This window comes from Chlorocebus sabaeus, chromosome 10 (genome assembly GCF_047675955.1).
Source record: "Chlorocebus sabaeus isolate Y175 chromosome 10, mChlSab1.0.hap1, whole genome shotgun sequence".
Classification (NCBI taxonomy): Eukaryota; Metazoa; Chordata; class Mammalia; order Primates; family Cercopithecidae; genus Chlorocebus; species Chlorocebus sabaeus.
The window spans coordinates 74,381,125-74,525,303 of record NC_132913.1 but is presented as its reverse complement, the minus strand read 5'-3'; positions in this window follow the sequence as shown (position 1 = coordinate 74,525,303).

Below are 144,179 nucleotides of genomic sequence, written 5' to 3'. Positions count from 1 at the left end.
AATCAAAGCTGGTCAAAATGCTATGATGAGACACACACATTTTTTTGAATTACTGTATAATTGTCTTTTCAGGAACATTTTTAATACAGATTACATTCTCAATGGTTGATTTCCCTAATAGAAACTTACTTGAAAAGTTTTTTTTTTTTTTTTCTTAAAAACTTCCTTTAGTGAACAGTTTTCTTACTTTTCATGTTTATTAGGGTGATGTGAGCAATATATTTATGTTTTTCATAGCACTGGGTCATGGAGGGACAATAAGTTCAGAATAATATGACTCAGTAATTAAGACTTATGGATAAATTTTATGTACTAATTAGCTGACAGAATCCTATGAAAGATACTAGTCAATGTATGTAAGCAATTCTTAGAGGAAAGTGGTTTTGACTCCTATTGTCTTTATTTCCTCTCTGCCCCAACTCTTCCCTTGACCTCTCTTGTTTGACTTTCATCCTCATTAATCTATTACACTGACTACTAAAAATAAATTTAAAACTTTAGTCTATTTTTCCTAAAACTAAGAGCATTTATTGCTACTTTTTCTTAGCTTTGCTATGAAAACCTTAAAAAAAAAACAAATCTGGCTTCCTGCCAAACATTCTTTTCATTGCTTTTCAGGTGACCTTATTCATGGACCTTTTGAAACATGTTGTGGACCCCACCCCAGAGCCATACATTGAGACTCCATGTTAGATTTTCTACCCTTTTTTGGCTTCATATCCACAAAGTGATAAATTCAGAGTTAGCTGATATAAATTTCCATATAATTAAACCAAGAAGCATCATTTAATGGATTTGACTGCATATGTTGATAAAATAATTATTCTATATAACTGTTTGAATTATAATTGATGGAATAATTATTCTATCCTGCATTCACACTGTTTCAGAAAAGACATAAAAAAGGTAAATCTTGTAAACAAAGCAATCACTCTTTCTCCTAGAGATTAAAAGACAGGCCAGGTTAAGTTATAGCCACTGACAAAGCTGAAGTTTTCCATTCTATCTAGTAAAAGCAATAAATCTGGCAATTATATCAATTCTATACATTTTGTCAATACCCACTTATATTGTAAAATGGACATTATGGTTAAAAAGAAGAAAGAGAAGGAGAAGATTATTGGGGTCTTTTATAATACGTAGCAACATCTGTGGAAAAGTTTCCTATAGATATTCACATAGTATTATGTCTCCAACAAATTTATGACTTGGATGAATACACATGGAATGGTTTCTGTGTTTGAAGACTGCAATACGATTTGAATAACTTGTTAGGCGTATCTTACTAATATAGTAGTAATATAATTTATGGTATTTAAGTGTTTTTCTTTAATTGCTACATAGTTGATTTGACCTAATCAGAATCACTTCAGAGTCTGAAAGTGGTAACTCTCCTGATACTCTATATTTGTTATTTTAAAGTGTATTATTTCATGAAGCTGGTAGTTTGTTTAAACAAATTTCTCTAGAAAATTCTAAGTTCTTTAGACAATTTTCATCTAAGACATTTATATCCCCTGATAGTTGTTTATATTTATTTTTTTCTTAAAGTAATTCAATAGTCCTAAATACTCAATAAGAAACTAGTAAAATAAATTTGGTATCACAGCATGCATTCTGAATTCAATGCAGTGTCATGAATTAGCCAATATGAATCAGGAGTCATGAATCATGGTGAGTTTACAGTTTTAAATAAGTTAGAAACCAGAACCCCAAAATGAGACTATAAGTAAATTCAAACCACAGATCATAATAATTCTACTTATCAATAGGCAACCAAAATGCCCTTGCCTGTTTTGAAGTTCATTGAAAAGTCAGTAAGAACCCAGCCCATGTGTTTGTCTAGACAACTCAAATCTAACTTATTTCAGTTTGTTATTTTGAATCTTAGTTTTGAAACTTCCATGCCTCACTTTTAAAAGGTTAGCCTTTTAATATCTTATTTTTAAATAATTTTGAATGTACAGACAAATTGCAAGATTAGTCCAAAGAATTCCCATATACCACCACACAACAGTTCCTCAATCATTAACATTTTAAGTCATTTTAAATATTTTTTCTCTCTGTCTGATTTCTATATTGATTCATGAAATCTTATTCAACTAAAATCTGTTAGTATCTTTATTTCCTATGATACTAAAATTGTGCCAGATGTGGCCAGTGGGGCACCCCTTCATCCTGATGTGTCCTTTTGACATCACCATCTTGGAAGAGTTAGCTACCCTGATCATCAGGAAGAAGTAGGACTCCTTTTCAAAATGTGGGTCGGAAAAAAAACAAAAACAAAAACAAAAAACTGTTGGCTAGATGACTTACTTGGCTGCCACTTATTTCTCTGCCCAAGTTTGACCGTAAATTACAGTTGTATTTAGTATCTGGAATTGTATAGCAACTAGGGGCTCAGACTTCTCAGGGGTGAGGACTTGACACCCTTAGCTAAGACACTGAGGCCAGCTGATCAGTTGGTAGCTGATGGTGAAGGAAATGTAGAATGTATAAAATGGAGAAAACAATGAGTAGCAATTCTAGCTTCAAAATAGCTGCAGAGGTAGGGACTATGGTTTGTTGTACTAACTGTTCTCTTATACAAGTACCCCAGAAAAAGAGGCCCACTGGTATTCTGGAGGAGTGGTTCAAAGAACTTAAATAAAGAAGTATATTTTCCAGGATGGCCTTGAATCCTTCAGACTATTGGATTTCTCCCAACCTTGTTAAGTTTTACAATTGTGGTAGATCCCTACATCTTCATAAGGCTTACCATCCTCTTGACTATAAGTGTCTTACCAAAGTATTTGTGATGCATTGATTAACATGATCATCAACATCATTATATTGGCACAGTGGGTCAATGTGATATTCTGCAGAATGTCCAGTTTCCTCCAAACTGTATCTGACAGAGAAGAAAGCAAGGTAAAATGGCCCTAGGGCCAGGCCATAAATGTGCTTTCTCCCATGCATTGATTTTCCCCAAGCCCTCCCCATCTCAATAGCCATCTGATTTCATAGTCCTTACAATTACTTTTCCCTAAACCTTTCCAATATTGAGATAATGCATTTGTAGTATATCACTTACACTGTTTTCTGTTCACAACCAGCAAAATTTAGCAATTATTCCGCTACATCATGCCTGGTACTATAAATACTCCATCTAGTGTCATTGATGTAGTACTTCTTTCCATATAATTAAACCAAGAAGTATCATTTAATGGATTTGACTGTATATGTTGATAAAATAATTGTTCTATATAACTGTTTGAATTATAGTTGATGGAATAATTATTCTATCTTGCATTCAAATTGTTTTAAAAGACATAACAAAGGTAAATCTTGTAAACAAAGCAATCATTTTTTCTCCTAGAGGTTAAAAGACAGGCCAGGTTAAGTTATAGCCACTGTCAAAGCTGAAGTTTTCCATTCTATCTAGTATAAGCAATAAATCTGGCAATTATACCAATTCTATAAATTTTGCCAATACCCACTTATATTGTAAAAAAGACATTATTGTTAAAAAGAAGAAAGAGATGGAAAAGATTATTAGGATATTTGATAATAAGTAGCAACACCTGTGGAAAAGTTTCCTATAGATGTTTGCATAGCATTATGTCTCCAAAAAATGTATGATTTGGATGAATACACATAGAATGTTTCTGTCATTGATGAAGTCTTTATTGCCAGTAGCCAACTGGTGACCCAGCTACAAAATTTCCATTTAGAATCTGTTTCTAACACTCCTCTTCATATCATCTTCCTTAGTTCAGACTCCTAGAAAACAGACTCTGAGACAAAATTTGTGTGAAGGTGATTTATTGGCAAGTGCTCTCAGGAATCACATCTGTAAGGGATGACGAAAGGAGGATTGGGTAAAGGAGACAACAATTAACTACAATGCAGTTGCAAGAGAGACCTTGGCTAAATCCAAGGGAGGCTCTGAAGCGGGGGCACTCTTTAGAAAAATCCCAGATAGAAGTAAGGTGGTCAGACTTTTGTAACCTCTTCGATGTGGACTGCCCATATATGAAGCAGCTATTTTTGACCAAAGGTAATTCCCCAAGAGCAATTAGCTATCAACTATCAGCAGAAAATATTCCTGGAAGCTGAAACAATGACTATTTTGGTACAAACTGGGCTTGTGGTGGCACATCACAACATTCATGACACTATAGTTCATTAACCTTGTGAAGTGCTCCATTTTGTGAAAACATCACAGTCTTTAAGTTAATTTAAGTTAATTTCACAATGTTAAAGTATTAGGTTTGCTTCCAATGTTTTCCACTTGCAAAGTGTACTGCTGAAATATTCTTGTATTTTTGTCTTTACGCCTACTTGAACAAATATTTTCTTAGATATCATGGGTCCAAAAGATATTTGTACAACAAAGTGTTGAATTGTTTTGAAAATAGTTAGACAAATTTTGACTCTCAACAGCAAATTTGATCCACACACACTCTCCAACATTTGATATTGTCAGATTTCTTAAACTTTTCCCTGTCTAGAGGGCATAAAGTTATATCTCCTTGTATCTTAATTTTTTTCTTATAAATCAGTTTTTAGTATAAATTAATTAAATTAGAATTACAGCACTCCCAATAGAAATAACTTCTTAAAAAAAGATTAAAATATCTGAAAAACAACTAATTTAAATGAATATGTGTTACAACCAGCTGGGAAGCTCTAGGAATCTAAATAGAAGGGCATTTATTCTTGGTCTTCAAAATATTATGAGCTCTTCAAGAACCTGTTAATTCTAAATGATTTGTATTTTCTTCATAATTACCTCAGTATGGGTTTCTATATGCCTCTTCCTTCTTTTGAAAATTATAACAAATCTTTATTTCAAAAAAGAGTTTTATTTCCCATAGAATTTAAAAGAGTTTACCATATTTTACCATTTGAACATGATTTGCAGAAATGCTCTAACTATATTGAAGACCTACTTAGTTTATACATCTGTATTCCTGTCCATGAATATTGGCACTGAATCTTGAAATTGATATAAAGGAGCAGAGACTTTTTCATTTTAAAAACCACTAATTTTTCTTACTGACTAAAGCAGATTAATTTTAATACTATAGATTATTAAATATTATCTTTTAATAATTTAGATTATTAAATATAACAAGTTCTTTTTTGGCATCTGATTAATTTTTAATTGACATATACTAATTTTACATATTTATGGGGTACACAGTGATGTTTTGATAACATAATGCATAGTGATTAGACCAGTATCATTACCATGTATATTATCTCAAATAGTTTACCTCTTCTTTGTGTTCAGAACATTTCACATCCTTCTTTTACCTATTTGAAGCTATGTATTATTGTTAAGTATAGTCATCCTACAGTGCTATAGAACACTAAAACTTATCTCTTTTATCTAGCTCTAATTTTATATCCTTTAACAAATCTCTCTCTATCCTCCTCTTTCTCCTACCTTCCAGCCAAAGAACAAGTTCTTTAACTATTTGGGAAAAGAAGTTGCTTCAGTACAATATTTGTGAATATCTCCAAGTTTGTTTTCTCTCATTCATCTATTCATTCAACTAATATATGTTGAACATTTTTCCATTCCACATGCTATATAATGATGTGAAACTGCTTCACTCCTTCTTTTACCCAAACAATGTGCAAGACAGTAAGCAAATGCCATTTAGACAAGTCTCATATCATTACATTTTCCAATAAACAATACTATTTGATAAATACAAATAGCAAGCACTAATTAGTCATTATATTCACATAGACATACTAAACTATTTCCAACAACTGACACTGTGTATGATACATTCAGCTCATCACATCACTCACTCAGAATCTACCTCCTAACAACTATATCTTTGACTGTATGACTTGCAATTATACATTTTGTTGCTAACTTATACAATCTATCTGGGGTCTGCGTGAATATTTCCTCCTCCCCTCGCTCACCTTTTAGCCTGCCTTTCTCAATGGGCTCTTCAAGTTGGACAAACTCTATAAATTACATTTATTTTTCTTTTCCAAATAGAACAGTCTCAATCTGACTTGCTAGTTTAACTCTTTGCTTCCATTCATGTCTACTTCTGATTTTATCTTGCCCTTTTACTACCAAGGTTTTCTTTTACCCTTTATCATTCTCTCTTTTTCAATTTTCAAGTGCCCTTCAACGTTTCTTCTTCCAATGTATATTCTCTTCTTTCTCTACATACATACATCAGGACAGTTCTATGACTACTCTCCTATGACTACAGGATAGTTTTATGGTAAATTCATATTTAATAACTAACTGTATTAGTCCATTCTCACATTGCTACAAAGACATACATGGAACAGAGTAATTTATAAAGAAAAGAGTTTTAATTGGCTCACAGTTCTGCAGACTATGCAGGCTTCTGCTTCTGGGGAGGCCTCAGGAAACTTACAATATGGTGGAAGGGTGAAGGGGAAGCAATCATGGTCTTCACATGGCTGGCAAGAGAGAGAGAAAGTGAATGGGAAGGTGCCACATACTTTTTAAACAACCAAATGTCATGAGAACTCTATTATCACAAGACAGTACTGGAGGGATGGTGCTGAACCATTAGAAACCACTCCCATAATCCTATAACCTTCCACCAGGTTCCACCTTCGACATTGGGAATTACAATTCAGCATGAGATTTGGGTGGGAACACAGAACCAAATCATATCAGTAACTTTTTGTGCTCTAACACTTTAATCATTGTTTTATACATTCTGCTTACTGTAAACATTTCTCGATACAGTTGCTCCAATCCTGGAAACTATTTCATTTGTAGAGGGCATCTTTTTTTATAATATAAAAGATACAGAGTCTCTATTAAATGCGATAATCAAAGATAATGGTACATTCCTTTATTTAAAATTTAATTTTATAATGACTTTTTTATTCTGTATATTAATCTGTTATTCAGTTGAAGAGATAGAAAGCATTTATTTTTATGTTTTGATAAGATATTGATTCTCAAGAGAATTTATTTCTTAAAATACCCATCTGAAAATTTAGTGTAATTTTTGCTATTTTCTGTTGCTTCTGAAATTTTTAATATTTGATACATATACAGGATTGTCATATTTAGCAAATAAAGGTATAGCATGCTTTGTTAAATTTCAACTTCAGATGAATAACAATTTTTTTTTAGGATAAGTATGTTCCATACAATATTTGGGACATAGTTATGCTAAAAATTATTCATTAGTTGAAATTCACACTTAGCTTGTCATCCTATAACATATCTGGAAACCATAAATATATGTCATCATTATTTAAAAACAGTTTTATTTGCCTATTTTAATAATATAACAAGTGAAGAATAAATTCTACACAATAAATTATCTCCAATAATTTCACACTTCCTCCTAGATGATACTGGTTAAGTAATTGGCACAACATTATCTAAAGGGTGCAGAAAGCTAATTCCAATAGAAATAGAAATTGCATGAAATATTTTGAAATTGTGTTCATGTATAAGGTTCTTCTCATGGAAAGTACTACTTTAAATGAATTTCATCATATTTGACTTATAATTCTCTTCTTTTGCATTATTCAGTTCATGAAATACTTTGTTTTCAGGTTGCTATGGGCTAATATTTGTTGTCTACATTGAACATTTCAGTAATTCGATTCCAGCAAAAAGAGATTTTAATTAGTCTATTATCTCATGCTAACTCTCTGGGAATAAATAATCATATCAATGTTTCAGAGTCATTGTCTTAAAGTTTACAATGAATAATTAGGACAGATAATGTACCAACCCCTTGACATTTTCTGGGTCACAGATACTGTTTACAAGCTAATGAAAGCTAGTTTTTTTTCCCATAAAAATAACATATACATTCACATGCACACACATTTTTAATTAAAATATCAGAGAATTTACAGATACTCTGAAGAACACTCATAGACCTCAGTTAAAAATCCAGAAAGTATGAAGTCAATGTAACAGGTAGGATATTTAAAACTTAATAACCCACACTTACTGTTTTGTAATACATTGAAATATTTTTCCCTGATTTTTAAATAAAAACAACAATTCCAAGTACAAAGTAGCTCACATGTTAAAACACATATAAATTACACACATACACATTTCTTTAATCGTTATTTTTTATTTCTCTAACCAGCAATAACAAATTAACATTTAGGAATTCACCTCACTTTATGTGTGGGTCTCATAAGTAAGATGAGAAGGTCGTGGATTTACTGTCTTGTACTTCAGTAATTATTAATATGTGCATATTTTATCAAAACATAGATTAAGTTCTCTGAAGGCTGGAAGAATATCACACTTTCTGGCACCTTCTGTGCCCTTAATTAGCAGTTGCAAAATCATCTTAACTAATTAGGGAAGTAGTTACCAGATAAAGTCTTGCTCTTCATACCTTATCGATTGATAAAGATATTTAAATTAAGGCATTTGACTTGGTTACCTTAATAATGATGCTAGAAACAATGAAACTAATCTTATTAATGTGACTGCATATCCTTCCAAAATGTATTTATATTGTTTTAAAGAATGCTAAGTGCAACTTTGGGTGAAAATACAAAAATAAGCTCATATTTTCTCATTTCAGTGTGTTTTTTTTTTTTGCTAATCTAAATAAAAATTATTATGTCATTTTATAGCAATACACTTTTCCCTTTTCTTTCTTTTTTCTAAGACAAAAATAAAGCCCAATTTGTCTTGGGAGAATGGCATAACTAAAGCACACTACCATCAAGTAACCTAGAAAACCTGTCACACCTTTTGCAAACAAAAGGGCTGTTTCTCCTGTAATGTTTCCAGAAGGTTGGCATGGAGAAATAAAAGTTGAGGAAGGAGTCTGAATATAATCAATCCAATGAAGCAGAAAGTACTTTCAGTTTGCTTCTATTTTGCAGGAGACTCTTTTTTGTCTTTCGTAGTTGAGACTATCCATGGCATAATATATTTATATTATATATATAATATATAATTGTGGTGTCCCCCAAATGTGATTCATAGGCTCCAAAGCTAAAAGCACCCAAGAGATGTCTGTTCTTTTCATTCAGACACATAGATATTCATCATTATGATATATAGTCCCCAGGTGGTCTGGAAATCTTTGCCATTGTACATAAGGTGGTGCCTATATACCTGGGAATAGCATTGTCAGAAATGCTCCTTTAAGGAGTCTGTGACCCAGAAAACTTAAAGACCAAGTGCTTTAAATCCCTGAAGGTAATTTTTAGGAGGATTGCGCTCATTTACCACAGTAAAATGTTAATTAAGTATTGTGTTGTACACATAATACACATTCTGCTATTGAGACAGTAACCCAATCAAAAATCATTCACATATCTTTTTCAAGTTGAATATTGCATATCACATGTGCAATCTAGGTTTTCTATTTTTAAGAGAATGTTTTAATAATACTCTCTGAAATGTGACATTTCACATGAATGTACAGAATAAAACATGGAAAACATTAAGCCATTATATTTAATATAACATATATTATCTGCCATGCAAAACTGACTGCAGTTTATATAAAATTTTTTTCATGTCACCTTAAACTTCCGTTAAAATGTGCAATCAATGAGACTGAAATATTTGGAAAGCAAAACATCTATGACCTTCAAATGAACTTGTTAAGGAAACCATGTTGTGAGTCAGTATGAAAAGCTGATGACTAGATATGTTTTTGTTGTGATAAAAAAAGATAAAAAGTATTTAAATTGGAAATGTTAATTTTTTGAGCTCAAAAGGGCCAAAGCTGTCCTGTAAATATATTTTAAATATGATAAAATTTTTCTTACATAGAGTTGAACAGGCTTTAACATTTTAAAACTATATTTATAAAGCCCCTATATATATATATATAAGCTATATTAAAATATAGTCTTAAAAATTTAGTCTGTATATATGCTGTAGAACAGTTATAATTTTAAAAAGTTTACTTATGTTTAATCCAATGTTTAGGAACTATTAATAGAATGGTGTAGATTCTGTGTTCTGCCAATTCAAAAAAATGCAACTCTAGTTCATATTTTTTTACTATAAAAAAATCTATATTTTCAAAATGAATTGCAAAGTAGTCAGAGATAAACATCCAGATTTCTATGATTTCAACTTTTGATAATTTAATTTATATCCACATTATAATTTTACACATGTGTGCATTGCATTTTTGTTTTTAATGAATCACTCTCTCTACGCTGGACAGTTGCCTGTAGTGTATAAAGGGAAATATAATTGGAAATCATCAGCCTATTATGTAACAGTATAGAAGCAAGTGAGTAAAATAATTACCAAAAAAGGAATTATTAACTGCACAGATAAAAGTTACTTCATGTGACAAAGAATCAGCATTGATTTAATCCTTTCCTTTCCATTGCATATTTGCCTGTGGAAAATGGCTACATTCATGGGAATACAGAGCTATAAATCACAAGAAATAGGAAACGTACCTTCACACCACTAAAACAACACAGTTATAATAATACTCTTTTAAGAATGAACGATACAGCAATTTTTTTTAGGTCATCAACAACTGAAAGCATTAGCAGTCAGTCATTGTCTTCCTGCAGAATTTCCAGTTAAGATTCCAGCTGGCAGCTATAAAAAGTGATTAAGGTTATCCCTTTAAAGTGACTCACTCTGATTCTCAAAACACATTTTAAAAGGCTACCATAGAATTTCTGTGTTTACATAGAGTACTGTCAAAAGGCACTATCCTCTCAATGTACCTGGCTGTTGCTTGCTTGCAGTTTTCTTGCCACTGGATTGGAAAAGATAAAATGGATATCAAACAAGTACCATAAGTTTAATATATTCAAATATATTTACACTGAATGAACATGTTATCCTACCTATATTTTCAAATCCAGCCACCAAAGCCAGAAACCTGGTAGTAATATTATCAGACTTGTTAATAATAAAAAGAATAATAATAGAAGTGACGGCCTTGAAGTGACTTACCAAAAATGAATGCCATAATATTTGGAGCATAAAATAAGGCCTTTTCCACCTATTCTACTTCCAATGATTCTGTTACCTACCTTTATATGCAATAATTATAGCAGAAATTCCCTAGATTTGGAAATAAGATTTTCATTTCAATTCCAATGTTGCCATCTAATAGCAGTCTATTCTGGGTAAATTATTTTACCTTCCCAAGTTTTAATTTTCTCATTTACATACTGCAAAAACAATACTAAATTTGGAAGGTTAAATACAAATGTTGAAAAGCCTCCTACTGCAGAGCCTAATACCTCGCAGGTGCTCATGAAACACCAGCGATTTCTAGTATTAGTACCACCTAGGCATTCTTGCCTGACCTGTGGTAGCCATGGTGACAGAAGTTTGTGTTGCAATGAGAGTACATAGGTATAATCAGCGGGTTACCTGTCAGCCTCAGATGTGAGGAAAATGTGATTTGATTACAGACAGGGTACTCATTTTATGACATAATTGCACAGTACATAGCGGTTCCCAGAGGGAGTCCTTCTTTATTAGCCTAAGGTAGGTGGAAGGTACAAATTGAACTTGACGTGGAAATGTTGTTTGGAATGGAGTTTTGTTTTGTGATGAAATTATGTATTTATGATGGCTGATATTTTCAGTTCCTGAGGTGAAATCTTTAACTGATGCTGTAGTTTATTTTCTCATTCTAATATTGAAAAAAAAATTGTACAATCCTAAAATATGTGAGCCAATACTCTGTGACAAAAGGGCAGCAACCATTGTCTTGCTGTTTTCTTGATTTATTTTTGCCAAGTTTGGCTTGAAATAGCTAAAAGGTTCTAACAATATACAAGAGTCAAACAAATTAAGAAATACTGCTGTATGTTGTACACAGGTTGCAGAAGTCTTTTCTGATGACTCCAGATGCCCTTGATAGGCACAGGAAGCAGGGAAATTCTGGGCAGAAAGAGGCAGGTCCCTAGCGAGGGCCCTACCCTCAAGCTGAAAAGCCTGACATCATGGCCCAAAATGAGAACTTATGTCCCTGCTTTTCTGCTCAAATGAATTTTTCAAAACCATCCTAGCCCAACCCGCTTCCAATTTGTTCCCAGAAAAAAACCAGGCTCAGCTGGCAGAGAAAGGAGAAGCAGCTGGACACTGGAGACTACAGTTGGGTGACAGAGAGAAGTGGCTTGACTTCAGAGGGACAGTTTGACAGCGTAGCTTCAGAGAGGAGTCTAGCCAGGAAGATTATCTTCCCTCTCTGTCCCCTTTTCAGCTTTCTTCCCACTGAGAGCCACTTTCATCAGCAATAAAATTTTCTGTATTTACCATCTTAAATTCACTTGTGTGACCTCATTTCTCCTGGATGCTTGACAAGAATTTGGGTGCCACAAGTATGGATGCAAAAGGCTGTGTGATGGTTAATACTGAGTGTAAATTTGATTGGATTAAAAGATACAAAGTATTAATCCTGGGTGTGTCTGAGTGTGTTGCCAAAGGAAATTAACATTTGAGTCAGTGGGCTGTTAAATGCAGACCCACCCTTAATCTGGGTGGGCACCATTTAATCAGCTTCCAGCATGGCTAGAATATAAGCAGGCAGAAAAATGTGAAAAGAGAGACTGGCCTAGCCTCCCAGCCTATATTTTTCTCCTGTGCTGGATGCTTCCTGCCCTGGAATACCTGACTCCCAAGTTCTTCAGTTTTGGAACTCAGACTGGCTCGCCTTGCTCCTCAGCCTCAGATGGCCTATTGTGGAACCTTGTGATCATGTGAGTTAAGACAATAAATTCCCCTTTATATATATATTCCATCAGTTCTGTCCCACTGAAGAACTCTGACTAATACAGATTTTTGTATCAGGAGTGGTTCTAGAGGAACAGAATATTAAGGACGGAGTTCTTTGATTGGTTTTGGGGTTTCTAGAGTTGTCTGAAAAATATGATTAGACCCCAAAATACTAAGGCTCTACTTCTAATAGTATGGAGAACACCGATAGTCCTTGGCATGAACTTTTTTTTTTTTTTTTTTTTTTTTTGAGATGGAGTCTCACTCTGTCGCTCAGGCTGGAGTGCAGTGGCGTGGTCTCGGCTCACTGTAACCTCCGCCCCGCAGGTTCACGCCATTCTCCTGCCTCAGCCTCCCGAGTAGCTGGGACTACAGGCGCCGGCCACCATGCTTGACTAATTTTTTGTATTTTTAGTAGAGATGGAGTTTCACTGTGTTAGCCAGGATGGTCTCAATCTCCTGATCTAGTGATCCACCTGCCTCGGCCTCCCAAAGCACTGGGATTACAGGCGTGAGCCACCGCACCCAGCCAGCATGAACTCTTTAGAGAGATATGCAAAATAAATGCATCTGTCACTCCTGATTCATCATGCATGAGAGGTAAAGAGTTTAATGACTTTATACATAATACCTTTGACCATAAGGTACATATGGAGAACCAAGGAACATAATGAAGCTGGTTGGCTGCTCCTAAGTTCAGAGGACCAAGTAATGTAAAATGATGAACTCAGGGATTCAGTCCCCCGGCTTCAGAAGCAGATACTGAGCCTCAAATCTGCTAAGATTACCCTGAGTGAGATCCTTATCTCCTGTAAAGAAAGAGCCAAAATTGTGGAAAGGCAGACACAATCTCTTATTACGCAAGTGGCTGACCTGCAATGAAAGGTGTATGCACAGCCTCACCAGGTGTCTACTGTTAAAGTGAGGAAATTGATTGGAAAAGAATGTGACCCAGCAACTTGGAATGGGACCATGTGAAAGGGCCCTGATGAAGCCAGGGACACTGAGTTTGTAAATTCTGATGAATATTTTTTTACCAGAAGAAACAGCTTTCCCATTCCCAGTAGTGGCAACATCCCCTCCCAACCCATGCTGCCATCAACCTTTCTACCTTTGTCTGAAGAAATAAACCCTGTGCTGCCTGAGGCAACAGTGATGGCCTTTCCTGAGGCAGTTTCCAGGCAAGATAATGTTGATTCTCCTCAGGATCCACTCCCAACATCCCTGTTTGCTCCTAGTCCTATAACTAGACTAAAGTCTCGGTGGACCCCTAGAGATGAGGCTAAAAATGTGACCTATGTGGAGATGTGCTACACTCGAAAAGAACTGCTTGAGTTTTCAAATTTATATAAACAGAAATCTGGAGAACAAGCATGGGAATGGATATCAAGGGTGTCGGATAATGGTGAAAGGAATATAGAGTTGAATGACACTGAATTTATTGATTTGGGCCCATTAAGTAGGGACTCCGCATTTAATGTTGCAGCTCAGGGAGTTAAAAAAAAGTTCTAACAGTTTATTAGCTTGTGGCTGAAATATGGATTAAAAGATGGCCCAGTGTGAGTGAGCTGAAAATGTCTGAGGAAGTGATCCAAAGGCTTAGGGAGATTGGGGTGGTGGAGTGGATTAGTTACTTTAGACCTACCCATCCCAGCTGAGAGGGTCCAGAAGATATAACCTTGACCAATGCCTTGTGAAACAGATTTGTTAAGGCAGCACCTGCATCTTTGAAGAGTCCTGTACTTGCTCTTCTCTGTATGTCAGATCTAACAGTGGGAACCACAGTAACTCAACTATGAAATTCAAATACAATGAGAATAATTAGATTGCCAGGTAGCAAGGGCCAAGTGGCAGCACTCAACCATCAAAGGCAAGATGGGTGTAGCTACAGTAATGGATAGCAGAGGGAAACTGATAATTAGAATAGTCTGACTTATGTAGAGCTCTGGCATTGGCTAATTAATCATGGTGATCCTATAAGTGAAATTGATAGGAAGCTTACTGCATAATTTATATAAGCAGAAAACTTCTAGGTCGAAACCACAGAAGATTAATTTGAATTATTTTTTTTTTAAAAAAAGAATCACAGCCCCTCAATCAATTTCCAGACTTGAGCCACTTTACAGACCCAGAACCCCTTGAATGAAGGGAAGTCCAGGTCCCCTTGAGGAAGGACACCACTACATTACTGACAATTTATGCAGTGAATCCTTCTCACATCCTTCCCCAAGGAGACCTCTGACCTTTTAAAAGGGTAACTGTGCATTGGAGACAGGGAAATGATCAGACGTTTTGGGGACTACTGGACACTCACTCTCTGTTGATGTAAGGCCCATCAGAAGCAACTTGCCTTCAGCTGGCAAGGCCAGCAATAAACCTTTACTGCCCTACCTCAGGGGTATATCAGCTCTCCAGCTTTGTGTCATAATCTTATTCAGAGAGAACTTGATTGCTTTTTGCTTCCGCAAGATAACACACTGGTCCAGTACATTGATGACATTGTGTTAACTGGATCCAGTGAGCAAGAAATAGCAAACATGCTGAACTTATTGGTGAGACGTTTGTATGCAGGATGATAGAAAATAAATCCAACTAAAATTCAGGGAAGTTCAATCTCAGTAAAATCTCTAGGGGTCCAGTGGTGTGGGGCCTGTTGAGATATTCTTTCTAAGGTGAAGAATAAGTTGCTACATTTGGCCCCTCCTACAACCAAGAATGAGGCACAATGTGGTTGGGTGCGGTGGCTCACGCCTGTAATCCCAGCATGTTGGGAGGCCGAGGCAGGCAGAACATGAGGTCAGGAGATCGAGACCATCTTGGCCAACATGGTGAAACCCCATCTCTACTAAAATACCAAAAAAAAAAAAAAACAAAAAACAAAAAACCACAATTAGCCAGGTGTGGTGGTGCATGCCTGTAATCCCAGCTACTTGGGAGGCTGAGGCAGGGGAACCATTTAACCCGGGAGGCAGAAGTTGTAGTGAGCCAAGATGGTGCCACTACACTCTAGCCTGCTGACAGAGCAAGATTCCATCTGAAAACAAACAAATTAAAAAAAAAAAAAAAAAAAAAAAAAAAGGAAAGAAAAATAAAAAAGAAAGAAAGAAGCACAATGCCTAGTGGGCCTATTTGAATTTTGGAGGCAACACATTCTTCATTTGGTATGTTACTCTGGCCCATTTATCGAGTGACCTGAAAGGCTGCCAGTTTTGAGTGGGAACAGGAGAAGGCTCTGCAAGGGGTCCAGACTACTGTGTAAGCTGCTCTGCCACTTGGGTCATATGACCCAGCAAATCCAATGGTGGCTGAGGTGTCAGTGGCAGATAGGATGCCTTTGGCAGGCCCCCATAGGTGAATCACAGTGGAGACCTCTAGGATTTTGGAGCAAGGCCCTGCCATCTTCTGCAGATAGCTACACTCTTTTTAAGAGACAGATCTTGATCTGTTACTGGGCTTTGGTGGAAACAGCATGTTTGACTATGGGTCATCAAGTCACTGTGTGACCAGAACAGCCTATCATGAACTGGGTGCTTTCTAACCCATCTAACCATAAAGTAAGATGTTCATAGCAGCATTCCATTATCAAATGGAAGTATATACACGATTGGGCTCTAGCAAGTCCTGAAGGCACAAGTAAGTTGCATGAAGAAGTGTTTCAAGTGCCCATGGTCTCCACTCCTGACACCCTGCCTTCTCTCCCTGAGCAGCATTCTCTACAATCAGTTGACAGAGGTAGAGAAGACTAGGGCGTTGTTTACAGATGATTCTGCACGACATGCAGGCACAACCTAAGGTTTGACAGCTTCAGCACTACAGCCTCTTTCTATGACATCCCTGAATGACAGTAGTGAAGGGAAATTTTCCCAGTGGTCAGAACTTTGAGCAGCACACCTGATTGTGCACTTTACATGGAAGGAGAAATAGTCAGATGTGCAATTATATACTGATTCATGAGTTGTAGGTAATAGTTTGACTGGATGGTCAGGGATTTGGAAGAAGCATATATGGAAACTAGGTGACAAATAAATTTGGGGAAGATGTATGTGGATGGACCTCTCTGAGTGGTCAAAGACTGTAAAGATATTTGTTTCCCATGTGAGTGCTCACCAATGAATGACCTCAGCAGAGGAAGATTTTAATAATCAAGTGGATAGGGTGACTTGTTCTGTGGACATCACTCAGCCTCTTTTCCCAGCCAATCCTGGCATTATCCAATGGGCCCATGAACAAAGTGGGCATGGTGGCAGGGATGGAGGCTACACAAGCTCAGCAACTTGGATTTCCACTCACCAAGGCTGACCTGGCTATTGCCACAGCAGAGAGCCCAATTTGCCAGAAGCAGAGACCAACACTAAGCCCTTGATATGGTACCGTTCCTTGGGGGCTGATCAGCCAGCTACCTGGTGGCAGGTTGATTATATCGAACCTCTTCCATCATGGAAAGGGCAGTGGTTTGTCCTCACTGGAACAGACACTTACTCCAGATATGGGTTTGTCTATCCTCCATGCAATGCTTCTGCCAAGACTACTATCTGTGGACTCATGGAATGCCTTATCCACCATCATGGTATTCCACAAGGCATTGCCTCGATGAAGACGCTCATTTTAGGGCTAAAGAAGTATGGCAATGGGCTCATGGTAATGGAATTAACTAGTCTTACCATATTCCTCATCATCCTGAAGCAGCTGGATTGACAGAATGGTAGAATGGTCTTTTGAAGTCACAATATAATGCCAAAGCAACTAGGTGACAATACTTTGCAGGGCTGGGTCCAGAAGGCCATGTATGCATGAATCTGCATCCAATATATGGCAATGTTTCTCCCATATCCAGAATTCACAGGTCCAGGAATCAAGGGGTGGAAGTGGAAGTAGCACCACTCACCATCACCCCTAGTGATGCACTAGCAAAATTTTTACATCATGTTTTCACAACATTCTGTTCTACTGGCCTAGAGGTCTTAGTTCCAGAGGGAGGAAATCTGCCACTAGGAGATACAACAAGGACATTGAACTGGAAGTTAAGATTGCCACCTGGACACTTGGGCTTCTCCTACCTTTAGGTCAACAGGCTAAAAAAGGAGTTACAGAGTTGGCTGTGGTGATTGACTTAGACTATCAAGATGAAATCAGTCTACTACTCCACAAGGGAAGTAAGGAAGAGTATGTATGGAATAGAGAAGATCCATTAGGGCGTTTTTTAGTATTACCATGCCCTGTGATTAGGGTCAATGGGAAACTACAACAGCCCAATCCAGGCAGGACTACAAATGACACAGACACTTCAGGAATGAAGGTTTGGGTCACACCACCAGGAAGAAAACCATGACCTGCTAAGGTGCTTGCTGAAGGCAAAGGGAATATATAATGGGTAGTAGAAGAAGGTAGACCATGTGACCAGCTACAGAAACAAGGACTGTAATTGTCATGGGTATTTCCTTCTTCTTTTGTTCAAAACATGTTTGTGCATGTATATACTCGGATGAAGAAAACATTTTCATTTTATTTCCTTTCTCTTTTATCGTGTGACATAAGATTTATTGACTTCATAACAGCATTTAAGTATTGCTAAACTTATGTAACAGTATTTGGGTTGGAAATTGGTACATTTCCAGTTGTACGAAAGACAGTTGTATTATGTTAGGCTTAATTATGACCTTATTATTGTCATTATTTGAAGATTAGGTATGATCTCAGGAGATCTCTATAGGTTCAAGTTGACAAGGGGTGACCTTGTGATAGTTAATACTGAGTGTTAACTTGATTGGATTGAAGGATGCAGAGTATTGATCTTGGGTGTGTCTGTGAGGGTGTTGTCAAAGGAGATTAACATTTGAGTCAGTGGACTGGGAAACACAGACCCATGCTTAATCTGGATAGCCACCATCTAATCAGCTGCCAGTTCAACCAGTATATAAAGGAGGCAGAAAAACGTAAAAAGCCTTGACTGGCTTAGAGTCCCAGCCTCCATCTCTCTCCTATGCTGGATGCTTCCAGCCCGTGAACACTGGATTCCAAGTTCTTCAGTTTTGGAAGTCAGACTAGCTCTCCTTGCTCCTCAGCCTGCAGACGGCCTATTGTGGGACTTTGTGATCATGTGAGTTAAGACTTAATAAACACCCCTTTAAATATATACACACACACACACACACACATATGATGCTTTTAAATATATATATATATATATATATATATATATATATATATGATGCTCCACATCCTGCGAGGGGTGGAGTGCAGCAGATCCGATTGAGTAGTAGAATTTGCCCCTGCTGGTGCCAAAGCAGCCGGTCTAAACCAGAGGAGGGATACAATAATTAAAGGAACCCATTTGCATAGAGCAAGAGGCTCTTCCACCTCTCTTAATCTGTTTTTTCCCTCTTTCTTTTCTATGCAAGAGAGTTCTTTTCCTACCTCATCACTCTGCTTGAGATAGGGAGGCAACAGAGGAATGACTCCAACAGCTAATAACTGAAAATTTGGCAAGGCCTGTCAGGAACTTAATCTACATAAATCCATGCTCCCCTTGAGACATCTTTTTGTTCCAAACTCAATTCTAAATTTTAGGTTGAGGCCCTGGAAAGGAAAACCAGATCTGAGGAATCCAAAGCCAGGCAACAGGCGCAGCGTAAATGAGTAGGTCTAATTTCTGCTGATTAAGCCCACGCTTCATGGAAGGAGGCCACTTTCCATGGCATAGATAAGGTCCAGGGAACACAAAGGCTGCCAACACTAGGGGGAAAGGAGGCACAGGCCCTCTCTTTTCCACGAGTTCAGGCTTCAGTGGCACCCACGGAAGGTATCTATCTAAGATCGCCAGGTCTTGGGGATAAAAAGAGAAAAAAGAAAGTGGGGACGCTCATTTTCTCTCTCCTTCACACTCTGGGTTATCACTGAAAGATGGAAGGGAAATAAGGGATGCCTATTTCCCTGTGTTTCAGAATGGGCCACCAGCTATCTTCACAATTCCCAGTCTATACTCCTCTGGAGTGCATCCTGAATCACTGGGACTACTTTGACCCTCAGACTCTGGAGCAAAATCACCTCATAGTCCTTTGAACAAAGGTTTGGCCAAATTATGATCTGCAGGAAGGACTGGCTTGACCTCAGGAAGGAATCATTCATTTCGATACCATCCTGCAGTTGGACCTTTTCTGTAAATATGAGGGCTAATGGTCTGAGGCCCCACACGCGCAGGCTTTCTTTACTTTGCAGGGTAATCCAGACCTTTGCCAACAGGGTAGGATTCATCCAGCCCTCCTGTTTGCCATTTCAGGAGAGGTTACAAGGGTAATCCCAGGGAACTAAAGAAATGAACCACACAGGCACCTCCAGCAGGGAACCAGGATCCTCCAGCCCTGCTCCTCTGGGACTACTACATCCTTCCTATCCAGTTTCTCTCTCTTGCTTGACTCCTCCTAGAAATCCTCACCTTAGACAAGCCCCAGTCTCACTCTTAGTCCTCCAACAGATGCCCGGTGATTTTGGCCCCAGTAAGGTCCAGGTCCTCTTCTCTCTACAGGACTAAAGACAAATTAAGGGGGATCTTGGCAAGCTTTCAGATGACCCTGACAGATATACAGAGGCTTTCTAGAATTTAACCCAAGTATTCGAACTCTCCTGGAAAGATACTATGTTACTTTTGAATCAAACTCTAAGGCTGAGAAGCAGGCTGCTCTGCAAGTGGCAGAGAGATATGGGGATGAGCTTTGAATCACATATAGTGTCAGGGAGGTAGTAAAACTTTATCCAGCTAGAAGTGAAGCAGTATCATTGGATGACCCTAAATAGGATCTCAATGATGACATGAGAGAATGGAAGAGGAGACACTTTCAAGTGTGCATAAGGAAGGGCTTATGTAGGTCCAGAACTAAGCCTCTCAATTATACCAAGCTATCCATGATAGACCAGGGATTTGGTGAGAATCCCACTGCCTTCCTGGAGAGGCCTTCATAAGGCATACCTCTCCATCTCCTGATTCAGCTGAGGGACAACTAATCCTAAAGGACAAATGCATTACTCAGGCAAAGCCCCTGATGTCAGGAGGGAGATGCAGAAACAGGCCCTGGGACCAGATTGTACTTTAAAGAACCTCCTAAAAGTGGCCAGCTTGGTCTTTTATAATAGAGATAGGGAGGCCCAGGAGAAAAAGAAGAAACACAGGAAACAGATAGAGGCTTTAATGGCAACCACACAAGCCCCAAAACAGCGGAATTCCTGAGATGCCCTGTTAACTGCTACAGATGTGGTAAGCCAGGACATGTTAGAAAGGATTGTCCAGGCAGCATGAGGAACCACCTTGACCATGTTCAATTTGCAATGGGGACCACTGGAAGGTGGACTGTCACCAGGAACACTGGTCACTGGATGCAGAGCTGATCTCCCAAACGCCCCAGCAGGACTGAAGAGTCCCGGGTCTCCTCTTCCCAGCTCCAGTGGTTCAGACCACCGTTATCACCCAGAAGCCCTAGGTAGTTCTGGAAATCGAAGGAAGGAAAGTGGACCTCCTTCTGGACACCAGGGCTGGTCTCTCAGTTCCGTCCAATCTGGGCCTTCTCTCCTCTCTTAGCATGACCATGAGGGGCCTCTCAGGAAGGTCTTTAACCTGATATTTTCCCCAACACCTTAGCTGTAGTTGGAGAAACCTCTTGTTTACCCATAACTTTCTAATTATGCCTGAAAGCCCAACTCCTCTGTTGGGCAAGGATATTCTCTCCCATATACGGACCTCTATCATGATGGCCCCAGGACAAACTCTTTGTTTCCCCCTAGTGGAGATAGATATTAACCCAGAAGTTTGGGCCATTCAATGGAAAATCGGCCATGCCAGAACCGCCATAGCGGTCTGGGTCCACCTTAAGGATCCGACCTTTTTTCCTAACCAGAAACAATATCCCCTGAAACCAGAAGTTAGGAAGGGACCAGAAACCATCATTGATATCAAGGTTGCAGGGCCTCCTCAAACCCTGGAGTAGCCCTTGGAATACTCCAATATTGGGGATACAAAAACCCAATAGAGTATGAAGACTAGTTTAAGACCTCTGCCTTGTTAATGAGATTGTGGTTCCAATTCACCTGGTGGTTCCCAATCTGTATACCCTCCAAGGTCAAATACCTGAGGTAATTAAATGGTTCATGTCCTGGACCTGCAGGATGCTTCTTCTGCATACCATTACACACTGACTCCCAGTATTTGTTTGCAATTGAGGATCACTCTCAAACCAAACCAAACCAAACCACCCCGTTAACCAGGATGGCGTTACCTCAGGGATTCTGAGACTGCCCCAACTTGCTTGGGCAGGCATTGTCAGGAGACCTCTGCAAGTTCCTCTAGCCTCAGGTTAAAGTTTTACAATACATAGATGGCATTCACCTCTGTGCTCCAACTGAGCACATCTCTCAGGAGGGTGGTAAGACTCTTCTTAATTTTCTGGCTAACAGAGGATATAAAGTTTCAAAATTTAAAGCTCAGCTCTGTCAGACGTCAGTGAATTACCTAGGCCTAATCTTGTCAGAGGGAACCAGGGCATTGTGCTCAGAAAGGATTAAGCCCATCTCCTCCTTCCCCCTCCCCCAAAACCCTGAAGCAACTGAGGGGGTTCTTAGGCATTACAGAAATCTGCAGACTATAGATACCTGGATATGGTGAAATAGCTTGATCTTTGTATCACCTAATAAAGGAGACCCACTGGACTAACATTCATTCTCTAATTTGGTAACTGGAGGCCAGAAAGGCCTTTGACCAACTAAAATATGCATTGCTTAAGGTACCAGCCCTTAATCTTCCCATAGGGAAGACATTTAATCTTTATGCATCAGAAAGAAAGGGAATGGCCCTAGGGGTTCTAACCCAGGCCCAGGGTCCAGCCCAGCAGCCTGTAGGCTACCTAAGTAAGGAGCTTAATTAAGGTAGCCAAAAGATGGCCAGCTGGCCTCCAAGCATTTGCAGCAGTAGCCTTGCTGGTACCAGAGGCTACTAAGTTAACCATGGAGAATAACTTAACTGTTTACACACTGTATAATGTGGCAGGACTGCTGTCTTCTATGGCGAGTCTCTGGCTAAGAGAGAGCCACTTCCTCAGGTATCAAGCTCTGCTATTAGAGGGATCTGCAGTTCAATTAAGAACCCATCTCTCCCTAAATCCAGCCACCTTCCTCCCAGAGGTAACTGGGGAGCCTGAACATGACTGTGAACAGAGAGTAGTACAAACCTATGCAGCCAGAGAGGACCTCAAGGAAACCCCCTTAGAGAGCCCAGACTGGATTCTCTTCACAGATGAAAGTTATTTTGTAGAACAAGGGATCCATCAAGCAATGTATGCAATAGTTACTCTAAATGATACTGTTGAGAGCAGGGGTTTGTCTCTCTTCGGGCGCAAGTGCTCAACTAGTCAAACTAATTGCCATCAGAAGGCACTCAAATTAAGCACAAGAAAAGCAGTTAACATTTATACTGACTCTAAGTATGCTTTCCTAGTTCTCCATGCCATGCCAATATCTGGAAAGAGAGAAACTTCCTCACAGCTGACAGGTCTCCCATTAAATACCATCAGGAAATTAATACACTATTATCCTCAGTTTTCCTCCCACAGGAAGTGGCAGTAATACATTGTAAAAGTCATCAAAGAGGGATGGATGAAATAGCCAAAGGAAATAGGTTGGCAGACCAAGCAGCTAAATCAGCAGTGAGAGAGCCCTAGATTTCTCATCTACTTGAAGCTACACTGATCTGGATGGGACCATTAGAGAAATAAAACCTCAATATTCTCCTGTAGAAATAGAATGGGCCACCTTTTGAGGATACATCTTTCAGTCCTCAGGATGGCTACAATCAGAGAACGGCAAGCTTCATCTACTGACTACCAACTAATAGAAAGTTCTTAAAAGCCTTCACCAGGTCTTCCGCCTAGGTAAGGATAAAACCTATCAATTGACCTAGAGACTGTTATATTAGGTAAAAATGTTATACAAATGGTTAAACGGGTTGTTAATGTTTGAGAGACCTGCCTTAAAAACAATCCCCTCAACCGATGTCTTCTTTCTCCAGGAACCCAGAGAACAGGAGGTTAGCTGGGGGAAGACTGGCCAATGGATTTCACCCATATGCCAAAGGCAAGGGGGCCAGTACCTTCTAGTATGGATAGATACCTTCACTAACTAGGTAGAATCATTTCCACATTAGACAGAGAAAGCCTCTGAGGTGATAAAAGTACTAATGAGATAATTCCTCACTGTGGACTCCTTAAGTACCTGCAGGGTGATAATGGCCCCTCATTCAAGATGGTTGTCACGCAGGGGATCTCAAAGGCACTAGACATATGGTACCACTTTCATTGTGCTTGGAGACCACAGTCTTCAGGAAAGGTAGAAAAGACAAATAGTATTATCAAAAGGCACCTCAGGAAACTGTCTTGGGTGACTCATCTCCCCTGGACAACCCTTCTCCCATATCCCTACTACATATTAGAAACACTGCTTCAAAGCCAGGTTTAAGTTCCTTTGAAATGATGTATGGACAGGCTTTTCTCACCAATTATTTCTTGCTGACCAAGAAACCTCTGATTTGATTGAACATATAACTTCTTTGGCCCATTTCCAACAGGAACTGAAACAACTATCGAAGGTCCAACCCCATCAACTAGAGGCACCTCTATTCAACCCAGGAGACCTAGTACTGGTAAGTTTACTTCCTTCCCTTTCTCCTTCTGTGAACCCAGATTGGCAGGGACCCTATACTGTACTTCTTTCTACTCCTACAGCAGTGAGGGTCACTGGAATAGATTAATATACTCATTATACCTGAGTAAAGGCCTGGGAAGCCAATGGAGTTACCTCCGTCAACCCTGAAGAGCACCCAAAGTACCGATGTAAGGACACTGAAGACATGAAGCTAAAAGTCACAAAAGATTAGTGTTAATAATGAAACTTTACTTATTATTTAATTAGTGTTATTAATTAACCTTTCATTGATATCCTCTTTAGAGTCTTGCTGCCCTTACTTCATTCTGTTCTATAACACAGGGGTACAATGTTGTTTTTAGGATGATTACAAGATTTCACTTCTTATTTGAGTAACCTTTGGCATGAAATACTCTTTTTTAAACTCCTCTTTGTAAAATACACATATTTGATCCATGCATACTTAACCCTGATAAACTTGTTTTTTTTTCTCACCTAGAGGCCATCAAACTCCAAATGGTCAGGCAACCAGAGCCTCAGACAATGGCTCCCTTTTTCCAGGGACTCTTTGGCAAATCTTTGGGAGGAATCCAACTACTGGTTTTCCTCAAAACAACACCCCTTTTCAGCAGGAAGTAGCTAAGACCAGTCATCATTCATAATCTTTTTTTTTTTTTTTTTTTTTGGTGAGACAAAGTCTCATTCTGCCACCCAGGCTGGAGTGGAGTGGTGCGATTTCGGCTCAATGCAACCTCCGCCTCCCTAGTTCAAGTGATTCTACTGCCTCAGCCTCCTGAGAAGCTAGGATTACAGGCATGTCCCACCATGCCTGGCTAATTTTTGTATTTTTGGTAGAAACGTGGTTTCATGATGTTGGCCACGCTGGTCTCAAACTCCTGACCTCAGGGGATCCGCCTGCCTTGGCCTCCCAAAGTGCTGAGATTACAGGCTTAAGCCACCATGCCAGGCCACCATTCACATTCTAATAGCAGTTAGATGAGCCTTTTCAGCGTGAGGAAATGATAGGGACAGGAGTCAGGGAAATTCTGGCCAGAAGAGGGCAGGTCCCTGGTGATGGCCCCACCCTCAAGCTGAGAAACCTGATACCATGGCCCAAAGTGAGAAATTACATCCTTGTTTTTGCACTCGAATGTTGCTTTTTCCAAAACCATCCACGGCCCACCTTGCCCTCATCTTCTGCCCCACTAAAAATCCCAGGTTCAGCTAGCAGAGAGAGGAGAAGCAGCTGGACCTCAGAGACTATAGCTGTATGTTGGAGAGAAGTGGCTTGACTTCAGGGGGACAGCTTGACGGCGTAGCTTCAGAAAGGATTCTAGCTGGGGATGGCCAGACTTCAAGGGAAGATTACCTCCCCACTCCATCCCCTTTTCAGCTCCCCTTCCTGCTGAGAGCCACTTTCATTGGAAATAAAATCCCCCATATTTACCATCTCCAATTTATTTGTGCAACCTTATTCTTGCTGGATGCTGGACAAGAACTTGGGTGCCATGAATGCAGGTGCAAAAGGCTGTCACACTGACCCGCCACTGAGCTGTTAACACTTAAGCCATCCATGGACAGCAGACCTAAAACAGTACTGTAACACTTCCAGGGCTTGAGGGGTCACGGGCACCCCCACCTCCAGATGCTGCCACGGGGCTGGTACAGAGTTTGCCCTTGCTGGCACCCAAAAGCACTCGCCCCAGCTCTGGTACCCAAACACCTGTGTGCTCCCCTTCCCATGAGGGGTGGAGCACAGCAGGTCTGAGTGAGTAGAGTTCATCCCTGCCAGTGCCGAATTGCCTGGCTAGTTCAAGTACCCATGCATTCTAGTTCCCGCCAGTGAAGTGTTCAGGGAAATATCCTGCTTCACCCTGGCCACACAACCCAAGCCTCATAACCACCCTTTACACACTAAATCCACTGTAGATGTTTGGCTATTGGTTTCGTTCAGAACTATTATTTTACTTAACACATTTCACTGGCACACTTTTTTCTTTAAATGAGAATTATAACAGAGATTTCTTGAATTAAAAGCAAATAATTTTCAAGCAAAATTTCAAGAACTATGAAAAATAAATCACTTGCAGATATATTGAAACCATAACCTAAAAAATCTTGTAAAGTTTTTGTCTGGTTTAGGGTTTTCCTGGAAGAAACTTCTGAGGGATGTTTTACTAAAATGAACAGATTTGTTTACTTTGAACACGTAAAGTAATTTTATCCTGACAGGACATATAGTTTCATGTAAAGAAAAGAAAAATAATGACACGTGTAATGGAGAGAAGCTTGAGATCAAACATTAATTGCAGATTGTCAAACCCTCACTAGTGAGGCCTCTGGGGCCAGCTTCACACTGACGGTTCCTAGAGAGGCAGCTACTGTGTTAATGAAAGAAGTTAAAAAAACAAGTATTTGCTTTTCTTTTCAGTTACATAAGCCTCAACAGACAATTCTTATCAATTCTTCAATTTTTATCTGATTCTTTATTTTAATTTTTTGGTAATAAAAGGTTTTCCTTTGTTTGCTTTGTTGCCTAGGAGATAGGTGACAGAAGAGGAAATGAAACAAATGAAGGCTGTGGAGAAAAGAGAACAGTGCTAATTTTTTTTTTTTTTCCTGTTAATTCAAAAACCTAAAAATACATGACTGAAAAAAAAAGAAAGTTCAAGGGAATGTCAAATTATTATTTTGAGGATGTGGCAATAAAAAGAGATCTGGGTAAAATTAGGTAATATGAATGACTGAATACATATTCCTATTCCTTCCTCTGATAAGTTATAGAGATTTTATCCTGGGAATTTTTTCAAACTATTATTTCTAATATCTAAACATGCATTATAGTTATGTATATTTAACTGTTAAAATTATCTAACAATATACTGACAACTGAAAGTCTAGAATCTGACTAGAAAGAGAAAGGATATGTTTTATAGCTATTGTGAGTCAGTCAGTTTGCACACAATTCTTTCACTCTGTGAAGACTGTTATCAACATTTTAAAAATGAGAAAATTGAGGCTTAAAGGCATAAAAAATAACATTGGTGGAGTCTGCATTTGAGAGGCAGTGTTAACCTAGTAGTAATTAATGAGTACTCTTTAGGACTAAGACAGGCCTATGATATAATCCTGATTCTCTTCCTTACTACCTGAATGACTGATGCTGTGATGCTGGATAATTGACTTAATCTCTCTAAACCTGTTCCTTGGCTGATAATCAGGTGTTATAAAACCTACTTTGAGTTATTCTAAGGATATAAGGTAATGCTAGCACAGTGATCATAAATATTTATTGCTCAAAAATAGCTGTTATTGCTATACTATTATTGTTATTATCTCTAGATCTGTCTGAGTCCAGTTTCCTTCCCTTACCACTCTGACATTCAAATTTAGTTCCAGAATTTATAGTTTGATATTTATATTTCTATACTAGCTTACCGTGAGATAAACTTGCGTCCTGAAAGAACAGTAGGTAAAAGCCTCTTTGATCATTCATTGTTTGGAGGTAAATCTCATTACTCTGGTCTGCAGTAAGAATAGGAAAAAAATGGTACTCTCATTTCAACTTATGGCCATGGTAACTATCAGAGCTGGTTCTGGGTAAAATTGTGAAGAAAAAAAAAAAAAACTTTGTAAACTTTTCCCTTGTTGTCTGACATTATTCCCTTTAACTCTTAGTGTTATCTGCAGTTATATTTTACCTGTGGTTATATTTTCTAAAAGCCCTTATTTTCCTTTTAAAAGAATATTAGTCATCGCTAAGTACCTGGACAATATATTTTCTGGTGCAAGGAGTTAGATACAACCACAGAATGAAGGGGCCTCTTCAAAACTGTCAATGTCATAAAAATCAGTAAAATTCTGAAGAACTATTTCAAAATAAAGGCAATTTTAAAAAAATGACAAATGCAATCGATGATCCTGAATCAGGAAATAATGTGGAATAAAAGACAGTAATTTGGATAAAAAAGTTGAAATTTGGATATAAGTCAGATAATAGATAGTATCTGTTAAAGGAAAATTTCTGAATTTGATAATTCTACTGTGATTATACAAAAGAATATGCTTCTTCTTAGACATGCACACTGAAGTGTTTGTAGTGAAGGTCATGATCTTTTGCAGCTTACTCTCACATGGATTATGCAAGAAAAAAAGAAAATAATAATAAGAATGTCCACATCAATATGTCTTGAGCAATATAAAGTGAATGTGGCAAAATGTTACCAACAAATGAATCTAAGTGAAGGGTATGTGGAATCCCTTGTAATTATATTCCAACTTTACTCTAGGTTTGCATTTGTTAAATGAAAAGGTTAATTTAAAAAACATCAAACACCAAAATAGTCTACAGAATAATAAAACTACAAAATAATTAATTAACAAACATAATCTAATTTATTTAGAACAAAAACACAAGTCAATAATGATCAAAAATTTGTTTGGGATTTAGCATAATAAATATATTAAGAGACATAAAAGAAAAAAGAAAATTCCTGTCTCCTGAAACTTACAATCTAGAAAATAAAGTAGGTATACATAGATAAAATAAAATATTACAACAGCTTATAAAACACTTTCTCAAGTGTAATATAAAATTTCACTTGAATATAAGTATTTTATAAATTGAGTTGGTTTTCCCAGGTGATACTCCATACTATCACTATCATATTGATAGGAATAAAGTAAATTATAATTATTAATAGCTAAAAATTTATGCATAGCATAGAGAACAAATACACACAGCTTTGGAGTCAGACAAACCTTGGCTTAAATTCCACAGCTACCACTTACTAGTGAGTTGGGCAAGTTACTTGTCCTCTAAAAGCATTTAGTTTTTTCACTTGTAATTATCCTAAATTCACAAAGTTATTGAGGAAATCATACAGATTCAAAAAACATTGTGGGCATTTAAGAAACACAGCATGCGCCCAATAAATGACTGACATTATTATTGTCACTATAGCTATATCATTTGTTTCAGGACACTACAGAGTTAGCACTCTATTTAGTGGAAGATTACTCTTAGTCTTAACTCTTCTAATCATCCAAACTTCAACAAAGATTTTTATGTGTGCCGCCTTTTATCTTACTTTAAGATAAAAAGTAAATGTCAAATTACTTACATTTAAGTTGACTTTTATAAAACTGTAGTAGAGACTATAATTTTGAGAACTCTGGGTTAAAATTAAAAGAGCAGATGTTTGAGAGAGAAAACTGTTGTTTGTATATTTTTAGTTATTTCAAAAGCTTGATTTTAAATATGAAGAGTGAAAGCATGTTCAGACTTGTAATCCATAAAGTGGAAAGAATAAGTACGTAGACAAGAGTTGTTTCCTGTCTCTAACTGGTAAGATTTGAACAAAAAAGCAAAGAAGGGAAACTTAGAAAGAAGATGACTGGATTTTAGGCCCTGGTCAGTATCTGAGAAGAGGCCCAATGACCTAACCTCCAGGCTAAGCTCTGGGAGTTAATTGGGAAACTAGAAACCCTTATGCATAGGTCTTTCCCTTTTAGGATTGGAAGATCTAGAGAATGAGAAAACTGTAGCCTAGATCCTAAATTACTCCAAAATAGCAGTCTGATAAACAGCTACCATTTACACCATGAATCCTGACCAGCAGAATAGAAAGGCTTAGAGAAACATAAGGATCAATGGAGCTTGAAGGTTGTATACAGTCCAGGATAATGAGGGAACAGTGGCTGAAATTCCTTGCCCTTCCCCCTCTCAAAAAGCATAGACTGTCTCAGAGGATTAATGGACAGCAGAAGTTTTGAGGTTGAGATGAGGAGGATTAAATGTTCCCATAGAGGCATTGTTACTTTCTAGAGCAATATCTCTAGAGAAGGTTAAGAGGAAAACAGAAAGCACAGCTGAGAGGCTAAGAAGCTGGTGGGAAAAATGCTTTTGGCAGTCTCTCAATGCTAAACACAAAAATTGTATCTCAGAACCATCCAAGAAAGAGGGGTTTTACTATAGACCCTGAATACTTAGTTTGTATCTCCAAAGGATACACCCTAGAAATAAATATGAGCTGGAAATAAACTAATACAGACTGAAGACCACCTTTGAATCAGTTAAAAGTATAATTGGATTAATCTGAAGCAGCTACAACTTAACTGCCTACAAGAGTCAAAAGAAAAATCCTCTCTGGAGAAAGATAATGTGATCTAAAAACATAAAATCACATCTAACATTTTTTACATACAATAACACTCAATAAAAAACAGGCAGCAGGAAAAATAAATAAATGTAAATAAAAGGAAAGAATTAACTGAAAATAAAATGAAGAGAAAAATCAGCTAATAGATCCACTGGAGATCCATACATTGGAATTTGGAGTAAATAATTTTTAAAATAATGGAGGTTAATATACATAAGCATTAAATGACAAAACAAACAATTTCAGCCAAGAACTAGAAACTATAAGAAAGAATCAAATGGTAATTCTAGAATTGAAGAATATCTGAAATTAAGAGCTCAGTAATGTTTAATATAAAAGATTAGACAAATCTGAAGAGAGAAGCAGTAAACTGGAAGGTATCTCAGAAAATAAATGCAATCTGAAGCATAAAGAATGGAATATAAAGAAAAGTGTATAAAGATATATGAGTCATAGTGAAAGAGTCAACCAATGGGTACTTGGATTTCATAAAGAAGAGAAGATGAAGAATGAGATAAGGAAATATTTGAATAAGAAATGGTTTCAAATTTTTAAAAACTGCTAACTACAGGAAGCAGTACAAACTAGCAGAATAAATTCAAATATAAGAAGTTATTTGCATATAATGGTTAAAATGACTGAAAATAAAATAGAAAAACAAAGTGAGCAAATAGAAGTTATGAAAGGACAGATGACAAATGCCTGGTTAAAAGAAAACACAAACAAATTGGAAAATAAAACTTAGTAATTACAACAAATGTAAGTGGATTGTATGATCCACTAAAACAGAGATTCTTGGATTGACTTATGAAAAAAAAATCCTTTTACACCCTTTATCAGACACACACTTAAAATAAATACTACATAGAAAATTGGTGTGGAGGAAAGCTATAGCAGGCAAATAATAATAAAAGTGAAAATTGTATAGCCCAAGTAATATTTTATGAGAGAATTTAAGCAAAAACAATTTTAAACTGGAAGTTTCCAAGTTACACAATAAGAGTTTTCAGTTAACACACCAAAATGTTAACAGTCACAGAGAAATAAAGTCACAGAGAAATAAAGCCAATGAGTCTGACATTAATAGGATTCTTAATAAGTGTTAAAAGGACAAAGAGGGCCAGTTGCAGTGGTTCACGCCTGTAATCTTAACACTTTGGGAGGCCAAGGCAGATGAATCATGAGGTCAGGAGTTTGAGACCAGCTTGACCAAAATAGTGAAACCCCGTCTCTACTAAAAATACATAAAAAAAGAAAAAGAAAAAAAAAAAAAATAGCTGGGCCTAGTGGCACTCCCCTGTAATCCCAGCTACTCGGGATACTGAGTGCAGAGAATAGCTTGAACCTGGGAGGCGGAGGTTGTGGTGAGCCGAGATCACGACACTGCACTCCAGCCTGGGTGACAGAGTGAGATTCCATCTCGAAAAAAAAAAGGACAAAGAGATGAAATAAACATATGTTGGAGAAAATTTTGCCTTCTGGCATTAAATGTGGGCTGAATTTGAACAGATAGCACTGGCAGTATCTGTCTTAAACATTCAACTTATATTCCTGTTTTATCATTTAATATTTTCTCCGTAGGTTTTTTGTGAGGATTAAGTGAGTTAATACTTATAAAGCACTTAAAACAGTGATTTTCATGTAATGTCTGTTCGATAAATATTATCTATTGTTGTTGTTATTGTTAGAGTATTGCCCCCTAGGATAATATTTCCGAGAATATATATTCTAGTTCCAATGTCTTTAACATACTGCAATTAAGGGATTTTAAAAAATTGTATGGTGAGATAATTTATTTTCATGTGTTCCAAAATGTGATGAGAAAGATCAGAGATTTTTAATATAATCTCAATTCCAGTCACCATTTTGAACAGAATACCAAATAAAATGATGTTTCAAAATAAAATAGTTCATTCTTAAAGTAAGCCCTCCAAATCACTATAAATCACTAAGGCAGGTATTTGTATCCCCACTTTGCAAATGGAGAAACTGAGATCAGAGAGATCAGCTGATTAGGCCAAGATTACAGAAAAGACCAGACATGAACTCATATCTGAGTCTATGTCCAGTGGTCTTTAAAAAGATCAACCCTATTAAAAACACACACAAAAATAAGTATTACATAGACAGGGGGATGAGTAGCTGTATCAGGCAAATAATAATAATAATAATGAAACTTTGATAGTGATTTTTAAAACCGAGAATATCAGTCCTAAGCCTTTAGTGACTCAGAGTCTCAGAATAGAAAAATAATAGAATGGCCGGGCGTGGTGACTCACGCCTGTAATCCCAGCACTTTGGGAGGCTGAGGCGGGTGGATCACGAGGTCAGGAGATCGAGACCATCCTGGCTAACACCGTGAAATCCCGTCTCTACTAAAAAAATTCAAAAAATTAGCCGGGTGTGGTGGCAGGCGCTGTAGTTCCAGCTACTCGGGAGGCCGAGGCAGGAGAATGGCCTGAACTCGGGAGGCGGAGGTTGCAGTGAGCAGAGATCACGCCACTGCACTCCAGCCTGGGTGACAGAGCGAGACTCCACCTCAAAAAAAAAAAAAAAAAAAAAAAAAAATAATTGAATGACAAAATAACTAAAAGTGTAGAAAATCATACATATAAGAAAAACAGATTTACATACATGAAAGTTATTCTAGTGTCAATTCTTTACATTGGGAGGAAGAGTTTTATTTTTAATTTATTCAACAAGAGAAAGTAAAAAAAATATAAAATATACTCTTTTTGGAATTTTCCCCTTAAAATAACAGAAGAATTGCAAGATATAAATTAACATCTGATGTGATTGAGAATCATGAGACAAAAGAAAGAAGGTCAATGTAACCATTCTTTCAGGTTATAGTTTAATGGCTTTCAGAATGTGAGGAGGTCTAATAGGTGGTGTTTTGATGAAGGTGGGTGGTGTAGCACATTGTAGGCAGTATCACTGATTAGCACAGAGGTGATATTTTGATTTGTGGGTCTGAATAATGTAATCTGGGAATAAAAATGTACTTTTAATGCAAACTCTAGAATCTTATATGAAATGTACTGATTGTCATGGACTTTCATTTTTTTAAAATAAACCCAGTCCTGTTGTTCAACTATGATTATAAACAACCTCTCATAGATATCTTAGTCTTCTATCTGAACTCTTAGGAATATAAAATTCTCAAACTGTCATTGTTGATTTGTTTTCAGTAATAGACAGTTGGGGAATGGGAAAGACGTCTCAATGTTCAATTTGTTTTCTTAAACCATTCCACTGTAATGTAATTTTTAATAAATCTTTTAAAATGTCAATCAGAGAACCTTCAGAAAAACATATAATGATAATTAGTACACACAGATCATATTTAACTTCTGGAACACTTATCATTCTGTCATTGTTTTAACTTAGCACTGCAGTGTTCTTTGCTTGTTATTAATTAGGCACTTTGGTTATTATTCATTTCTTTGTTACTTGAAATGGAAAAATCATTTCAAATTAACAACTATCTTATATTAACTTATTCATATAAACTTGCTTCATTTCAGTCATTATTGTCCCTCTTATAATTATGACTATAAATTCACACTGATATGCCAGAGCTGGAATTTTGCAATCCAGGATTTTAACCACTGGCACCCTAAAATTGGCTATTGTTGGAGTATTTATGCCACAAAAATCAGCAAATAATACAAATCAGTAATTTTTTCTCAAAGACTCAGTTTAATTGCACACCTTTGGCAATACACAAGGTAGAAGTAAAGCAACAAGATAGAAAGACTCTGGATTCTTGTATAATCATAGTTCAAGTTCTGGACTTCTTATGCTTAAACTATACATGAGTGAGAAATAAATTCTAGATTTTGAAATCCACTGTTATCTGAGTATTTGTTACAGCTGCTGAAAGTACTAAACAATCAAAACTACTAAAATACCTTCATTTATAGACCCTCTAGGTGCTGTAATCTTCTTTGGGAGCCTACATAGCTTGACAGCGCTGGTGTGTGTTTCACATACTTAAAAACTTCCACTTCTCAAAGCTAAAAAAATGAATATATTATATATATACACACATATGTATACACACACACATATGAATATATTATATATATACACACATATATATACACACACACACACGTATATGATAACCTTTACCTGTCTCTTCAGACTGGGATTTACACCACTGGTTCCCCAGATTCATATATATATATGTACGGACTTGGTTTGAACCATCTAGAAGCCCACACAAAAAAGAAGCACAAAGACACTAAAACTCTATGCACTATCAATAAAATGTTTAGATGAAGGCACATTTCTGCAGCTTCCTATTCAAAATTGCAGCATTCTGGAAGTCTAATTTAATTTAATGATAGAATTCATAATACATAATGAAATATGTAGATTATTTTATAATGCAGCAGTTTTTAACAAAATCTGTATTTTCCAATTTGATGACCTATATTTCTTACCAGTTGACTTCAATGAATATGGGGCATTTTTCTAAATGGAATCTTTTATCAAAAGTGGATATGTTTCTGAGGTTAAATTAGTATAACCTCGTGCCTCAGACTAGAATTCCAGAAGTGAAGTAACAATATGTTTGACATACTCATTAATCAGAGGATGCAGTTTATTGCATAAATAAATGTCGCATAACAACGTAAAAGTGTTGCATAATTTTATCTATTTAAAGAAAAGGAAAATTTTCTTTAAAGTGTAAATCTTCATAAACTTTAATTTAATAGAGTGGATTTCATGAGAAAATTAATTTGTTGGAGTAAATCGTTTTATTAATAATATTCCTGTTTTAAAAAAGGTAATATGATGGTTAATTCTTTGTGTCAACTTAACTGAACAAGGGGTGTCCAGTTTAAACAATATTTCTGAATTTATATGTGAAGGAGTTTCCAGGTGTGACTAGTATTTGAATCAATGGATTCAGTAAAGTAGGTTGTCCTCCCTAATGCGTTTGGGCATCATTCAATTCCTTGAGGGCTTGAATAGAACTAAAGGTAAAGGAAAAATGAATTCACCTCTTTTTGCTTCTTGTCTTCCTGCTTTAGCTGGAACGTCAGTCTTTACTTGTTCTTTGACTGGGATTTACACCACTGGTTTACCAGATTCTTGGATTTTCAAACTTAGACTAAATTATACCACCAGCTCTTCTGGGTCTCCAACTTGCAGATCATGAGACTTCTCATCTTCCATAATTATGTGAGCCAATTCTCATAATAAATCTCTTCCTATATATTCTATTTGTTATTTTTCTCTGGAGAACCCTAGCAGGTAACCAACCATATTAGCTGGAGTTTGGTTGTAGTTTGGCCTGGAGAATTTTGTATTAGAAATCATTATAGCCTTTGAGGTTAGTCCAACTAAGATCATAGTGTAGTTAATTCCTCCAAAAGTTGTGATAAAAATTATCTCTGCCATTTACTTCTAACAGCTAGATTTTCCTGAATATAGGCAATCCTGAATTTGGTGCATATTTTTACATGACATCCTACATTTGTCTAGGAGGTTAGTTCTGAGCGTTATTCTTTCCTTGAATGTATTATAAAGTTTATATTTTTGTACCATTAAGTAGTATCGCCCAAATTTTCTGCATTAATATTTTGAAAGTCAAATTTGAGTAATAGTCTCTCCTAAAGTCCCCATTTTTATTTATTTAATCTTCTTATAAAAACCATGGTAAAGCCATCTTTCTTCCCTAGAAATGTCAGGAATTATATGCATTTTTAATATATTCTTTGATAGTTACCTGCCCATTCATCATCCCTCAAGTAGAGTATATACTCCAAATGATGGGAACCACCTGATGTGTTTTGCTGCATTAGCAGTTGAAAGCCTTTTTCTGCAATTAATGTTGCAAAGAGATAACTTCCAATAATCACTGGAAATCATTCTAGCACACATGTTAAATAAACTGCTCAGTAGTGAAACTATTTAAACTTTTTAATCTCTGGAGAGAAATCTAACAATTAGGGAGGCCTTGTGGTATTCTCCGGATGTGTGAAATCCTCTTTGATGTCAAGGCAAATTGATAAAAATAATTAATCATCCTATAAATATTATGATTTTTTTCTTTGAATCCTCTCCACAGAGCATTTTCTTTTTGATAAGAGAGATCTTTTTGTTGTTGTTGTTGAAGAAAATGATAGTAACCATCTGCTAAGTTAAGTAACTATTTGGACTTATTACTAAAATCAGAATAATCCTGTATCTCAAATAAAAAAATATGGTTTAGACAGAGAGAAAGATTATTGTTTGAAAATAAGTAATGAAATAATGAAAGATACTTTCTTTCATCCCCTATAAGAAACTGGTATTCCAAAGTACAAAGTGTCCTTTAAACCCTTCCCAGAATGAAGATGCTAGTTTCATTGTTCAAGGCCTGGCAGAACATTAATAAGCAAATCCTCTTACTCTGATTTGTATAAAAAGAATAGTCAGCAACTAGAACAAACAGGATAGAAAGCCACCAGCTTTGTTTGGGAAATTTGAGGGGGAGAAAAGTGATCTGTCTGACCCAAATAACTCATATACTTCCAGTCCAGAAAGGCTTCATATTTTGAAGTCAAAAGATTTTTTTCCAGGAAGCCACAATAAAACCGGATTTGTCATGAAGTGTTAAAAAAGTAATAAAGCATTAACAAGGATTTGTTAGCCAAATTTTTGATGTAGCTGTGGGAACTGAGGAAATGGAGCAGGGCAAGTATATCCTGATGGTTAATTAAGGAGGAAAGGCCCAAAGCACTCAGCTCAAAAGGACAGGCTGAGGGTGGTGCTTCAGAGGCAGAGTCTAGATTCTGACTACCTGGAGTGACAGAAGTGAGTGCTCACAGAATGATACCAGAGAAAGGTAACAGGGAATGTTGCAACACCACCACAACAAAAAAGCCTTGATTTGCTCTAATTTTGCCTAGGAGCAGCACCACACAACATATGAATCTCCAAATATACTCCTCGAAAATAAGGAGAAGTACTCCATCCAGACTGTGCAAACCTGGAACGAATTTCCTCTATGGATTTTATGAAACTCACTCGGTGTCAAAGCCAGGAAATCAAAAGAATAAAACATGGAACTAATGCAGACAAACTCCAAATAGTTTCTTATTTGTCATAGGAAAGATTTACTTGGAACATATTGAAACAGCAGTTTGTATTAAGTATTATGTTCCCAACTGATCTAGAATGAAATAACATGAGCTAGAAAGAAAACGCATCCCCTGACATACAGACAGCTAGCCTTGGTGCTCTCCTATTGAACCTGAAGTTTCATAGAACATTAACACCAGACAAGACCACTCTCTGACTATGATAGATCAACGCAAAACAAGACCACCTTGTAATGATGTTTGAACACAGAAAATACGAACATTGTTCAAGTGCAAAATCCCAAACATTCCCCATTCCCAGCTAATAGGAATGCTTTATCAATCCCAAGTTTAAAGATATGATCTGTTTAGTACCTGATGATTAGGTACATTAAGTACAGAGAGGAGTCCTCATTCCCATGTTACCCATTTTTGGACAACACCCAATCTATAGCAAACTCTCAATTCCTTGGGCCCTTCCCCAAATCACCAAACCAAAGCCAAAATCCAGTAGTAACTTTTTCTTTTCTTTTCTTTTTTTTCCTTTCTCTTTATTTTCTTTTCTCTTTTCTTTTCTTTTTTTCTTTTTTTGACAGGGTCATGCTCTGTTGCCCACGCTGGAGTGCAGTGGCACAAACATGGTTCACTACAGCCTTGACAACCTGGGTCCAATTGATTCTCCTACCTCAGCCACCTGAGTAGCTGGGCCCCCAGGTGCATGCCATCATGTCTAGCTAATTTTTTATTTCTGGTAGAGATGGGATATCACTCTGTTGCCCAGGCTGAAGTAACTCTCATATAACATCCTGACTAAAATACTCCAGTGGTTCATTGTGACGTCCATTCTCCTTCACTGCAATAAATAATAAACCCACCTTGCTCAAATACAGATGTGTTCCTGGTAGTCTTTGGCCAGGAAATTGAATTGCACTTTTCCACAAATTTAAAATTTGACCAAATCATTTAGGATAATTTCTGTGAGTGAAATATGAAGAGGTGCTTATTTAATCTCTCACACTGTAATGGCAACAAGAGAGTTTTAATTTGCTTTAAAAATCTATTAACTTCCTCATTGCTCCCCTCTTTAAATAAATTGCTTGATAGGACATTTCTGACCTCTGAGTAGTAGGTTACTATCTACCCTGTGAAGCAATTACAAAGATAAATAAGATATGCCATGCTGACTGACATTGCAGAAAAGGAGACCACAAGAGCAAGTATGTAAAAAATAAATAAATAAAATGATTGTCAGAAAGCAGCTGTTTCTCTGAGTTGTAAATACATCTTTCTCCGATTGGCACAATATTGATGGAAACCTATTGCACCACATCTCTAGTCTTCCTGCCCCCAGTATACTGTTCTACCTTCCAAGTTGACTCTGGGCTTGGCCATGTATCCTGCTTTGCCAAATGGGACACTGGAAAATGTTATGGACTGAATTATCCTAGCTCTCCAAAATTTACAGGTTGAAGCCCTAACCCACAAGTAATTATACTTGAAGACTGGGCCTTCACAAAAGTGTCTTAGTCCACTTGGAATACTATAACAAAATACTTTAGACAAGATAATATATAAACAGTAGCAATTTATTTTTCTCTGTTCTGGAGGCTAGACAGTGGGGCCTTATTCAAATAGGATTAGTGTCCTTGTAAGAAGAAAAAAAATATACCAGGAATGTGAATGCACAGAGAAAAAGTCATGTGAGGACACAGAGAGAGGATGGCAAGACAAGGAAAGAGGACTCAAGAGAAACCAACCTTGAGGGTATCTTGATCTTAGACTTCTAGACTCCAGAACAGTGAGAAATAAATTTCTTTTGTTTATACCACTTCACCTGTGGCCTTTTGTTATGGCAACTCGAGCAGACCAATAGAGCAAATATGATGCGAGCAGAGTACTGGTAAGTGCTTGTATACTGAAACCTTTTTGAGACACTGAAATGGCTATGCAGTGAAGACGTTCAAGTTAGACACATTGATATATGGAAGAGAATGAAGACATCTACCTGTCATCCGGGACTAAGGCCACAGACACATGGTCTAAATCAAACCATTCCAACATCCTCCATCCATTTGAGTCACTCAAAATGAAGTCTCAGATATCATAGAGCAGAGATAATCCAGGCCTGCCCTACCCAAATTTTTGATATGCAAATTGTGAGCAAGTAAAATGGTTATTATTTTAATCTCCTAAATTTCTAGCTGATTCACAGAAATAGGTAAATGAAACAGAAATTGGTACTGGAAATGAGATACTACTATAAGAAACACCTAAAATATGTACCACTGACTCAAGGATTAGGTGGTGGGTTTGTGTTGGCTTGCATTAGTTGGGATTCTCCAGAGAAAAAGAATTAATAGGATTAATTTTAAGTACTTGATTCATGCAATTGTAGGGGCTGGCAAGTCTGAAATCTGAAGAGCAGGTCAGAAGGCTGCAGATCCAGAGAAGAATTTATTTTGCAATTCAAGTCCACAGGCAATCTGGAGGCATAATTTCCTCTTCCTCAAAAGATCTCAGTCATTTTTTGTTTTCTTAAGTCCTTCAACTGAGTGAATGGAGCCCACCCACATTTCAGATAGTAATCTGCTGTATTAAAATCCTACCAATTTAAATATTAGTATTACACAACGAAACACAGAAAAGGAATAGAGGAAAAATAAGAGAAAAGAGCATCTAAGAACTGTGTGACTACATCAATTGTCCAACATATGTGCAATTGACATCCAGAATGAAAAAGTGAACCAAAGAAAATTTGAAAACATAATGGCTCAGAATTGTCTAAAAGTGATGAAAAACAACAAATTATAGATAAGACACTCATGAAACTCCAAGCAAGGTAAGTATCCTTAAAAAAACTAGAAATAGAGAGCAAATTATACCCTAAGCAAGCAGAAGGAATAAAATAATAAATATAAGAGCTTACATCAGTGAGACTGAAAACAGAAAAAGTTAATGAGATCATTGAAACTAAAAGCTAGCTATTTTAAAAGACCAAAACATTTGATAAACTTCTAGTCAAATTAATTAAGAAAAAACAGAGAATACACAAATTATAAATATTGGGGATATAAAAGGACAATCACTGCAGACCCTCAGCTATTTAAAAAAATAATTTAGGAATATTTTGAATAAATTTATGTTAATAAATTTAATAATTTAGTTTGAAAGAGAAAATTTCTTCAAAGATACAAACTGCCATAGCTCCCTCAAGAAGAAATAAAAAACTTGCATAGCCCTGTAGCAATGGTCACCAAAATTTTCATGGTAAATATTTCAGATTTGCAGATCATATTAGAGTGTCTGCTCCAATTTGTATCTCTGCTATTGTAGTGCAAAAAAGCCACAGATAATTCATAAACTAATAGGCATGACTGTGTTCCAATAAAATTTTATTTACAAAAATGGCTGGCTGGCCCACAGCTCATAGTTTGCCAACCCTCATCCTCTATCTACCAGTTCAGCCAATGATTACTGAGTATCAGGTTTAGTTGTACATGCTAAAGATACTAAACAACAGATTTTTAGGTCTCAGAGAGTTTGTGGTTTAGTTACTGATATAAATACACAAACAGACAATTAAAATGTAATCTGGGGACAATAACTATAGAGGTAGTGCAATTTTGTGTACAAGCATGTAGGAAAGACACCTAACCTAGATCTTAGGGCTCAAAAAATATTAGAAATAAGTCATATCTTAGCTGATGAATTTACCATAAGAAGGGGATATGGTATCTTAGTAACACAAAAAACAAGAGGTATAAAAATATAAAAATAAGAAAACATGGGGAATTCTAAAAACTGAAAAAAAGTATGAATGAAGCTTAGAAGACAAATAGAAGAATATCAGAAAAGGAACAGAGACAAACTGTGCTAAGCTTTTGAAATAATTTAGGAGTGAAATATTAATAGTTTGAACTATGGTCGTAGAGTGGGGATGCAAGAAGTAGACAAGTTCAGCAGGTGATTGAATGCTTATGGAGAATAAGCAGGAAAAAGGAGGAAATAAGAGCAAAGAAATCCAGGGTTCTGGTTTGAGTAAGTGGGATAATAATATCATTTTCTGGATACAAAACACAAAAAATAATAAAAATATATGTCTCCAAAATATTAAATAAACAAATATGTTTATTAAGTTATCTCTTATGAACAAGAGCCATGTTTTTTATATATCAGGCCAGTCTTCTTTGCTGTCTCATAATCCAGTGTAGTGTTTGTATTTGTCCTTTCTTCTCCAGTAGAAAGTGATATCCTTAAAGCAATGTGTTTCCTATGTTTGTTTCATTGCAGTCAACGACTAGTATAGTGTTCACCACCTAGAAATAGACCACTTCCAAGTTCAGGGATGAGAAACCACTGAAATAATATCAGTGTACACTTCCTACACATATATATTTTTTGCAGAAAATGTTACATTTACTGTTTAACTCACTTTAATCTCATTATTCACCTGGACATAGTACTGGATGAAGACATTTATACTAGAAATGTAAAGATGTAACAAATCATGTGCCATCGAGTTCAATGTCTTCAGACCACATAGGAGGAAATTGAGGATGATATCAGTGGAAGTTGCCAAATTTTTATGAAGAAGAAGTGTAGGAAGAGGATGGGATTAGAATACTGGCTTTGATGGACCATTGCATAATATTTTATGCAAGAGAAGGAAAAGTTATTGATGAAAGCATCTCTGAATATGCATTCGGGTGCAGGGTGAGGTGAAAAGTGCCAATGGCAATTGGGAAAAATCCAAAATTCCCCTAAGCCCCACCTTGAATCTCTACTGAGTGGCTTGCTTCTTTTATTTTGACTTTATTTTGGAAACAACTTCACATAGTTTGGTTTGCATTGTGACAGGCTTTTAGGTATCAGAAAACTTTCAGCATCAACTACAGAATTATTATCTTTACTAAAAAGCAATTGAAGCAAAATAACTTTTTAAACATTGACTTTTTAAAGCCAAATGACATTTTTAAACATTGAGGCTTTTTATGATCTGGTTAATTTATAAGCAGCAACTGAAAAAAAAAAAGCTACAAATGCTGTAAGTAGTAAAGACTGTGTGCTGGTTGAGTGGCAAAAGCTGACTTAGTTAGACAGACCTGTTAGGATATCTTTCAGATACGTACAAACTAAAGAATTTTAATTTATTCTGTTGAAACCCAAAAGGAAATAGCTTTTCCCCTCAATGTTATGATATTACTGAATGGATAATGGATTTCAAGAATAAAGCTTTGAAAATGATGAGATCAGTCACAGAAGTAACCTGAACACCACTGGCACTGACTGAATGACTTTTACTGCCTCTGCATCACCCCAGAAAGGTGATTCCTGCCCCCAGAGTAAGCACAACAGAGGACAGCTCATACAAAAGTAGAACAACTGATTCTTTTAAATGGAGCACACAGAGTTTTATGGAAAATTTGAGCACTCTAAAGCCATTCTCTTTTAAACAATGTTAGGCTATTCCTAAACCAAATACAGGGAATGAGTTCATGTGATTTCCAGTGTAATATAGCTCCCAAATAATTGTTGAGGGAGAAAATATGAGGACAATCTGAATATCAACATTGGTTATATTACTATAATACTAATTAAATCTTCACAGCATGAAAGCATAACTTTAATGCCATAACCAAAAACCAGGAGAGCAAAAGAGCCTAAATTACTCTTTCTAAAGTGAAGTCAATATATTTCAACAGCAGGCACTCCAACTGTGCTGTTTAACAATCCATATTCTAAATTTTACTGGTGAAAAAAATAAAACCTAACCTCAGAACTAAACTCTTAATTGTAGAATATAGTAATAGAAGATGAATTCAAAGCCAGGTGCAGTGGCTCATGCTTGTAATCCCAAGACTTTGAGAAGCTGAGGCAGGTGGATGGTTCGAGCCCACAAATTTGAGACCAGCCTCGGCAACATGGAGAAACCCTGTCTCTATAAAAAAATATAAAAATTAGCCAGGCATTGTGGTGTGTGCCTGTAGTCCCCAGCTACCCGGGAGGTTGAGGTGGAAGGATCAGCAGGATCATCTGAGCCCCTTAAGGTCGAAGTTGCAGTGATTGTGATCATGACACTGCACTCCAGCCTCGGTTACAGAGACACTGTCTCAGAAAAAAATAAATAAATAAATAAATAAATAAATAAATAAATAAATAATAAATGAATAAAAAAGAAAGAAGATGAATTCATCAGCTGTGATTTTGCAGAAGCTCATTTCAATAAAAGGAAGTTCAATTATAAATATATATCTCTAGTAAATAAGAGTTAATTTGCTATTGAAGGAGTAGTTATAACATCTTTTTGAGCTGAGACTAGGTGAACCAAGTAACCTGAAATGGGTTCTAAGATGTTAGTTCATTTTTAAATAATAGAAACTTCAGGAATTAGGAAAAATCTTTTTATAACTACTTTTTCACAAGGACCAAAGAATATTATCTGTCTGTTTTGCTATTCGTTAATTCAACATGCTTTAAATTACTCCTCATCCAGCACTTTACCTGAACCTCATATATTCAAGGTGACCTGTTGAGATTCCATTTCTGCAGAATCTACAAAAGAAGAATGTTTGTTAGAATAGGGGAAACTTGTTAAACACAACCCATATTTAACACTCTTCTAGACATGTAGATTGTTACAGTAGTAAATGATTATTTGAGAGGTAGGGCTTAGAAAAAAATCACATCAAGAGATTCTATCAAGTAAAATAGCTATCATAAATATAATTTCTGATTTTATAATTCTTAATTTTACTGCAGATACAATCATCACAGGAATTCCTGGAAATATAATTTAATTGTTTGGCTAGAATTAGTTAACCATAGTTCAAAAATACACCATTTATGTCTGAAAGTGTCTTTTTTAAAAGTAAACAGTGTTAGCCCTAGGAGAAGGAGATGGAAATGGCTATCTAGAAAGCAGCACCTAACCCAAGATCTCTCCTATCTCTCACCATTACAATTTTCAACTTCTTTTGGAGACATCTACTAAAAGGCAATATGATATTTGGGGAAAAATCAGTTCCTATAATAGCAAAAATAATTTAACCCTTTACTATACAATAGAAACTATATATACATAGCTCCTTTTAATCCTCTTAACACCTTACTAGGTAGTTTTATGTTCCCCAATTTACGTATGAGTCTCAAGAAATAAAATAATGGTCTAAATTCATACTGGTCTAAACTCACCACTCTTACTAGCTGAAGATGAGTGTTATGACTCACATCAGAGTCTTTCTGAGTCTGATTCCAAACCTATAATCTTTATTCTGTGTTTTCTCTTGCATGGTTAATACAGAGACAGAGATTGATTTATCTGATAAACTTATTATTACTCATCATGCCATGGCAGAGACTTCTAGGGGTTTAAATAAAAACATGGAATGTACTTTAAAAGACAGTGGTAAAGAACTCAACATAGGCTGTAAAGAACTCAACATAGGCTGCTGCCATGATGTAAAACAGCCAGCACAAGAATTCTGAACTTCTGGGAGAAAGAGTGCCTCATAAAAACAGGAGGATACTGCTGTACAGAGGTAAAACATGTAGTTTCCTTTCAGTAAAATGTATATGTCTTGATAACCCACTTGTCAACTGGGCAAATAGTGTTAAGACAAATATCATTATATTTTTATTCATATATTCAGTAAATATTTATTTTGAGGACCTATACTATGTCAGACATGGTTCCAGAATGACACAGTAGTGCAAAGACAGACACAAAACCACCATTTCTGCTTAACTGTATTGGTTAAAGAAAGTCACAAGACCAACCCAAGTTTAAGTGGAGGAAACAAAGACTTGATGAAAAAAACAGAAAAGAATTTGTGGTTATATTTCATCCAATACAATTTATTTTAGTATAGTCTTATTATTTTCAGTGTTTTCCTCATGCAATGTTCTCTGTGGACTGGTTACAATTACAGCTTACTGCATCTGGGGCTGCAATTTCTACTATTTGCACAAGTCCAATGAGAAGGAGCATTCACATAACAAATTAAGTAAAGCAAATTTATTACTCATAAGTAGGGAGCAAATAACCCAGAAGCCTAGGATTCAAGGGCAAGCTGGATTTAAGACACAGAAAAGCTGTCCGGGATAGGCGAAATCTTGTCTGCATGTGCCTCAATTGTACCACAGCTGAGGGACTCCAAAAGGCAGCCCAGCTGGGTTTTATACCTCTGGAGAAACACAGCACACTGGGATAAAGCATTGAAGAAAATCCTATTTCTCTGAGAAACAGGAACAGAGCCCAGGCTTTTCCCCTTTGTCTCAGAATGTTGCATTCCCAGCACATTCTACAATTATCCTTGAGAACTACAGGAGAAATGAGGGAGAACTGAGTTGGTCCAAGGCCACATGAAGAACTGTCTTGAATTCTAGAAATAAATTAATTCTCTGACGATAAGAGTTGCTCAAAACTGAATGACTATATTTGCTGACCATACTATAAAAAAGTGTATGTGGTTATTAATACCGTTTACTAATCTATGTCAATTAGGCCCAAACACCAGAAGGCTGACCTTTATTTGTGATGAAGGTTATTTATAATAATAATGGAGAACTGTTAAAAAAAATTACCCAAAATTGCTAATAATATCTGCAAGTTATTTCAGTGTCATACTAGGACATTATCTAACAGGACCACCGAAGAATAATTTAATTCCCTAGTATGTACCTTTGCTTGCTTTGCTGTTTACTATTGATTAAACCTAGGACTCTGTAATGTTACATGTTCATTTATAGTTTTTGTCCATTGGAGATATATAATTTCTTTCCAGAAGAAGGGTTATACTTTATTGCTCTGCAAGGTATTAACCAGTTTTGTGCCCAGCCTAGCAACTTTATTTCAGTACTTTCCTAACAGTCTCTGTTCTCCAAATGCCCCTTGAACTATCTTTATCATCCTGCTGACTCCCTTATTAATTATTTAAATCAGTGTTTGGCATATGCTTACTTGACATTTGTAAGAAAGTCATGTTTCTAACTTTAAAAATTATATTTTGACAATATCATGATAAAAGTGGAGGTGAAGAAAAGTGGTGGCAGGACTTGCTGATGGATTGGATGTGAAGACTGAGGAAAAGAGAAATATGAAATATAACTTCCAAATTTTCTCAGACTTTAACAGTCATCTGTGAAAGCAACTTAACACTACAAAACCTACAAGGCTTCCAGGGTACATTTTAGAGCTATGGATGAATTCATCTTGCCTGTTTTAGATCAAAAGCAAAGACGTGCTGCCATTGTCTCAAATATCATTCACTAAGTACTGTAGGCACATTTCAAAACATTGTTTTAACTTTTTCATAGAGAATATTCCTGGAAAAAATACTTTTTATCCATGAAGAAGTTGGATAACATTTTTAATGGCAAAAAACACACTATTCACATTTTGCTAAGAAAATAGAGGAAACTAAAATCTGTATTTCAATTCTATACAATAATACTTTCAGATTTTTATATAGCCCAAAATAGAGTCAGTAAAAGCCACTAAATCCAAGGATTATAATATGAAATAGTTTATTCATATACCTTTATTTCTATCACTTTAAGCTTATTCAGAGTCAGAAACCATTTGAAACTTTCTAAGGAAAAATTTTTATTTGGAGTAATAAACTTTCAACACTGATTTATTCCCTTTAAAAAGGAAGACAAATAATTTTAACCTATTATCATTTTTATTGAAAATTCCACCCATAGCAAAAGAATACATGATTATCCAGAAAACATAAAATTACTCATACTCATAATGCTAAAAGAACCACAGTTAATCATTTGCTTTACCTTGCTAAACATTTTTTTTTTTTTTTTTTTTTTTTTTTTTTTTTTTTTTTTTGAGACGGAGTCTTGCTCTGTCGCCCAGGCTGGAGCGCAGTGGCCGGATCTCGGCTCACTGCAAGCTCCGCCTCCCAGGTCTACGCCATTCTCCTGCCTCAGCCTCCCAAGTAGCTGGGACTACAGGCGCCCGCCACCTCGCCCGGCTAGTTTTTTGTATTGTTTTTTTGGTAGAGACGGGGTTTCAGCGTGTTAGCCAGGCTGGTCTCGATCTCCTGACCTCGTGATCCGCCCGTCTCGGCCTCCCAAAGTGCTGGGATTACAGGCTTGAGCCACCGCGCCCGGCCGCTAAACATGTTTTGTCATGCTTGACCATATGCCTATTTTTCTTACTAAAATAATTCTATATGCTTTAGCTTTTTCTGGGTTACAAACCACTCAGAAACTCAGTAGCATATATAATGAACATTTATTTCTTGAGCATCTCAGGGTTCAGCTGCTCAGGGATGAACAGCTCTGCCAACCTCCTCTTAGCGCACTTATTCTTCTCGGGGTCATTTACAGTCTTTGAATCTAGGTTGAATTCAGCTGGGGTGAATTGAGACCAGTGTAAGCTAATCTGAGCATGCTCTTCAGGTTGCAATCACAAATATGCAAGAGGGAGCAAGTGGAATTATGCAAAGTTACCTAAAGACAAAGAACTGGCACACTATCACATCTGCCTAATTCTCTGACCAAGGTAAATTACAAAGGGTGGGGTCCCTTTGCAGAGGAACATCACAAGTGATTAAATGCAGAAAGAAAAGAAATGGGGCTATAAATGCAATTAATCTATCATGTGTTTATACTTAATAATATCAGTAATCTGATAATTTTTGTATCTCAGTAAACATACAGATTCTACTTATTTTTAATGACTCCACAGTATGCAAACATACGGATTCCTCACAATTTATTTACAAATCTATAACTTTGTGAATTTAGATTTACCACTTTTACTATAACAAAACTTTGACTTAAAAAATCATAAGCATACAATTTGTATATTGACCTTGTATCTGGAAAAACTTGCTAAACTCACTTATTAGTTCTAATCATTTTTGGTGGATTTCTTAGGCCTTTTAGAATCATGTTATCTTCATATAGAAATAATTTTACTTCTTCTTTTTCAATCTGGATGACATTTTTTTCTTATCTAATTGCTTTGGGTAGAACCTTGAGTATAGTGTTGAATACAACTGGTGAGAGTGTGTATCCTTGTCTTGTTCCTGATCTTAAGGAGAAATCTTCAATCTTTTACCATTAAGCATGCCGTTAGCTGTGGGTTTTGTGTAGATGCTCTTACTTCATTGGAGATCTCTTCTATTCCTAGGTTACTGAGTGTTCTTATTATGAAAGGGTATTGGATTCTGTTAAATACCTTTTCTGCATATATTAAATGAGTATGCGGTTTTCATTAATTATTTTATTAATATGGTGAATTACATAGATTGATTTTCATGTGTGAATCAATCTTTTGCTCCTGAAATAAATCCCACTTTTTTCATATTGTGTAATACAATGTACATGTTGCCAGATTTGGTTTGCTAGTATTTTGTTGAAGACTTTTTAATCTCTAGTCATAAAGGATATTTGTCCATAGTTTTCTCATGGTGTCTTTGTCCGTTTTAAGTATCAGAGTAATATTGATCTCATAAAACAAGTTGGAAAATATTCTCTTCTCCTATTTTTCATAAGAGTTTATGAAGGATGGATTTAATTAAATCTTGGTTAAAATTTAGTAGAAGTGATCAGTTAAGCCATCTGTGATGGTTTTGTTGGGGTGGGGAAAAGAGGTGGGTAGGTCTTACTAATCAGTTTAATTCTTATAGGACTATTTAGAATTACTATTTTTTCTTGAGTCAGTTTTTGTAATTTCTTTCTAGGAATTTTCCACTTCATCTAAGTTGTCTAATGCATTATCATATAATGGTTCATAGTATTCTATCATAATTATTTTTGTTTCTGCAATAACTCCTCTCTTTCATTTCTGATTTTAGTAATTTAAGTATTTTCAATTTGTTTCTTGGTAAATCTAGCTAGAAGTTTGTCAATTTTGTTGATCTTTTTAAGGAACCAATTTTTGGTTTCATTTCTTTTTGCTACTTGTAAAATGTTTCTATTTTATTTATTTCCACTACTAATTCTTACTTTTATCTGCTTTTGGAGGGTTTAGTTTATACTCACTTTTCTAATTTATTAAGGTGGGTACTTAGGTTATAGATTTCAGATATTTTTCTCTTTTATAGGAAAGGCATTTTTCAGGTATAAATTTTTCTCTAAGCACTACTTTAGCTGTGTCCTGTAAGTTTTGGTATGTTTTATTATCTTATATTCAACTCAAAGTTAATTTTTACATATTTATAAATTTCCCAAATTCTTTCCATTATTGATTCTAATTTTATTGCCTTCTATTCAGGTAATGTGCTTTGTGCTATTTCAATCATTTTATATTTTTAAATATTTGTTTTATGGCTAAACATATGGTCTATTCTAGAGAATGTTCCATGTACACTTTAGAAGGATATATATTCTGTCATTGCTGGGTGTTCTACAGACGTCTGTTAGTTCTAGTTGGACTACAGTGTTATTCAAGTATTGTATTTAATTGTTCATCAATTTTCTATTTGTTCTATCCATTATTATAAATGGAATATTGAAGTGTACAACTATTATAGCTGAATTGTCTGTTTCTCCATTCAATTGTGTAGTATTTTGCTGTATGTATATTAGAGTTGTTGTTAGAGCCATATATGTAAATTCTTGCTCATTCTTGATAGATTGAGCATTTTATCATTATGAAATATCTGTTCTTCTCTATAAGAACATTTCATGTTTAAAGTCAATTTTTCTGATATAGTTAGTTATTCCAGCTCTCTTAAGGTTGCTATTATAAGGCACTGTTTTTTGGTTGATATATGTTTTTATTGCTGTATCTTCTTGGTGGATTGAGCCTTCTATCATTATCAACATCCTTATCTCTTATAACAATTGTGTCTAAAGTCTAGTTTGTCTTAGATTAATATAGCCACTCAAGCTCTTCTTCGTTTACTATTTGCTTGGAGTATATTTTTCTATCCTTTTACATATAATCTATTTGAGTCTTTGAATCTAAAGTAAATCTCCTATAGAGAGTATATAGTTAGATCATGTTTTATAATCTATTATGCCAATTTCTGCTTTTAATTGGAATAACTAATTTATTTATACTTAATATACTTACTGATAAGGTAAGATTTATACCTGCTATTTTACTATTTGTTTTCTGTGTCTTTATTTTTTGTTTCTCTATCCTCCATTAATACCTTATTTTGTATTAAATATTTTCTAACCTACCTTATCATTTTTAATACATTTTTTTAAGCTTTTTGTGGTTTCCCTGGAATTACAATTAATATTTTAACCTATAACCCTCTAGTTTGAATTAATACCAACTTAACTTCAGTAATATACAAAAACTTTGGTTCTATATGTCTCCATTTACTTCCAGTTTCTTTGTGTTTCTACTGTCATATAAATTAATGTATATATCCATCAACACAAATTTGTAATTATTGTTTTATGAATTTGTCTTTTAAACTAGATAGATTTTAAAGAGTTACAAACAAAACACACATATTGTACTTTATGTTTCCCTTATAGTTACCTTTATTGATGCTCTTTATTTTCTCATGTGAATTCAATTTACTTTTTAGTGACCTTTTCTTGAAATCTGAAGGACTCCCTTTTAGTTAAGAGTTTTCTTTCTAAGAGATTATTTTAGGGTGTCTTCTAGTATTGCAGGGTGAATTCTTTCAGTTTTAATCTGTAAATTTCTTACTTTTTCCTTCACTTTTGAATAAGTTTTAATGGACATAGAATTCTTGGTTGACAATCATTAAAAAATTTAAATATGTCACATCAGTGCCTTATTACCTCCATGGATTCTGATGAGAAATCAGCTGTTAAATCCAATTTAGGATTCTCGTGTTGATGAGTTGTGGTTCTCTTGCTGCTTTCAAAGTTCTCTTTCTGTATATACAGTTTGATTATTATATGCCTAGATCTGAATATCTTTTAGTATCTTCTACTTGGAGTTCATGGGCTTTCCTGGCTGTTTAGGTTGCTGTTTTTTATCAAATTTTGAAAGGTTTTAATGATTATTTCTTCAAATATTATTTTGCCTCTTTTTCCCTACTTCTGCTCCTTCTAGAATTTACATTGTATGTTTGTACATTTTATGGTGTCACATAAGTCTCTAAGGTTTGCTTAATTTTTATTTATTTCTTTTCTGTTTGTTCTTCAAGGTGGACAATCTCAATGGACCAATATTCAAGTTTGCTGACTCTTTCTGACAACTCAAATCTGCTTCAGTACCTCTAGTGAGTGAATTAATTTCAATTATTGTACTTTTCAACCCTAGTGTTTATTAGTATTCTATATTTGGGGAGACATCACTTTTAAATTTTCCTTCAATTCTTAGACATGGATTCCTTTACTTTTTGAACATATTAAAAATAGTTAATTTAAAATATTTAACTAGTAAGTCTAACACAGTTGCCTCAAAAATAGTTTGTATTTACTACTTCTTTATTCTTGTGTGGAGGCCGTTGCTTCTTATTTGCAAGTCTCATAATATTTTTGAAAACTGGGCATTTAAAATAATATAACATGGCAACTCTGGAAATTAGAGCCCCCTTCCCAAGGATGTATTGTTGTTATTCCTGTGTTGTCATTTGTTGTTGCTGTTTGTTTAGTGACTTCCCTGGACTAATTTTGTAAAATCTATATTCTTTACCAAATTGGCCGCTGATATCTCTGCTCAATTAACTTAGTGGTCAGCCAATTTTTGAACAGAAAAGTCCTTAAAGTACTCAAACCAATCAGTTTTCTCTGGCTCTGTATGTGTATTGGGGTGTCTCTTTAATATTTATAAGTTGAGACAGCTCTAAACATGTTAGAGCTAAAGCCACCTATGACAACATCTCCTTCCCCAGTTTTTCTTTTTAATATTTCTGGTTAGCTTCTTATTTGCCCACCTGATAGTTCCACCTCAGGCAGCTACAATGTCAAATTATTATCACTGATTTTTCACAAATATTTCCAGTGAAAATGCTGTTTGCATTGAATAAGCACTGATTCAGGTCAAATAAAGACAAGTCCTGTGAGTAAGGGTTTTCAGGGAACCTCCAGAAAATTAATGACAATTAATTGAGAATAATGCTTTGGAGGATATCCAAATCTGTTCTACTCACTGCAGTGATTGATAAGCTATTTTCTACCTCCATTGCAGAGCTATTGATTTTCAAGATTGTGATCAAGCTAGGGAGAGTGGGATGGAAATAGAGGAAGTTAAACTACCACAAAGCTTGAGTTCTTACCAAGAACATACAGTCATTTTTCTTGAACAAATACTTCTCTAATTGTTCTAAGACTTTGGTTAATTTCTAGAGTTTCGGAAAACTATATTTTGACGACTTTGATAGTACTGCCATTTTTTTTTTTTTTTTAAATGGAGGAGAGTTTTGAAAGGTTCTTATTCTGTCATTCCCATTGACCAAATTAATGAGTTTGAGCTCGGTCAACTTCTTAATAAACAAATCATATCCTAAATGTATTTTCCAAGGTGAAACCTGACTTTGTGAATGTGAAACAATATTTGAAAAAGATACTTTTATTTCAGATAGCACTGGAAATACTAATTACTTTTTGGAAGTAATTTTCTTGATTTTAGTAAATTAAGCTAATTCAACAACATTTGTATAATTGCTTACTCATGAATACCAAAGTAAGAGTGATGTGCCTTGAGAATATCCTTTGATTTAAAATTGTGTACCCCTTATTATTTACAAAATCCTGAAGGATAATTAGTTTTCAAATTACATGGAGCAAAGGATAAAATTATGCAATTATAAACAATGTTAACACTTAAATTCCAATTTATTGAGTTTATATTCAAGTTTTTAATTGTTTATAACTTTTGTGTTATCCTTCAAATTTTAACAAAAATAAAATTGTACCAAAATTATAAATATTTTACCAAAATAAATCATATTACCAATACATGAAGATTTTTCTGTTTTTTAATTGAGATTGTTTCTTTTATGATTATATACCCTAAATGTTCAGCTAATTTTCAGATAAAAAGCATTCTACCTCCTCATTGCCATTTTTCCCAATATTTTATTTAGTTCCCATGGTATTCATAATGGTTTATAAGGTTTTTGTGTGTGTTCCTTTTTCATATTACTTTATACATTTCTAGTTACTCCCCTTTTAATCAAAAACCATTAATTAAATCCCCTCCATGTCTTAGCCATTATATATATATATATATAATTAAGTAAGAAATTTACAGATAAAAACTGAGAGAATTCACAATATGTGTGTTTTGTTTGTAACTCTCTAAAATCTCCTATCCAGTTTAAAAGACAAATTCATAAAGCAATAATTATTAATCTCTGTTGATGGATATATACATACATATATATATGATGGCCATTAATTAAATCCCCTCCATGCCTCAGCCATTTATATATATATATATATATATATATCCATCAACACATATTATATAATTATTTTCTTATTTTTAGAAATTTATGTGTTATATAAAGACCCATTTATTCTTCAGGGTTCTGCTTTCATGATTATTATTAAATAATGATTAAATGTTATCCAATGAATCACATGAAATGTTGTTTCCTATAGCCTAATAACATGGAGGGGACAAAAGTAGACAAAAATTTTAAGGTAAATTGAGTGAAAATAAAAGGGAGATAGAGGTAAAATTTAAAAGAAAAGGCAAGTGAGATCTCAGTTTTATACACACACACACAATGTTTATAACAATATAAAAATGGTGAAAGTAAATCTAGTAAGAAAAATGCTACAATTTGAGGGCATTAAGAAAAAGATGTATAAACTAAAGTAGTTAGGAGCGAGCATCCCAAAATCAAAGGTGCTTATGTACTGCATCCTGGCTATGTCACTTCCAGTGAGTGAAATTAGGCAACTTATTTTATTTCTAAATAAAATGTGTTACTGCATTTAAAAAGTTCTCCTTCTGGAGAAAATTTGAGAATTTGATGCCTTTACCTTTGTAAATCTATACCTTTATTTTCTCAGAAGTAATGCTTAAACCTGTGCATTTAACAATTGAATTAAACTTTAGATGCTTAAATATCCGCCCTAGTAGAACATTCAATTTTTTTCTCTATGCTTAAGACATTCAAAATGTAAATAATACAAAAGAAAATTTCTGAACTAAGTCTTAAAATGAAATGTATCAAAACAATGTCATTTTTCCTTCAGAATATATAACATTGTATAAATTGAAAAAGAGTCTAGATTCAATATTACGTGAAGTGAATTCATTTAAAATTGCCTGAAAACATTGTTCAGTAATTCTCAGGAAATAAAGTGCTTTGAGCACAAGGTAAAGATCATTTGTATGTTTACAAAGTTAATGTTTCTTAGACTATTTTATTTTGCTGATCAAATACATTTCACTGAAAAATAAAATTAAATCTGCTACAGTGAGTGTTTTTGGATGGCACAGAAAATAAAATTGAAAACTTGTGATATTCTTTATGTCCATGATTGTGACTAGATTTGGATTCTAACTCACGCCTTGTAGCATAAATGTAGTGCTCAAAATTACCATAAAAATTGAATAGAAGATCTTTAACAGTGAAATCAATAAGAAAGAGTTCATAGTGTGTACTTGGGCTTTCTATGCAGAACAAAGTCAAATTATGTCTAAATTCATTAAGACGTAAACCTTTGTAGAACCAATGACTTCATTACTCTGATCCTCTGTTCAAGGACTAATTATAAATCAATATCTGATATCCATTTAGAGACCTCTAAGATTCTGTGGGCTAACAATTCCAACAAGAAATGAACATCTTTAGAACTTGTGAATTATTTCTTGTGACCTTGCAACTATTGACCTTTTCTACAACCGACAATTTTTTTTTTAAAGAATCAAATCCAGGTTAGATTCTGTGCTGGAAACTTCAAGTATGTACTCTCATTTAATCCTCACAAAAATTCCATGAATAAATACTATTAATCCCATGTGAGAGATAAGGATAAGTAACTTGCTCAAGTTAGTAAATTTGCTGGCAAGTTGCAGAGGTATGCTCTTTCCTAAAGTTGCAGTCTTTACATTGAACTGCAGATTAATTTTGGAAGTGAGAAGGTTTTGCATCATTAGTCACATTTTTATTAGAAAAATCTATTGTCAATTTCTAGGCAATTCCAAATGCTCACAATAGCTAGAGTAATACTTCTGTAAGCTCCAAGAGATCTATTTAAAATGGCATTTTTATTTTTAAAAAAGTTTAAATCAATAAACAAATATTTACAGATATAAATGTATATATTTAGCTTGAAAAAAGTACTGGTATTGAACATTCTATAATATATCTGTATTACCTTTTAAGAATTATGTTTTTTAAGAGTTAATAAGCATTATAAAAAATTTAGATACTAATAACCTAAGAAGGATAAAAGGATATTTTATAAAAAATGTCACACATATATACATATTCTCACCCTTTTCACCAGATCATTAAATTATTAAATAGCTATAAATAAGTCAAATATCCATTCTTTGCCATTATCCCATCCCAGATCAATAATCCTGATTCATGATAAAATTTGAGATCCACTGTTTTAAAATAAAAATTAAACCTGGGAAGTAATAGTCACTTTAAAGCATAGCCTTTACAGATGGAGAGTAATCTGTATTAAGAGACCATCAGGTGAGTAAACTAAAAAACATTTGGTTAAAGTGTGGATTCCTTTTGTCTCCATAACTTCCTTGGAACTATTATAAATATCATCATTATCTTAATAGCATTTTAAATCTATATTTAAATTCTCTCTCCAGTTGTTCAACTCCTTCTAGTACGGTGAATAGCCACTCAAGTATATTGAGTCCTAATCCCTGCAACCTATAAATGTTACTTTGTTTAGAAAAAGGGTCTTTGCACAGTAATTAAATAAAGATCTTTGGATGGGGAGATTATTCAGGTGAGCCTTAAATGCAATCACATGTGTGGCCACTAGCCAAGGACTGCTGGCAGCCACCAGAAGCTGGAAGAGACAAGAAATGGACTCTTCCCTAGAGCCTCCCAAGAGAGAATGGCCCTGCCATAAACTTGATCTCAGACTTCTGGCATGAAGAACTGTGAGAAAATAAATTTCTGTTGTTTTAAGCCACTCAGTTGGTGATAATTTGTTACACCAGCCACAGGAAATGAATACACTCCCCTATGAGGGAAGGAACTTTTTATCATTTTCATCTTGTAGCCTCACTGCCTGAAACAATTGTTGGTTTAAATAACAGTTCTAAATCTTGATTGCAATTCAGAATAATCCCAATTTTAATAAAGTTACTAATGCCCAGATGAAATCTCCCCACTACAGAAATTCTGACGTAATGGCTCTGAAATAAGACTTGGGCATCGGTATTATTTTTAAATCTTCAATTATTTAGTGTGTAATCAAAGATGAGAACCACAGGCATCAAGAGGGACTGAATGAAAGGGGAGTTAAGGTCTAGTAGCTAAGAGCACTGACTGGAATCAAACTGCCAGGAGCCCAGTCCAGCTCCACCATGAGTTAGCTGTGTGAGCTGGACCACACTGCACACTTCTCAGTTCCTTCATCTTTTAAAAAATGAGATGATCAAATTATCTTTATTATAGGGTTATTTTGAGGCTTAAATGAGATAATTCAGATTTTTACAAACATAGTGTCTCCCCAATTGTAAATGTTCTATAAATGTTAGATCTCAATGTTGGAAAAAAAATTAATTTCACAATTCTTTAATTAATCATTTTAAAGTTAGGTTAATTAGAAAGACTAAGGATTTTAATCAAAATAAATATTTAAAGTTTATATAAACAATTCTTACAATTATTAATAAATTTTGTTTCAATTATTTAAATTTGCTGAGCCTCTGAAGTTGTTAGATAAAAGCGCATAACCAGTAATCCAGAGACTTTGACAAGCAAATTCTTTAAAATCTTACAATTGGATCCCTTCTATTGACTTATGCAACATGTTCTCTTTTAATGTAATTGCATTAGAATTCTCTTTTTTAAGTTAAAATTTGTAATGCTTTGGATAGTAGAGTATGGAGCAACATTTTGTATATAGTAGAGAAATGGCAATCTTTCCAAAGAAGTTTTTTTTCCCTTTTTTTTTTCTTTCCCAAATCCCCATCTGTTTTGCTGATGTGCCAATATCTGGGGTCTGTTTTTCATAATATCATTTTGTTTGTGAGGATGTCTGTTCCTGAGAGTTCAGAAGCTGGCTGACAATAAAAAAAAGTGATCCTAATGAGGCCAGAAAATATCCTGAAAAATAAAGCTAAAGCCAAGAAAGACACTGCACCCTGCTGGCCAGTGGCACAGAGAGCCTCAGCAGAAGAGGAAGGACAGCAGCTTTGGACATTCCTCTAGAGTCCCTCCGTGGTGGATGGAGACACTTCCAAAAAGTAGCAAGTGAATATGAGAATTGCATCAAAACTGTTGATGTCCCCTCCTGTACCCGTGAGTGATTTAAACAAAATAACTCTGTGAAAAAAACTGTTTCATTTCACAAAGAGAGATAGGAGAAATGGCAAATAACATATACTTAACAAAAAAAATCTCTGAAACATCAAAAAAAGGCAACTAGGAAGATGGACAGAAAAACAGAGTTTAAATACTTTTTAAAACTATTTAATAGTTTTGTGTCCATATTTAACTAAAGGAAGACAGCTTGAGAACTGCCTAGAAATGTTTATGTTTTCCTCTCTGATAATTTTGCGCAACTGATAATTTTATCTAATCTACTCAACACTAGGAAAATGAGTAAGTCAGAAAGGACGATTTTCTTCCCTTCTATCTTTTAAGGGGCATCAAAATTCTTAAAGAATTTTCTAGGCAATTTATCTTTGCTGCAATTTTACATGCAATTTTCTAGTGTTGTATGTGGTTCAGCATTATTAGTCTATGTTGTAGATGCTATGAACATAAGCATACAATCTTTTAAGTTTTACTTACATGTGAAAATTGCCCATGAAAAGAAAGTATTATAACAACAGTAAGAATATTTATCCGTCAGAATTCCCACTTGCTATAATAGTAACAGAAAACTTAATCTTATGTCATTTTCTATTTTCAGGCTGGGAGAAAGCATGGATGCTATGAATTAACATTGGCATTATATCAAGGGTTATCCTTGATTTAAAGATTATTTTCATTCTTTCCAGAATGAAAATAATAAGTCTTTTTTTCCTGGATAATATGATAGTGTGATATCCTTACGGGAGGGGATGGATAGAGGTTTGAAAAATGCCTACAAAGCACCTTATGAAAATTCCTATGATAGAAGATAACTGGAAAGAATTCATGCACTACTATTTTTTTTAAAAAAACTCAATTTTATCAACAAATACTGCAGAAAGAACAGGTGAGTCCAGAGGGCCCAAGAAAAGTGCAAACACTCTTTTTAACAGTCCAGCTCAGACTCCATATTGCAGGTTATCAGCTGGATAGCCATTGAGCTGGGCTTTCATTTGGCAAGAGGAAATCAAGAGGAAAAAGAAAGAACGTGATCCCACCCTAGCTCTTTTTAATCACTTTCAAATAAAGTAACTTAGAATGCTACAAATATGTAAGAAAGGTGGGGTGGGGTGAAAAAATGTCAAGAGTATTATAAACCTAACTTTGGAAATACTAAATTTCCTAGTTAGTTCTATGTCTATGCAAATTAAAGCATGCATTCAGGAATTAGCTGTAAGTTTCTAAAACTTTTTGTAAAATTCCATTTCAGTGGAGATATCATAATGTGCTATATCCCTTTCCCCTCCCTCTGGCTTTAATTCAGGTGATAGACCGGAAAAGGAGAGTTCCAGAATCCCGCCTTTTCCCAGCGAGGCATAGCTTTTTCAGCTTGAGGTATAACAATTGTAGGAAATGGTGAATGATGGAAACATTTTCCTAGAAGGGGAGTTTGAAACCTAGGAGAGCCACTCCTATTTGAACTATAACTACTTACAGAGGCATGAATCGGAGGAAGCTTGCCACACTGAGAAAGCCTGAACAGACCAACTTGACAGAAGACTAGATTGTCCCTTCCTGAAAGTGATGGACTAACACACTCCCAGGATGCACCTTCCTCTGACATTTCCTGAGCTTGGCCTCATTATTTAGCAACTCCTAGGTTTCAGTGGAAGGGATTACAACCTACATTTTTTAAAAGAATACATTTAAAAAGCAGCTGCTAATAATACTCTCAAGCAATAAACCATATATGTATACTATTTCCCTCATGTGTTAGCATTTCTTACAAGAGGCAAGTTGCAAAGGAAACACCTTAAAGATGGCTTGGCATTTTTAAGTACTCAAAGGAAATTCAACTGCTGGGAGGCTTGAAGAAAACTTATATTACCTGTAGTTTGAAAACAAATCATTCCCATTCCTCATACATAAAATTTACAGTCGGTATTCAGATGAGAGTAAATTATTCAGTAGCTGTCAGGATTTTCATTTCTCAAAAACATAAAATAAATTGCCTTGGTTGTCCTCCTTTAGCTCTTTTCCTTACAGCTATAAAAACAATTACATATAAGAAGCAATTTGTATTCAAGATGATTTAAAAATTGATATTGTCATTATACTAGGCAAGGATGTCATTTACAGGATGGAGGTAGGCAGAGGTTTAATTGCATTTTGCTTTAAATATCATTGAGACAAATATAATATTCTACAGTTAAGGAATAAATTAATATATACATTTTGTAGGGTGTTTTAGGATTCATTAATTTTTCCCCAAGGACACGTGTTTAGGAATGGGGCAAGTGTATGAAAACGAAGTCACAGAGAAAGGCCATTTATCACACAGGTCTCAAGATTAATAATCAACAAACCATAAAGAGGTAGCAGATTAAATTCAAGTAAGGAACTTTAATTAAACACTAATGATGAGGATACAAGGCATTTCCTGAGGATTCATCTTTGATTAGAAGTTGTTGAAAGCATTTGGCCTTTAATTCTAGCCAGCCCCTAATCCTCAGGAAGTTTCCTGTGTCTTTACTTTATTGCTATTTTAAGATATATTAAAAGTTTTCACAGGGAAAATGGTAGATGATCTGCCTTTTTAAAAAAACATAATGTAGCTCAAAGATATTGAGAACTCTTTAAGATATTTAGAACTCTTTAACCATTTCTCAGCATTTCATACAATTCTGAGTAGCTTATATGCAGTATTACTACATACACTATTCAGAATAGCAAAGAATTGGAACTAACCCAAATGCCCATTAGTGATAGACTGGATAAAGAAAATGTGGCACATATACACCATGGAATACCATGCAGTCATAAAAATTGATGACACTGGAAACCAGGAAAATATCTCAAGCAAACTATCACAAGAACAGAAGACCAAACACCACATGTTCTCACCCATAAGTGGGAGTTGAACAATGAGAACACACAGACACAGGAAGGAGAACATCACACACTGGGGTCTGTCGGGGAGTTGGGGGCTAGAGGAGGGATAGTATTAGGAGAAATACCTAATGTAGGTGATGGGTTGATAGGTGCAGCAAACCACCATGGCACATGTATACCTATGTAACAAAACTGTATGTTCTGTACATGTATCCCAGAACTTAAAATATAATTTAAAAAGCACATAAGTAACAAAACTTGAGGACTAGAATGTATTTACTTATTTATGCATAACTTTGTTCTTAAAAGGATGTCATTCAAAAGTATAATCTAAAATCAAAGCATATATAACTCATTCAATTATAACATGAAATTATCTTCATTTTCTTTTTTTTTTTTTTTTTTTTGAGATGGAGTCTGGCTCTGTCGCCCAGGCTGGAGTGCAGTGGCCGGATCTCAGCTCACTGCAAGCTCCATCTCCCGGGTTTACGCCATTCTCCTGCCTCAGTCTCCCCAGTAGCTGGTACTACAGGCGCCCGCCACATCGCCCGGCTAGTTTTTTGTATTTTTTTGAGTAGAGACGGGGTTTCACCGTGTTAGCTTGGATGGTCTTGATCTCCTGACCTCGTGATCCGCCCATCTCGGCCTCCCAAAGTGCTGGGATTACAGGCTTGAGCCACCGCGCCCGGCCTTCATTTTCTAATAATGTTAACCAGCAATGCTCTGTCAAACCACTTTTCTGGTGAACAGAAGACTTCTAAAAAGAGTTGACAGTTTTATTTTCTAACGTTTGTAAAAACAGGCTTATGCCAATTAATTTGACTTTGTTCTCTTCATTTTAAAGCTTCAGTTTCATGATCAATTCAAAAGGAAAAGGGCATCTCACATTTTAGCTGCTGGTGATATGGAAGTATCTGCTCTGTTGGTCATCACTGTTGACCTATTGCTTGCCTATGGAGCAAGAGTGACCAGTTTGACCTCAACAGGCATCATTAATGAACAACTCAATTCCCAGTGGCTTCCTTAAGTTTTGGTGGTCCCTGACAAGATGAGGTCACATCTTGCAACCGATACCCAGATTGTAACACCATATGAATTCCTCTTATGTCCAAACTTCTTTTGTGGTGTTCAATATGTAGTACTGTAAATAGGCATAATTTATCTTCTGTATATCTAGGGAACCAGGAAATTAAGGGAGGGGACAGATCTTGACTCAGTCTATCAAAATGCACTGTTATATCCTCAAAGGTCTCTCCTCCTACTCATGAGTCAGGTCTACAATCTTGGTAGATAGGCAGTCATTCAACTGAAAAGGAGATGTCAGTCTTCTCTTCTTCCATAGTTTAGAAGTTATTTTCTTGGGATTTTTCAGTTGAGAGCTAAGGAATGACTCCTATTCACAAACAAGAATATCCTCCAAAAGGATACCTTTATCTCCCTTAAATTTGTGATAATCAATGCTGCCAATGCAGTGTAGTATCATCCAATGGCATGATGAGTCTCATGCCTAGAAGTGGTCCTTCTTCAAACTCAATCTCAGGGAAAATAAAAACATTGCTCTCAATAGTTGCCCTGGAGACTGGGATTAAATCTTTGCTTGAGCATTTACACAGATAAAGTAGCTAACCTCTGTGGTTTGTGACATAGGGATATTTTTCATTTGTGAATTAAGGATAACAAAAGTACCTACCATATACTGTTGTGAGAATTAACTACGTAAAAAATCACACCTGGTTCACCTCCTTCTGTTCACAAAAATCCATCTCTACTTTTGTGTGTCTCACTCTGTGCCCTGGGAGGCTGGCCTCTAGACTGCAGCATCCAGCCTCCATTGCCTTCAGACGTTGAATTGGTTTCAGTCAATGAGACAGACCACCAGTAGACATCAGGGTATTGCCTCCTACGTTGCTTTCTCTGTGATTTCGTGTTATGGTCTGGCAGAAAATGTTCCTCTATATTGACAGCTTTTTCTCCTGACTTCTAAGTCACCAGTTCTCACCCAGCTCTAATAACATTGCTCTCTCCATTTGTACCTTCACACCTGCAGGCAGTATGTCCTCCTACTGATGCAGGTCCCTGGTTCCCTAGTACAGTGATATCCAACATCCAGGTGTCAATAAGTACCTCACATTATCTTTCTACATATTAAGATTTTCACTGGATGTTGTTTTTCAACTATATTTTATTGACATATTTTCAATTATTATAAATGTTTACAGGACCATATGATTTGAATCATATTTAGTTATGTATATGTATAATTCATATCCATACACATACACATGCAACTGGTCCACAAGACTTAGCACAGAATGGTTCTCTCCACATGTCATATTATTCTTTTTGCTAGATAAGTTGACATCAGATCCCTTATTTAAAATTTACAATGGCTTTTCATAGCATTTTAAATAAAATCCAAAGTCCTTATCAAACCCAACATAGTTTGACTCCAAGTACTTTTTTATTGGAAACAGAGCCTCACTTTGTCACCCAGGCTGGAGTGCAATGGCGTGATCTTGGCTCACTGCAACTTCCATATCACAGGTTTGAGTGATTCTACTGCCTCAGCCTTCCAAGTAGCTGGGATTACAGGGGCCCACCACCACACCCAGCTAATTATTTTGTATTTTTCAGTAGATATGGGGTCTTACCACATTGGCCAGGGTGCTGTCGAACTCCTGACCACAAGTGATCCACCTGCCTTGACCTCGAAAAGTTCTGGGGGTGAGCCACTGCGCCCGGCCAACTCCAAGTACTTCTTAGACCTCTCTGCTACTACCTCTCTTTTGCTAACCATGTTTCAGCAATACTGGACTTCTCATTATTCCTTGACCCCACCAAATTCACAATTTCCTCCTGCCTCCACAGTGAAAACACTTTAATAGGTCTTTCTATGACTACATTCTTCTCATTTGGCTCTGATAAAATGTCAGTCAAATAGCACTCCATTGCAGTCACTTGCTATTCCCTTCCTTGCTTGCTGTTATACTTTCTGCTATCTGGAATCATGTACTTTTTCGCTTGTTGGTTTACTGTCTGTTCTCCTACCAGAAGGTAAACTCCAAAGCAGGGAGAACTTAGTCTTGTTTATCACAACAATCACAATACCTACGTGTATACTTTACACATAGTAGAAATCAGGTACATAGTAAGCAGTTGACTGAAAAATGTTTAAAAAATAAATGAACCTTATACATTATGTAGTTCATCTCCTTTATTTTACAGTTGCTGAAACTGAAACAGAGAGATTGAACTTCATTTTTAAAGATTCATTTACTTTTTATATTTTTTCAGATTCAATTTTTTAAAGATTCAATAAGCCCAAGTGCTCTGACTTTTTGTTAAAATTGTTTTTACTGTCAATAATTTATGTTTTCAACTTAAAGGAATATAAGATGATAAATGAGTCAATATGATTTTTTAAATTGTGAAAATCAGCATTTAATACTATAGAACTTTAGTAAATTTTGTTTGTTTATTATACTTTAAATTCTGGGGTACATGTGCAGAACGTGCAGGTTTGTTACATAAGTATACATGTGCCAAGGTGGTTTGCCGCACCCTTCAACCCGTCATGTACATGAGGTACTTCTCCTAAAGCTATCCCTCCCCTAGACCCCCACCCCAGGACAGGCCCCGGTATGTGATGTTCCCCTTCCTGTGTCCATGTGTTCTCATTGTTCATCTCCCACTTATGAGTGAGAACATGTGGTGTTTGGTTTTCTGTTCTTGTGATAGTTTGCTTGAGATAGTTTCCTGGTTTCCAGCATCATCCATGTCCCTGCAAGGGACATGAACTCATCCTTTTTTATGGCTGCATAGTATTCCACAGTGTATATGTGCCACATTTTCTTTATCTAGTCTATCACTAATGGGCATTTGGGTGGTTCCAAGTCTTTGTGGATCCCTTCCTTACACCTTATACAAAAATTAACTCAAGATAGATTAAAGACTTAAACGTGAGACCTAAAACCATAAAAACCCTAAAAGAAAACCTAGGCAATGCCATTCAGAACATAGGCATGGGCAATGACTTTATGACTAAAACATCAAAAGCAATGGCAACAGAAGTCAAAATAGACAAATGGGATCTAATTAAACTAAAGAGTTTCTGCACAGCAAAAGAAACTATCATCCGAGTGAACAGACAACCTACAGAATGGGAGAAAATTTTCGCAATCTATCCATCTGACAAAGGGCTATGTGAATCTAAAAAGAACTTACAAGAAGAAAACAAACAACCCCATCAAAAAGTGGGCGATACAGTAGTATTAAGCACAGTCACCACGCTACACATTAGATCCCCAGAACTTACTTATCTTGTAACTGGCAGTTTGTACTCTTTGACCAACATCTCCTGTCTTCCCCCACCTCCAGCCCCTGACAACCACCTTTCTATTCTCTGCTTCTATGAGTTCAACTTTTTTAGATTCTACAAATAAGTGAGGTCATGTAGTAACTGTCTATGCCTGGCTTATTTCACTTCGCAAAATGTACTTCCACATTTATCCGTGTTGTTACAAATGGCAAGATTTCGTTTTTTCTATGATGGAATATTACTGGTATTTTCTTATATTTCTTATGACCCCCAAAATAGATCTAGAAGATATAATTGACTACTAGCAATATAAGTACAAGCACTTTGGCACTTCTTCCTGGGTGGCTTTTTAAAGTGTAATGCTTATCTATATAAAATAATTCTTATGGCAATTACCGTGGTTTTAATGAAAGTTCCTAGTGTTGATACTGGATATAAAAACTATTCCCATGAACTAACTCAAAGCCATTAAAATAGCATTTACCATTAGATATGCTTTGTTACTCTTATATCACTAGAACATTTTCGTCTAAATTATATTTAAACTTCCTGTGAAGACAATGAATGTTGATGGAAGGCTAGTAGTTCATTTACTGTTTGTCTTATCATTGTTATTCAACTACGAATATTGTGCAATAAAAATATTTACCAGTTGTATTTAAATGACAAAATAAAAAGATATGATTACTTTACCATTGATAATGGGGACTGATTACGTTAAGGAAGCCAAGTGTGTGTGTGCATCTCAAGATATGCCTTATATATAAATAAAACAGATAATCACAATATTTTTCATTTGGTACTTCAGACTTGGAATATGTGTGGATCCCAACCTCAGGATGTAAACATTTACAAAATTATGAGTTTTGTAATTATAGTATAAAAATACCATACTCATATCAGAATTATACATGATAAATTATTATACTTCAGGATAAAATGAAGAGATTTAAGGAGATGTTTCTGGGTGATATATTGCCAATTTCTAAATACATTTTAAACATCCCAATTTACCTGACCCTTTTCAATAAGAGAGTGCAGTGCTTCTCCATGCTCCATTCTATCTTCAAAATATAAAGCTTAAGCTAGTACATCTGTTAAATACTGAAACAGCCAAAACGAATCCCCAAAGAAACAGTCTGCTTTTTCAGGCAGTAACTTTTCCTTTTTGCCAAAGGTTTATAATCAGAGAAGCTTTACCCGGTCCAGGTGTGGTCTTGAATACTGAAACACAGCTGCAAAGAAGCTAATCTGATTTTTCCCTCTTTCCTTTCACTCCCTAAGTGATGCAGCAAATATTGCCTATGTCTCTCTTGAGGAGAATTCACAGATTTATGTTTTAAAGAAGATTTCCTTTTTTCTGTTGCCTAGCAAACATGCTGTTGTGGCTAGATGAAAAAATACATACAAGTGAAAGCTAGGCAACCTGATATTTTGATGTATTTATGTCTCCAGAACTCAGGATAACGTTTTTTATAAAATACATTATACATAGTATAGATTTGCAATTACTTATTATTTTACCCTGCATTTTGTAAAAAGGCTTTATGTCAGTTTAGTGTAGATTTATGAATCATGCATGAAAAAAGATGGTTAATATTTTTTGAACATGCCAAATGCTACATAGTTGGAAAAATACATGAATGGGACTGTTCATGAGCGAATGTAAGTTTATTTAATGAAATAATGATGTCTTCATTGTATTCTTTTTTAAATATCCCAAAATTCTTGCTTGGCAAATAAAATAGAAAATTCAAGCCTCCTGTGTGACTTTATCAACAAACATTTATTTAACAAACATGTATTGACTAGTTACCAGGTTTCAGGTTCTGTACTATGTTTTTGAAATGCTAAGACCAAACATCCCTGATAAGTTCATAACCTACTGGGGAAAACAGGAGTGTCAATAAATAAAATACAGTAATGAGATATAAACAAATTTCTTTAAGAACTTAAAGACAGCATTCAAACTCTATTTAAAGGATCGTCTGCAGTGCTTGTTAAAATGATCAGTTCTTAACCTAGACCTCCAATATACCACATCACAATCTTAGGGGTATGCCCAGGAATTTATAGAAAATTTCATAAGCACCCCATGGTAATTCTACTGCACAGATAATTCAGTATCCACTGAAGAGGTATTTACAATTACCAAAGATTTTAGAGAAAGTTTCTTGAAGTCGATTATTGGGACTCAAAAGTGGTACACCAAATCATCACATTTCTGTGACAGACCTCTTCAGGTAAATGAAAAACCAAATTTTTCATATTCATTCAATATCTCTTTAACAATAATTTATTGAGTACCTAATCTATTATAGGTGCCTTACATACATGCTAAAAATGGGCTTAGTAATATCGAGTCTCAGATTAGGAAGATGAGAGCAGGTTACTCTCACCACATGGCAGAAAGATGAGAAAAAAACATGTCCTCTTTATCAGCCAGCTCCCACAAAGAACGTGAGATGAAAGGGCAGAAGCACACATGTCCAGTTCTTCTCAAACTAACCAATCAGAAGTCTTTCCATCTCTCCTTAGAGGGACAAGAGAGGATGTAAGTAGAGAACATAAAAGTAGAGATTATTGTAGAGATTGTTCCACATGGAAAGAGTCAGCATGTGTAGGAAGTATTTCCCTTCCCCCTCAACGATGACATTTGAAATGGGTCTTGGAGGAAAGGTAAGATTTCTGCAATTCATGGGAGATTATGGTGGGAGATGAGAAAATTAAAGCATGGAATGATAAACAAAGATGGTATTCAAATCTAAGTCTGATCAATACCAGAGCTTAGTGTTTGGAATCCCCACACAAAGCAATGAAGAGCTTTCAGCTAATTTTAAGTCAATGTATAGAAAGATCACCTTTTTCTATTTTTGATGACAACTCTGGGATAGAAAAGAATTAGTGTCAAGGAGACTAGCTGGGAGGATGTTGCAATGATTTAAGGTAAAAATTACAAAGGTGTGGATGAAGACCATGGCAAAAGAAACAAAGCAGAGAACATATTTTGCAGATGTTTCAAGTGAACTGGTGACTAATTGCATGTGGAAGGAACATGAGAGAAAATAGGATTGAGTTGAATATGTAATTATACTTTGAGATATTTGATATAGCGCAACATGACATCAAAACATAAGGTCGACTTGGGAATATAAAATGAGTTACATTCCAGATATTATTGAGCCATTACATAACTTACACATGTCTTAGTCTTTTGGGGATGGTAAAAACAAAATACTATAAACCGGGTAGCTTATAAACAAACAAAAAAAGTATTTCTCAATTGTTTTGGTGGCTGGGAAATCCAAGATCAAGCAACCAGCAGATTTAGTGTCTGATAAGGGCCCATTTCCTAGTTCACAGACAGGGCCTTCTTGCTCTGTCTTCACTTGGTGGGTGGAGCAAGGGTCTCTCCAGAGCCTCTTCTCCCAGGCAGTAAACCCATGCATAAAGGTTTTGTCCTCATGATGCAATTACCTCCAAAAGGTCTCACCTCCTAATACAATCACTTTGGGGGTTAGTATTTCAACATAGAATTTTGGAGGAACACAAACATTTGACCTTAAGAATATCCAAGACCCGAGACCTCATTTCAGATTCAGTCTTAGGCTCAGCTTTCTTTTCAGAAATCATTGAGGACTCAGAATTTTTTATTTTTCTCCTGGACAGGACCACAAGCAGCTTTCCCATCCCTTGGGAATGGGATTAAATACTGACTACAATACTTTATTCAATACTGACTGCAAAAGGAGAACATATTCTTGTCAATATTCTTTTTTCTCAGCAATGTAAAGCAAACAAAGAACAAAAACAAAAAAACACTGAAACCCTTCTTGTTTTAAGGATATTAAAACATATCAGTGTGAGAAAACTCCTTTGAGAATAAATGGAGGTAATTAGCCAAGGAAGGGTTTGATTCATATCTCTATTCAAACCTTTTCAAAGAGAACAAACCTAACAATGTTATATAAAATAACAATTCTTTCCATCACCCTAGACACATACCATAGGTCTCTGGCCTTTTAACTTGCTTTATTCTTTTCCATAACATTTAATATCACCCTTATACCACTTACCACCTTTATTTTTCATTTTTTATTGTTGTTTCTCTCCATGAAGATGCAAGCTCCACAAGAGCAGACAATTTACTTTTATTTTGATCAGCAACATAACCTTACAGCCTAGAATAGTGCCTGGCACATAGTCATTCAATACATATAAAAATAATATTATTTGATTGGATGAATATCAAAATTATAATACAAATTTCCTTTTCCTGGTATTGTTGCACTGAAAAATCTTTCAAGTTAAACAGATATGGCTCTTGCTCCAGAAGCTTCAGACTACTTTGTTTCTAACATTTCTCTTACTATACTAATGGTCTCTTCTAAGTTTAATTGTATCTCATGATGTGACTCCAACAACTACAATTCATTGGACCTAACAACATCCAATTTAAAGACTGGAATTGACTTATGACGTGGTCTGATGCCAAAAGAGGAGTTGGGCCAATCAAATCACTTTTGGAATTTGAAATGAGAAACCTAAAGAGAACAAGGCAGCTAGCAACAGGAGCTAAAAGCCAGGAGAAAAGGAGTTAAGGTCATAAAAATTGAGTAGAATTACCTCATAATTCATAGCAGAAACTGTGAATAGCCAGAAGCTGTGAGAAGAGGAAAAAATTAAACTGATTAGGAAAAAAATATCAGAAGTCAACTGGTCAGCAGTAATGGGAGATTAGAACAGATATTCAGAAAAAATGCTGCAGACACACAAGAAAAACAGAGAAGGAGGGAGATTTGTTAATGCCCATAAGACAGAAACAGACAGGGCTGCTTGTCTCTAACATAGCTTCTAATGACTTAGGGGTTACAATTCTGCCATAATACATCTTCATTTAATATCGTTTGAACCTATGGAAATATAGTTGCAGTCACATGGTTATACGTACTCAGAGTTAATTTGTACTTAAGTATAAATAAATATCAATATCCATATACCTTATAAAGTACTGTGGAACATTTAATTTCCGGTAAAATACAATGCAACTCACATATCACTATCATGATTCTAGCAAATGAAACTTGAATGATTATTTAGAGAAACCTACACTGGAATGAAAAGGAAGAAACTGAAAAACAACAAATTAGGAGATACTGTTTCTGTGAGGTTACAACACTGATATTATTTTTCCTGTACAAATTCCTTCTTTCTTGTCTTGACCATCACTGTTTCTATACCCTATCCCTACCAAAAAAAAAAAAAAAAAAAAAAAAAGATTAGGAAAAATGTTATTTGTTATTGTTTAAGCATAACTCAAGTGAAAAGGAAAAAGGAAGACTAAATAACCCAACTCAAATTCATCTTTCTTCAGATTTATATTACAATCTTTCTTTTCTGAAAATTATGCCTTGAGATTTAGACCTTAGTGGCTTCCTTCATGTGACGTGATGGTACGTTGCAAGTGGAAATTGACAGAATCACAAAATTAGAATTTAGAATCTAACCTAAGATTCTTCTAAAATGTGCCCATTATATATACTTGCTTAGCCATGGAATTTGATGTTCAAATTTAGAATTAAATTAATCTCACCCTTGGACAAAAAGGATTTTTCTCAGAACTAAAAAGTAACAAATTGCTTCATAATTGAGACTTTACAGTAAGTTTTCCTTTAACTTCATGAGAAATACAACTAAACTGTTCCTAGATACTTCTAAATAAAAATCTTTAAGATGAGAATGGCAACATTACAGTAAGCAAAGGTGTTCTGGGCCTTGATTTCAGATTCTGTGGGTCAAAGCAAAAAAATGAAAATCAAGCTTGAGTACTCGGTCTCTTTCTAAATGGAAAAAACTCATCAGTTAAAAATAAAGCAGAGCTAGGGTGAATGGACAAAGATAAAAATGACCACCCTTTTATTTTATATCTCTGTGAAGTGATTCCTAGCTCTTGAAGTTGCCTTACAAGTTTTTCTCCCTTTCCCCTCTTCTCATCACACGATCCTGAAGATTTCCTAGAAGGCAAACTGTGAAATCCACAGGTAAAAGAGCATTGACAATAGTATGAAGAAAAATAAAACCAGACTAAAATTCCTCACCTGTGGGTTCTTTTAATTAAACATTTCTGATGTGTAAGTGTTAAAAATACAAATGTAAGCAATTTACCCCTGGAAACGAAGAGGCTGTATCCAGTAAAAACAGAGATCATGTTTTGTTTTGTGATCATGTGTTTTTTAGCTAAAGTTAACTACGAAAAAATGGCTATCTTTCTTTTATCAATAGAATGATTGACTAGGAAGAAAAAAATCCATGATAGATATATGCAGAGTATGTGTGTGTGTGTTTGTGTGTATGACATCATTTTAATAAAAACTATAATTTGAAAGTCTGATAGCTCTGATAATTAACAATGGGAGTTAGTCCATTGTAAACTTGTGTCTGGGTTTTCAGTCTCCTTCCTTGTTTAATTATAAGCAAATTCCAATTTTACTGAGGCCAGTTGGAATTCACTACTGGGAACAGAGATTATGTTAACTGATGTGAAGCCCTGTGATCCTGTTACATCTCTGTAGCCAAAATGCCTGCACTGCTCTTGAGTCTTTTGCACTAAAGGCTGACCCGTCCATGTAGAAATGAACTGTAGTAAACTCACTGACATCAGAGGTGAGCCTGGCTGATATCACTGGGTGTGACAAAAGACATCTCAATTTGTAAAAATTAAAATGTCATTCTTTTATGAATAATGTGTGAAAGCAAAAAGCATTTCACAGTATTGTTTTTTCTTGCAGAAATTTTTAGAGAAAAAGTACAAGATATGCTCATAGAAGGGAGGCAAGATCTGAATTGCTGGATTAAGGAAGTAACCCCTAACTGAGGCAAATATGCTTTGTTTGTATTCGTTTCTATTTCTTAACTCTAACATCACTTATTTATTGAATAAATATTTTATGACCAGAAATTATGCACCAGATGCATTAAAAATAAAGAGAAAGGTATTAAAAATGTGTTTGCTCACTAAGTTTGAACACAGGTAAAAAATCCTTTGAAAACAGCTGGATGGTGGGTTACGGAGAATTTTACAATTACACAGGGGCACTTCACCTAAGCTGAGTCTTGAAAACTGAGCTGGGGAAAAACTAAGATCCTACCTTTTGCCAAAAATAGAAAAGAAAGTTTAGGAAAGTACCTACACCCAGGAGTGACAAAAGTACAGGGAAAATATGGCAAGACAGCACAAACAAAGCTGAAGATGTGGGCAGTGGCCAGTCACAAAATCTCATTTACTAAGTTAAGGAATTCATATTTCATCCTGAAGGTGATGAACTTCACAAAACTTACAGTTCTTGAAGACTGAGGTCATGTATAGTTTCTACTCTCAGAAAATGAATTCCACATTCTTCTTTAGAAATACTATTTTCCATATTTTTGATAACAGTATTATAAAAATACCATAGACCTCATTGGCTGTATTATTCCTAGATCATTTAAAATTTTAACTACCATTTGTGTATTCTCCTGCATAATTACGAGGAAGGAGACTACATCCCGGATTCTTTGAAAATGTAAATCCTTTTCAGTAGTTTTAACAGCCCTAAGACTTCCTGGAATAATATTTTCTCTAATTTTTCCTTTTTATTGTCTCTCTTAACAAAGTTTGTGTTGGTTATTGAAAGAAATCAAGAAAAAAATACTGGTTTCAAAAGATATTTTAAGACAGAACTAAAGAGATAAGCAATATCAAGTGACAATCTTCCATCACTTCATTCTTGGTTTCCAGGAATTTCAACATCATTTACATGTGACAGAATTGATACACACTATAAACTGAGTCACATCAGTCTTTTTTGTTAGAAAAAAATGTTTACTTAAAATATGGACAGCATAAGTTATGGGAAATATAACCCTAAACTGAAAATTGGGGATTCCTTCATGTAAATTCTGGTTCTGTTACACAGCAATAATATAACTCTTGTTAATTCACTTAATGAGGAGAATCAGAATTGGATTTTAACATTTCATCTATATCCAACATGCAGGGTGCTATTAGCTCAGAAGAAAATGTAATCTCAGAATGTGATGTTATGTCAAAAATTTTACTCTAAACTTGAAACACAAAACAACGTAAAATGCATATATAAGCGATATACTGCAGGCATCCACCCTAGTATTTGGTAAGTAAACATATCACTAATGAGAATAGGGTGTCTTTCAAACCTAGAAAAAACCTAGTACTGAAATAATTTAAAAGACCTATATTTTGTCTAATTTTAGTATTCTAAAGTCAATATTGGCTTAAACTATTTGTAAAATTAAGATATGTTTAATTTTCTTTTCTTCACGAAAATATAGTACTACAATAATGTATTTTCATACTGTACATGAATTGTATTGTATATGTTAACATGTAGTTAAATTTATTTAAAAAAAATCTAGGGATGCATATGAATATTTCAAAATAAACTAGTGAGAGTCATCTGGCTTCAACATCACCCCATTGATCACCAGGGTTGCTTGGGCTGATCTGTCTGGCTAGGCAGGTGCCCCTTCCAACCTTACTGTTCCATGTGCATCCCTCCTGAAGCCGAGAGCTTAATCGAAGGGAGCAACCTTCCCAGATAGAGAGGACTGTTGGTCATCCAGGGTATACTGGTTGTTGTGCTACTGTGCTAGAACCTCCAGATAAGTTCTCAGTATAAACCAGTGATTCTCAGAAACAGTTATATTAAAAATAAATTATTATCCTGATTAATACATTGCTTTAAATAAAGGTTCGGATGTACATTTTCATCTTTAATTTGTGAAATCTAAAATGTAGTTCACTGGAAATACAAAATGACCCAAAGAAAAATGTTTTCACAGACGAAATTCACTAAATAATTTTAGATTCACTTTTCAGTTCCTTGAAATAATGTTGTTTCATCTCTCATTTTAAAGAAAAAGTAAACAATAAAAAGAAACTGCATATGTCACCAGAAAAATAAGGATGATGGAAATATACATGAAAATAGTTTTACAGAACATTTAATGAAGGGTATGTTTTTTAAAAATTTTCTATATAAAAAGACAGTGTTATCTGGAGTTAAAATGACTAGATTTCAGACTGAGTAAGTAGAAATTTGAGTGTGCTGCAGTTTTCAAAGGGGCTTATTGGAAAACATACAAATATATGAAACTTGACAAAGTGTAGATGTAAAGTGTGGCTATAGATCACAATATCCCCAAAACTTCTGATTTAGGAAGGAAAATTAGACAAAGTTGGAAGAACAGAGAGAAAAAATTTCATGGCTGGAAAATTCACAAATTAGGTTAAACAATTTGTTTTGACTTACATTTCCACTTTTTTAAAAAGTCAAGTCCTCAGTTTAATGTGTAATCAGTTTATTGGAAGAGTTTCAAGTCATCAGGGTACAAGCATAAATAATTTTAATTTTTCCAGTAATAACCTTTCAACCATGCTATGTTGTTCCACTTAATATTATTTTGGCTAAATTCCATCCCTTTCATGTTACATTTGGCTACTGTCATTGTGTCATTTTATTTTTAAGACTTAGTTCTGGTTTTCTCAAAAAGACTATTCTTAAACTTGGTTCTATGTTTGTGTGTTGTGTCCTCCCATCTCCCACCTCCACAATGAAGAGCAGAACTGAGCTTTGATTGTCAAAGAGTGAGGGAGTGCATGGTGGCTTACAGACATTTCTTCTTTTTTATCTAGGCACTAGTTTCTCTGCTGTAGAAGGCTGAGAGGAGGATAGAGAAGACAAAGATGTCTTAATGTTATTGCCCACATACTGAGAAAAGGTGTTCCTAGACTCACCAGTTCAGTCTGACGCTGTTGATCTCTGCTGATCATGCTATGCTTCACAGAGTTGGTGTATGTGGTTCTCTTGGGGCACTGTTCAGTGTCACTCCTGCCCTCCTTGCAGCTAAGGAGAACCACCACGTGGAGTTGTGTAGGTTATGCACAAGGGTGCCCAGTGAAGGAGGTAACTGGATGCTGAAATCCAGTCTCCACTCTGTTTCTCAAGGCTGCGTCCATTCAGTGATGCTCTTGTCTAACTTGTACAAAGGACATAGCTAGAAACTCCTTCGGGGGATGTTTATGTCTGCCTTTGATACACCCTTAATGTATTTGCTAAGTTGGATGTGATGTCAAGTTACTCAATGGTTGGTCCTTCACATAGAGCTATGAGAAGAGCTAGGGACCTCTTCTGCAATGCACACATTGTAGGGTCCTTCAAACCGTGCAGTCAATATGCGATAGATATTTTTCTTAAACTTTATGTCCTGCTCATTTTGGCTGTTCCAGATATTTTCAACCAATTTTATAGCCCAGACATCAAACAATTCCCTTTTCTTTCCAATAGTAGTAGGATGTAACTAAACAGAAAATTACCCATATTCCCAGGACTCCAAAATTGCATCCCAAGGACTCTCACACTACCTACTATGATCTTTGAGTAACATCAGGGTGGTACTACATGTTGGCAACTTATTATGATTCCAATAAGAGAATGAGATGCCAGTGCCTTTGCTCAGATACCTCTAATCTTGATTTTCAGAGGATTTTCCTTATGAGGTTTTATTCTGTAAAAAGCACCTATATGCTTTGAAGAGAAGGAATAAACTCCCACTAAAATACTCTTCAACCCAAAAAGCCAATGACACGTTATCTCTCTAACCCCTCTTATTATGACTAGAAAAGGAAGGTGGTAGAATATTGTTGGGATTCTGGCTAACATTCAATTGGCACAGCTGTGAGGTAGCTTTCTCCAACCGTAGGTTGATTGATACTTCCTTTAGATTGAGGGGCACTTTCTGTTCTTGGGCCTCAGCCAATTCAGGAATAATAGTAAAAGTTCTAGTTGGCACCTTATGGTTCCCTCAGCTATTACAGAGGCTTGTAATGAAACCATATTCTCAGTTTCCAGGCTTTCAATTTATCAAAACACAAATGTGTTCTTTTTTCTTTCTTTAACATAGGGTCTCACTGTCTCCAGACTGGAGTGCAGGGGAGCAATCACGGCTCACTCCAACCTCTGCCTCCTGGGCTCAAGCAATTCTCCCACCCCAACCTCCCAAGTAGCTGGATTACAAGCATGCACCACCATGCCCAGCTAAATTATTTTTTGTATTTTTTAGTAGAGATGGGGTTTTACTATGTTTTCCAGGCTGGTCTTGAAGTCCTGGGCAAAAGCGATCCGCCTACCTTGGCCTTCCACAGTGCTGGGCTTACAGGCATGAGCCACCACACCCGGTCACAAATTTGTTCTTTCTATGAGAAATTTCTTTATGTATCTTTGATACAAAACTTGCAGTTCCTCCACATTACACTGAGAATAAAGTCCAAAATCCTCAGCATGCCATTTTAGTCTTCCACAAACTACTCCCAATTTACCTTTTTTGTCCCTTCCTTCAGCATACCCTCCCAGACTCCAATGGTTCTGCTTTCCCACATTATCTTTCATCCTAATACTTCCCACATCAGTGCTTTTCTAAAGCTGTGTACATTACTTAGACTGTCTTTTCAATTATCTCTCCCCCAAAACCCGTCTATTGCAACTGTTCACTTCTTCCAAAGACAGGTCATAATTCTACTTTCATCATAGATATCCATCATCCCTATCAGAATTAATCAATATTTTATATGAATTTCCTTATTAATTAGTTTATGTCCCTTATATCATAGCTTCCAATAGATCTTTGCTGAAAAAAATGAATTTAAAGTCTCTTCCAGTTGATTGTGAAATCCTTGACTTCGGAATTATGCCTTTCTCATTTTTAATTCCTCCCAAAACTTAAACAGTATAATCTGGGTAGTAAATACTCAATATAACGTTCAATAAATTAAATTGAAAATTAGATTTGGTGAATAGACAGTAAGAAAGTAACCAAGACCATTTCTCAATTTGTCTCTATTTGAATTATGAAGTAAAAATAGTGCTTAGGTCCTTATAAGAAAAAAAAAAATAGAGTTGGTTATGGGAACATTCCTAATGGCACTTTGAAAATTATTTCTGCATGCTTAGAAGAATCTCCTATTTCCTAAGGGGAATTGTCATAAACTCAGGGCGAGTTATAGTCTCTTCCAGGAGATAGGGCAGGAAATTCAAGTGAACTATGTTACAACTTGCATTTTTCCCCTCTGACTAGGTGAGAATGTAAATTTTGGTTAAGGCATTGCAAGTGATAGATAATAAATACAAAACAAGTCTGATTTTCTATCACATTTCTGTCCTTTCAAATTTGGAAATATGCCTGTTGCTCGCCTCCAAAATGGCCTTCTATTTGACTGATATTGTTTGGGCTTACTTCCATTAAAACTTATAGAATTATTATTTTACTCGAACATATGAGAATCTAAAAATGGGTTCTCAATAAAGGTAGGAGAAATTAAATGCTAGCTGAATGAATTAAGATTTTCCTTATTTGAATTCTACCTTGTCATCATTTTACATAACCTTTTAAAAATATATTTTAATTAAAATGTAAATATTTTAAATATTTTCCCCCCTTTGATCTTTAGTGTTAAGTACTCTTACAGGTAGATAGACAGGCATGAGTGGGGCAGGACAGGGCTCTCCCCCCACCCATTAGGAATGTCAGGTGATGGTGCCAGGATTATCACAATGCCTCTCTAAAAATGTTAATTCAGCAGCCAAAGGGTAACACAATCTCCTGATGATCCACAGCTATTAACATTAAACGTGTTAACTGAATGCAGATGCCAAGGAGAAAAAACTTCCAAGGCATACGTACAACCTTCTAAACACACTGCGCATGCTCGATTCCCAAGGGTAAGGAACACCCTGCCCATGTGGGAAGCCCACCCTAAGGAAAGAATTATGGGAAAAAGGCAGCCTATAACGTCTCAGGATCAAAGTTAAAGGCTCTTTTTGTCTCTCTTTAATCTTCAGGCACTCACTTGGATCTCTTCCAAGGGTTCTTTCCTGTTCTAAAGCCCGTTAAATAAACTTTCATTTCTGCTCTGGAACTTTCCTCAGTCTCTTTTTCTGCTTTATGCCCCTCAGACGATTTCTTTCTTCTGAAGAGGCAAAGACTGAAGTTGCTTCGGACTCCCTCGGGGTAACTCGGATCTCTTTTGCAGCTAACAGTACCTCTTTTATTTTAGTATGTGATTTTTACTTGGACATATATGAAATACATTTGATGATAAGATGATAATTTTTAAAAAAGAAAGAAGGGAGAGAGAAAAAAAAGAGAAACAAGGGAAGAAAAAATTGAAAAGGGATTCAAACATGTCTGTCTAGTAAACTGGTATAAGCTCAACAGAAATCTGTTTTCATAAGGACCAATTAACACCCTGAGAGATAATCCATCCAGAGAGATGAAAAAAGAAAGAGCCAGACATGAGAAGTCTGACCCAAAAAGGAAGCATCAGTGTGGAAATGGAGAAACAAAGTATGATTTTTATCACCAGCTTTGTCTCCTAACACAGATCTCAAATTATGGTTGAGTTCTACAAAAGGCAAAGAGATTGTAGGTAATAATGGAAGTAATTTCTTAACTAAAAACACTATTCAACATTGGGTGTAAAAATTGAGCTGTTTTAGGACCTTTCAGAGGTGTAATGTAAATAGAGATGCGGCCTCCACTTTCTCTTTGACCACGAAACAGCTTCTGTGTCATGAAAATCCAGTAAAGCAGTGCAATGATCAGGGAAACACGCAAAACATCCATTAGAAGATTGCAGCATAGGAGCAGAGGGGCTATAGTGGCCAAGACAATGGAGAGGAGTCCAGTGAATCCTCCTGAAAGACACTGCCACCCATTGGAGCCCATGGAGACTGCTGTACTCTAAGAACTAATTGCAGTGGTCAGATAAAAGGAGTACCTGGAGTAGTACCATAATGCCTAAAATGATTGCGCTCACTCCTCTGTACATTTGATTCACCTTATTGGGATTTCTTAAAGTACTTGAGGTGCACTTAGTGTAAAATCCTGTATAAACAAACTGGAAACTCACATATGAATTGCAGAGATCCCACTTGCACCCCAAAGAAGATGAAGCCAGAGGAAATTTCAGTTACCCACCACCACCCACCCTAGAGCAAAGTGGCTAGAAATAAAATTCTGGTGGTCTTCTGTCACTTAACATGAATATTAGAAATATCAGTGGATTGCCAACACAGTGGCTCATGCCTATAACCCTAACACTTTGGGAGGCCAAGGCAGGAAGTTTACTTGAAGTCAGGAGTTCGAGACCAGCCTGGCCAACATGGCAAAATCCCGTCTCTACAAAAAATATAAAAATTAATCAGGCATGGTGGCTCCTATAGTCCCAGCTACTCCAGAGGCTGAGGCACAAGAATGACTTGAACCAGGCAGGCAGAGGTTGTAGTGAGCGGAGATTGCACCATTTCCCTCCAGCCTAGGTGACAGAGTAAGACTCCATATTAAAAAAAAAAAAAAAAAAAATCAGTGAATCAAATAGAAACTTTTAGAAATAACTATGTTTAGGTTATATTTCACCAAAATTATCAGATGCATTGTATTTTTTAACAATGCAACTTGATACTTTCTAATGCAAGACATAATTTTTTAAATAGCCAAATTTACTCTTTTTACAAGAAATAAACTGTTCTCCTGGGAACCATTAATAAATATTATACTTTTTTAAAAAGATTTTGTAATATCATGCTTTTAAAAGTATGTTTGAGTAAATACATTATACTTGGAATAAATTAACATTGTAATAGTATTCTCATCATATAAACATTAATCAGAGTTCTGAAAACCAACGTGAGAAAGTACACTATGCTTTCCATATTCATGCAGTAGTACTACTGTTACAGATTATGTAAATTTGAGTACACTGATAAGTTACAACAATGATAAATCCTATTCAATGACCAATTTAACCTCAAGCACTATTAATGCAACCAAATTACTAGAATAAGGCATGATAAATACAGCCATTTCAAAGATTTAAAAGGCCTGTTTCAAATTATTTGAACATTAATATTGTCATTGGTCAGGAGGTTCAATCTGATGTAAATGTGTAGACACTAATGTGTTGTATCTAAATCATCTATATATAGTTGACTTCCTATTATATATAAAAAAATCTTAAACAGTATTTTAACAGAATACCTAAAAATCTAAAAACAAGGAATATCTTTGTCTTATAGTAACTCTTCATATATTGTTTCAAAACTTTACTCTTTGAAAGATTTCTCTTTAGACCTGTCAGTCCTATATGGACTCCACTTGTGGATCTAGGGTGAGGCTAGTGGAAACATCATCTACAGGGATTCTTCAGGGCAGGAAGAGTGATTATCCTCAATTTCCCAAGGCAAAATAAGCATGTTCACATTGTAACAAAATGAATAACCATGTCTAAAGCCAGGAACACAAACTAAGGTGAAAAACTACAGGATGATAGTTGATAGTAGGTGGAAGTCTAGAACAGGAAGGCAAAACTAAGGATTGGATATAAGGTCAGGGTGAAAATGTAAAGATCAGAAGCAGATTGGAAGTGATATGATAGGAGGAAAGAAGTTCTGATTCAAACATGCAGGATGCCAGTGACCATAGCATGTACCATCCAGTGATTTAAAGGAAGAAGCTGTGTAGGGCAGGAAAGCAAAGAACGTAAAACATTTTTACATTTTACAAAAACATTTTTCTGATGTCTCCTTCAGTAATTAAAATTCACATAAGCCCCTCAACTAATACAAAAATTATATAACATAACTCATAAGATTATAAGCAACAGTGGTAAGGAAATTCAAGAAGAATTTCATTATTTCCCAAAATATGAAAGTTTGATTATTAATAAGTTAGACTCTAAAGAGATAGCAGATCTTCTAAACCATAATCCCACTTCACTCCTTGGAAATGAAGTGTTGAGGCAGACCAAGTCCAAGGATAGTTGCAGGGATCATGGAACCAAGGGCTAGACTTTCATGAGTAAGATGAACCCCAACTAGGAAAAAGCAACATGTGGAGCTTAGACTATGCTCTGGGCATTGGGCAATGTTCCTTTGACTTTCTTTCCTTGGGTTTATCATTCCTTACTTTTATAGTAACCATTTTTAGTGTGTAAATTTTACGATCTGGGTCTGAAAGAGAAATTGGCCTGAAAGGAGAAATGCCTTGAAAAGTTACTTGGTATACTAGCAGGATAGACTCTGAGCATGAAGTGCCAAAAAAGCATTTCGATCTTTAGTGTTCTTTTCAGGTCCACACACCCCATGCCCCTTCTATAAGAAACTGTAGAGTATCTTATGGTTTCTAAGAGTCATAGCACTGTTTCAGTTTTTGCTATTCATAAAATCTAGTTGCTTAAATTTCCCTTGGATCCTACTGAATAACCCAATATCCTCTTAATAATTTCCTTTGAGTTTTGGATAAGATGCCTGGGTTATTTTCTATTGCTTGCAACCAAATTTAGACAATCTCTAAAATGATCCTATCAATCTCATTAAGGCCACGTCTTCTAATTAGGAGTCAAAGGACAATTATTTTTCTCTAATTACAGTAAATATGCAAATTGATCTCTTCTTTTGACTCTGCATCAAAAAAGAGTACTTTATGAATAAACTGAGGATGGTCCAGCTATCTCAATAACAACCCATGACAAATATAACATTATAAATTATGTGATAGTAAGAGTGCTTTTGAGAACTTGTCAAAAGAAGCAAGCGAATAAACATGAGCTGGGAAGATTGTACCTTTAATTCTTTGGATTTCCTGAACTTCTTTGTTTAAAAATATTCCTGCTACGTCAGCAGATCTCTCATAGAGCGAACATGTAAATGAAGAAATTAGTAAAAGAAAAAAACACGTTTTGAAAAGTTTAAAAGAATTTGTTTAGTATTCCAAGCACTCCTTAAAGTTTTCTGGCTTTTCTTCCCTCAGTTATCCAACAGTGAGTCGGTGGCAAAACTATTTTTCTGCAATTCCCTTCACAGGAGAGAACTGCTTATTTTGAGTGTAGGTGGAAAAAAAGTCATTTGACAGCATTGACAGAACAGCCATTGATTCCATTGTTTATCTTGTTCTTCAAATACAGATTGATCTTTTTTTTTAGCTCTTTTTAAATTTCATTTTCAGATGACTACAGAAATAGACACAGGCGCTTATTGTAGCAATCCTGTAAAGCTTTCTCACTTAAACTATATAATACAGTCGGCAGAGTTGAACTTTCTACCAACCTCTATCTAAAATATTTGCATTTAAAATACATTGCCTAGGGCAGATGGTAGTATATATTATTAATGTGAAATGTTATAATGATTCTGATATTTATTGTGCTTCTTTGGTTCACTGCTGTTTTCCATGTTTCTCGATTCACTCTGTACTTAGAATGCCTAGCACACAGTAAGGGCTTAGTAAACATCTGTTAACTAAATGAAAATCATCACCTGAGAAAGATATTTAATCTGCCATTATATCTTACAGAGAGAAAAAAATAATATTACAAAATAAAAATATATGTATAAGGAAAAATAATTTGTAATTTCTTTGGTTTTATTGTAGGTTCAAGTTTTAGACAATGTTTTACTATATATAAGTTCTGCAAATAAAGTAGCCATGTTACAAATTAAGAATCATTTTAGAAATGGAATGTCTTCACTGTGATATTAAATATTAAATTTCCTGACAAATAATTAAACCCTAAAAAGAAAGAACATTAAATGTGTTTCTACAGTACAAACTGTTCAATCTGTGATAAAAATATTTTAGAACATATTTTGATTTTTAAAATTACTGCTCTATATGTTTTTTGTTTGCTTTTGAAGGTTTTATGATGAGTTTCAGTAAATAATTTGCACCCATTATTATCCAAGAGATGTATTTCCAATGACCAAGAAGAACATTGTTTTGTTTTGCTTCTTAAAAAACATCTATTATTTTCTCTTTGTTCACTGCCTGATGGAAACTCTACTAGGAAATAAAATACAGTCTCTCAATAGTCATATTCAAATTAGACACAAATTGTAGAAGTACTTTTATTAAACAGAGTAGCTTTTTAAAAAATCTAAAACAAATACAGTTCACAAGCAAAAACTACTATTCTAATCAAATCTATATTATTGCATTCCTAACTACATTATTTTGTAAAATAATATTTGCATAGTTGAGGGAAGAGAGAGCAAGTAAAATAATAAATTTAACTTTAAACTTATTTCAGAATTTGGTCACTACCTGAAAGAATTTATGTACTATATCATTCAAAAACTTTTATTTTAATGATCACTAGTTTTTATTTAAAATATATTGTAACAAAAATTTTATAGCAAACACCATAGACAAAAATAAAACTTTTATATACAAAGACTAGAATTAGATCATAGTTTTCCATAAATTCTCATAAACTTCTCTTCTTACCCACAAATTATTCCCTGCTTTTATTTTAAATGTTGACTTTAAAGTCAATTAATAGACATCACTGTATTTAAAATCTTTCTAATATGTTCCAAGGTTGTCACAGAGTAAAATAGTTCCTTTTCTTATAATAATTCATCTGGACTTAGTTATGCTTTCAGTTTTACAAAATGTAAGAGCACCAACCATCTTTAATTGAAAACAATAATTAAAATTTGTTCTCCAAGTACAAAACAAAAAGAATTAAGAAACCAAACGCATTTAGTTAGAAATAAACAATGGTGCATTATGCTTGGCTTCCACTTCCACTTTAGACTTATTGACCACTTGGAAACAGAAATGAAAGTAACTGTCTTAACCCAAAGCTGGGAAAGTAAAGTCTAGTTACATTATGCGCTATTACTTTAAAAAAAGCGTAATAAAGGATAAAATACCTGCTTCAAAGCATTAGCTGTACCTCTGGCTATTTTGGTTTTCTGATGTAGCAAAGAAAAAGGAAAATAACAAATATTTTTAAAAATTATATCATTTTATAAATTTGTTAGGACTCTATTACACTTAGCTTATGGAATTTTCAGAATGTGCCTTTGGCTTCTACCACCAATGTAATTTTGTTGTTGTTGTTACACTAACAATCTTTTTTTTTGTTTTTTGGTTTTTTGGTTTTTTTTGGAGACGGAGTCTGGCTCTGTCGCCCAGGCTGGAGTGCAGTGGCGCGATCACAGCTCACTGCAAGCTCCGCCTCCCGGGTTCACACCATTCTCCTGCCTCAGCCTCCCGAGTAGCTGGGACTACAGGCGCCCGCCACCTCACCCGGCTAGTTTTTTGTATTTTTTAGTAGAGACGGGGTTTCACCGTGTTACCCAGGATGGTCTCGATCTCCTGACCTCGTGATCCGTCCACCTTGGCCTCCCAAAGCGCTGCGATTACAGGCTTGAGCCACAGCGCTCAGCCGACACTAACAATATTTTACATGATAAATCCAGTAGATTTATTTCAATTTTTAAGTTCCTAGAACTGAATACAACATCTCATATTGACTACTCCTAAATAAATCTTGGATATTTCTTTCACTCATGGCTTCCATGACACTACTTTTTCTTACTTTTTCCTGTTGTCATGACTACTTCTTTTTAGCGACATGTTTTATGTTTTTAATGCTATTCACAGTGCCAACCTTGCACAATTTTTCTTCTCAATGCACATCTTGATGATTTCAACTGCCACACATTCTTCTGTGATTTTTATAACTCTGTCCAATAACTACTTCTTTAATCTAGAAACATGCATAACTGCCTTCTGCATATGTCCACCTAACTGTCCCTCCAACATCTGAAGATCAGTATGCCAAAAACTGAATTACTTACCTTCTTCCCTAAATTTAGTTTATTGTTCTTCATTGCTTATTAAGGTAATAGCATTTATGTCATCAATTTTCCCAGGCCAGAAATATAAATCACTTCCTTTTCTTCATCACTTTCGTTTATCACTCTTAAATGTCTGTCATCTACCTCCTAAATATCTTTAAAATCTGGAACCTCCCATGGCCCACATTCCCATTACCTGTAACATAGATAGAATTTTATCAATTTGTTCTATGGCTGTTAGCTTGCCTTCTAACTCCCAATTCCACATAATATACTTCCAATTCCCATTTCCCCATAGTATGCTTCAAACCAAGCATACTGAAACCAGTACAATCTTCCCAAAAGAAAAAAAAAACTGATTATATTTCTTCTACGTAAAATCTGGTAATGTCTCTATTTCAATAAACCTCACATCCTAAGAAATGCAAAACAGAGCTTAAGTGATCATATTTCTTCTACCCACATTTACAGTCTCATTTCTTTTTATTCACACACACACACACAAACACACACACCCATAACCCCCACAGACACATACACGAACACACACACAAATACATACTGTTCTTTTGCCAGGTTGAACTATCTGTGGTTTCTTAAAAATCTCTTCTTTTTTTGAGTTCACAGTCTTTACACATGCCTAGACCACCTTCCTACAGTTTTCTTGCCAAACACATGAGCATCTCTAAAATATCATTTAATATGCCACTATTTAGGCAATGAAGTGAATGCTCTTCTGCATATTCATTATGATCTATATTAAAATAATTTGTACTTTATTATAATTATGGGTTTAATTTTTTTCCCTCTCCAATCTATATTATAGAGCAGGAGTTGTTCACCTTAATCTTTGTATCCCATTACAAAGTTATAGACAGTTCCTAGCATTATTAGATCTTCTACAAATATCTGATAACTGGATTTATGAATAAAAAATTCTTAAAATCATAAAAGAATATAACTTGTTCTTATATTTCATTGAGAAGATACTAAAATATTACTTGAGGACTTTTTTTTATCTCAAGAGATATCTAGGCAACTGTCATTAGACAAGAAAGATTTGAAAAATCTGAGAAAGTGAGAAGAGAAACAACAAAAAAAGTATTTTTTCCTCCTTAAACATTTAAGAATCACTAAACTGCCAAACATTATTGCATAATATGCCATTATCTAAATTTCTAAAACATCACCCTTCTCTTTCTAATTTTTATTTTTTATTTTGTCAATAGACTTAGGGGATTTTCAAGAATATAAACACAAGTCACCATGGGATTTGTATCTGGGTACCCCAAGAATCAGAATAGTGACAGGAGTCCAGAGAACCAATATACCATGTATACCATGGCGGTGATTACTATATCTTAGTGGTTACTAAATGCCCACTAAATGTTTCTAGATTTGCTGGTAACGATAGTTCCCATTGATTTACAGCTTTACTCCTCCACAACTTTGAAACCAAATGGGCAATTGCTTCAAATGACAAAGTTGGGTTGTCTATTAATAGATACTTAAAGCACTTTCTTATTTTTTTTGTATTTTAAAAAGTTATTTCTAGTTCGCAGAAACAGCAACTAGAATTACTCAGGGAAGCTTAAAAAATAAGAAGAAATCACTTTAGCCTCTCATTTAGATTTCAGCTCATAACTTAATATAGCATACTAATCTTACCTATTGGCAAACAGCTCTTTAGAGGAAACCAATTAAAAATAGCATTTATTTAGCAACTTTTAAATGAAATATATGTTTATAAACTTTTTTTACCTCAACAACAGAAAAAGTTACAAAAGAAGATAAAAATGCAAAACAGTTAAAATTTTAAAAAATACACACACTATGATAATGTTGTTTTCATGTGATTTGTCAAACAAGCAACAATCCAATAATGAATCTTCTGAAGACTATGAGATACTGACTTGGACTAGAAAGTTATCACACAATACAGAAAATGTGTTAAATTTATTGTTTTTTGGAAAAATGAGTTGATTTTTACCAGGAGTAATAGTATATTTTGAAAAGGAAAATAATTATTTTCTGGTCCAACATGAGTAAGGAAACATCACCAAATTGACATATTCTGAGGACTTTGAAAAATCACAGGCAGACTTTTAGTTTCTGGTCCAGGAAATAAGGAGCTTGCAAGTTGCCACTTTAGCCAAACAAGTAAAAAGCTGCATAAACTTAAAAAAAAAAAAAAAAGAAAAGCTCAACAACTCTTCTTAGATCCACAAGAAAACTGAGATCACAGGGCAAACTCTTGCCCCCCAAATGGGAGAGACAGACAGATGAGTACAAAGAATCACCAAGTAGAAGTCTCCACAGGAATCACTGACAGGTAGGAAATCCCAAACTGTAATTAATACATTGCCAGAGGCAAACTGGGTACAAGCCTAAAAATAAAAAACTCTAAGGGCACCCAGTCTCGGGGGATCTCCCTACTTTTCGTAGTTTTACCTCCAGAATCTCAACCAGGTTCTCACAATAAAAATCAGAGAAAAGTTCCTGATACTTTCAAAAGGAGGACAGGGAAAAGTAACAATTTAAAATATATTCAAGCACTTCGTTCTTAACAAAGTCTACCCTCAGGAGAAACTATGTAAGCAGAGTCTTACCAGCTGGGGTTTTATTGGAGCCTAACATCCCTGAAGGAAGAAAAATAACCAACTCCAGCCCATTCGAGCTATTTTGTCTGACCAAAGGAAGAGGGATGCCTACACTGAGAAGCACTTACGAAATTCACACTCCAGAGGCATAGGCTCACTAAAACTGAGACCTAATCATAGAACTATGGAATGTTTGTACTCTCCAAAAGCCTTACCACCACTTCACTAAAGGCCCATTGAAAGAAATAGGTAAAGGCCTATTTACAGAGTTCCTTGTATTCAGAGATTCATGGCCAGTTATCAAGAAAAAGTTACAAGACATACAAGAAGGCAATAAACATAATTTGAGAAGAGAGTCAGATATGACAGAAGCAGACTCAGATATGACAGGAGTGTTGGAATTATCAAAGCAGGAAAATTATCAAAGGAGGAAAGTTGGAATTTTCAAAGCAGGAATTTAGAACAACTATGATTAATATGCCAAGGCCACTAATGGAGAAAGTAGACAGTATGCAAGAAATAATGGACGCCCAAAGCAGAGAGATGGACATTCAAGAAAGAACAAAAGAAATGTTAAGATATTAAGAACACCATAACATAAAATAATATATATTTGATGGGCTTATTAGTAGACTGAATACTGTTTAGGAAGAATCTCTGAGCTTGGAGATATATCAATAGAATCTCTAAAGCTGAAAAACAAAGAGAACAAAGACTTAAATAAAACACCAAGACAGATTTTCCGAGGACTGTTGAGATACCACAAAAGGTGTAACATGTGCAATGGGAATACCAGGAGAAGAGAAAAAGAGAAATAAATGTAAGAAATATTTGAAACAATGATTACTAATTTCCCCCAAATTAATGTCAGACATCAAACCACAGATCTAGGAATGTTAGAAAAGAAAAGCAGGATAAATGCCTAAATAAATAAATATACCTAGGCATGTAATATTCAAATCACAGAAAATCAATCTTGAAAGAAGCCAGAGGAGAAAAACACTTTACTTACAGAGGAGCAAAGGTAAGAATTGTATCCAACTCCTCCTCAGAAACCATACAGTGAAGAAGAGAGTGAATTGAAACATTTGAAGTATTAAGACAAAGAAATCACCAACCTAGAATTTTGAACCTGGTGAAATTGTGAAATTATTCCCCAAAAGTAAAGAAAACAATAAGACTTTCTTAAACAAGTAAAATTGTAGGAAATTTGTTGCCAATGAATCTGCCTTGCAAGGCATGTTAAAAGAAAATCTTTATATATATATATATATAGATCTATAACTATGTAGATATATATAGATGTATAGATATATAATGCTATACATCTATAGATCTATAGATACATATCTATAGTTATATAGATTTATATATATAAATGTTACCTATAGTTATAGATCTATATATAGAGATCTACAGTTATATATATATAAAGATTTTCTTTTAACATGCCTTGCAAGGCAGGTTCATGTATATATAAATTTTATATATATAGTTATAGATCAATATATATAGTTTTATCTCAATAATACTGAAACAAACTAAAATTCAAAAGAATCAATTTTGTAAAACTCCTGGAATGAGCAATATAGCAAAGTTGAAGCATATAAGGTTAATATGCAAAAGTCTATCATGTTCCTATATATACTTGAGCCTTGAACAACATAGGTTTGAACTGCATGGGTCCACTTATCTATGGATTATTTTTTCAGTAAATATATTGGAAAATTTTCTGAAGATTTGCAATAATTTAAAGATAAACTGTGTAGCCTGGAAATATGGAAAAAATTAAGAAAAAGTTAGATATGTCATGAATGCATAAAATATATATACTATTTTATAATTTACTACAATAAAATATACACAAATCTACTATAAAATGTTAAAATTTAGGTGCCTCATTAGTGCAGTAGGTAGCGCATCAGTCCCATAAAAAGTTAAATGCTAAAAAGTTGCGCACACACACCTACAGACCTATATGATACCATTAGCAGTTGAGAGAAATATAAACAAATGTAAATATGCAGTATTAAATCATAACTGCATAAAATGAACTGAAGTACATACTGCACTGCTATAATAATTTCATAATCTCTGTTCTATTTCAATGAGCTCGTGTTGCAAGTATCTGCTTAAGATGACACTAATCATCTCTCATGAGCAGTTCATCTCTCCAGTAAATTATGTATCACAGTAAAAAGTGATCGTGCTTATTTTTCATCATGTTTAGTGCAAAACTGTAAACCTTGAATAATATCATGGGACCCAGATAAAGTGTCACTAGTGATGCTGAAAGTGCTTCCAAGAAGCAGAGAAAAGTCATGATATCACAAGAAAAAGTTGAATTACTTCATATGTATAGTAAGCTGAGATCTGCAGCTGTGGTTGCCCCACATTTCAGACAGACAATTCATCTTATAAATGGATTATATAAACTTATGGTATTAGTAAATACAATGAGGTACTGTAGATGTATTTTCTCTTCCTTACGATTTTCTTAGCAGTATTTTCTCTTCTTTAGCTTACTTTATTGTAAGAATATAGTATACAATGCATATATAAAAGATGTCTTAATTGACTGCTTACGTTATCGATAAGACTTCTGGTTAGCAGTGGACTATTAGTAGCCTACTATTTTGAGGGAGTGAAAAGCACATCTGTAAAAAAGGGAGAAAGACCTTCATGTTTAAAGGAAAAGTCTTACCAAGTGTTAGACATAGCATAGAGACACCAACATAAGGCTGTTCAATAGGGATAAGAATTTATACAATTATACATACACAAATACGGAAAGAAACTAAGAGGTGATGCATGTAGTGCAAGCTCACTCCCAATGCAGGACTTCTTTCTACAACATTTTCAGTGAAAGATTATACAACCTCTACCTGATATATGCAGTGACAATGAACTCATTCCTTTTAGAGAAAGCTCGATATATGCATCTTCGATCATCTACAATGACAAACATTTCCTGTGAGCTAGGCATTTGCCAGATAAAACTCTAGGAGCCACGGATATAAGCATGCATTTAAAAAGGTATTCCTTAAATTGCACTTAATTCCATCTCACTTTAACTTTCATCTATTGGTATTACTTCTTGTAGTACCACACAGAACTCCAAATTGTTCCCTTTATCTAGTTAACCATTCTCAGCTATTGTTCATATTATTGCTTTGCAGGAATTTTATAATCTGGATAGCTTCCATTCGTTCCTCTTACAGTGTAATATCATGGACTAAAACCAATATTTCAGATATTGAACAAGAAATGTAAAGCAAGAATCAATACTTCCTTCATGTGAAAAATAACTATTTCTAACATAATTTTGTTAGACTTCCATTTAATACATTATAGTGCCAGAGTGGCAAATTAACATGATTTGAGTATCATAAGACATTATTCTAATATAAAACAAATCTAAGGTAAAAATGTTTTAAAGGTTAAAAGTATTATATAAAAATAATGCAGTGGCTATTATTAAATTCCATTATATGGCTTTAAAATATCACAAAGACTGGACTAGAAAATGTTGCCATGATGAGAGAGATAAATGTAGAAACATTTTCCACATGGGTGACAGTTAAGCCCATAAGTGTCTTAACAAGATTTCACAGGAGAGAATGTTGAGAGAGAAGAATAAAGGCAAGTTACTCTTATAAGACTAATTTGCTAAGATAAATTAATCACTGCATTTCAAAAGGTGAATAGGTACATAAAGAAATTTTTTACTATATTTCTTTCTGTTTTTATAGATTGTGTTGTTCTGAATAACCGAAGTATGTACTCTGGAATGTTATTTTTTATTCAACTACTCTAAAAGGTCCTGGACTTCAGGAAGATTCTTTAATAGCGTTCTCAGGTTTAACTTCCCAGGAATTCTTCTGGGGACATTGAAAAATTACTGGATAGGGAAAATTTTTATAAGTGAGAATTCTACTCCACAAAGGACAAGTAACATAATCTCCTAATCAGATAGTAGAGAGAATCTCAACAAATGCTCATGTTTCTCCCATTTGCAATTTTCTCGCAATGTGTCTTGGCACTTGTTAAAAGGCATAGTTAAGAGGCAGCAATAGAGCCAATTTGGCTGATCAGACAAAAGTAGATTTTGCTAACTTCTGAGAAAGAGGGTGGTTCATCCATGAGAGTCCAAAATGATATATGTTGAGAATTTGTCAATATTTCAAAAGCCAGGAAGAAAATGTGTTGAACAGGCTTTCAGATGAAAAAAAATAAACATGTATATCCAAACAATGAAAATTATTTACAGAAGAAGGTGTTAGAACAAATACAATTACCTGTAGTACTGAGTTTCAAAGAGCTTATTTATTAAGAAGCTTTTTTTTTTTTTTTGGACATGTACCATAAAATCAATACACATAACAATGAGGGAATGTTTTGGTTAATAAACTGGTAGCTTGTGATGATCAAATGAATATGGAAAGGAGGAGTGGTAAATAAGGCCAAAAAAAAAAAAAAAATTGGCCAGTTCAAAAATCCTTTGCTTGACTTTCGGTGTGCTTTTGGTGTGCTTTTGCTCTAGTAAATTAATTACGGCTTGTTCAAAGCTCTAGAAACCTCACTACTTCAAACTATAGAATTCTGACACGTTGTGAAGATCTACACAGTCCTAAACTCAAATCTCGTTTTATTCTCAGCATTTAACTTCACAGATCATCATTACTTTGTATTTTTTAATGTCACCTTCAGTGAGCATGATCTGGGGTTTTCGACTATTCTAATTCTAATTCAACATGGATAAGTATTTAAGGAATTATAAATAATTAAAAATGGAAAGAAAATATAACAGGTGCTTCTTCTCTTGGCTTCTAACCCATGCTTATTAAATTCTTGCTCCACCAAAATTGCCCTCTGCTCAGAGGTTACTGTACCCACTCCCAAGCAATAGCTTAGATTCTCTTACAACCCCTACTTATACTGAGCAGATCTCCAATTATTTGTCACTTCTTTCTCTCGTCTTGGAATCAGTGAAAAGTATAGTGAATTATTACACCCCGAAACCTAAAATAAGTTGAGAGGTCATTATTTAAATTAACTCCAAGGTTATTGTGTACAATTGAAATATATGTTTATTTTCCCCTTTATTAAACAATTAGCACACATCTACAGACAGGTGTTTTTGTCTTTTTTGCTTCCATATTCTGCTTCCACATTCTCAGGAACAATTCACATTCTGCATTCAAATCCCAAAACAATATTCAGATTTCACTGTCTCCAATGTTGATAATGGCTTATTAAATCAAATTAAATATTCCCTTTATACAATTTCAGGATTTCTTCCAAGTAACAACATATACCTCACCATACTGTAACCTGTTGAAATTCTAGTTTTTGCTCTTTGCCTCAATAAGTCAGATTTAGATAATTTGAGATTTATGGTATTTTCATTGATGACCAATGGGAGATATGCATATATTAAACATACATTGTGAGTGTATGACAAAATGTATATGTCAATTAATATGATTTAGCCCTTCAACATGTATACATATTTCAGAATATCATATTGTATACCATAAATGTATACAGTAGTTCCCCCTTATCCACAGTTTTGCTTCCCATGGTTTCAGTTGCCTTAGTTAGGTCAACCATGGTCCAAAATATTAAATGGAAACTTCCATAAATAAACAATGTATATGTTTTAAATTGCATGCCATTTTGAGTAGTGATGAAATCTCTTCCCCCCAACTCCTACCTGCCCAGGATGCAAATCATTCCTTTGTGCAGCATACCTAAACAGTATACACTACCTGAATATCAGTCACTTAGTAGTCTAGGTTACTAGTGCTTATGTTCAAGTAACCCTTATTTTACTTAATTCTTCTATTTTATTATTATTATTAATCTCTTATTTTGCCTGATTTATAATTTAAACTTTATTGTAGTTATATATTTATAGTATTAAAATACATGGTATGTATAATAGGGTTCATTACTTTCTGAGGTTACAGGTATTTACTGTAGGTCTTGGAATGTATTCCCCACAGATAAGGGGGGGATTGCTGTATGATTTTTTATTTGTTAATTTAAAGTAAGTTGATTTTTTAAAAAAACAGTATGGTACTGGCATAAAAACAGACACAGAGATGAATACAACAGAATACAGAGTCCAGAAAAAAACGTAGACACTGCAACAAATATAAAAATAAATAAATAAAAGTTTTCTACATGGAAAAAAACTATCCAACAGAGACAAATATTATTATTGTTTAATTCATTCACTCTACAGATGTGTATCAATTGCCTGTTCTGTGCCAGGTACTGATTTAGATGCTGGATATACACAAAGAACAAGAGGCAGTCTGTATTTGAAAAGAGTGTCTGTCACTTACAAAAATGTTTACACATCCTTGTTGAAGCCAGAGTTTCAGATATATCTCACAAAATACAAGCCTCAAAGAAGACACCGATTTCCACTTGGGATATACACTAATTCTGAAAGTTGCTACCTTGAAGGTTTTGACCTGGGGTTCAATTTCCATTTGAATTGATTAAATAAAGAAGAAGATGTAAAACTATATATATCCAAAATATTTCCCTAAAAATTTTTAATGTCCAGTCTCTGCTAATATATTTGCTTCGTTGGTTGAATTAGTAATAAGTAACATTTAAAACTACATGCATCCCAAGCAAATGAAAGAACAAGTAAGTAAGACGGAACATGTTGTGATCACATCTTGTTTTCTCTGGGATAGTGAACTAGCTATGGCAGAATTCCCTTTGGTAGAGATGGTTCCAAACTTCTTTTACAAGTTGGCTTTCAATATTATGTATCAGTAACGTCTATTGAACAAGTGAAAAATTACCCAAGACAAAAAATTATTGCAGCCATCTGGATTTCTTCCACTTTAATCCCCAAATAATACATTATGAAACGTAATAAAGGCATGACTGCTGTCCATCTCAGCATTACACAATAGGTATTGTTTGATTCACAGTTTATGAAAGCATACCTCTTGAGAAATCTCATGAATAGTAAGAAAAACATATGTAATAACACAAACAGACAAAGCATAGCGTTCTTGAGAATACTATTTCCTAAGTAAAATCTCTATAACTTTGAAAACGGGTTAAGAAGAGCTTTTCAGATGCATTACTGTTGCTTCCTAATTTATAATATTTCTAATTTTCTGCTTCTACAGAAGCAGATTTTGCTAATTTTGAGTTCATTCAAATAAAGGAGGCAAAACATTTTTTCTCTGCTACATGGCCTTTTGGCTAGTAAAGAGTGTAAGTATGCCTTGCATTGTTTAAATACAGAGACATAGCCTATAAATATTAAACTTTGTGTGCAAGGCCTCAGGCTAGAAGGTTTGAATTATCTCCGAGACACAGATGGATAATGCCATCTGCCACAAGTTAAATAAATAATCATAGTGCAATTTTTAAGATCAAAAACTCTGAGGAAGACACCTAGGCACAAATCTTAGTTCCTTCAATTATTACCTAAGTAATCAGGGACAAAGTACTTAATTTTCTTGTTTTTCAGATTATTTATATTTATGTTTTCCAGTTTTATTGAGATATAATTGACTAATGTAAATTGAATATATTCAAGATGTACGACGTGGTAATTTGATACACATGTACACTGTGTAATGATTACCACAAATCAATTAACATATACTTCACTACACAGTTACCACTGTGCGTGAGAGTGTGTGTGTGTGTTGTAAGGACACTTGAAATCTACTGTCTTAGTAAATTTTAATCAAACAACAAATTATTATTAACCATATTCATCATGCTCATCTATTTATCTTTAAAGTGAAGGTAATAATAGCATCTACTTCACAGCATTATGATAAGGATTAATTGACTTTTTCCATACAGAGAATCAGAACAGTGTCTGGTGAATAATAAGTTTTCAATAAAAGTTAGCAAACAAAAGACACTTAATTGAGTACAAGAGCGTAGCTGCTTCCAGAGCTGTTCTAACAAAAATTTAAAGTCATTTTCTGCCAACAGTGACTAAACAGTTTTCTACTCAAAATATTATATCAGTTACTACTGCAATCATCTTTTATCTTTGAAAGTCACACTGTACCTCCCCTATATTTCTTTTATATTTATTAAATTAACAAAGAGTATATTTCTATATTAGGAGAAAGCATATAATAAACATGTTCCTAGTGATATATCTTTCTTATTTCATCATCCAAAAATGTCTGAATGTGTCTTAACTAGGTATAGAAGATATGTTTATAAATGGCAGACATAGAATATAGGCTGTGTAGCATATTCCATTTGCACTAAACAGAGGGAGACCTGGGACCACCTAAAAAAAACTGTCACTTGGCTAGTCACGGTGGTTCACCTCTGCAATCCCAGCACTTTGGGCAGCTAAAGTGGGCCAATCACTTGAAGTCAGGAGTTCGAGACCAGCCTGGCCAACATGGTGAAATGCTGTCTCTACTAAAAATAAAAAATTAGCCAGGCATAGTGGCGGGCACCGGAAATCCCAGCAAGCTGGGAGGCTGAGGCAGGAGAATTGCTTGAACGCGGGAGGTGGAGGTTGCAGTGAGCCAAGATTGCGCCACTGCACTCCAGCCTGGGTGACAGAGTGAGACTCTGTTGAAAGAAAAGAAAAGAAGAGAAGAAAGGAAGGGGAGGAAAGGGGAGGGGAGGGGAGGGAAGACACCTGTGACATCTGTGAGTTTTGGTTTATCTTCTTACCTTTCTTACCCCACCCTCACCAAAAAAACATTGTCACTTATCATCTAGAGAAACCAAAACAGAGGTGAGGTACAGACAGGGATTCCATGACAGCTGTTAGGAGAAGAAATTGTATGCAGAGTAAAACATCACAAACAAAAATGAAAGAATGGTTTCAAGTATAAACTGCAAATCAAATATCAAAAGAACAAATGTCCAAAAATAAAAGTATTGATTTTTCAACAGAGGTGTCTCCCACATGAAATCCTCCAGAATAAGTACTAATAAGAGTTTATTTACTCTTTTGAGCAACTCCATAGAGGCTAGTGTGTTATGAAAATTAATTAAGAAATGAAATAGACATTATTACCTTATTTTAACTGCTTTAATTTTCCTAATATTTTGTTATGGGTACATTTAAGAAGGTATACAAACACATTTTTCTTTGTCCCAGTAGTAGAGGAGAATTGAATATTGATGAATAATAGTAATAGCTACCATAGCCAAGCCTCTCAAGGTAAGTATTACTAGTAACAGTTTAAATTACCATGGAAATTCATAGAAATATGGAAATGGCTCTAATTTATTTTTTAAAGTCTATCCATAGTTTATTATGTCTCAAAGTGCAATCCCTAAAATAACAGCACCAGAATTCACTTGGGATGATTAAGTATATATATTAAGGTTCTAACTCAGACTTACTAAATCTAAAACTACAGGAGTAAGGCTTAAGATGCTATATTATTTTTTAAAAGATCCCAAGAAATTTTAATATATCATACAAATGAAGAATTATTACCCAAATTCTCCTTTCTTTCTAAAACACTAGAGGACAACATCCTTTATGTCTTGCGTATTATAACTTTCTCAGAATACATAACAAAGGTAATTTTTTTCCTGAAAAGCTTTAGCTATGTCTCATACGAAAATAGTTTAAATCTCTGAATAAACAGCCTGAGCAACATGGCAAACCCCATCTTTACAAAAAATAAATAAAATAAAATATATATATTTTTAAATTACCTAGGTGTGGTGTCATGTGCCTGTAATCCCAGCTAGTCTGGAAGCTGAGGTGGAAAGATCACTTGAGCCGCGGAGTTCAAAGTTAAAATGAGTTAAAATCATCCCACAGCACTCCAGCCTAAGCAACAGAGCAAGACCCTGTCTCTAAACAAAAGCAAACAAACGAAAACCTCTGGATAAAGATTGTGGATTAAAAACACTCATAAACCCTCACACCTTCCAGAAATCAAATATTCTAAAACTCACAGGTGTAAAAGTACATATAGTTCAAAGGCAAAGAAAAAAAAAATGCCCAAATATAGGAAAAATGGGAGAAGACTTAATAATAACTTTTGGTAGCTGGAAAGCAGGTCACTAAGTGAATGCTTTCCAGTCACTGATTAGCGCGACTTAGCAGAGCCAAACGACAGCAAAGCCAAAAAAAATCCAGATCTCACTTTGGCAGTGAGGAAAGGCAAGAACAAACTTCGCATGCACTGCAAAAGCTCAATGTTCAGGATCTGTGGCAATAGATACCTCTCCAAGTAGAGGATAAAGAGGAAGAGGGGGAAAGTTGTAGGACTTTGTTAAGTCTATCTATAAAGGAAAAGGGGAAAATTTTGGATGGCCAAAAAAATGATGGCTGCCTATGTCTTTGTTCCCTCCCCATATAGCTTTCTAAAAGGATACAGAATAAAAGAACATATAAAACTACACAAACCATGCTCTTCAGATAACCAGAAGACACAAAATAGCCAAGCTTCAAAATAATCATGCTTTTTTTAATAATAAAAAAACCACAAAAGTCTAGTGAATGACATCTCACACTACCACGACAAGCCTCTGTGATGAACAAGAGCATTTTGTGAAAAACTGTAGGAGCAGAAAGAAGTATGGAACTTGCAAGAGGTCTAAGGTTGCTCCAAAATTTCAAAGATAAAGTTTAGGCTAAATGTGAAACTATTAGAAACATATTCTGGTGTGTGAAAACACTAATAACAGAGAAGATACTTAAATGGACATGGTTTAAACCTGCAGTCTTTTCAAGGTGTAGTTTCTGGAAAAGAAAAATGCAAAAGAAGGGAAAAGTATACTTTGGAAACTGTATAGTAAAGAGGAAAATTGTTTTTTAAAAAATTTAGTAATCTGTAACATAAAAATAAAAGACCAAAAAATTAGAAGCACACAACTCCTGCCCCTATTACAACCGAAAAGTAAAATCAACTAAAGAAACTTGATTTTACTCTACTGAGAGAAAATAATACCACGGAACTAAGAATCTTGCGAATTATCCCAAAACCACAAAATAAACAGGAGAAAACTAAATAAATCAATGTAATGTTGCTACAAAAAATAAACCAGGTAATGAGTTTTAACACACCTCAATTGATGAAAACCCAACCCTCAAATGAAGCAGAAGAAATGTATAAGACAACTGTCTAAGCTGAGAATAAAATATATTCCAACAAGCACTTTGAAAAAAAATTTAAATCAAAATGTCAATAATTAATAATAAGATGGACATAAAACAGGAAGAAATAAAAAGAACAGATATGGAAGAAAAAAGATAAAATGTTTTTAGAAATGCAGACTTAGTTACAGGATACCCATAGGACAGTTGTAAATAAGAGGTCTTAAAGAAAAGCATTAAAAAAGAAAACCAGAAGAAAAAAAATAAAAGAAAAAGAATGCATGGGTATAATTGAAATCCCTTAAATGAAAAAAAATGGCAAACCAACATAAATGCACTAATATTTAAAATTATATTTCAGTAAGAGGTCCATAAATAAAAAGACCAACATTTACCCCATCAAGTATATGAGAAAATGTACCAGAATATTCACAGACAAAGCCTTGTAAAACTATAGACTTTAAATGATAAAGACAAAAATGTCTCACATCCTCTAAGCCAAAGATCACATTTCGGAGGGGAAAAAAGTGCTGGACTAGTATAAGTCTTGTCAAACACAACCATAACAAGGCAAAAATGGAACAGCATTAAAAAAAACAACAGTTAAAGAAAGTATGAACCAAGCATGTTATATCATACAAGTTGACTATCAAATATTAAATGTAATGAAAGCTTTAGAATTCTATAGTTCTGAACTATTCTTAAGGAATTTCCTAGAGGATGAGTTTCTTCTGAAATTGATAAATAGAAACAAATTTCAGCAAAGAGAGAGATAAAGAAAGCATCGCACAAACATGCTGTGTAAAAAATAAAAATAATATACTAAAAATGGAGGACAAGAAATAGAATTAGCTCATTGATTGATATAAAGGCAACAGGTGGAAGTAAAGAGATATCATTAAAAATAGACACACCTAGTAAACATTAAATAAGAAAACAGAGAACTAAAGGCATTTTTAAAATTTAGCATATAAAAGTAAGCACTAGAACAAAAACAAGCCTTCCTAAATATAAAAACAACTTTAAAAAATAAAATGTAAAAAGCAAAAAATAAGCATCTTGTAGGAAAAAAATAAGCATAATATAAAATATATATAATGATAAGACATTATCAAAGTTGGGAACAAACATATGAGTAGTATAATTAAAATGTATGGGTTAGTTAACCTATTAAAAGAAAAGTGATTTCGATTTGGCTAAAAAAGGTAGACTCAACTATAAGCTACATATGAGAGACAGACACAAAACAAAGGTTAAAAATAAACATGAACAAAATTATACTAGGTGAATAAAAGCAGTAGGAATAATGATCCTGGTGTCAGACAAAGAACAATTTACGACTAAATATGATAATGGAGTTACTTTTTAATGCTAAAAACCATAATTCAGAATAAAGATATAATAGTTATAAATAAACTATATAGTAAATATCACAGAAAATACCTCTCTGGAGTGAATAAAAAGCTGTAGAAGATGCAGGAAGACGTGAATAGAAATATTTTCATAAACTTTAACATAACACTCTGGGTACAAGATAGATCAAGGGGTCAAAAAGCAGGTAAGGATATTGCAAGTCTAACCAATTATCTCTAAGAAATACTTATTAGTATTTCTCAACTTTTTGAGAAGTTTTAATTATACTAAGTAACTCTTTTGAAAGGGGAAATACAAACTAAAATTTTAAAATTTTAAAAATAATAATGAAAACAGTACTTACACAAGGATACATTTTTAGCAGGAGCCAGAAATAAATGAGAAGATTAAAGACATATTGTAATTAATAGAATGCAAATAAATGAATTAATTTTTGTGCCAAAAGTAGAGAAAGAACAACCACCTTAACCAAAAGAAAACATAAGGAAATTATAAAGATAAATTGAAATTAATAAGACAGAGAATAGGAAAATTGTAAACCTAACTAATTCACCAAACTCCAGGGTTTTTTTAAATTAACAAATACAGCCACCAGCTTATTTTAGAAAAAAAAAGAAATACAAATATATAAAATACAAAATTACAAAAAAATTCAACATAAATATATTAAAGTAAATTATGAAACGGATTTTCAGACTTCTCTACAAATATATTTGAAAATCTAATTGATATGTCTAATTTTCAGGGGAAATACAGATTACATTAGAGATAGAAAGCCTAAACACAACAATTAACGTAGATTAAAGAGGAATACCCCTCCCTACACACACACACAGACACACACACACACACACACCCACACACCACAAAACAAAGAAAGTTTCATTGTGGAACTCCTCCAACATCTCCAAAAAAAGATAATCAAATGTCCTGTAGGTTGTTTCAGAGCACTGAAAATGAAAGAAAATGTCCCAATTATTTTTAACCAAGCAAATATAACACTGATATGTAAACCTAACATAGTACAAAAAAAAAAAAAAAAAAAAAAAACTGTAGTATAGACCAATATCACTTAGGAATATCAATGCAAGAGTATTAAATAAAATATTAGCAAATGGAATTCAACACTACATTGAGAAACTAATACTACATGACCATGTGGAATATTCTCTAGGAATGAAAGGTTGGTCCAATATTAGGAAATCCAGTAATATAAGTAGATCAAAGGAGAATTAATCATATTATTATTTTTATAAATGCTAAAGAAACCTCTGAAATATTTCTTAACTTGTTTCTTATTTTCTAAAAATACTCTAGAAAATAGAAATTGATTGACGTTTTCTTAACATGACAAAATATAGATATATAACGTAATCCGTTAGCATCTTAATGATGAAATACTGAATTCTTCTAAGGTAAGGAACAAGGCAAGACACGATCTGTAACACTGTACAAGAGGTATTAAATGCATTTAAATGAGATAAATTAATGAGAGGAATAGGAATTGGTAAATAAGAGGATATTATAGCATACCTGGAAAACCCAGAGAATTAAGGATAAAACTAGCTCAAAACAAACAAACAAGCAAAAAAATTCAATAAGTAAGATAAAGTAATACACAGAAATCAATAGTATTCATATATGCAAACAATCATTTAAATTGCACTAAAGCAGAAAAACTGCAATGGCAAAAAGAAGATTAAATATTTAGAAATAAACAGAACAATAAATGTATAAAACTATGTTAGAAAAATTTAGACAACTCCTGAAAAGCAAAAAGTAAACTTGCATAAATACACACCCACTGTTCTTAGATGGAATGACTCAACAACATAAAGATGTCACTTATCCCTAAGTTGATTTATAATAAATGCAATAGTCAGGAAAACACTAGCCAGGAAAACCTATAAGGGTGTCTACTCCTACAAGGTATTAAAACATACTATGAAGCCTCTGTAATTTAAGGAATGGGGTACTAACATGAACAGACAGCTAGACCAGTGTAATATAATAGAAAACCCAGAAATAGACTCAAGTAAATTAATGAATGACATTTCTCCATGAGTCCCTCACATTTCTCTCTGTCTTATGTCAGCTTCTGTTTCAGTCTATCTTTCAGAATAGGATGTTTCAGACTATCTTTCAAGGATGTTTATATAGCAAATAGCCGTTGGAAGACAGAAAGAGTGTCTCCCTCCAGGACAGAGAACAGATTTCCTGACCAGTAAAATAAAGATTATGTCTCATAGATTAATGAATGCATTTGAACATAATGGTGGATATTTACACTTCTGGTAGTGTTTGGGGATGAGTCAATGAAAGATACATAAAAAATTAAAACAAAAGAGAAGACAATTATTATTTTGAGGAAACAGTTGCACAAGAAAGGGAATGTCTTTCAATAGATCATCTGTAAATAATATTTATAAATGCATAATTTATAAATAAAAAGTACTGATTAAAACAGAGCAATTTATTGTTTAAATAACATGAGTATTATTTTGATTAAGATTTTAAAGAGGCTGGGCGCGGTGGCTGAAGCCTGTAATCCCAGCACTTTGGGAGGCCGAGAAGGGCGGATCACGAGGTCAGAAGATCGAGACCATCCTGGGTAACACGGTGAAACTCCGTCTCTACTAAAAAATACAAAAAACTAGCCGGGCGAGGTGGCGGGCTCCTGTAGTCCCAGCTACTCAGGAGGCTGAGGCAGGAGAATGGCATAAACCTGGGAGGCGGAGCTTGCAGTGAGCTGAGATCCGGCCACTGCACTCCAGCCCCGGTGACAGAGCGAGACTCTGTCTCAAAAAAAAAAAAAAAAAAAAAAAACAAAGGATGAGTTTGTGTCCTTTGTAGGGACATGGATGCAGCTGGAAACCATCATTCTTAGCAAACTATCACAAGAACAGAAAACCAAACACCGCATGTTCTCACTCATAGGTGGGAACTGAACAATGAGATCACTTGGACTCGGGAAGGGGAACATCACACACCGGGGCCTATCATGGGGAAGGGGGAGGGGGGAGGGATTGCATTGGGAGTTATACCTGATGTAAATGACGAGTTGATGGGTGCAGCACAGCAACATGGCACAAGTATACATATGTAACAAACCTGCACGTTGTGCACATGTACCCTACAACTTAAAGTATAATAATAATAAATAAATTTAAAAAAAAAAAAAGGAGCAGTCATTTCTGAGAAATTTCTGAGAAATTTAGTACCTAGTTATAACTAAAAGTTATTATGCAGAAAAGCAAATATCTCCTTTTATAAAAATTTCTCTAAGTTGATCACTAGGGATAAACTTGTTATTAAAAATGTGATCTACAGATTTTAAGTGACCTTCATTTCCATTCACAATTACTAATAGTATAAATTATTATGATCTCTTGCAACTATTTTACAATGTATGTTGAGTATGAAGTGTTTTATTTTTCTAATTAATTCTGTGTTTATAAATATATAATAAAAACACCATCCTAGCAATAACTGCTTTATTATTAATGACAGCAAAAAAATACAAATCAGGAAAAGAGTCTCAAGGTAAAGCTATAAGGGAACAGATAATTTAATATGTCCTTCTCAATGAAATTCAATGGAATCACTTAAAATATAGGACTAGAAAGATGACAAATTGCATAAAATGTGCTGGCAATGTGATCTTTTGAAAGTATTTTTATTATGATATTATTTTACCTTGGAGATAAAAAATATATAGTAACTGAAAAAATAGCCCCTCCCCAAAGTACATATTTCCAATGTATCCTCTTTTAATATCTTCGTATAAAAAAGAATATAAAATATATTATTGATAGTCAATGAGGCTCTATATTATAAATAAGCTATTTCTCTTGCACTTCATTACTTAGAATAATCTCCCTTGAGTTTTATTATGCTTAATCAAATTTTCAGGATTTTTTTAAGTTATAAACACTTTATCCTTATATGCCAGAATGATAGTTTTAAAAAAAAGTTTTTCAAATAGTACAGCACATACACAGTGCATATCAAAATAAAGTACTGACCAATCATAGCAGATGATGGCTATTAACAAACAGTGTGGTTATACTGACCTACAACTGCTTGTTATCAGTCCATCCTATGTGTGGGATAACCATACATTTGTTTATGCAGGGCAATTCTAGTTTATTTCTGTTGTCCTTGCATAATTAATAATACACATTTTCATCCTCAAAGTGGCTTCGTTTAAGTGACAAATTATAACATTACCCTCACTTACATATACAACGACATAAATGATTCCTTTGGAATATCAATTACCAAAGCTGTATTTTCAGTGAGAACTGGATGGCAAGTATTTCCATTTTAGCCTCCTACCACATGCCAGTGAGCAAAATTTTTGTTTTTGTTAACATCCAAAATCCTGATGTATTTGTCTATACCAAAGATCATTATTCCACCTCTACACAAAAGTAGACTATGAGGATAACCTGCACACAGGCCCTAGCCCTCCCTCTCAAAGAACCTGGAATACTGTATTTGAGTGAGGATAAGGTTAAAGCCTTCTTTTCTAGACTGAACACATGAACACAGAACTTTTGTCTGGGGGATTCTAAGGACAAACTTCAGTCAGTCATATATCCTTTCCGTAAGAAGAAATCTAAAGTGACTCCTGGGACACTTTTATTTTTGAGCAGGAAAGCCTCTCTGGGATCCCAGATTGCCTGACAGATAAAATGCACCTTGAAACAGCTAAAGGTAGAGGAAAGGTCCAGAGAATACACCACAGGCGAGGCAAAATTGGAGCTAGAGTTCCAAGTGTAGATAGACACTGTGTACAGTAACTGCAGGGGACTTTGCCAGAGGAAAGGCTGGCTGCCTCCCAAGAGGCCTCACGGGGTGGTATGCTTTACCTTAGTGGGTTTACCATAGCCCATGAATTGGCTTGTGGTTTTACATGCCTAATAACCTGATTTTTGTCAGCATTCCAAAAGAAAAATTCACTTCTCAAGAACCAGTTCATATTATCCAAGCTCCTGAGGTAGATAAATAAAACCAGAATCTGACTTCATTTAATGTGGAATAATTGTTACAGGAATTAAAATATTGAAGCCCATATGAGCAACACATTGTGTCCTTGTAAGCACACACACGGAAAGACAAATAATAATCAGAAGATTGTTTAATAAATGTGGAACCAAAACAAAGAAGTTAAATGAAGCCAATGTTTAATGGCATTAGGGTCAGACAGCTGATGAATTCATCTTAAAATAGGGATAGGCTTGCCAACGGAGTCAGTGTACTCACAGTCTGTTGGCTAAATGTCCTTCTCTCCTGGGTAGTGCTTGGATGAAAACTGCCAAATTTGCCCTCATGATTCTTTTTTAAAGGCTCCCATGACTAACCAGCTTGCATCAAATTGAGACATTCTTTCTTTAGATATCTTAATGCTTTATATCATATTGCACTCAAGTTATATACCCAGTAAAGCCTTGTTTCTTTTCTGATTTTCAAATTGAAGTGATGTTTAACATTTTAAAAACATTTGAGCATGTTATAATTTATAAAAGTGGAAAATTCCTTTAACCCTTTCAAAACTCCACTATCCTCAGAAATACAAACAAATGCACAAACAAACATACATATTAAGATGTATAAGAAATTCTCCATTGGTTTCTTGCTTAAAAGTAAGTTAAATACTACCCTCAATTCCCTAGGTTGCCAGGATATGTAATACTGGTCAATGATGCTCTCTTCCATCCCCAGGACTTGTGCTACCTTTGCTCTTGCTACCGTAGTCATTCTTCATCCTAATTCCCCTCCAAGGGGTGCCACATCTTCAGGGATCTGAAAGGAAGTTAGTTATATATTCTTACAACCTTCCAAGTTCCACTTCACCAGGATTCTCAGCCCACTAACTCTATCTCTTTTTACTTACCAATACCCTCTTAATTTTCCTCACTTCCTCCCTTGCCTACCTTGGATTCCATGATTCATTCTTTTAACCATTCTCTGTAGTTAAAAAATTGTGGTTTTTCAGCTCCCTTATCCTACCTTCGTTCCATATCATGGGAAAATTCCAACTCTCAAAAGCCACTTATTCTACTCCTGTGCCTAGGTAACTTTGTCTACATGAAGAAAAACACCGAATATTACACTAACCAATTTAAATTTATTACAATGCACCTCAACTGTTATGTTAGTGCAGCCTGGTGATTGTACACATTTCTTTAGCCAATTCATATGTCATTCCTACAAAATGATTGTTTCACCCCTTTCTTCTGGAAATTTCAAAACTCTATACGACCACCTCACTCTTAACTGATTACCTTGCTTTTAATTCACTTAGAAAATATAGAAATTTCAGAAAAAAAATTGTATCTTCCACTATTAAATCTACCAAAGTTATAACTCTTTAGCCTCAAACTATACTTTTCATATTATTTCTATCCACTTATTAAAGAGGATAAATAGCACTTATCCCCATCGAAGTCCCAGCTGAGTATTTTTCTCCTTCCTCTTACAATCTGAAACACTTTGCTTTCCCCTGTCTTCTACATCATTTTTTGTCTCCATGTGGATCATTCCCATCAACAAAAAGTATGCCCCATTTCTTTCCTCTCATTATCAGATAAAACATGTATTTTGAATACATACTATTTTCACTTCCTTTCCTAGCTGTACCTTCCACTGAAACAGCTCTGTTCCCCAAAGTTCTACAATTATCCAACAGTCAGATCTCAGTTCTCATCTCACTTGGCTTCTCGATATCATTTGTCATTGTTGATAATTCCCGTCTTTTTGCAAAAACTTTCAATACTTACTTTTATGACATTGTTGCCCTAGTTGACAGTCAGCACCAGTTTGCTTCCCATGTCAAACTTCTTTGCCAGATCTTCCTGCTCTTCCTAACTCCTATCGATTGCTCCAGAACTTAGTACCCAAGCCTCTTCTTTTGTCTTTTTGCAATCACTTTCTGGATGAAATCACATTTTTTAAATCAAATATGAGAAATCCTAAATTTTTTATATCTAGCCTTATTCTTTCTACTGAATTCTAGACTTTTATGTAAATCTAATTTCCTACTCAGCATCTTCACTTTGATATCCATTGGAATTTCAAATAAAATATTCAATACTGAGTTTTTGTTTGTCACACACACCCATTCCACTCCCACAGAACTTCATCTCATCTCATTAAATAGCAACACTATTTACTTAGATTTAGGCCCAAAACCTTATAGATGATCTTTGATTCTTCTTTTTCACACCTAACATATAATCCAAAAGGAAATCATATCAGTTCTATTTCAAAACATACACAAATTAAAGAACTCACCACTCTTAAAACTATCTCAAAAATTAGATCAAGAGATAATTTTTTTTTGCCTGAACCACCACAAGAAACTCTAAGAATTTATCCAACATGCCAGGTTTGTTTCCACTTTAGGGCCTTTTGCTATCGATTTTTTCTTGGAGACAAGGATCTTTCTTCCCGTATATTCATATAGTTCATTTATGTATTTCATTGAACCTCCTAGTCTGATGTCACCACATTAACCATAACTTCCCTGACAACCCTATCCATAATAGCAAGCCTTGCCACTCTCTGTAATTCTGGTGTGGCAAATGGTTTCCAAAGATAGATGCAGCCATTCTTCCTGTGGAATATGCCCCTTATTGACATAATTTTGCCATTCTTCCCATTAAGAGACAAAAGATATGTTCCTTCCCTTTAAATCTGGGCTGACCTTATGATCCCCTTTGACCAATAGTATGATGGAAGTTATGCTATGTGACTTCAAGGCCTGGATATTACAAGTTTTTATTTTGACTTTCTGGGAAGCCAGTTACCATATAAAGAAGCTCAGGCCAGAATAATAAATGATGAAAGACAATATGAAGAGAGAAGCCACATGGAGGAGAACTGAGGTATTCTAGCCATCATTCAGGGCTATGCCCCCAGACATATGTATGAAATAGTCATCTTGGACATCATTCTAGCCACATCAGAGCTTCCTTGCTGAGTGTAGTTACATATACAATACCAGACAACATCTTACAGGTTTTTCTCTGACTTTCTATCACATTTAAGCTCCAAACAACTAGCCACTCTGTTCACAAATAAGTAAAATAATTTCAAAAGAGCCTTTGTTTGGGAGTTTAGGTCTTTTTACTTACAATATTATACACAGATAGTGTATTGTGGGATAAGAGAGATAAACTCTTTTCTTTCAGCTCAGAAAACACAATGCAATAAAAACTGTCAATCAATTCATTATCTTAGCATCAGAGAAATAGAAATTTGTGACAAATAGAAAAGTATTCAAAATATAAAATGATGATAGATCACATGGAAAAAGGACTGTAAATAGAATTTTAAAACTATTTCATATTATTTAAAATGAGATCTACATTTTATCAGCTCAAAACCCCACAAATAATTATTTTTTAAAAAATCAGAATGACTGTCTATATGTTTACAACATTGTAAATTTTGTCAGTTTTTTACTTCTCCTCAAATATAAATGTAGCCACAACTAACTTGTCAATTCTAGAATTTTTAAAATCTCTATTGTTAACATTTTTTACTGCAAAACCTATCTCAAAGTTAGTGAAATACTTTGCCTATTTATTCCATAAAATCTCACTTCAACTATTCAACCTATTTTAGAACTATAATTATAGGTTGACACTATAATTTCATGAATCCATTCATTTTATGAATATCTTCATAAGACATTTTATGATAAAAATGTTTTTGAACTCCTTAAAATCATAATACTTTGGAACGCGACTATGTTTCCTACTATTTTTCCTTAATATGAAATCTTTGCTAGCATGTTGATGGGCCAGATTGTATATCCCAAGAGGCAGACAACGACAGAAATAAACATTAACATGAAGAATGTGTATTAAGAGTTTTGGAAACAAAAACTTGTGTGGAGATGGGAAGAGCCATAGCAAGACAGGGCAGAGGAAGAGGTTGAGGTGCAATAAAGTCCCAAAGACAGCTTCAGCTGACTCATATGGAGCTCTGAAACTATAAAGAGACTTCAGAATTGCCTTGTGTTGGGCCAAGAAAGAAAAACTTTATATTCATGCATCCATTTGTCACTAGATGTGGACCACAGCAGTAATGGGCCCGTTCTCACACCTCCTTTGACAAAAATGGGTCATCTGGATGGACATGATATTGTTAGGAGTTCATGCTGGTGCATCAAACACTGTGTAAACCTAATTTAGATATTAGTGTGATCTGAGGCCCTACAGGTAGGAAATGCAAACCCATCCCCAAAATACATTTCTGCTATTATCAGACATCACTGGCCTTTCTATGAATGAAAGGGTACAATGTTTTCTACTTGACACAAAGTAGGCAGTTAGTCTGCTCGGAGGGACTTAGTCTTGGCTTCTGTTACTGACAGGGTGGTTATTTTGTGGCAATAGGAGGTAGACCAGTCTTAGTATGTTAGAGTCCATACTGTTGGATTCACACATAGCTTCTATCCCTACCACTGTGCCTCTTCACACATATGCTAGCACCAGGGTGCCTATCATGCCATTACCAGGATGGCTGGTGATACATTTTGTTGATGTCCAAGTCTTTTTGTCTACTTTGTTGGTTAGGGTTTCTTACATGTTAGGTGCTTTCTTATTGGCATTAATATTTAATTAAATATTTTTAAACTGTATACCTACTTCCATATATACAACCAAATGCCTTTGTCCCAGATTTCTGTTCTCAGTCTTCCAATCAGTCTCTTTCCAGGTTCCTGAACAGTTGGCTAAGTCATTTGCCACTGTTCATAAGTCTATACAAACCTAATCTTAGGCCATTTCTCCTTCCACAAAAAGTAGATAACCAGGTATATCATATGAACTTCTGGCCATTGAAAGGATTTTCCCTACTCATTTTCTGTCAAGACCACCTCTCACTGGGGCTGTAATAAAGATGTTATCCATTTGCTGCTTGCATACATCTATGAATCCAACCTGTCTGTGCCAGTAGACTTCTAAGATGTTCTCAATTATCCCTTCCTCCTGCTATTTATAGTCTTATGTAATTCCCTTGCCATCAGTATCAGCATAATCTGTGATTTGTTTCTAATTGATAGAAAATGTCAAAGGTGACAGGATGACAAGAAACTTCTATGATTGGGATGCATAAGAGAATAGATCATATCTTCCTAGCAAAATCTCTTCTGATGGCTGTGATTGAAGGAAATTGACAAGTTGGAGGAGATGACATAGCAAGGAACTGAGAGTAGCCCTCAGCCACTATCCAGTGAAGAACTGAGGATCTCAGTTCAACAACCCTCAGAGAACTAAATCCTACCAAAACTAAATAAATGAGCTTAGAAATGCATCATTTCCCTAACAAGTCTTCAGATGATACTCTAGCCTTGGGCAGTACATTGCAGCCTCACCAAAGGCTATGAAGAAGACTCAGCTAAGCCATGCCCAGATTCCCAAGCCATAGAAATTGTGAGGTAATATGCTTGTATTTCTTAAGCTGCTAAATTTTGGGGTAATTTGTTATGCAGCAATAGATTACTAATACACTATCCATAAACCAAATAAAGGGATTTTTTAAAAATAACTTAAGTAAAAGCAGAAGTTATAATTTTTATAGAGAACTTCTAAGTATAGGCTGGGGAGTTTTCTCTAAATTTTGTAGGAAATAGGGAGCCATTGAAATTTTTTTTAATCTGGGGAACGGTGGGATGTTTTTCACCCTACTGGTCTAAAATAGTCTGGCTTCAGCATATTCAAAGGCTCAAGTGAGAACATGTTAGCATGGCATGTTAGCATGGCATCATGCTTTTGTAGACAAGGAAAAATAAGGCTATGAGCCAAGGTACAGCAATGAAAATGAAAGAAGAAACTAAAATAAGCTCAGTGGAAGAAATTGTCTCAATATTCAATTGGCAGAATTACACATGAAAGACTAAGAAGAGAAAGTAGCTTGCCTGAGAAGCATGAACAACTGGGAAATTACTGGTTCTCTGACAGAATGAAGAAAGAGTTATTGGCTTAAAATCTGCAATACTACTTGAGTTTGAAGAACTAACAGAATATAGAAGAAAGAAAACATTTTTAACCAGAAGTTTAGAAATGTGGATCTGGACCCTGAAGATAAATTGGATTTGTAGATATGCATCTGGTAATTATCCATACAGCAAAAAAAAAAAAAAATGTTTAATTGAGAATATAGAGAAAAAAGAGATTGAATAAAGGAAATAACTGAGGATTAATCCACATGGAAGAACAAAAGATGAGATGTCAAAAAGGGAATATTTAAAGAAAACAAGGATGTTGTCATGCATGCAGGCCAAGGGGGAATGGAGAGTCAACAAGTGGGCCTAAAACTTAGAAGGGCTGAAAAAAGTTAATTAACCCTGGAATTTGAGGAATTATGAAAATAATTACGAAAAGCAGTAAGGAAAGTAACAGGATTGCAAGAGGTTAAGGGTGAGTGGGAGGTAAAACTAGTGATGGAAGATTTATTCTATCCTTCAAAGAGTAGTGTAATGGGGGTAACAGATCAGGAAAGAGAGCATGGGATGGGGGTCAGATAGGCAAAGGGAGGAGGAGCTTTGAAGCCAGGAGATAGGAAGTTGCATTATGTCTTGTCAGATGGCTCCCTCTTCAAAGCCATATATCACAAGAGATTGGTGAGGTAAGGTTGGGTTTGAAGGTTGAGGTTTCCAATGAGAAAAAGCGAACATTTAGAATATTCGTGGGGGTAAGAATATAGCTACACTGAAATAGCATTTAAATACATATAACTGGGGAGGGTTCCAACATGGCCGAATAGAAATAGCTCCAGTCTATAGCTCCCAGCATGAGCAGTGCAGAAGACAGGTGATTTCTGCATTTCCAACTGAGGTATCCAGTTCATCTCACTGGGGCTTGTTAGACAGTGGGTGCAGGACAGTGGGTGCAGCCCACCGAGCATGAGCCAGAGCAGAGCAAGGCGTCACCTCGAATGGGAAGTGCAAGGGGTCAGGGAATTCCCTTTCCTAGTCAACGGAAACTGTGACAGACAGCACCTGGAAAATTGGGTCACTCACACCCTAATACTGTGCTTTTCCAATGGTCTTAACAAACAGCACACCAGGAGATTGTATCCCACACCTGGCTCGGAGGGTCCCACACACACGAAGTCTCGCTCATTGCTAGCACAGCACCCTAAGATCGAACTGCAAGGCGGCAGCAAGGCTGGGGAGGGGTGACCGCCATTGCTGAGGCTTGAGTAGGTAAACAAAGCAGCCAGGAAGCTCAAGCTGGTGGAGCCCACCACAGCTCAAGGAGGCCTGCCTGCCTGCCTCTGTAGACTCCACCCTGGGGGCAGGGCAGAGCCAAACAAAAGGCAGCAGAAACTTCTGCAGACTTAAATGTCCTGTCTGACAGCTTTAAAGAGTAGTGGTTCTCCCAGCACGGAGCTTGAGATCCTGAGAACAGACAGACTGCCTCCTCAAGTGGGTCCCTGACCCCTTAGTAGCCTAACTGGGAGGCATCCTCCCAGTAGGGGCAGACTGACACCTCACTGGCCAGGTACCCCTCTGAGATGAAACTTCCACAGGAACTATCAGGCAGCAACATTTGCTGTTCAGCAATATTCACTCTTCTGCAGCCTCCACTGCTGATACCCAGACAAATGGGGTCTGGAGTGGCCCTTCAGCAAACTCCAACAGACCTGCAGCTGAGGGTCCTGACTATTAGAAGGAAAACTAACAAACAGAAAGGACATCCACACCAAAACTCCATCTGTACATCACCATCATCAAAGACCAAAGGTAGAAAAAACCACAAACATGGGGAAAAAACAGAACAAAAAAGCTGAAAATTCTAAAGATCAGAGCGCCTCTCCCCCTCCAAAGGAACACAGCTCCTTGCCAGCAACAGAACAAAGCTGAACGCAGAATGACTTTAACAAGGTGAGAGAAGAAGGCTTCAGATGATCAAGCTTCTCCAAGCAAAAGGAGGAAGTTCGAACCCATCGCAAAGAAGCTAAAAACCTTGAAAAAAGATTACATGAATGGCTCACTAGAATAACCAGTGTAGAGAAGTCCTTAAATGACCAAATGGAGCTGAAAACCATGGCACAAGAACTACATGATGAATGCACAAGCTTCAGTAGCCGATTTGATAAGTGGAGGAAAGGGTATCAGTGATTGAAGATCAAATGAATGAAATAAAGTGAGAAGAGAAGTTTAGAAAAAAAAAAGAGTAAAAAGACATGACAAAGTCTCCAAGAAATATGGGACTGCGGGAAGAGACCAAATCTATGTCTGACTGGTGTACCTGAAGGTGATGGGGAGAATGGAACCAAGTTGGAAAACACCCTGCAGGATATTACCCAGGAGAACTTCCCCAAACTAGAAAGGCAGGCCAACATTCAAATTCAGGAAGACAGAGAATGCCACAAAGATATTCCTCGAGAAGAGCAACTCCAAGACACATAATTCTCAGATTCACCAAAGTTGAAATGAAGGAAAAAATGTTAAGGGCAGCCAGAGAGAAATGTCAGGTTACCCACAAAGGAAAGCATATAAGACTAACAGCAGATCTCTCAGCAGAAACTCTACAAGCCACAAAAGAGTGGGGGCCAATATTCAACTTTCTTAAAGAAAAGATTTTTCAACCCAGAATTTCATATCCAGCCAAACTAAGCTTCATAAGTGAAGGAGAAATAAAATCCTTTACAGACAAACAAATGCTGAGAGATTTTGTCACCACCAGGCCTGCCCTACAAACAGCTCCTGAAGGAAGCACTAAACATGGAAAGGAACAACCAGTACCAGCCACTTCCAAAACATGCCAAATTGTAAAGACCATCGATGCTAGGAAGAAACTGCATCAACTAACGAGCAAAATAACCAGCTTACATCATAATGACAGGATCAGATTCACATATAACAACACTAACCTTAAATGTAAATGGGTTAAATGCTCTAATTAAAAGACACAGACTGGCAAATTGAATAAAAATCAAGAACTATCAGTGTGCGCTATTCAGGAGACACATCTCATGTACAGAGACACACATAGGCTCAAAATAAAGGGATGGAGGAAGATCTACCAAGCAAATGGAAAACAAAAAAAGGCAGGGTTTGCAATCCTAGTCTCTGATAAATCAGAATTTAAATCAACAAAGATCAAAAGAGACAAGGCCATTACATAATGGTAAAGGGATCAATTTAATAAGAAGAGCTAACTATCCTAAATATATATGCACCCAATACAGGAGCACCCAGATTCATAAAGCAAGTCCTTAGAGACCTACAAAGAGACTTAGACTCCCCCACAATAATAATGGGAGATTTTAATACCCCACTGTCAACATTAGACAGATCAACGAGACAGAAAGTTAACAAGGATATCCAGGAATTGAACTCATCTCTGCAGCAAGCAGAACTAATAGACATCTACAGAACTCTCCACCCCAAATCAACAGAATATACATTCTTCTCAGCACCACTTATTCCAAAATTGACCACATAGTTGGAAATAAAGCACTCCTCAGCAAATGTAAAAGAACAGAAATTATAACAAACTGTCTCTCAGACCACAGTGCAATCAAATTAGAACTCAGGATTAAGAAACTCACTCAAAACTGCACAACTACATGGAAACTGAACAACCTGCTCCTGAGTGACTACTGGGTACATAACGAAATGAAGGCAGAAATAAAGATGTTCTTTGAAACCAATGAGAATAAAGACACAACATACCAGAATCTCTGGGATATATTTAAAGCAGTATGTAGAGGGAAATTTATAGCACTAAATGCCCATAAGAGAAAGCTGGAAAGATCTAAAATTGACACCCTAACATCACAATTAAAAGAACTAGAGAAGCAAGAGGAAACACATTCAAAAGTTAGCAGAAGGCAAGAAATAACTAAGATCAGAGCAGAACTGAAGGAGATAGAGACACAAAAAAATCCTTCAAAAAAATCAATGAATTTAGGAGTCGGTTTTTTGAAAAGATCAACAAAATTGATAGATGGCTAGCAAGATTAATAAAGAAGAAAAGAGAGAAGAATTAAATAGACACAATACAAAATGATAAAGGGATATCACCACCAATCCCACAGAAATACAAACTGCCATCAGAGAATAATATAAACACCTCTAAACAAATAAACTAGAAAATCTAGAGGAAATGAATAAATTCCTGGACACATACACCCTCCCAAGACTAAACCAGGAAGAAGTTGAATCCCTGAATAGACCAATAACAGGCTCTGAAATGGAGGCAATAATTAATAGCCTACCAACCAAAAAAACTCCAGGACCAGACGAATTCCAGCCAAATTCTACCAGAGGTACAAGGAGGAGCTGGTACCATTCCTTCTGAAACTATTCCACTCAACAGAAAAAGAGAGTCCTCCCTAACTCATTTTATGAGGCCAGCATCATCCTGATACCAAAGCCTGGCAGAGACACAACAAAAAAAGGGAATTTTAGACCAATATCCCTGATGAACATCAATGCAAAAATCCTCAATAAAATACTGGCAAACCAAATCCAGAAGTACATCAAAAAGTTTATCCACCATAATCAAGTGGGCTTCATTCCTGGGATGCAAGGCTGGTTCAACATACGCAAATCAATAAGTGTAATCCAGCATATAAACAGAACCAAAGACAAAAACCACATGATTATCTCAATAGATGCAGAAAAGACCTTTGACAAAATTCAACAGCCCTTCATGCTAAAAACTCTCAATAAATTAATGATTGATGGGATATATCTCAAAATAATAAGAGCTATTTATGATAAACCCACAGCCAATATCATACTGAATGGGCAAAACTCTCCATTCCCTTTGAAGCATTCCCTTTGAAAACTGGCACAAGACAGGGATGCCCTGTCTCACCACTCCTATTCAACATAGTGTTGGAAGTTCTGGACAGGACAATAAGGCAGGAGAAAGAAATAAAGGGTATTCAATTAGGAAAAGAGGAATTCAAATTGCCCCTGCTTGCAGATGACATGATTGTATATTTAGAAAATCCCATTATCTCAGCCCAAAATCTCCTTAAGCTAATAAGCAATTTCAGCAAAGTCTCAGGATACAAAATCAATGTGCAAAAATCACAAGCATTGTTATACACCAATAACAGACAAACAGAGAGCCAAATCATGAGTGAACTCCCATTCACAATTGCTTCAGAGAATAACATACCTAGGAATCCAACTTACAAGGGATGTGAAGGACCTCTTCAAGGAGAACTGCAAACCACTGCTCAATGAAATGAAAGAGGACAGAAACAAATGGAAGAACATTCCATGCTCATGGATAGGAAGAATCAATATCTTGAAAACGACCATACTGCCCAAGGTAATTTATATATTCAATGCCATCCCCATCAAGCTACCAATGACTTTCTTCACAATTTCTTCACAGAATTGGAAAAAACTACTTTAAAGTTCATATGGAACCACAAAAGAGCCTGCATTGCCAAGACAATCCTAAGCCAAAAGAACAAAGCTGGAGGCAACACGCTATCTGACTTCAAACCATAGTACAAGGCTACAGTAACCAAAACAGCATGGTACTGGTACCAAAACAGAGACATAGACCAATGGAACAGAATAGAGCCCTCAGAAATAATACCACACATCTACAATCATCTGATCTTTGACAAACCTGACAAAAACCAGCAACAGGGAAAGGATTCCCTATTTAATAAATGGTGCTGGGAAAACTGGCTAGCCATATGCAGAAAGCTGAAACTGGATCCCTTCCTTATACCTTATACAAAAATTAATTCAAAAGGGATTAAAGACTAAATGTTAGACCTAAACCCATAAAAATCCTAGAAGAACACCTAGGCAATACCATTCAGGACACAGGCATGAGCAAGGACTTCATGTCTAAAACACAAAAAGCAATGACAACAAAAGCCAAAATTGACAAAAGAGATCCAATTAAACTAAAGAGCTTCCACGCAGTAAGAGAAATTACCATCAGAGTGAACAGGCAACCTACAGAATGGGAGAAAATTTTTGCAATCTACTTATCTGACAAAGGGCTAATATCCAGAATCTACAAAGAACTCAAACAAACTTACAAGAAAAAAACAACCCCATCAAAAAGAGGGCAAAGGATACGAACAGACACTCCTCAAAAGAAGACATTTATGCAGCCAACAGACACATAAAAAAATGCTCATCATCACTGGCCATCAGAGAAATGCAAATCAAAACCACAATGAGATACCATCTCACACAAGTTAGAATGGCTATCATTAAAAAGTCAGGAAGCAACAGGTGCTGGAGAGGATGTGGAGAAATAGGAACACTTTTACACTGTTGGCAGAACTGTAAACTAGTTTAACCATTGTAGAAGACAGTGTGGCGATTCCTCAAGGATCTAGAACTAGAAATACCATTTGACCCAGCCATCCCATTACTGGGTATATACCCAAAGCATTATAAATCATGCTGCTATAAAGACACATGCACACGTATGTTTGTTGTAGCACTATTCACAATAGCAGAGACTTGGAACTAACCCAAATGTCCATCAATGATAGACTGGATTAAGAAAATGTGGCACATATACACCATGGAATACCACACAGCCATAGAAAAGGATAAGTTCATGTCCTTTGCAGGGACATGGATGAAGCTGGAAACTATCATTCTCAGCAAACTATCACAAGGACAAAAAAACAAACACCGCATGTTCTCACTCATAGGTGGGAACTGAAAAATGAGAACACTCGGACACAGGAAGGGGAACATCACACACCGGGGCCTGTCATGGGGTGGGGGGAGGGGGAGGGATAGCATTAGGAGATATACCTAATGTAAATGACGAGTTCATGGGTGCAGCACACCAATATGGCACATGTATACATATGTAACAAACCTGCACATTGTGTACATGTATCCTAGAACTTAAAGTATAATAATAATAAAAAAATAAATACATATAACCTGCTCAGTTTTATGTATATGTCTGCAGTCTCACTTTTAGATGACTACATGCTCAGAGTCCAAAAATGGTAAAAAATTATTTATGTATTTCATCCAAGCTCCCGTTTGCTCAGCCAAAGTCCACAATCAATGGACACATGACAATCTTCACTTCTATTATTTCTGTAGTTCAGGCATATAACATTAATTGTGTTTCCTGGCTCAGACCGTACCTCTGTGCCTTTGCTCAAGCTGCTCCCTCTACCTGAAGTGAACCTGCCCCCATATGTTAGGTCTTAGCTCAAGTATCACATGATTTATAAAGTCTCTCTGCCACCTATTCTCAAATACTGTAGAGTTTACCATGTTCTTCATTTCATTGTACCCAGCACTTGCACAATAAATATAAAATCTGTTAGAGGAGTACCCTATTTTCAAATGTAATGTATTCTAGAAAAACAGTATACTAAAGACAAATGTTTAAAAATCAAACACATGACTGACAAAGAATATAGTTGGAAACATTCCCAGATAAATAATATACATGTACTTCTAATTAACTTCTTTTGAAGTCAGAATTTCCATATTCCAGCAGATATTATTGTCTCTGTTGCATAGCAAAAATGAAATTAATCAATCAACTAAGTCTTCCAGCATTTCTTGGATGGAATATCATAATACCATCCTAACTGTTCTCACCAGTTTTTCCCAATTTCAGTGTATTTTACTCATACACTACCTTCCTATAAAACAATAGGGATCATGTCACTTTGCTATTGAAAACTTCATATTCACGAATAGAAGAATATTTGAAGCAATTTGACTTCGAGGCTCCTCTTCCATCATTATTCCAACCACCTGTGCCCCTACCTTGCACCCATAAGCTTTTTATTTTAGCTAATCTATACCTTCCCATTCCCTCAAATATCCTCCAAAATTGATTTAGCTTTCTTCACCTAGAAAATTGTAACTCATCATTAAAACCTACTTTACATCACCATGTCAGTGAATTCTTTTCTCAGGCAAAAATCAGTTGCTCCATCTTTTGTCTTCCTTACAGCATGATATCTTTCACTCTTAAAGAACGCTTCCCTTGTTATGATGACTAAGTGACCAATTAATGTATATAATAATTGATCTGGGGTTTTCATTTTAGTAAGAATCACAGAATAAACAAGTAAAGTTGATTATGCTGATTTTATTCAATTTGCTCAACTAATATGGACTGAACCCTAACCTTTGTGCCCAGCATTGAATTAAAGGCAGAATACGCTGTGGTAAACTCAAATTATATTGTCTTTGAACTTAGAGTTTAGTATATCTGCACATAAATAAACAAACAAAAAATCTCCATAATATGACAAATTGATTTTAAATGCTATTAAGAAAAAGCATGTGATTTACACTAGTCTAGATACTCAAAGAAAACCTATCTGACTAGTTGAGTAGTTGACATTTAAGCTAACAACCCATAGAAGAGATTGTTTTTAGATTATGTAAATAATAGGATAGAATCTTCCAGGCAGAAATCATGACATAAACAAGCTCCTAAGGCAGAAAAAAAGCTTGGTATATAGAAAAAAAAACCAAGTGTGGCTAAAGTATAAGAAATATTGAGGAGAGTGATATTAGGTAAGGGTATAGAGAGGTGGCCAAAAGCCATAATACTAAGGGACTTGTCCACCACATTAAGAATGTTTGATTTTCTTCTAAACAGATTGAGAAGACATCAAAAAGTCACAATCAGGAAGTTCTAATTTATACTTGAAACAATTTCTTCATCTAAACCCTGGAGAACACATTGGAGGTAGCAAGAATGGACGAAGGAAGACCAAAGAGGGGAATATTGAGGTCATCAACAAGAATCTCGAGAATATTGTGATGGTGATTTGGATCAGGTTCATAAAAACAAAACAGTACAAACTTAAACATATTTGAGGTGTGCTTTCTAGAGAATGGAGAGGTTTTGGTAATGGATGAGAATTTTTTTTATTATACTTTAAGTTCTGGGGTACATGTGCAGAATGAGCAGTTTTGTTACATAGGTATACATGTGCCATGGTGGTTTGCTGCACCCATCAACCCGTCACCTACATTAGGTATTTCTCCTAATGCTATCCCTCCCCTAGCCTCCCACCCACCAACAGGTCCCGGTGCGTGATGTTCCCCTCCTGTGTCCATGTGTTCAAGATGAGGATTTAAGGGAAAATGTGTCATGTCAGATCCTGTACCATTAATCATTGCTTCCATTATGCCTTATGTATAACCTGTGCCTGTGGCTGAGCTACAAGCTATGCCACTCAATAGTACTCTGAAAAAATTTCAGATTATGTAATGAATCCTTCCTTTTACTGAACAAAAGAAAAAAATAGTGATCTCACACCCATCTTCTCCCATTCGACTCTCTCTTTTACAAGCAGGCAAACTTGATCTACAATACTAACTCCATCTTTACATGACCTATGACTTTAGCTAGGCAAGTTACCTAATTTCTGTTACTCCAATTCCTCACCTGACAGCCAAAGGTAATTGTTTCATATGTGCAGGAATGTTGTCACATTTAAAGGAAACAATATTTGCACAGCACCTAATGCTCTACTTTGCATATGGTAAGTACACAACAAGATCTATTCCTTCCCCATCACCCCAATACTTACGAGTTCAAACTACATTTGCAATTTTCAGTTGCATATTTTTAAAAATTATTTTGCAACATTATATATACATGTATCTTAAAAGAAGACTGTTTCAGATCCTTCTTAAATACATTTATGTACTCTCTCTTTGAATGTAAAATTGCCAGGTTATAAATATTCTCATTGTACTACTGTTTATTTTTAGTACCATATTCATTCTCTGGAACTGGGAGGCCTCGCTGAAAGAAAAATCAGTCTATGCTACCACACTCCTAGCATCTGTCACAAAGATAAAAGATTAATATGTCAGTTTTGCAACAGTAGAAAAAGAAGCATTTCAGAATCTTCCCTTGCTCTTAAAATTTTAAATAGATTTACATAAAACTGTCACATATGCATACAATACCTTAAAGATCTTTATGCTTAAGGTATCTGAAGTGTTAGAGTAAAATTGGAACAATGGCTACCATTGTAGTCAAAACAGGTAACACAGGGGTAGGTTTCTACTTTCCTCTTTTGCAAAGAGCAAATCTTGATTTAGAGAATCAAAAGGTAACTCAAAAGGATAGGGTATGAAAAAATAAGGCTCAGTTTCCATTTCAGCAAATCATAAATAAATCATAAATATTCAGGATGTCAATTTTCAAGGGAAAGTAAACTGTGTCCACCCTTAATTGTCTGTCTCATTAATTTCCACCCTCAGATGGACCATAAACTATTGTATTTGCATTGTTATTTCAGGCAGTTTCCTAGTGAGGGGTTATAGTCGGAAACTGAAAGGCATCTCAGCCCATATGAAAAGGGGTCCAAGGCAGTGAACCCTTCCATCCAGTCACACAATAATTATATTCCCAGTCATATGGCAGTCTTCGTCTAGCCTATGTAGAGAATACTACATCCTTGATTTATATTCCAGATGTCAAATAATTAGACTTAACTATCAAATATTTATTAATTTTACTTTGTAATTAAATTTTAATTATATTTTAATTAATTTACTTAAGTTTAAGCCAATCATTTCCAAGAAAACTGCACAATTAGACTGTGCAGTTTCCTTCAGAAATGTTAGTTTAAAATTACATTACAGTGGAGTGGGTAAACACAGTTTTGAGCCTGTTTCCAATTTCAACATCATTACTTTGAGTCTAATACCACAGTCAAATAACTGATATAAAAACTATTTTAAATCTATATATGATCCTTGTATGTGACCACAATAATATTTAATCAATGACACTTTTCAAAATAAGCACCATATAGATGGTAATCTCTAGCTTCCACTAGTATAAAATTATTTGTCAGTACTAACAATATTCCAAAAACTATTTGGGCAAAGAAAGGTAAAGTTCCCATTATAAGGTGTAATTTCCTCATCTGTAAAATTAGATGATTAGATTACGTGGTCTCTAAGGTCCCACCAAACCTTAAAGATTTATTAGTTCTATTTCCAAGAATGGGATTGAAGAAATCCAATCTTTATCTCTGACCTCAGCAGTGAATAGCGCCTGTGTTCTTTTGCCTCTTTTGCCCCAAGCAAGCTTACCTTTAAAAAAGGTACACTGATATGCAATATACTACACAGCAACAAAAAGCAGAAATTCTGAAGAATTTCTACTAAAATACTAAGCTTAGTCGCTTAGTATTTTAATTTATAGAGACTCAAAAACAAGGAGCCACTTTCAAACACAATGGAATTAAACCCATTTAATGACAGCAATTGAAGATGCACACATATACATATTGGCACCTGTTATCTCCATGAAATCTCAGTATTCAAATTATTACATACAATATTTAAAACTTGGCTCAGGAATGGTGATATAAGATATCCTTAGAGGAAATCTATTAATATGAACATATTCTTAAAACACTAAAGACCATGACTGATCTCTTTCAGATTGCAGCTGGCCTTCTGCCACAGGCTGGTCTGGAAATGAAGCAAACATTAAAACAGGATAGAATGAAATGTAAGAAGATTAAGACAAGAAAAAATTTTCCCCTAATTTTAGAGATTTTAGAGAAAGCAATTAAACTCTGCTACTTTTTCTGATTCAATTAATACAAAAATAATAATTTAGAACACGCTTAATTTTCATACAAATGGGAGCACTGGTGATTTATAATCTCTAATAATTCTTACTCCTTTTTTTGTATCCAGATTCTTATGTAACTTTAATCCAAGCTTTAAAATGTGTCAGAATTTACCTCAGTTTAACCAATTCTGTCTGCCCTTCCTCCTTTTAAACTAAAGATACTCATAAATACAACAGGATCAAAAGGAAAAGAGTCCAGCAAGATAAGGACAACACAGTAGCAGTAACATCATTCACTTCTACCTGACCTCAGAGACACCTCAATTTAGACTGAGCTCCACAGGGGCAGAAGCTCATCCTCATTCTCCCAGCACCCAGCAAAGCACCTGGAAAAAGTGCAGATACTCAACACCTGTATCATTAATACCTGGGAGCAAACTCAGCTCATATAGTCCTTGAAACAATCGAAAACACTTACATTAACAAACCAGCGTGCAGTGTGTGCTATAAGCAGCCTGGACATAAGCCTGCTGATTTTTCCCTCCCATGACTACTATATTTGCCCAGAACTTAGAACTAGTTTTTGCCCTAAATTTCCAACTGCACCACCTCTTTTAACACTGGAATCCTGCATTGAATGTCAGACTATTTGAATGATATTCCAATATTTTGCTTTATTCCTACCAGCCACATCACCTCCAGAGCCTGGTTCTCATTTTCTATAGTTTTAGCTACTGGCTGTGCTTCCCAGGATCCACAAGTCTGACCAAAGTAATAGGATATTGAATAGGACTGTTTCTGTTGGTTTCTACCGAAGTCCAGGACAGTAGGTGCCAAATGCTTTAATATTCTAATGTGAAATAGTAGACCACCTAAACAGGATTATGAAAGAGCCGTCCATGAATCTGCTTTGTTAACGTGAGATTTCCACTCACCTCTGACTTTTTAAAGCAGTTGGACATGCACACATTGGAAAACAGAAAGGATTTCTTTGGGGATAGTTGCTATAGGGCTGGAGAAGGCATGTTGGGGACATGTAGGGAGTTTGCCCCCATCTGAAGTAAGATGAGCAAGACATTAAGGAGACCATTTATTGGGGAGTTTGACAAAGTCCCCTGGAGTTTGAGGACATCTAGTCTAATCTCCAACTCAAGCTTGGCTGTGCGAAAGGCAAGAGTCTGACTAAAACAGCATGTGGTGGCAGAGTACAGGGCTGGTTAGGAAAGCAGATGACTCATGTCACAGTAGGTCTAGGGCCAGGTTTCCCAAGGACAACATGTGGTTCCATGGGAGACAGACATAGCCTGAAGAGGTTGTGAATCATGGCCAAGAGGCCTTCCTGCGAAGGGCAATATAATCTCAGCAAGGGAGGCTAAAGGTACATAGCCAGGTACAAAGGCTGGATGGGAATCATAAATAAATAGATGAAGGAGAATTTCTATCCATGTAAAAAGAGCTTCAGGAAAATCATGAAGTGGTTTGCTGAACAGTCATGAGAGAGTCACTTTAAACAATAGCCAAGTCTAGAGAAAATCAACAACAGATACAACTGAGCTGGTCACATAACACCTTTTCGACCTCTTAATTCTCCTTCCTCCCACCATGGTAGAGGCAGCAGCAGTCCAGAGAGTTGGATAGGAGTAATAGTGCTAAGAAGATACAGATGAACATAAGGATATCACCTTTAATAGCCCCTAATGAAAACCTCTAGCTGGAATGAGCACTCGCACTGGAAGAGAGAGATGAATGCACAATGAAGTTTGCCATTTGCCCATTACATGGGATCGGAATTTTAATCATTGAAATGAGTGAGGTTTTCTGAATAGGAGGGAGAAACAAACTTTTTTTTTTTTTTTTTTTAACTTAAGAGACTTATACAAAGTCCTACCAAAGATCTCATCCATGGGCACTGGAAGTGCTAGGTGATAGAAGAAGAAACTTAAACAGAAAATGACAGCAAATGTTAAAATCTTTTTCCAATCCCACCATGTTATTTCATATACCAATTATACCATTACTAAATAGGGCCTCCCCTTCCCAGCATGGTAGGTATCACAGATGTCATAGCTTACTCCCCGTATCAGAGCCTATAAAACTTGTGCTTGTTTTGATATTGTAATTTATTTCATAACTTTTCTAGTATGGCAGCTCTAAATTGTAGTTAATTTTCCCTAAATATGTACTCGCTTACACCTCTTCCTGCTTAGTTTCCATTGAAGTCTCAGCATGTTTTTTAACTGAACCCTGAAATAAATTAAAAAAAAAAAAATGCCACTACTGGTGGCATGTACAATCTAGAGATTGATCATTAATGCCACATTCTCAAGTAATCTTAGAATTGTAGAAGAAAATACATAGACACTTTGCTTTCCTTTGCTGCTCACCTTTCTGAGAATTATCTCACTTTTAATATATCTTTTAATAATATAGGTTTTGGAATAAGAGAAAAAAAACACCAGTTAATTTTTTTTGCATGTTAGTAGCTAAAATCCTAAATGTAGTGAAATAAAAGGATAAAATTAATTTTAGAGTGATGTTTAGAGATTATCTTTGCTACATTTGATGATATACTTGGCCTATAAGTGCCAGATTAAAAAATAAACAAAATTTAACATTCTCATTTTCAGTAAACAAATTATATAAATATAAAAGTTTCAGCACATATAAATATGCACACAGGAGCATTCTTAATTATAGCATTGTGTATCATGGAAAAAAACACATAGCAACAACAACAAAAACTAGAAATATGAATATTCATCAATAAGAAATGATGGAGTAAATTATACTATATCAACCCTATGGAAAATTTCAAAACCATACAAACAAAAGGTTTAGATTTTTTAAACTAGTTGACCTGGAATAAGGCCCACATTACATTTAAGTGAAAAAAAGAAGAGATAATCCCATTTTTTGCAAACAATTATAAAAATAACTATATATGTGGTCACATGACTATGTATAGCAATAGCAAAATTAGAGAAGGATATGAAACATTGCTTAGTTCAGGTGCTGATGCTGAAAGGAGAGAAGAAAATTTATTACATTTTTCTGTATCTCTCTCTTTTATAAGAAGAACCATGTGCTCATTTAACTATTGTTATAGTTGGAAAAAATACAGTAACATTTTTAAAAACACACTGTATTAGGTTCCCATCACTACTATAACAAATTATAATTACCTTAGTGGTTTAACACAAAACAAATTATTTTACAGTTCTGTAGGTCAGAAGTCTGACAGGTCTTCTAAGCCAAAAATCAAATGTCAAGAGGGCTGCATTCCTTCTGGAGGCTCTAGGGGAAAATCCATTTCCTTGCTTTTTCCAGATTCTAAACGCTGCCAGCATTCCTTGGCTGGTGGCCTCCTGCCATTTTCACAGCACCATTTTAACATTAATTTAAGGCAAATGTGCCTCCTGCTTCCTTTTTTAAGGACTCTTACAATTACATTGGACCCACCTGGATAATCCAGGCAGTCTCCCACATTAAATTCAGCAGATAAGCAGCCTTAATTTCCCTTTGCCATGTAACCTGACCTAGTAACAGGCTCCACGATTAAGACACGGACATCTCTGGGGTGAAGGGTAGTATTCTGCCTACCACCACACACACACACACACACACACACACACACACACACAGAGGGAATAACATGTAAACGTCCTTAGAATGTCAGATAATGCTTCATCATATTAGAAATGTACCTTCTGTCTTCTGTCTTCTTTTTATTAATCAGCATGAATAGCATTTGTTTAGGTAAACTCTCTGAAGCTTTCTCTCTTTTTTTTTTTAACCTTCTCGCATGACAAGCTTCATTGTATTTATTCAGATCCACTGGATAAAGCAAAACCAACCTCTATTTATTCTAACACTAATCCCTTCAAATGAAGTCAATATGCTTCAACAAAGAAATCAAGTTTGTTCCTTCTCTGGTTCCTTCTGTGTGAGTTTCATGAGAAATCTGCATTTGGCAGTAGAATGGATCTCAATATATTTGCTACAAGTGGGTGCTCATAATGAGTTTTCAGTGAAAAAATTTAAAGATGGTTGGGAAGTGACTAGTTTCTCTAGTAAATTAGAGTGGAAGACAAAGGCAAGTAATATAATTTTCCTGGGTTTAACGGTATCATAAACATCTCTCAAGGCTGGATGACAGGGTTTGTTTGCTTTTTGTTTCTATTTCTTTTTTCGTTTATCTTAAGTAGGCTTCCCTAGAAGCAGGGCCTGAGACAGGGGTTCAAGCACATATGATTTTGTGTGGAAGTACTCTTTAGGGAAAACCTATATGAGAAGAAGGGAAGGAGAGGAAAGGAGAAAGAGCTGGCAACCATGTGGCCTCAGGTAAAGTTAGTCCAGAGTATAAATCACACTGACAGAGTTGTGTCACCTGGAAGCAAGAAGGCTGGGCCTTTGTACCTTGTATAGTCACTCATTGACTGCCCCAGGGAGGCATATAACCTCACAAGCATTAGCCCATGAGAATCGGGTCAGCCAAGGACAATTCTCCAGAGTTAGCTCAACACTTGCACAGCTGGAGGATGGCTTCCTTATCCAATAAGAAGGATCTAGCAGGGATACCAACATCTCCTACATCCTTCCCTCCTTTCTTTTCTCCTTTATACCTTCCTTATTTTCTTCCTTCTTCTATTTCTTTTAATTCTCACCTTCCTCTACATCACTATATTTTCAAATATTCAGGTCTTTTTGGAACTATTCACCCATAATCTTTAAACAATGAAAAGTTTACTGTCTTGCTACTTAAACTGGCCAAGATGATTCCTGACATCTGCAACTGAACCCTAATTGATACCATCACTATAAAACATTTGGTTTCTCATTATAATGCATATTTTTTAAAAAATGACAACCAGGTCTTGGTGACAGAAGCATAATGCCCTGAAACATAGCCATCAAACTATGATTTGTCTAATTAATTTGCTAGATTTCAGCTGTCCACAAAAAAAAAATGCTACAACAATTTTAAGTATCTTTCATTTAAGTTGTGGTACCAGGTTGACAGACCATTGATGATACATGGCCTGAAAGCTGCAGTCGTGAAATTTTGGAAATATTACTGTTCAAAAAACATATACAGTATATGTATATTCAAGATGATTATGGGATATCACCAAATTCGGAGCACTTTCTTCACCTGCCCAAAAATTGAGCCCAAACACCCTCAAATCTTGGTGAACAATGAATTTAGAACATGGTTTATTTACTTTTCACACTGAATAAAACCCAAATTGGAAATCTGAAGTATCTGAGAAACCTATGTCAGTAAGCCTTTTATCTTCTGTTTCCTCATTTATAAAAGTTTTTTTTTAATGCCCTAAAAATGTTTCTCAGAATTAAGATTCTATGATTAAATGACTATTTCTTATTCAGAATAGTATGCAGAGTGTTCAGAATTATGACATGATTCTTTGGCTGCATGATGCTTCAGCTGTTTCCACTCTGAAACAAATGGGTGATGTAAAACAAATGGTCCATTTTCCTTTTGGGGGGCTGAGAAATCTTTAAAAATATTGAGATTCTCTAATCACTCTACCAAATTTTCATAAAACATAATGTATGGAAATATTTATTTAGAGATTCTCATAACCGATCATTTCTTTTACTGACATAAAATAATACTTAATAATTCTATGTAGCTCATATTTCTTGACCAACTTTGCAAACATTTTCTCCTCATAAAAATGCTTGACATTTTTATCCATATCTTACAAGCAAGTTAGGAAATAAATGACTATGGTGATATAGTATATCATTAATGGAATTAAGATTGGGAATGAAGATTCCAGATTCATCTGCTTTTTATACTATAGCATGTCCTGTGATCAGGAGCCATAGTTTTACCTCATAATAAACAGATTTCATTGACATGACATAATTAAACCAAGTATTTTTAAGGAAGTATTGTTATATTGACATCCAATCAGAAAAAATTTTTTCAAATATTTTTTATTGTTTATTACTCAACTATATTGTTCACAAGTCTACTATATATATGTATTAGTCCATTCTTGCATTGCTTTAAGGAAATATCTGGGACTGGGTAACTTACAAAGGAAAGAGATTTAATTGGCCCACGGGGTTCTATAGGCTGTAAAGGAAGTGTTGCAGCTTCTGCTTCTGGGGACGCCGCAGGAAAATTACAATCATGGCAGAAGACAAATGGGAAGCAGGTACACCTTACATGACCTGAGCAGGAGGTCTGAGGAGGGGGCGCCACACACTTTTAAACAACCAGATCTGTGACAACTCTATCATGAGAACAGCACCAAAGGGGAAAATGTGCCACCATGATCCAATCACCTCCCACCAGGGCCCACTCCCAACATTGAGAATTACAATTCGGCATGAGATTTGGGCAAGGACACAAATCCAAACCACATCAATATGTATGGCAAACATAATCATCCAAATAAAGGACACAAATCCAAACCACATCAATATGTATGGCAAACATAATCATCCAAATAGCTGGATAGGCAATACTGTCAATTAAGCTTAGTTCTCAGATTCCTGGCATCTTTAGATATACTCGTCTATTTCACCTTCAGTGCCCTCTTGCTAACCTTTGATAATCATTTAACTTCCTTCAAACTCTATCCTCCCCATTACCCATTTGATTGAAAGTACAAAACACTAAGAATTATGTGTATTTTCAATTCTTACAGTGAAGAAAAAAGCATAAGCCCAAATAATGTTTCCCAATAATGTCAAGCTATATCAAATTAAATCACTGCCATTCTATATTTACATTTTTCACTTTCTATTTCGCTTCACATACCAGAATGAAATTCAATATCCTTGTTTGAAAAAATTTCCTCGTTGAAAAAAATTTTATCTTTCAATTAATCATCTAATACATACAAATGTTAGTGCTACACCATATACACAGTGGGAGCATAATAAATTGAGGTAATAAACAGGAATGGGAGAAAGTGGATGTATCTAACAATTTCTGATATCTATAGTGAATCATTATCCTTAAAATTTATCTCTTTATCACCTGCATTCTACTGTTCAAAGTTCCTGGCAAATGCCCTGTAGTTTTGTGTCTGTCTTCCCCTTTTTAGAAAGAATAGAAGTAGCAGAAGTCTCATTGTTTCCTGATGATTTCGATTGACTTCCATGTCTATCCTTAACCTACCATTGAAGCCAGGGAAATATAATGGAATGATTATTTCAGGGCCAGGTACCATGCTTTACTCCTGAGTCACGGAGGAGCCCTACTCAAGCATATGTATAGAAGAGGCAATGTCTGGTAGGTTCTTAACAGAAAATTTACACTGTTGCCAGAAGAATAGCAAGTAGTGACTTGGAACTGTCAAAAGACACAAATACAGCAAATGTAGTTGAAAGGTCTAATTAGCTTTCAATTGCAATTCCAGAGTCACGAAATAGAATGAGGGTTCCAATGAGCTTAGTGGAGAAAGTTGGCTTTATAGGCAGAAAAGGGCTAAGGAAAGAAATATATCCTTGTACAAGGAAACAGTTTCTAAACTAATCACAATCCGATGAGATGTGTTGAACAAATTACACCCAAAAATGTGAAAGGCCATTTCAGTTAGTGTTAATAAGCAGATGTTTTTGCATAGTCACAGAGTAGAAATCATTGAATTTTAGAACACTGAATTCTCTCGCTCGCTCTCTCTCGCTCTCTCTCTCTCTCTCTCTGTTGCCCAGGCTGGAGTGCAGTGGCGTGATCTCGGCTCACTGCAACCTCCGCCTCTGGGTTCAAGCGATTCTCCTCCTCAGCCTCCTGAGTAGCTGGGACTACAGGCGCATACCATCACACCTGGCTAATTTTTTTGTATTTTAGTAGAGACAGAGTTTCACCATGTTACCGAGGATATTCTCGACCTCCTGACCTAGTGATCCACCAGCCTTGGCCTCCCAAAGTGCTAGGATTACAGGCGTGCGCCACCGTGACTGGCCTAACACTGAATTTTAGTTTCAGCAGTTATCAGTAGAAGAGGGAGTACAATTTAGATAAATGTCCCAAGACTGCAGCAGGTTGTCCCCCCAACTCCAGCAAACACAATAACATCAGAAGTGTTCTGAATGGTAGACAGCTCCTGGATATACAGTACATAACGTGTATGACTATACACAGCACAGCTGAATTTCAACTGTGACTCTTGGTCATTTTAAGTTATAATGCATACAGTTTTATAAGAAAAAACGGGGAATAAAGATCTAGACCAAGAGAAAGAGTATCTGCGGTTTTAAAAAAGCTCATTAACTCTATGTTTTTAGTAACGAACAATGCTCATCACCATGAGGCAAACACATGCTTTGAATTTTGTTTTCAAATAAGATGATTGACCTGAATCCCTCCTCAATTATCTACCACCCTCAAACTTTTCAGTTGTTCACAATAAAGTGGAATGAGCTAAAATGTAATTATGAACATAAAGAGTAATGAACTGCTCAAAGTAGATCTCATAAACGCGACTTTAACCTTGTTAACGGTGGTTCCCCATATTTTTGTTTTGTCTCTCAAGATCCCACCTGAGAGAGAATCTCATTTATACCACTTCCATGGGTTTATGAGTACAGGCAGTTAAAGACCAATTGCTTTGGAACAGTGGTTCTTCACCCAGTGTGATTCCCCTTTACTCCGCCCAGGAAATATTGACCATGTCTAGAAACAGTTTTTATTGTCACACCTGGGTGGGGAATAGGAGATGCTAATGGCATCATATAGGTAGAGGCCAGGGATGCTGCTAAATATCCAACAATGCGCATAACAGCCCCCAACAATAAAGACTTATCCAGCCAAAAAGCCTACTAAGGATGTTATCTGAATGTTTTCACCACAAAGAAATGATAACTGTATGACGTGTGCACTAGTCACCCTGATTTCATCATCACACAAGGCATACCTGTATCAAAAAAAAAACCACATTGTGCTTCATAAATATGTACAATTCTTATGTGACAATTTTTAAAAAATAATTGTTAATGTCAATAGTGCCAAGGCTGAGAAATTTTGCCTTAGAGATAAGATTGCTTTGTTGCCTTTGTCTCCCACAGATCCCTGTGACTAGGAAACACTTCAAATCAATTGAAATCAGGAGTCATGATGATGGTTAGAGCCTTAATGGATAGGGCCTGTAGGAGGCCTTTGAGCTCCTCCAGCTAAAAATGTTACAATACTGACAGTATTACTAATTTAAACTTTAGTGGCATGGTAAAAAATCTACATGATAGAATATTATGCAGTTATAATACATATCTTACAATGATTTTAAATGGCATGCAAAAATATCCATGAACTGATAATTGAAAAGACTCAATACTTTTTCAAAAGTATGATATAACCCCACCATATAAGTTTGATGAATACAGACAATTTTGTGTAATATATATGCTACACATATAAAGATAAATAAGCATTAAAATTCTATTAGCAATATAATTTACAGGTAACTTTACTTCTTTAACTTTTCAGAATTTTTCAACTGATCAACAATAAGTAGATATTTTTTATTCAAAGGAAATGGTTATTTACAAAAATTGAGAAGAAATTATGTTTATGGTATGCTTCTGAAAATACTTTCAAAGGTTCTGTAGATAGATTTTTGGCTATTGATGACTAAGAAATGATATCAGTCATGGTGAAGACAAGTTAGAGCAAAATATTAAAATATTTTGAAGTAAATTTTTAATATTATTTGCAGAAAAAGTGAGCATTAGCATTAAAGTTGAGATACACAAAATGCAAACAATTTGTGGGGAAAGGATTTAAATATTTTGAAGCAAATTATTTTATTTGCCAAAAATGTTTGGCATTAGGATTAAGGTTGAGAAGTACATAATGCAAACAATTTGTGGAGAAGAAAGGAAAACTTATTTCCATACATTACTTACTTCCATCAAGGGAAGTAAGATTACAATATAACATTCAAAAAATAAATAAAATCAACAAATAATGCTGGAGATATATGAAGTCTCCTTTGGCTTTTAGGCCATGAAGATTCAGCTGTTATCTAACTAGGAGTTATCTTCCTACTATCCCACACACTATAGAAGAGAGGGCTATTAATACACACACACACACACACACACACACACACACACACAGAGCATACATGAAGCACACTAATAGGTCTTTTTAGCTAACCACACACATACATGAAACCAAGGAAACGTTACATGTAATTTTGACTACAAAGAGTCAGAGTCTTCAAGGTAGCAGAGTCAAGAGTAATTTATTTAGTTTAATCAATTCATACTGCATTGTCTTATCTTAATCATGGACAAATATTTCTTTAATGTTTCTTAACACCTGCATAAAATTTGGATTTCTTTTTTTTAACTTTTGATTTAGGTCCCAGAATACATGTGAAGGTTTATTATATAGGTAAACTCATGTCGTGGGGGTTTGTTTTACAGATGATCTCATAACCCAGCTATTAAGCCTAGTATCAAGTAGTTATTTTTTCTGCTTCTCTCCCTACTCCCACCTCTAACCTCAAGTAGACCCCAACGTCTGTTTCATTCTTTGTGTTCATGAGTTCTCATCATTTAGCTTCCGCATATAAGTGAGGAGATGCAGCATTTTGTTTTCTGTTCCTGCGTCAGTTTGCTAAAGACAATAGCCTCCAGCTCTCTCCATGTTTCCACAAAAGACGTGACCTCATTGTTTTTTGCAGTTGGATAGTGACAGTGTTAGGAGGCAGTCAAATGCCTAGGTAGATAGGGGCGGGTCCCCAGTGAAACCCCACCTGGAAGCTGAAAACAGTTTAAAGCCTGAAACCCAAGCCACAAATTAAATCCTCAGACCAGATTGAGAACTTGTCTTTCAATTTGGCATCCTTTCCTCTGACTGATCCCCAACCTTCACTCATTTTACATATACCTACCCTTTCCTAATTGGTTTTCTACACTGTCATGCCCACCTTTGAGTGCTGTCTTTGCTTTACTCTTTTTTGCATATTCATAAGCCAATCAGCATGCACTCCTCATTCTAAGTCCATAAAAGATCCTGGACCCAGCCACACCAGGGGACTTTCCCACTTTCGGGTCGGTTGACCATTTTCATGTCCCCACTTTGCTGAATGCTGTTTCATCAATCAATAAAATTCCTCTCCTCTCTCCTCATCCTTCAATGTCCAGCATATGCTCATTCTTCTTGGGCAAGATACAAGGGCTCAGGAAAAGCCGAATGTGAGTACAAGCTATAACACAGGTGAGCTAGGGCACGGTAGCATGGCCTAGCAGGGCTCAGGTGGGGTGTCACTGGCCAGAAGTCCCCAGCTTGCAAAGTAACTGAGAAGAAAAATCCTACATCAGTAGTATTCCATGGTGTATACGTATCACATTTTCTTTATCCAATTTGTCACTGATAGGCATTTAGGTTGATTCCATGTATTCACTATTGTAAATAGTGCTGGAGTGAACACTCGTGTGTATTTGTGGTAGAATGATTTATATTCCTCTGGGTATGTACCCAGTAATGGGATGGCTGGGTTAAATCAGAGTTCTGCTTTTAGTTCTTTGAGGAATCACCAGGCTGCTTTTCACAATGGTCGAACTAATTTACATTCCCACCAACAGTGTAAAAATGTTCCTGTTTCTCTGCAACCTCATCAGCATCTGTTATTTTTTGACTTTTTAGTAATAGTGATTCTGACTGCTGTGACATGGTATCTCATTGTGGTTTTGGTTCACATTTCTCTAATGATCAGTGATATTGAGCCTTTTTTCATATGTTTTTTGGTCACAGATAAGTCTTCTTTTGAAAAGTGTCTGTTAATGCCTTTTTCTCACTTTTTAATGGGGTTCTTTATTTTTCTGTTATAAATGTGTTTAAATTCCAAATAAATACAGATACTAGACCTTTGTCAGATGCATAGTTTGCAACCATTCTGTAGGTTGTTTACTCTGTTAATAGTTTATTTTGCTGTGCAGAGCTCTTAAGTTTAATTAGATCCTATTTGTCAATTTTTGTTTTTGTTGCAATTGCTTTTGGTGTCTTGGTCATGAAATCCTTGCCCTTTCCTATGTCCAGAATGGTATTGCCTACATTGTCTTCTAGGGTTTTTATAGTTTTGGGTTTTACATTTAAGTCTTTAAACCATCTTGAGTTGATTTTTGTATATTATTTAAGTAAGAGGTCCAGCTTATAGCCTACCAATGAAAAAAAAAAGCACAGGACTTGATGGATTCCCAGCCAAATTCTACCAAATGTACAAAAAAGAGCTGGTATCATTCCTACTGAAACTATTCCAAAAGAATTGAAAAGGAGGGACTCCCCCCGACTCATTTATGAATCCAGCATCATCCTGATACCAAAACCTGGCAGAGACACAACAACAACAACAACAACAACAAAGAAAACTTCAGGCCAATATCACTGATGAATCTCAATGTGAAAATCCTCAATAAAATACTGGCAAACCAAATCCATAAGCACATCAAAAAGCTATTCCACCATGATTAAGTAGGCTTCATCCCTGGGATGCAAGGTTGATTCAACATACACAAATTAGTAAATGTGATTCATCACATAAACAGAACTAAAGACAAAAACTACATGATTATCTCAATAAATGCAAAAATAGGCTTTTGATAAAATTCAACATCCCTTCATGTTAAAAACTTTCAATAAACTAGGTATTAAAGGAACGTACCTCAAAATAATAAAAGCAATCTATGACAAACCCATAGCCAACATTATACTGAACAGTCAAAAGCTGGAAGCATTCCCTTGAAACCCAGCACAAGACAAGGATGATCTCTCTCACCACTCCTATTCAACATAGTATTGGAAGTCCTACCCAGAGTAATCAGGCAAGAGAAAGAAATAAAGGGCATCCAGATAGGAAGAGAGGAATTCAAATGATCTCTGTTTGCAGTTGACATGATTCTATATCTAGAAAACCGCATATTCTTCTCCCAAAAGCTTCTCCAGCTGATAAACAACTGCAGCAAAGTTTCAGGATACAAAATTAATGTACAAAAATCAACAGCATTCCTATATACCAATAGCAGCCAAGGAATCAGGAGAGCAATCTCATTCACAATTGCCAGAGAAAAATAAAATACCTAGGAATACAGCTAATCAGGGCAGTGAATGATCTCTACAATGAGAATTACAGAACACTGCTCATAAAAATCAGAGAAGACACAAACAAATGGAAAGCATTCCATGCTCATGGATAGGAAGAATCAATATCATTAAAATGGCCATACTGCCCAAAGCAATGTACAGATCCAATGCTATTCCTATCAATCAATGGCATTCTTCACAGAACTAGAGAAAGCTATCTTAAAATTTATATGGAACCAAAAAAGAGCCCGAATAGCCAAGGCAATCATAAGCAAAAATAACAGAGCTAGAGGCATCACATTACCCGACTTCAAACTGTACTACAGGGCTACAGTAACCAAAATAGCATGGTAATACTGATACAAAAACAGGCACAAAAACCACTGGAACAGAATAGAGAACCCAGGAATAAGACCACACACCTACAACTATCTGATCTTCAACAAACCTGACAGAAACAAGCAACAGGGAAAAGACTCCCTGTTCAATAAATGGTGCTGGATAAGTGGCTAGCTATATGCAGAAACTGTAGATTTCTAAACTTCCTTCTCAGAAATCTAGCTTTGTAAGGCCTGGAGTTAAGACTTGGGAACCTGCATGGTGAATAAATACCCACAGGTGGTTTAGGACCCCAGAGGCACACCTCAAAATCCTGAGCTCTCTGCAGAGTTGTTCTACAGGATCTCTTTCCTCTCCATTCCCCTTCCTAGCCCTCAATTCCATTAGGCACTTCCCTCTTCCTGTAGTATTCCACCTCCTCTGATATAAGGCCTCCAGGGAGTGCTTTGTAGGCCTTTTTCTTTCTTCTCCTAGGCATTGCAGCTGAATAGAAGATGAGATAAAGAGAGAGAGGGAAACCTTAACGTCCTAAAGGTGGAGAAGAGATGGGACAAAACCATCCTGGTCTGGCCTCAGAGGATTAAATCTTTTACAGCAAAGATCACTCTGCTGCTAGCAAATATGTTTCATCTTAATTCACATGCTGAAAGAATTCATTGCCTCCCCTAACCTGAGGAATTGTTTAAAAATATCTTTCTAACCTTAAACTTTATATGTGCCAGACTCCAGGAAATGATAGGGACCCCAATATGTGTCCATGCGAAGAGGATTTCTTTTCTTTCCTTAATACAACCAAAAAGAAAGCAAGCTTGAAAAAATTTCCTGGATTCATCTTGATTTCATATTCTTTCTCTCTTTACCAACCAAGATGATTCTCAACTTGTGAGGCATACTCCCTAAAAGGAGTTAGATGGGATGAAGTAGAATGTTTTTGAGGGTGTGGTCCAAAAATTTGAAGAAACTGCCCACAGAAGCAATAAATTTGGAGTGAATAACAGAGGTAATTGGACAAGTGATTAATCAAAGACATCAAAACTCTCATCCAGAGGATTCCAAGGTTAAAGAACAAAGTTAGCTCAAAGAATCTTCAGTTCTCTACTTCATATTCTCATGTAAATTGTTTCATCCATTTATTGTCTCATGTAAACAACAGAGTAATTACCTTAACTGGTAATATTTTTGTATTCCTTATAAGACTAGACACAGTGGAGAGACAATTGGAGGTCCCATGAGAATGAAACAAGAATATACAAAAATAAAAACAAATTTTAAGAAAGCAAAATAAACTTAAGCAATCTCATGATCCCAATTCGTTTCCCAAAATGAATCAAAATATTTATGTGAAACTTTGAAAATCCCCCTCTGGACAAAACTCAGAGGTACAAGCTCTTCCCAACCAGGAGCTAGATTTGTTGGAAAAAAAAAGCCACCTTGGGAATTGGTCCCAACATGTCCTCTAAAACAACAAACATCCTGAGTTGCTGAGGACACTAATCTTTTTGACAACAGCTAAGTGAAATGTTTAAATTTTTAATTTGCAATTATATTAGAAAACATTAGTAACACAAGTAAGGCTGAAAATGAGAATTAAATGATTTTTCATATCCCTCAATTGTGCCCCGTTTAAATGTACTGCGGCAAGCTGGAGACCCAGAAAAAAGTTGTCAAAGTGCAAGCTCAAAAGCAACCTGGAGGCCCGGCGCAGTTCCCAGCACTTTGGGAGGCCAAGGCGGGTGGATCACCTGAGGTCAGGAGTTTGAGACCAACCTGGCTAACATGGCGAAAACCCCTCTCTACTAAAAATACAAAAATTAGCCAGGCGTGGGGGCGCACACCTGTAATACGAGCTACTTGGGAGGCTGCAGCAGGAGAATCCCTTGAACCCAGGAGGCAGAGGTTTCAGTGAGCCGAGATCACGCCACTGCACTCCAGCCAGGGCAACAGAGCGAGACTCCATCTCAAAAGAAAAAAAAAAAAAAAAAAAGCAAAGCAACCTGGAGCCAGAATTCCCTCTTTTTTAAAGAAACATTTTTTCTTAAGACCTTCTACTGATTAGATGAGACTTCTCCGCATTATGGAAGGCAATATGCTTTACCCAAGATCTACTGGTTTAAATATCAATCTCACCTAAAAAATACCTTTACAGCAACATGTAGACTGCTATTTGATAAAATATCTGGGTACTGTGGCCTAGTAAAGTGACATAAAATTAACCATCACGCATACTAATATTATATTTGAGTTTTATAATCTTAATCATCCTATAAACTTTTTAAAAAATAATAAATATTTTGAATGCTCATTTATACTGCTTAATGAGCAATTATATTTTATTAACATTAACTCAAACTTTGGAAATAATGTTGCATTTCAATAATAAAATTTTTTTGAGTGCTGCAGACTTCACAGGGTAGTGAATATGACTTCTGTGGCTCCCTGAAGTTTTCAGCTTTTAACAGTGCCCTATGCTAGAAAAATAATTTAAATTTTTTTAAATATTAGATGTCTATTCTGCAAAGTATTTTGACTTAGAAACTCATTTGTTAATATCAAGCTGCTAGTCACTAAACTTTTTAAATTTAAAATTATGCTACTATATTGATGGTTTGGTTTTCATTATATTCAACTGGAGAGTTTTACAAATACTGAGGCCTGAGTCCCACCTGGAGAGTTTTCTGACTTAATTGGTCTGCGATGCAGCTGGGGATCAGAATTTTTTGAAGCTCCCCAAGTGAAGCTAATGTGCAGCCGGATTGGTGAGCCACCTTATATATGATAGTAAATTAATTCAACCCAAATGTACATAGTCCATTATTAGTATACATTTATAACTGTGTTTATATTCACTCAGCAAACAAAAAGAGAGAATAGAAAATACTCATTTTACATTTGAAGTATAGATAACACAGACAAAAGTTATTTTATTTTCTAGACAATTCACTCTAATTATTCAGGTATGTATTTTAAGACACTAGATATATTAATAACCATAAAAATTAGCATATAATTTTCTTTTTTTCTTTTATTTCTCAGATCTTAGTATCAAAGAATATGTTAAAAGAACATCCTTTTATCGCTATGCTTTAGAGAAGCTTAAAAAGCATCAGAATTTTGTGTGCTTTGAAGGTTTTACAAAGTTGGTGAACTGTGTGTGCAGATGCATGTGTGTGTTTAAAATAGTTGGTCTATAACAACTTAATTTCTTAATGGCATTTGACCTCTTTGGTGTTTATTTCTCTTCTGGGGACCTTTTTGCAATTTATATTTTTCTTGAAAATCATCTCTTCCATTATCAATTTTTAAATGTATTGGCGGAGTTTGACTCGTTATTAATCTAGTGTCTTTCCCCTTTAAGCCCACCATTCCATGCTCTGCTACATGATGCTGGGGCTAGGGCAGGGCAAAACAATTTCCCCTTTGCCAGCTGGCACCCTGTAGGGACATGCCAATAAGGAGTCTCTGGAGGGAAACTAAAAAGCTGGAGGAGACAAAGAAAGTTGTCTCTTCTTTACTTGCTGTTCCTGTCAACATTGCTACAGCAATACAGTCATATGCCACATAATGACATTTAGGTCAGTGATGGACCGCATAGACGAGGACAATCCCATAAGTTTATAATGGAGCTAAAAAAGTCCTATCACCTAGTGACTTCATAACCATCTTAACATCATAGTGGAATACTCGTGTGTTTTGATGATGCTGGTGTAAACAGACCTACTGCACTGCCAGTCATATAAAAATATACAGTAATGTCCTAGGACTTCCCACTCACCACTCACTCTCTGACCCAAGACTCACTTTCAGTCCTGCAAGTTACATTCATGAGTGCCCTATACAGGTGTATCATTTTTGTTCTTTTACACCATATTTTTACTGTACCTTTTTAAGTTTCTTGCTTATTATAGATATTAACATTCTACTCTTTTCACTTTGAATGTACTTTCCAAATTCATTATTTGTTTACTGATTTATAATGGCATCTTTATCTTGTAATTAAAGGCATCTATCCCTTTTTATAGCTGTGGGTTTCTAGTGTTGAAGAAGATCTCCCTCATCCCTAAGTTATATCTATAGTATCCTAGATATTTTGGAAGCATTTGTGTTGCTTTACTTTAATATTGATTTTTGTATTGGTATAATAAGATAAAGGTCTAATTTCATTTTATTCCAGATAGACAGTATAGTATTAATAATACTTTCTATTAAATAATTATCTTTTTTCATGAATTAAAACACCACCTTTGTCATATATTACATTCAAATGTATATGAATATCAATTTTTGTTTAATTATTTGTTCTTTTATTATTCCGGTACCACAATATTACTTTCATGTGACAAAATCTATCTCCTCAAGCAAACTTTAGATGGGCTCCTCTGAGTCCCCTTCTCAAATAGGCCTCAGCATTGGTCTCTGTCCTTGGTGGGCCTGCATATTCGGTTTTAGCAAGAATGCCACTAATTAGTTTAGAGAAAATTTTCTACCCTCGATATCGAATCTAATTTCTCACCCTCTACCCTTGATATATGATCAATCTGGCCTGCTTTTAGCAAAAATCCTGTTAAGTCATTTAGCAAGAATCCCCCTGCCCTTGATGTCTCTTCTTAGTAATTTTTCATCCATCAACAACCTCCCACCCTGCTTCTTGGCTATAAATCTCCAGGCCTCCTTGTTGTACTTGCTATTGAAATTAGTTCTATACTGAGGTCTCTTTCCCCCTATTGCAATAGTTTCTAAATAAAATCTGCTTTTACCACTTTGACTACTATTTCACTCTGGGTTTTTGGACATGTTGTTATTTTATTGATAAAACCAAGTCCCTTATATCCTAAATATTTTTTCATGCTTTTTGTTATATACCCTAAGATGTGCATACTCTTAAATGAGCTTAAAGATCATTTTAACCAATTCTTAAAAATTCTGTTGAGCTCTATTAGGAATTGAATTAAGTTTGTAAATTAATTATGGGAGAATTGGCATTTTATCACATTAAATTTCTCTATGCAAAAACAAGTGTGGTATTTTGTTTGCACAATTGTTTTTATGTCTCTTTATTTTCTCAAATCTTACTTTACTCTCTTTAATTAAATTTTTTTATTTTTATGTGTCCTGCCCTTATTTTAAAATTTATTCATAATTATTTTATGTTTTTGCTAATATGAACTTTCCATTTCTAAGTGTTTGTTGCTAATATAGGGAAAATCTGCATTTTGTATATTTCTTTTATATGTGGTTACTGTACCAAATTATTTTATTAATTTATTTTTTGACTAGAAGTTTTATGTATTCTTGTTATGAAATATATCATTCACAAAAAGGTTTAGTTTCAACTTTTCTTTGTCAAGGTCTCTATCAATCATTTTTCTTTTCTTAAGGAACTAAAATCTCCAAAACAAGAGACTACCTCAAGAATTTCTGTATAGTTTCTTATTGTAATTTAAATGGTTTTAATGTTTTGCCACTTAGAATACTATTTGCTGTAGATTTTGCAGGATAGGTACTATTAAATTTTATTTGTTTCATATAATTCCTATTTAACATAGTTTTTGCATTAGGAATAGCTTTAATTTTATCAAGTACATTTTCAGCAAATTGGTATAAATATGTAAATTTTCTTCTTTAATTTTTGATGACATTGATTAGTTTGATAATCCCCTGATACTGAAATGCCCTTGCATCCCTCAGTAAACATTCTTATTCACAACAGTTTCTTTGGTACACTGCTAGAGTCTTTTTACAAAGATTTTGTTTAGATTTTCTGTTTCCATACTTATCAAAGAGAATGGTGAATAGTTTTGGTTTTTTTTTTTTTTTATTTTAATACAGTTGGTGCTCTTTGTCTGGGTTCCACATCCACAGATTCAACCAACCACAGATTTAAAATATTTGGAAAAAAAGTTGTAAATTAAAAATAACAATACAGCAATAAAAATACAAATAAAAATATAGTATAACAATTACTTATATAGCATTTACATTGTATTAGGTATTACAAGTAATCTAGAGATGATGTAAGGCATATGGAAGGATGCCAAGATTTAAATGTAACTTAAGTACTAATTTATTTTAACATACTCTTATGTAAGTCGTGCATTACTGCTAGCCAACATGATTATATAGTACTACAAATGCTTAACTGTACATAGCACATATTCTTACATATTTACTAGCAATTCTCGAAAGCATGCTTCAAGCAAGAACTCTAATAAATTAATCAACTGTAACACATAACACTAACACTCAAAGTCCAAGTATTTCCTATAGGATATCAACTAACCTAATGTTTTATTCATCGTACATAGTACATTACGTCGTTCATCGAACACAGCACATTTCAGTCAAACAAATTCTCGTCACCACGGATACCCCCCTCACTTAGGTGTCCCTTGTTCACCATCCTCCGTGAAATCAATATGCCACACACGAGTGCTACTCTCCTCGCTCCGGGCCCATAACTCGTGGGGGTAGCTACAGTGAACTGTATCCGGCATCTGGTTCTTACCTCAGGGCCATATAATCAAGATCGCCCACACGTTCCCCTTAAATAAGACATCTCGATGGATCACGGGTCTATCACCCTATTAACCAGTCACGGGAGTTCTCTATGCATTTGGTATTTTTTATCTCGGGTGTGCACGCGACCCAATCGCAGAAAGCTGGCCCCGCCACACCGTATGTCGCAGGATCTGTCTTTGATTCCTGGTTCATACCATTGTCGATCGCACCTACGTTCAATATTCCAGCCTCACATAATACCATAAGGTGTTATTTAATTCATTCTTGTAGGACATACCAATAACCGACTATGCAGGTTATATGAAAATACTACATCATTTTATATAAGGGACTATAGCATCTTTGGGTCTGAGCATCCATGGTGGTCCTAGAACCAGTCCCATCCCCCATACAATACTGTAAATAAAACATTTGTTTTTAAATGTACATCAGCATTATGAAATAAATGAGGCAAAGTTACAGATTTTTCTTGGATTTTAAATAGCTTAAATAATATTGGAATTCTCTGTTCCTTAAAAGTTAGAAGAGGTTAGCTGTGAGCCATCTGGTCTTCCTTTCATTTCCAATGGTAGATTACTAAGCAATCTTCTCATCTTGTCAGCAATAAGCAGTTTATCCAAGATTTCCAATTCTTTATTTCTTGGTTAGTTTATGTCCTGCTAATAGACAATTGGCTTTTCATTATTTTTAAATTTGTTGCCATAGATTTATATGTTGAAATGTCTTATGTTCTCTTCAATAACTTCAAATTTTCTGGCTATGTATCTTTTCTCATTTATTCTGTCCCATTTTTTTCCTTCAAATTTCCAAGAGGTTTACCTAATTTATTGGTTTCTTCAAAGAACAAGCTATTGGAGTTATCTATTCTTTATACTTTTTTATTTCATTAATTTCTACTTTCATCTTTATTAACTACTTCCTCCTAGTTCATTAACTCATAGTTCACTCCTAGCTCTCTCTGTGTGTGTGTGTGTGTGTGTATTTCTATTTTGTAGTTAAGTGAGTTTTGCTGGACTCTAATGTAACGTATTTTTCTTTTTCTTTGCTAGATCATTCATGATTTTTCAAATGATTTCCCTTTTTATTCATGTATTATTTAGAACAATGATTATTAAATTCCAAGGAGTTAATATATCAAGATAAAGCTATTAAAACAATACTAAAACTATTTCTAATTTTATGTGAATATGAACAGATAAATTACCCTATAAAAATGACCATACTTTAAAATGCATTTTTATGGCCAATATATGTTCAATTTTTAAGCAATTCATGGAAAAATTTTTTTAAATCATAACATCTAAGGATTTAGAGATTTTATATATTTCTTAAGCCATGTTTTTGAAATAATGTAATGAAAGTCAGCGCTGCTTTTTGAGTCACTCTATCTTTTAATGGGTAAATCCAATTCGTTTGTATATAACATAATGACTAATATATATTATTCTATTTCTTCTATCATATTTTATTTTCTATTTTTCTTTTTTGTGTTCGTGTTTTTCTTTTCCTTAATATTGCTGATTTATCTAATTGTTTTTTTCCTTTCTTTTCTTTCTTTGTCCTTTATTAATGCTGTTTGGTTTGGTTACTATACTTTCATCAGTCCCTTTCTTTCTTTTTCCTAGCATAATAATCAGAAACTACTATTTAAAAGAAAAAGATCCTGTTTTTCCCCTATAAAACTCTCATAACATCCTACTTG